Source organism: Rosa chinensis, chromosome 5 (assembly GCF_002994745.2).
Source record: "Rosa chinensis cultivar Old Blush chromosome 5, RchiOBHm-V2, whole genome shotgun sequence".
Lineage (NCBI taxonomy): Eukaryota > Viridiplantae > Streptophyta > Magnoliopsida > Rosales > Rosaceae > Rosa > Rosa chinensis.
In genome coordinates, this window is record NC_037092.1 from 59,297,763 (window position 1) to 59,439,075 (window position 141,313).

Below are 141,313 nucleotides of genomic sequence, written 5' to 3' on the forward strand. Positions count from 1 at the left end.
TTGCAAATGCTGGTCTGACGGCTTGCAAAATTGTGGCGGTGAATGGGCCTGGCCTGGACGCAAAGAGTGGGTTTGGGGCTGGCGCCGGGGTGCCTGCCTCCGCCAGGATTAATCTCCGTTCTAACTGCTGCATCCTCTCCAAAATTTGGGTGGTTGCGTCGCCCGCGGGGCCCGCTCGGGCGTTCCGCGGATCGAACCCCCGACCGGGAATGGGTAGATTACCCTCAGTCCTTGTTCTAGTCCTCGAGTGGTGGGTGCGCAGTGATGACTCCGCCTCCTGCTCCGGCAGGTGTGGGATAGGGGGTGGTCCCATTCCTGCCAGCTCAGGTGGGCTTAGCGGTACCTGCATTTGCACGATGGGTCCTATACCAGCGGTAGGCCGGCTGTGTCTGGTGCTGTGCGACTGCTCACTTCGTGCAGGGTTGGCGTTTGCGCCCAGCGTTCGCCTTAGCTCGTCGAAACGTGTCATCAGCGTGGCCACTTGGTTTTGGGCCTCCGCCTTCTCCTTGCGTTCCTGCTCGCGCTCTCTGTTTGCTTTGTGGAGGTCCGCCAGCGCCAATTCATACAAGGCGGTGAGGTCCTGACCTGGGGGACGGCTGCTGCTTGGATTTGTTTCACCGCCTGGGTTGACCGGGGTGTTGAATAGTGCACGGTTGATGCTTACCGCTGGGCGGGCGGGTTGGGGAACGGCGGACTGGTCTGCCTGCTCCCCGACATTTCCCCCGCTACCGTTAGTCATGGTAACTGTGATGGGATGACCTTCTGTTCAAGGATTCCCACAGACGGCGCCAATGTTAATGTCTAAAAGTCTAGCGGTAGCTGGACCTTAGTTAACGCTGATCCGGCAGGCGGATCGATACCTTTGTTGTGAATGGTTCCCGTTACCTGTCAAATAAAATACAACGGGCGTCAGAGGGAGACCGCGCCGGGCGGTCTTCAACTCTCCGATGCCTAAGTTAGTCAATGTATTTATGTTGACAAAGTAACAGTAGGTAAGTATTGAATGCGTAATAAATGAGGAGAGAGGAGAGGACCTTTTATAGGTGAGGAAGAGGATGATCTTCTCCTTGTTTTCGATGTGGGACTGATGGTGCTTCAGTTCCCAGTTTCAGTAGCTTCTGATGCCATCTTGACACGGCGCGTGGCGGCGCGTCGGCGGTGCTTTGGGGTTGATCCGGGGCTCAGGCGGTAACCCGGCTAACTGTCTTTACGTCAGTCACTCATATGGTGGGCGTTGGTACCCCCGGTGGTACCATGAGCGTGGCTCATTATAGCTAATTATGCTTGCAAATGGACATGCATGTACACTGGGGAAAATGGTTGACACAACTACCACATGCAAGTATAATATCATATAAATCCAATTGGTGATATTTATCTGCTTTAAGAAGACATATTTAAAATTGTATAACAGAAACATCTAACTTGGGTTTCTAAAACAAAGAGGTCATCACACAAAAACATGTATATTTACTTCAATTTACAAAGTCTCATCGCTACTTGCATTCTATAGATGAGGTAGAATAAAAATTAGTTAAATTAAATTCAAACCTGTGCGAGTTTCTTCAAAACAACATTCTCAAATGATTGCTACCCAGCGCCAACTAAATTATTAAGACGATCAGGTGCATCAGATTTCTGAGCTACTGGAGCCACTGGCGCAGTAACCGGTTGCAGAGGTTAAACCAGCAATGGATTAGAAAGGTTACCAGTCATAGTTCTTGTTGAAGCAACCTACAAATAGTAACACCAACAACATGTTACTACAGCATTTAGAAAATAGATGTCTAAATTGAGAAGCATGAAAAAAAAACACAGTTTATCTGCATCTTTAGTTACCAACACAACTACAAAACAGAAGTTAAAATTCCTGGAATTATCAAATGCCAAAATAAGTAGCTATGAGATATTTGAATGCAAGTTATATGCTCCCATTCTTCGTCAGAAACTGTAACCAACAAACAAGACTGTCATCTTCTATATAGCTTAGCATCGCTACAATATGATAAGATAAACCGATACACCATATGATAATAACTTCCTAGCTTTCAAGCAGACATAATTCAATAGAAGGTTACTCGATGCCAACCAATGTCAAACGAGAGAACAAACCCAACCTGAGTGATTCTGTAATTGAAATAAGGATCAAACTTGTGAATATCAGTGATTTAGGACCTGCAGATTAATTTTCACAAAGCAACAACACCGTGAGCATTACCAGTAGAATCATTGATAAATCACAATTCTAAATCTCCATTTTACAAACTAAGCCAAAACGAATAACTATTGATTTGGTAAACGTAGACACTATGATTCAAACATTGAGTAATCTACAATTACATGAACACGAGCGAATATAGATTGTAGTTTAAATGCATTTTCGAGGCAGCGATACCAGTAACAAACGATAAGTTCTAGAAAAAATTGAAGATCATGTACAGAGAAGAGACAGATCGAAAAAGCGAGAACGCCGATCAGGATGAGGATGAAGAAGGAGAGAACATTACCAAAAGCATTCCTCAAGGTTGTACTGCTGGAGGTCTTGGAGGCCTCCATTGACGACCGGAACGAGCTTTCGAGCTTTCACACCAAAGACGGCGGAGTAGACGCAGTAGGCGTGCTCCTTGAAGGTGCTGACGGAGGCGGGACGGTCAACGGTCCAGAGCTTCACGGTGTCATCCCACGAGACGGTGAGAAACGAGTCGCGGCGCGTGGGGTTGTAGTTAGCGGAGCTGACCTCACGCATTGTGCTCGCGGAGGAGGTTGCAGGTCGGCGAGAGGGTAAGGTTGTAGAGCTTGACGGAGAATCGGACCAGGCGACGGCATAGACGCCGTCGACGGTGTTGAAGAAGCCATGACAGTGAAGTCAGTTTTTTTTTTTTTTTTTTTTTTTTAAGAAGACTGTGAAGTGAGTTGAGAGAGAGAGAGAGAGAGCGGAGGTTAATTATAGGGCTGTGACGTGGCCACTTACCCAATTTTAGCCCAAAAATTGTCCACTTGCTCCACTAAGAGTTTTTTAACCTCATTTACCCAATTTAACAGTGTTTGACAGTATTGCCCTCATTTTCATTAACAAATTATACTCGTATCTCTCACTCCTCCCCCTCATCGATTTCTCTCTCTCTCTCTCTCTTTCTCTCTCTTTTTCTAACGGGGCCGTGACCACTTACCCAATTTTAGCCCAAAAATTGCCCACTTGCTCCACCAAGAGTTTTTTAACCTCATTTACCCAATCTAACATTGTTTGATAGTATTACCCTCATTTTAATTAACAAATTACACTCATATATCTCTCTCCTCCCCCTCATCTATTTCTCTCTCCCTCTCTCTCTCTTTCTCTAACCTCGTCTCAGGCTCTCTCTCTCTCTCTCTCTCTCTCTCTCTCTCTCTCTCTCTCTCTCTCTCTCTCTCTCTCTCTCTCTCTCTCTCTCTCTCTCTCTCTCTCTCTCTCTAAGCCACCACGCCCACCACTCCACCGTCGATGTCGGCCTCCACTGCCGCCGCTCTGTCCCACCATCGGACCACCAGAGGATGACGCCATCCAACTCCACGATCCCAACCCCTATGGGCTTCGCCGGTTTTGTTCGTCAGATGTCCGGGAAGCTTTCCATGCCGGAATCGGGTCTGCGCTTCGCCGGATTTGTTCGTCAGATGTCCGAGAAGCTCCGAAGATCCACGCCTGAATCTGGTCTGGGCTTTGCCGGTTTTGTTTGTCAGATGTCCTGGAAGCTCCGAAGCTCCACGCCGGAATCAGGTCTGGGCTTCGCTTGCAGGTCTCGGACGACGTCAAAACTGTGGTCTATTGGGGGGCAATAGACAAATTATTGCCCCCCAATAATTTCTTAACTGTGGTTAATTAATCACTAAAATTAGAGTTTTGATAAGTCTTATGTTGTTTTAAGTTTATTAAAGTACAATAATCTGTCAATGATAGAAACTGGTGATTTTTTGGGTGGTCTATTGGGAGGCAATAGACAAATTATTGCCCCGCAATAATGTCTTAACTGTGGTTCATTTATTACAGGTCATTTCAACAAAATGCTGCTAGATTCATTAACCAAAATAATTAGGTTTATTGGGGGGTCATAGAAAGTTTATTGCCTCCCAATAATTTTTTCATAGATGGTAAGAAGTAACTCAGTTTGGTTTAAAATTAGTTTACAAAAGTACAGGTATTCAAATTCAATACTTAGTGAATTTAAGTCCACAACGAATTGGCTTTTTTTTCACACTTTCCACTTCACTTGAACTGCTTCACATTAGGCCTCCCGGGTGGCCTCTTAACAAGAATAAATGCACCTAACAACAAAAGGATCACTCATATTACTGCAAAAAATAACAAAACAAATATATAATTGCCCTGCAATAAACAGATTATTATCCCCCAATAATATATCAGAAATACCAAAACACATTAGAAGCAGTCTTTAAACACAAAGGAAAATATCACTGAACACAATTATAGAGACTTTATAACAATTAAGACACATTATTGCCTCCCAATAGGAAGATTATTGCCCCCCAATAATCTCGACTCCGGTTGACGATTTTGCCCACAATTCCAGTCATTTTGCAACAATTTCGATTGACCGTTTGCCTTCATACTGATTTGACTCCAATTGCAACGACTCCGGTTGCAGCCCAGGACCGGAGATACAATCAAGTTGCGATTTCCGTGATGATCAGTCGCCGACGAGAGAGACAGAAGCAAATCGAAGACGTACCCGATTCTACTGGCCGTCGTCGATTCCTTCAGAAGGTCCAACCAGGCCTCGCTGAGCTTCTCAGCGACGAGGACCGACGGCTTGGCGTCGAGCCTGGCCGCGGAGAGCATGATGACGAGTTTCGGTGCGGCGATGGTAAGAGCCGGAGTCGTGGGCGACCTGTTGGAGGGATGGAGGGAGGGAGAGAGAGTCCGACGTCGTCTGGAGAGAGAGAGAGAGAGAGAGAGAGAGAGAGAGAGAGATTGATTAGGGCAAAACAGTCCAAAAATATGAAGAAAACAGGTCCAACTCTTAGAGTTTTGGGTAAGTGGGGTTTAAAAATAAAAATTATTGTGTAAGTGGGCAATCTCTTAGAGTATTTGGGTAAATGAGGTTAATTAACCCCAAAAATGGGTAAATGATCATTTCCCCTTAATTATATTGTGAAATAGATTGGGAAAGAGAGAGGTGATGGCATGAGTTGTAATTTTTGTTATTTTTAATGTCAGATTGTTAAATGGTGACCTTAATTATCATGAGGATATTTGTGTTGCCTGGATTATAATAAGGTACTTTAAAATGACATCTTTTATGTAAACTGACCAAGACCCATAAAATAAGTGTGTCATTTACATGTCAACTTGCAAATACAAAATTAACTCTTATAACTGTAGTGTGGTAATAATTGAGTTTCACTAACAAAAGCTTCAAAACAAATTCTAGTAACAAATTCTAGGGTTTGAGCAGAACGGCGGTAGGCTTTCTTCGGTGGCCGGCTGATCTAACACCGACGAGATTCCTCGTCAGGACAAGGTTTGCGTAGGGAGGAGCCCTCAAGTCGAGGACAGATCGGGGAGGAGTCAAGGATCGCGTTGATCGGTTTGGGTCGGCGGATCCAGATTTCTCCTCTGAATTTTTCTGGGCTAGGAAATGCAGCTTGTCGTCGGCGACAAAATTCCGGGCTGTTTCCCGGTTCACTGCGGAGCGGTTTGTTTGGTGGCTGGGTTGTCTGTGTCTGGCGCTTGGAGTTGGCGTCGGTGGGGAAGACTCTGATCCACTCGGGGTAGCACAAGTTGGGACAAATCGGTTCTGGTCTGATCTGTCGAACGTGCTGCGTTGGTGATCCAGTTAGCTTGGATATAGAGGGGAGGCGATCTATGGCTTTTTGGAATAATCGACCGCCGGAACTTGCAACGGCGGTGGTGTTGCTCAAAGCAAGTTCCTGGGCTTGGAGTTGGGCCTGGGGCTCTGGGCCGGATTCTGAGTTTGGGCTAGCTGGGCTTAGTTCATGGGCTCTCAAGGAGGGTGCTTTGCCACCCTCACTTGTTACTTAATGGATTGGGCAGGCCCGACCCAAGAGTTTTAGACCTACTTTGGGCTTGTTTGGGGCTAGTTATGGTCTTCAAGTGCCAGTCTATTCGGATCATTACTTCTTCGAGAGTTGGTAATTATCTCGAATATGATTGGTGGATTTCAAGCGGCTTATGAAATATGAATAAGGAGGTGCTCCTATTTATTGGCTAGGAAGTGGCTTTCTGTTGGTACCACAATTGCGTGATTGGCTAATGGGAGGCTAGTGAATGATTTTTCCCTAGAAGACATGGAGTTTCTTTGTTTATAAGTTCGCTAATTATAGCGAGCTTATCATCGACTTGTAATGAGTTTGCATGCTTAGCTTAGATTAGTGTTTCCAGATTTTCTTGCAAGTTATCTTTTTGTAAGTGCAACTAGACTCTAGCCATTGGCAGTCTGCCGGCTATTGATTTTAATGATATCAATTTCTATTCAAAAAAAAAAATTAACTCTTATAATTCATTTTTTTAAGAGATTAGGTTAAAATATGTATAAATCACATTGACGATCAATTAAAATTTAAAAGTAAATAATTATATCTTGACCCAAAAAGAACAAAAGTACGTAGAGATTTTCTTCCCACAAGTTTTCTCTTGTTTTTATTTTCCTTTAATGATCCTTAGTAAAACTCAATAATGTTATAGAGTAGAGAATAATAGAGAGACGAAATATACAAGGAAGGTAGAAGTATGTCTCATTAATTAGACCCCTTTATATAAAAGTTAAGATTTTCATTATAAGGACATAACTAAAGAGTATTTACATGGACAACCACATATATATAATATTTATAACACTCCTTTGGATGTCCACTAATGATATAGTATTGGATGTGCTTAATATTGTCTCGTTAAAAACCTTACCAAGTTGCAAAAACTCAGTGGGATAACAAACAACTCTGGTCAAAGGAGAGAAACAGTACAACACACATATGTCCTAGGTAGTATATTTTGGATGCTCCTCCTAATTGTTGCAAGGTTCAATTATATATGTTATAAAATATATGTTCCATGTTACCATGTATAGTGGTTTAGTGTGTCTATCACTGAAATGAGGCAATCTGCGTTTTGGATATAAGGGACTCATCGATCATGAAATTTCATACTTGTAAAGTTAAAATAATACCAACAGTATGAGGTAATTTTCATTAAGCATTACCCTTACATAATATGGTAACACAATTTCATATGCTGAACTTTATAGATAAATATATTAACTATAGAATAACAATAAAAAGGGATTCTATAAAAAGGGATAGCAATAGGCACAGGTACTTTTATACAATATCTCGAGCTTTGAAAATTAAGATGGCAGACTTAGCCATAATATCAATTTGTACAATAAAATTTTCTTATAGGCCTTGTAAGAGCCCTAGATAAATTCATAACTTTGCAAAAGGATAGAATATGTTGCAACACTATGATCACAATCATAATCCATATCTTAGTCTTGTCACAAGTACTCACAGGGGCAATTTAGGTCACTTTGACTATAATAAAATGAGTTCATATGAGCTAGTTATAGACTCTTTGATTCCATGAATGAGCATGAGGCTCTTTTAATCATTCATGGATTTGCCATTTGGCAATATGAATCCTTCAAGGATTTGGTTAAATAACAATAGGCAATGTGCCCTTAGAATCATCATAATAACCATGACAACATATCATAAGCTTCTCGTCAATATAACAACTCTATATAACATTGTACTTATAGAAAAGTTGTCGGGTATAATGGAATAATGATATACATAATTACATAGTCGTCGCTAAGGCCCACAATATGGTATGAGAAATTATGTATTTACCAAGGTAGTTTGCCAAGAAGATGAATGAAAGAAGGACAACTAGGAGGCTTTCATGTGATCGCGCCCTTCATAAAGGACCAAGCCCAAAGCAAAAGAACAAAGGAGGAATAGAAAATAGACATATAGCCCAATGATCTAAGCCCAAAATCCTCATGCCTGCTTGCTTCTTGACGACAGCACCGAAGTCATCGAACTTTGCCTCGGTTCCGAGTTTTGTAACTGCACTTGGAGAATCAGTAACCCCCTAGGCACACTTTAGCATTTCGTTTCTTATGCACGTTTCAGCACATTCCACTATTTCTTTTATCTTAATTTTTTTTTTTTTTTGGGTTTATGTAGGAATGTGTGTAATGGTTGTTGGGTGCTACATTGTGTGTACAGCTACCCTAATGGTTGGTCAACTGCCATTTCTCAAGTGAGAAAGTTCGTTACCATACCCTTATCTTCCAACCATCGTCGATCTAATACCCGAATCCTAAACCCCTTTGAACCAAAGACAGTCTTAGTCCTTTACCTAATCAATACGAGACATTGTTCATAAGACTTGGATCTCAAAATTCCATGCACCAGGACATGTAGTAGAACCTAGACTGCCACCATCTCAACAAGCTCGTCACAGTCTGTTAGACGAACCAAACCCGTTAGCCATCTCTACACGCCGCTAATCCTTATCTGCCTTCACTCACCAGCCAACTAAAAATCCCAAGCTCACCAAAGACATCGCGCAACAGCCTAGGTTCTAGAGCAGCTACTAGACCCTTGCGAAAACACCACCCACCAATGTCTTAGTCGTCTACCGAAGACAACAAACCAAACCACAGGCCATGCCGCTCTTGATCCAAGTATGGTAGAGACGACCTCTACCCCATCCAAACTATGGGGTGAAACGACTATAGAAAACCTAAGAAGGGTGGAAACGACTAGGAAAACCCTAGCCATAAACTGTTGCGCGCTGCATCTAGATTTACCCTTTTATTTGTCATTTAGACGGTAAGCGATTCATATCCTTACTTTTTACCTTCATTTCAAACTTATAGGGGCTCTAAATATTGACTTTTTATACGTTTCACTTTTTGAAGAAACTTCCTTCTGGAAAGTTATAAAGTACGTTAAAACGAATTTGTGGACAAGTGGCATGCAAAAATCGGAGTTCGCATGAGGAATTACGATTTGAAAAGTAAAAGTTACTATTTTAGTAACTGACTATAAATAGCAAGTATTAATGGAAATTTTCTATTTTAGACGAAAACCCTAACAAATTCTCTCACTTTGACCTGATCACCGACTCAACTCGAACCCGAAGAGCCAACAGGTTCTTCGTTGTCTGATCGACCCAGATCGTCGCATGACTGTTATTCGAACTAGACTTCTTCCCTCTTGTCATTTCTGGAAACCATTCGAGCCTTAAACCCCTGTGGAAGGAGAATTAAAGCTGAGTTCTACTCTGTGCTGCGCTGAGAAACCCAGTTCGATCTCACCTTTCTGGCGTTTTGCGGCAGAGATTCTACCCTGGTTTTAAAGCCCTTGCTTCACTGATCATGCTGGTGTACACCACTTAGCTCGAATTGATCGGAGGAAGGAGAATCGTTGACTTGAATATTTCTGGTTCCCGAAGTGTTCGAGGTAATTTTTGGCTTCCTCGATTGAAATTGAACTTTGTGGTAGTCACAAAACTTGTTGAGGATGTTGTAATGAACAATTTGGCATAGGTCTAGCTACCCAATTCGGGGTCAGAGTACTCGGTGCTTGGGCCACTCGCAGCACTTGTGGCTGGTATGGGTGCGTCCGACCATTTTAGGGCTTCTGCTATGGTGATTTAGGTAGAGCATATTATTACAAATTCATAGATATAAACTTTATTACGATTGGTAGACATTTGATAAATGATTGGAATTTCCAAAATTTAGAGATTTTGGGGTGTTATTCGTGATGATCTGACCGTTGGATCGACCCCATTTTTCGATAGGTTGTTGTAATTATCGAATCAATGTAATTAGTGAAATTTGAGCTAGTTCCAATGTAAATTCGAGTTTTCGATGAATTATCATTTGAGGGTTTTGAATTTATTATCGCCAATTTATTTTCAATTCTCGAAATCTGTTATTCATAATATCAATTTGTTCAGAACGACATGTAGATCGAATTTGAGGAAGAATTCGTCGGACAACGGTTATAGCCGTAATTATGTGAGTGAACATTTGTTTTTAAATTCCTATGCATGGAGTATTATTTTCTGATTATTAATCTGTCGTATGAATTTATATGGATAATAAATGAAGTTTGATATTTAAATGTTTCATTTATGGTAGAGCTTTTAAGATTTCGTGAATTATGCTTTCGACGAGTTATTAATGATTTACTGGGATTTCTTGATATTATGTTTTTCAATGGCATGGTGATAAATTTTCGAGCGGTTCGGTTGAATTTGATATTGAGTTCCTTTTCGAAAAATTTTATTTACTCATCAAGTTATTTAAATTCTGAATTATTGAGAAATTCTTTCGAAAAAGTTGTAAATTTAAATCTTATGATAGCTAATGAATTTGGATTTGTGTAGAAGAGGTAATTAAGCTATCGCATGCATGCATTACCTGGTCGGCAGTACTCTCCAGCTAATAGTCTAGTCGGCAGTACCCTCCAGACAATATTCTGGTCGACAGTATTCTCCAGGATATCTATCTGGTCGGCCATATCCTCCAGATAGCGTGAGGTGATTAGTCAGTAGTACACTTTAGCCATTGCTTGATAGTATTCCATTAGGCAGTATCCTCCGATGTGTCATCTGGTCGTCAATACCCTGGAGATGACATGAGATGGTTAGTCGACAGTACCGTCTAGAAGGCATGAGATGACTAGTCGGCAATACCCTCTAGTCATCGCTTATTTTATCATGTGAGGTTTAGGTTTTTGAGATGCTCATATTTTAAATTAGATGATTTATAGCATGTTTTGAGATATCAGAACCATAGTTTACGACATATTTTTGAGATGTCAATTTAAAAGATGGTTAAAAGAATTTTTATGAAGACTTGGGGAAGGACAAAGGAAAGAAAGATGCCCACATTAAATCAATTGATTCGTCATGGTAGAGAAGAAAAACGGCGGACGGACCTACATGCTTTTCTTTTATTCGAAAATGAAATTGGTAAAGCATTAAATTTTATTTTATTTGCTTGAAGTCATTTATTTTTCGTTCACTCACTCTAACAGTTTTTTTAAATACTTTTTTCTGGAGTTCTCAATTTTTCATGCCCAATCTGCAGATTAGTTTACGTCGAGCGTACTTAGAAATGACCACCTCCTGCTCGAAGATAAAATTGGGTTAAAGTGAAAACCTAAAAAATAAAAAGAATAAATAAAAAATAGTCACTACACTTACAAGTAGTTAACATATTGGATTTGGCTCTCAATTTTCAAACACTCGCAGAAACGCAGTCTCTGGAATTAGGCAGAGAGAGAGATCGAGCGATGAACTACGAGCTTGCAGCGGTGAAGCTGCTCTACGCCCATCTCAAGCACGCAGTCGAATCCCCTTCCGAGAACGCCATGGACCTCCACGGCATCCTCTTCCAACGCGCCTGGTTACAGGTTTCAACCTCTTTCCTTTCCCCCTCCTTTTCCAATTTTCCCAAATTACCCCCCTCTAATTAGGCCTCCCGCGCCTCTGCCAGGGCATTTTGGTCTGGGCCTCCCCCGACGGCGACCGCTTGCTTCTTGACGACGGCACCGGAGTCATCGAACTCTGCCTCAATCCTGAGTTCCGCCGCCGCGGTTGGAGAATCGGTAACCCCCCTGGCGCACTTTAGCATTTCGCTGCTCGTGCGCATTTAGGCGCATTCCACTGTTTCTTTCATCTCAATTTGTTTTCCTTTTTGTGTGTGTATATGCAGGAATGTATGTAATGGCTGTTGGACGCTACACTGTGCGTACAGATGAGCCCCCAATGATCCAGGTAAATAATTTTGTTTTGATTTTTCAAGAGAATCCCAGATTAGGAAAATGAAATTTTATACTGTGGGTAAGTTGAAGCACATAGTTTGATTGATTGATAAGGTCTAGAATGAAACCATTTGCACTACTATGATTGAACATTGTGTGAGACCCGCCCACTATTCCACACTAGTTTTATTGAGATGTCTGATAACCAAATGTAGTTAGATTCCGATGTGTCCGACCATATATTTGGGTGATTTAGTACTCTTGAAGAAGCATATGTTCGTGAGCATTGCATGCCTGAGCAATTGTAAATGATAGTGACTAGATGGAATGTAACTTGGTATATTCTTGCTGAATAGCAGATTCACAAGATGGTTGATCTTTCGGCTTCCCCTGATCGAGAGGCGATGTGGTACCTTGAAGTTTTGGAGGCTTATAAATTCTTCTATCAGCGCATGATTGACGACCCTATGCATGATTGATACCTTAAAAGCTGTTTTCGACCATTTAGCAGAGACAAGCAGATCAAATACCACTCACGCAGTTCCTAAACTGAAGAATTTATGTTTAGTTAAGTTCCTACACAAAAATCCTGCACATTTTTTTACTCTTTGTTTGACAAAATGTCACATTGTATATCTCCTTTCGCATTTGAAATCCCTTGCTTGCTGAAGGTCCAACATCTCTTTAAAAATTGGGCGGGGACTTGTATGTTCATTGACTGAATTGGAATAGTTTCAATTTAATCCTTTAGCCTCCAAATTTCTCTATTTAAAAGAGGTTCATCTATCTACGTCACCAAGTACTTGTACAGAGGGAAGTATGAATGATATTGTAGAATAAAGATACAGACAGAGGATAGTTGGGATTTGAAAATGGCTCACTAGTTTCATCATATGTGACAATTACTTTAGCTATTGTCTTTCTGGTAATTAGTAATGACTAATTACCACTTCTTAATCTTGATGTACTCTTATTGAATTTTAGCCTCCAAATTTCTCTATTTGAGAAGTAAGACTTTTGCAGTTTTGTACTTCAATGGCTTCAATTGAAAATTCACAATATTATGAGAATCAAACGGAAAATATAATACATAAAAGACTTGGGACAGATGATCCTTTAGCTTCTGCTAGAAAAGAACAGGTTTGGCAATTTGACATGCTTGTGGATCCAAACAGATTTTCTTGGCTGTTGACTAGAAAGTGACTTGCATATAGGCACAAAAGAATAGATAACAACTTGGCCAGTGCACTGTAATTATTTAAAGCAGGTTTTGGACTGTGCCAGCCAATTTTCTCAATATTCTAATGAAATTCTTGGGGTTCCTCTTCTAATGAAATTTTCTCTTACTTTACCATTCAAACTGTGAAACATGCGTTCACACCTTGAGTTTAAGACCGAGTCAGACAACGTTTCATTATGTTCATTTGTTTATATGACTGGCTTCTCCCTGGTCCGGGCACAATTGCAGTTCCTTTGTTGCAGCAAACCTTCATCTGGCTTCTCCCTGGTCTGGTTTTGCTTCTTGTTTTCATTGTTTGCTCTAATTCGCAAAACTAAAAAAGTCAACCCAAACTAGAGGACCTTGGAAGGGGAAAATCATACTCGACACCCAGGTCAGTCAAATCCAAGGGAAGGAGCGACTAACTTCATTCATAACCAAAAGGAGATAAGGTATGTCCTTTAATTACCTTCATTCATGCCTGCTTTGCAAGTGTCATTTGCTTTTAGTTTGCATCTGTTTCCAGAAAGAACCTTCTGCTGATTTTACTTCTTGTTTTCATTATTTGCTCTGCTAAATAAAAAAAATAAAAAAACCCAATAAGATTTCTTGTTTCAGTGTTGTGAGGTTTACTTTACATCTGTTTCCTAATATGGAAAGCAAATTACATATCCTCCATTTTTGAAGCTGAGACTGATTGACCAGACAAATTGCGTTCATACTTGGGTCAGTCAACTCTAAGCCAGAGGAATTTAAAGAGACAAGCTTCTTTCGCAGCACTTAAGAGGTAAAGTATGTCCTTATATTTCATTGATTGATTATAGTTGCTCTGTTTTACCTATTTCTTGTTTTTGATTTGATAAGTACTGAAAGTAGCAGGTTTGTTACTTCAATTGTTGAAGGATACCTGTTTTAAGTATGTGTACTCCTGCTTTGTAAATTGTAAATGTTATCGACTTTTACTTTGTATATGTTTCCGGAAATAATCTCTCTTGGTTGTTTTTCTTGTTTTAAGTTTGTTGTTTCCTTTTGCTTTTACTGAACATCTGTTTCCAATGTAAAAGAACAGAGAGAGTTGCATGTTCTCTGTTCTTTACAGTTTACAAGCTTAGTTTCGTTTACCAGATGGATTGCATTCTTATTTCTACGAGCAATGGTACCCGCGCTTTGCTGCGAGATTTGTTGTTGGTAATAATTTACAATAATGAAAGATATAATTGAAAATGATTTTATTTTTATTTTTTTTGTAAAACGGGAAAAATGACTTTATTATTGATCAAACTGATAAAATACCATATATTACATCAATTGCAATAGTATTTTTGTGAAGAGACACAAACTGTTCCTGATTGAATTGCTCTAGAAAGTACTCCCATATCATTTGATTCCTCCAAGCCTTTGATTTCCATTACCACATTGTTCTGTGATAGAATATGTATCTCTCTAGACAATCAGCTTTCTGTTTTCGCTGTGCAACAGTTGCATCCAGCGGCATTAGCAGTACCTCACCTGGACGGAACTCCCTCTTGAATTCAATTTTCTTATCAGTCAGACTTGATTTGGCAAACCAAAGTCATTAACTGCTCTTTCTCATCCCCAAATGGATATTCTTTTACAAAGTACTTAGTGGCCAAGAAGAAGCCTCCACTTAATGTCTCGATGCATCACATTTGGTTCAATGGCGTTGTGTAAATAAGCCAGACTGCAAAAAATATATCTTGTGACTTGTTGAATAAGAACAAAACGTTGGCATCAAAGGCAAAGTGAGATATCTATGGTGACAAATACCTCCATGAAGTTACTACTCCAAGTTTCCATTGTTGACATACGTGCAGTATATCTGAGATAAACATAACTCGCGATACTACGCTTTGCCGCAGGTAGTATAAATGCATTCTACTCGTATAACAATTGTAAATTGCTTTTTTCCTAACTGAACTAACAACTAACAAAAATCAAACGAAGAGGATTCAAATAAGAAACCAACCCAAAATCAGAAAAGAACATTCACAGGTTAAATATTCTGCCCCACTTCTAAATGCATTCTGTGTCACATTCTCACTTCACATTCAGTGAAGATGGCAGCTCTTTTCAACTAATCCAATTGTTCATAGGTGAAAATTTTCAAGTTAGGCATCTTCTTTTCCAAGCTCTTTAAAACCTCTGATAGTGTTTTTCAATCTAGTAGCTCCTCTTGATTGTGTGTAGTCTATGATGGGGAAGCACACGGTTTCATTGAAACTGGTTCATTACACTCACTGTCCAATTCACCACCAAGGCAAGGAAAAAATATCCTTTCCTAATCAATGAAAGCAGAGGATATTAGTATTCATCATGGCACTGCATTTGACTTCAATATAGAGGAAATTAATATTAGTACAATTAAGTGTGGTACCTCAACGTGTGTTGGGGTTGGGTATTCAATCATTGATTCAAGTAGTTGAGAAGCTACATGATCAACCTAAGCAATCATGACTCCATAGGAAGCTTCAATGATTTTTTCCTGCTTGTGAATGGCTTCGAAGCTCTCAATTTTCACCAAAACTCTAGATCTGCAAACAATCTCAAAAGATAAAATCAATTTTATATAAATAGAAAGCATAGATCTTTCAAGATTAAAGAAAGCTATACATTAGCTGCTACATAACAGAAACCAAAGGTGTATTCCCAAAAAATAAAAAAATTATAGAAATTTTTCTCCCTCTTCTCCTCTATGCAAAAATATGATACCAAGTATAAGCTGATTTGTTATACCACACCTTCATTCTTAACAACTCATGGTCTTGGACAGGAAGGGAAGATCTCCACCAGGGGATAACCCCCTTCAACTGTGATGATAGCAGCTTGGACTGCAGGGAAATTATTTAAACCTTTTAAAATGTATGCACTGAAGTCTCATGGGCTTTAAACATACTACTCAAAACTAATTGAAATAAATCCACCAAAAGAGACAATCAATATTCAGTACATTAGATAATAGTGTTCGAACAAAACCTCAATGTTAATTTCATATATTGGCAATCAGATCACTCCAGCTCTTCCAATTCGTCATACTGCATAAAAATTAGAGAACAAAAGAACAATACTTTTTTAGTATAGTAATCGACCAAACTGATGCAGCAACTTTCTTTACATGCATAAATGATATACTATTACCTCAGTAGTAGGAAAAGAGTCAGATGTGTAATTACTAAAAGATAAATTTGTGCTGCTTAGACTTAAAATTGCAATGATAAGCATAGACTTTTACCTCATCAAGATCAGTTCATCTTCTCTCCAAAGTAGAAGTATTCCTGTTTAGCCCCAACCTTTGAAATTCAGCTTCAAGTTCAGCCTCTATTTTACTCATCGAATCTGAACTTACACGAACTCTACCAACATAGTTGGTTCATTTTCTGTTCAGGAGATTTGTTCTAATTCAAATATCAGTAACAATCATCCTGTGATCCTCTGGTGTGCTGTTCCAAACAATAACCTCCTAACATAAAAAAAATTAAAAAATAAAAAATATATATATAGGAGAAGCTGATAATGAATCTGAAAAGCATTTAGCTAACGTTTCCTTTAAAATATATATGAAGCCACAGTTGTGATTCTTTATACTGGAAGATACGTAACTATGTGATTACGTACCACTCTCCATTTCCTGCCCTACAATATTCCCGGAGACATTCAGATGATGTACTGAATACAAAATATACTGACAGATTCTTTTCGAATAATGATGAATGCAAAATGCCTATTATAGAAACCTTAGATACTGGTATATTGTCTACCGCTATCACTTGTAAATTTAGGGGTAGGTTTGTTTACTCAAAATCTAATGAAATGAAATTGAAAAAACTCAGGAAATTATTTCTGGGAAGCAAAACTCACAATAGATGAATTTATAATAAATTATACAACAGAAAGTTCAAGTATAAATATTAATAAAGTTAGCCTGCAACTTCAGAAACTAAACCTTAACAGGTGTGTGAACCTATAGCTCTTAAGGAAGCATGAGTTGCAGCAAGAACAGTTTGAAGGATCTTCCAAGTGATTACTCCTCAATATAAGAAACTCAAATTGTGGATCAGTTCTTTTACTATGGGTGACTGTCAATGAAAGGTTTTTTATAGTAGGATGTACCATTATGAGAAACGCAGATTGTAAAACCATAAAAAATGACAAAAGAAAATCAAAGAAAGATTGGAGATTAGAAGAATAAAGACTTGGTCTTCCCATATTTGAAGCATCATTCGTTCAAAGATGCAAGGGTCAGTCTTAGAATCAAAATCTTTATTTTTATTCTATTTGGACCTGGGACGACAACCTCATTGAATGATAACCATATTTTCATATGATTTCCATTTCTGACATGTACAGACAACATGTTGGATCTTGTATCTATTTTTCTGTTTCGTAAGTAAATAGATCAAATCTATACAAACTAATCCAAAAGTGCCAAACCCAAAAGATTTTGAAACAGCTAAACATAAAATCTATCAAATCCATATTTTTTTATAATATTTGAAACAACTATACTCTGTGTTTCAATGCAATTAAAAACAGAAACATAAATTAATCACAAATTCAGAAATAGAAATTTAAGTAAGAAAGAACTCACAACTCACAAATTAAAAAAGCAAATTGGCTCAGAGACAACTTACCTCGTACTCAGATGATGAGGTGACAATCTCCTTTTGTGAATATCAGCTATCTCTCTCTCTATGTCTTTGTGCAAAGCAAAGCAAACAATCACAGCCAATCTCTCTATTTCTGTGTGGATCGTTCTTGATAAGTGATCAAATTGAAATGGATCAAAATACCTGAAAATATAACCAAAGACAGCACAGCTTAGTGGAAGTTGAAACATGAAGCCAGATAACTGAATTTTTATTTTGTATGATGTAAGACGTACGATCGATGTACAATTAAGCTAAACGCATAAGAATTCAGTCAGTATCTAAGCTCTCAGTATCATTATTGCCTTCACTTCAAATTAAATGTCAAACAATTACATCCACTGGAAAGACAATAGGAAAATGGACAACCATATATTGGTAGCCCCAAAATCATATAGCTAAAGCTTGTCCCAATCTCCAGTTTCTCTTTCTAAAGCACCAACACAAACAAAACAAAAGAAATAACTATACTGTATAATATTTGAAACAACTATACTCTTTGTTTCAATGCAATTAAAAAGAGAAACATGAATTAATTCCCCACATTAATTGACCAACCAAAACAGAAATAAGATGAGTTAAAAACAGAAACATAGATTAATCACAAATTCAGATATAGAAATTAAAAAAACAAAGAACCCACAACTCACAAATTAAAAAGCAAATTGGCTCAGAGACAACTAACCTTGTACTGAGATGATGAGGTCAGAATCTCCTTTTCTGAATATCAGCTATCTCTCTCTCTCTCTATGTTTTTGTGCAAAGGAAAGCAAACAATCACAACCAACCTCTATTTCTCTGTTTAGCCAAAACAAACAAAACAAAAGGTGCAAGCAAGAAATTTAAAACAAAATGCCTCACCCTTGATTTTAAACTGTAGAGCTTTGACAGTTTAGCTGCTGTTCCGTTTTAAACCTGCAGAAAAGAGGCCGGTCAGCTACAACCTTTGGTACTTCGTAATACAATTGGGGTATACTGCGTTTTACGTACAGAAATAAATTGAAAGTATTTTGTGAATTAAACAAAAAAGAATGAATCAGTGGTATCATTGCAATTTGAAAGAGGAGTTCCAATTAAATGTGCTGCTATCTAAGCATTTGTAGTACCCAACCAAACAAAAAAAAAATAACAAACAAAAAACAACAACAGAGCTGGAGGATAGAAGTTCTTAACAGTGGGATCCTTGTCTAAATATGAAAAAGAAGAAAAGAAGAAAGAAAAAAAAGAGAAGAATGAATGTTCTGATATACATAAGACAAAAGAAGGCTTAATTAACAAACTGCAAGCAAAGTTCTTTCATACTCGGCTTAAGAACACAAAGGAAAAAACCAAAACAATCAAAATGTTCAATGAAGATAAAGAAGTTTGGAACTCCAAAAAGCCTGTCCACTCACAATTGAACTGGCTATTTTATTTGTTTATGTGATGGTCCATAATTCCATATTCCAGCTGAAGATGTAAATTCCAACATTAAATAACAAAGATATCTATTACAGACATGAATGAAACATAAGAATAGTTTCACCAAAAAAAAAGAAAAAGAAAAATTAAAACAGAGGCAGTATAAAATAAAAATTAATACCTTTCAATTGGCACGGTTCTATCAATAAAGAAACTCTGATTTGCAACTGGACTGGAACGTGAATGTCAACCTATTTGCAAAGTTTGGAAACAGTTAGTTCAAAACCATGGTCAGCACCAATACAAACCATATTAACATTTATAAAGTAGAAGTAAACATGGAATAAAAAACTGAGACATAAGAATAATCCAAAACATGATTAGCATCAATACAAACCGTATTAACATTTATAAAATCTATACCATGAATACAAACCATATTAACAATTCCAAAACCAAAAACAAACTGAGGTGAAGTACAAAATAAAAATTCAACTCTACTAAAGATAAATAAAAATGGGTTGGTTCCCCTGAATGAAAATTTTCACAAAACATGGGTATTCATTACCAAAGGCTGAAATCTTGTCCTCCTTTTTGCCTTTTTTTTCCCTTTCGAAAAAAAGAAGAAAGAATTTAGAAACTCTATCTATATTACAGATTGGAAATGTAGCAACAAACAAACATATAAGCCAATGAATAAAGCAAACATTGTAAACAGAAAAACAAATCAAACCAAATCGAAAGTCAAAACATCAAGAAGTAAAGGAATATATAGCATGCATCAACCATCAGAGCCCCATAAACAGAAAAATGAACCACTGAAAATTTTTACCTACAGTCAACAGTGATGTCGATTCAATGTCTGCAAAATCCGTAATCGTTGCCTCAGTTTTCCTACAGCAGACCTGCATAAATAGACAAATTAGAGATGTTAAACAATTATCAATTGTTTATTGGCTCCAATCAAGATTGTTGAAATAAACATGGTGTTTTAAGGCAAGGACTGCTGAAAACGCATTCCTACACTTATTTCTACATTTTGGGAGTTTGGTGCAGAACTCGAATTGTTAAATTAGAAAGCTGACATTTTAATTTCCAAAATTTTGAATGTTAACTATCTTTGTTCCACACCAACATACAACAACAAACAACTTTCTAGAGTAAAAAGACCATAAGCATTTTCAGGGATTAATAATGATTATCAAAAGCTACTTAAGGTCTGATTGTAGAACACAACGAAATCAAAACCTTAATGCGGAGTACTTGTTTTGATAAGACGACAACAACAATATCAATAACATATCAACAAATACTAATTCTTTGCATTAATACTGATCTGTATTTGGGGTTCTTGTTTCCAGAGAAGAATACACACATGTAGAATTTAAAGAATGATATCGCAGAAACAGGCGATCAATGTTTTAACTTCTGACTTAAAGTCACAGGAAATTAATGACTTTATGGATCAAAGGCAAGTAATCCAAAACAAAGCCAGCATCAAAAAACTTAACGCATCAGAAGCTAATCTTAAACTTAATAAGACAAAAAATGAGAATATCTTATTGAAGCTTGCATAAATTTCCTGAGTAATAAAAAGAAACAAATGTGATTCAGATTGAAGAACCAAAACTCAACAATATTCATGTGGAAAAGCAATAGAAATAGGCTCAATTCATTGTATAATGAAAGGTTCAAAACAGGTGTAAAAAAATGTATAAAATTTATGAATATGAATTTATTGCAGATTAATTTTAAGGTGTTAAAAAAAAATGCTTAAGATCAAAATACCAACAGAATTTGGCAGAGAGCTAATACAAATCTAAAGTAAGGCCATCAAAGTTAATTAAGTATATCCATTTGTAAAATTGAGTTTAACATTAGACAGAGAGAGTGAAAACAGTTGAAACCAACTTAAATGGTTGATTTCAATAAGCAAGAGATGTTTTTTAAAATCCATTTGAAAATCATAACAACAATTTGAACAGAGCAGGCCAATCAGAAGTATCAATTCTTTATTACCAAAACTACTGAAAACAGTGATTTCTAATATCTAAAGCACACCAACTACATTTTGTATACAAAGAATTTGAAAATCTATACCCGAATGCAAGACAACTGAAGAATCCGCCTGCAAATTGTTCCTAAAATCTGCAAAATACAGTGGCAACAATCAGAGAATTTAATAATACCATCAGTATACACACTATAAACTAAGTGGAAAAATTATCTAATATAATTTTACAGTGTATACCTGAATAACAATAAAAAAGCAAGATAACACTGATCGATAGACAAAGGAACAGCAGCAGCAAAACAATGCTAAGATTCTTTTGCATAAAATCTGTAGAAGCCAAATAAAACAACAATGAAACATTGAAATTGATTGTTAAACTACAAACACTAATTTCAATACAAAGTTTCTGTATGCGAAAAAAGAAAAAGAAAAAAAAGAAGTTAGTTTTGATATCAGAGGCCAGACATATAGAAATATTTGATTCATTTATTGTTCAGACTATACGAACATCAGAATTTTAGTTTGATCTTACAATTTATGATCAGTTTCCTTCCATATTCAATACATTGCCTATACTTAATTACTTTCAATCTATGATGGATATTAATTTTGACCACAGGTTGGATGCTAAAGGTACTGCAGAGTGGGCTGTAGACAACTGTACTATTGCCTAAACTTACGTACGTAGTAACATAACTGCATTTTACTAAATGAACTAAAGTAATCGGACAATATGACAGATAAGGATGAAATTTCAATAAATGCTTATTATAGCATCAGTTTCAGAATCATCAACTCCCATGCTTGATTTTATAATCAGTTTATAAAACTTATCTCACAATTTATAATCAGTTTCCTTCTATACTCAATAACTCATTGACTGATATAAATTGTGATAGACGACAATTGTAATCATTGACAGAGAAAAAGGGAAACTCAAATGGAACTAATTCAGATTGGATCAACAAAATGCGGAGGACACCAAAATGATTTAGCAGTGGGTGCCTATTTTAATATATTGGAGTCGACTAATACTATTTCGTAAAGATACTCTAGTTTGAATATACACAGTTGATCATTTCTGTTTCGGATAAATGCAGAAACTAAGCCTTAATGGGTGTGTAAAGGTATAGCTGCCAAACAAAAGAAAACAATTCATACTATGATTGTCCTATCCAAATTGATATACAAAATCAAATCTAACTTCGTTAAATTGCAGACACAAAAACAAACTCGCATTATTAGGGAATTCTGTACTTCAGTGCTTTCTAAATCAATTGCTAAATTCATAATTACGCTCTAGATCCAATTCCTCGGTGACTGCCTTTGTCCTAAACATCTTACCTCTTAAAGAAGCTATCTCCCCACTCTCCACACCCTAGCTTAGGAAGTATATAAGAAAGTCAAATCATGGATCACTTCTTCAACTGTAGTTAATTGCGAATGAAAGCCTTTTTATAGTAGGATGTAAGATTAAGAGAAAAAGAGATTATAATAACGATAAAAAAATGAGAAAAGAAAATCAAACGAAGATAGGAGATTAGAAGAAGGCACACTTGCTCTTCCCATACTTGTACCATCATTCGTTCAAAGATGCAGGGGTCCCTCTTAGAATTAAAATCTTTATTTTTATTAGTTGCTGAACTGAACTAAACTCAATAAATCCCTTTAAAGACAACACCATCATTCGTTCAAAGATGCAGGGGTCCCTCTTACAATTAAAATCTTTATTTTTATTAGTTTCTGAACTGAACTAAACTCAATAAATCCCTTTAAAGACAACAACATTCTTTTACTTCCAGTAAAACCTGATCACCCAAAAACAGTAACACTTTTTTTCACTATTCTTCTACTTATTTTTATTATAAATTTTCTCTTATTGATAACTCTTCCTTTTTCTTCTTCACAGTTATATATAAAACTCACACAACAATATACCAGAGGGACTTTTCATTTTCCAATAAAAAACTTTCATATTAGTTGCATATTTTTCATTTCGGATCTTCCTTGTTTGGTGATTTGCTGCCATGGATTGAAATATTTCAGCTCAAGAAAGCAACCACAATATCTTAAAAGCTGCGCTGAGAGGTACACCCCAAGATTGAAATAGGGCGAAAGGAATTGACAGACCATACACACATCCATACTCCAGGGTATGCAGCTCATAGGCAAGTATAATTCTAAAAACAACTTGGCATGCATAACATGCAAGAAAACAAAAGACTCAGACCTCAAATTGCAACAAATTCATAGACAATACTTCCCACGTTTGAAATTTTTACAGAGATTTGTTTATAGCCATAGCGGAATTAAAGCCTAATAATAGTGAATAGTCCATGGAAATAACCATTCCTCAAATACTAAGGTCTTTTTTCACTTAATCGAAGCATGTAGTAAACACCCGAAGTAGCCATTATAATAGCAATTTGAAAACTAACAAAATCGTTTACACAAACCAGCTTTAAAATCAAAAGCAACTCATTTTAAATCAGATTGGTTAACATTGATTGCTATTGATTTTCAAATGCCTAATGTTTAAAACACTAATATAGTAATATCTGAATCGCTGCCATAAAATTTAGGCTAAGCAAATTATACCTAAAGTTTTAAAATTAGATTATGGAATCAGATTGGTTAACATCGATTGGCATTGACTGTCATATATCTACTATTTAAAACAGTAATGTCTAAAGCTGCCATAAAATTTAGACTAAGCAACTTATGTCTAAAGCTTTAAAATTAGATTACAATTGGAAAGCTTTCAAGTTATATATCTGGTACTATAATTAGGAATATGAATATATCATTATCACAAAATTGGGAATCATATTAAAATAGCAGAGGAGCTTACCTAAGCTCTGAGATTGTCTTGTAGAAATTGATATGCAAAATGACATTTAACCTTGTTAAACTGCAGGCAGAAAAACAGAGTCATATTTCCAAGTAATCAATCCTCAATATAAGAAAGTCAAATTTTCGATCACTCCTAATTACAGACCACTGAATGAAAATGAAAAAATGACAGAAGAAAATGAAAAAAAGACAGGATATTAGAAGAAGAGACACCTCGTCTTCTTATACTTCAACCATCATTCATTCAAACATGCACGGGTTAATCTTACAATCAAAATCTTTATTTATATTCTATTTGGACGTGGGACAACAATCTCAGTGAATTATAACCATATTTTCATATCATTTCCGTTTCTCACATGTACATAGAATAGGTTGGACATTGTTGTTATTTTGGAAAACAGTTAAGTAAATACATCAAATGTATACAAACTGATCCGAAAGTGCTAAACCCAAAATATTTTGAAACACGTAGATATAAAATTTATCAAATGTATCAGTTTTTATAATATTTGAAACAACTATACTCTTTCTTTCAGTACAATTAGAAACAGAAACATAAGTTTATCACAAATTCAGGAGTACAAATAAAAAAAAATAAAAAACTCACAGCTCAGAAAAGAAAAACCAAATCGGCTTAGAAACAACTAACCTTCTACTCAGATGATGACGTGAAAATTCCCTTTTGTGAACATCAGCTATCTGTGCAAAGCAAAGCAAACAATCACACCCAATCTCTCTATTTCTTTGTGCATCATTCTTCATAAGCTATCAATTTGAAACGGATAGCACAACCAAGCTTTAATAATTTCACAATGCATTCTGTTCTACAAACTTTTTAACTGATTCTACATGTAGCGGTCTAATTCTTTTGATTTTAAGAGCAATATTTGGCTTCAATACGTGTTCTTGTTAAAAAAGACCAAGTCCAAAGATTCAAACACATTTCTTAAGTTGCTACAATATTGTATGATACTACTTGCATTAAGCGGAGGTTTTTTTGACTACATCATCTTACTGACCTAGTGGTACTCAATTTTGTATCTGCGAAGTAGTAGTACTCCAGTTTCTATATAAACAGTCCTTTAAAATGAACACTTACTGTCTCTAACCCATCTTTTGTCTAATATACAATATTCATAAGAGCAATGGCAATGGCAATGAAAGGAGACTTTACCAAACATATACCCAAATCAAACACACACCTCTTCCAAAACCCAGCAACCTCTTCGACCAAATTCTTCAACCTCTCCACTTCTTTCTCCTACCCCAACAATCTACCATCAAAATCAAAAACCTTACATCAAATCGAAAGGAATAGACCCTACAACTTCAAATCAAATTCAATGAACCAAGAAAACCCCCAATTCAATCAACCAAGAAGACCCCCAACAAAAGTATCATCCCCCTCAAAAAGATCTAACAAAAGAAGAAAAAAATCCAACAACAAACACCACAGAACGATTCAAACCACAAATCCAATGTCTTTTCTTTCTTCTCTCTTCTTTCCAGAGCTCATAGATCTTCTGCTTTCGTCTCTTCTATTCCTCTTTTATCTCTGCTCTCTTCTTTCGCTTTTGTTGATCTTGATGGTCTTTTCTTTCTGCTCTCTTCTTTCCACGGCTCACAGATTTTCTGCTTTCGTCTCTTCTATTCCTCTTTTCTATCTACTCTCTTCTTTCGCTTTTGTTGATCTTGATGGAAGCCACCCCGATCATTATCCCTATCCAACACAGAGAAGAGCGAGAACAAAAATGACTTTTCGACCAGCTTGATATTCTCCTCAACAGTGAGGACACAAACGGCTTTTCCAACACTTCTTATGAACAGTGAAACAGTGTTATTCCCCCTTTATATATAGTATAATGTGAGTCAAAAGCGAAGCAATTTCAGGAGCAACTAGCTTGATTTTTCCTCCAAGAAGTAAACGTACGTACTTTAGCTTTAGTTTCTTTCTGTGTTTTCAATTGCCCTGTTTTTCAATGTTCCTGATTTTTGGATTTGGTTTATATTCAATCAACAAAAAATTATCTGCTTGTTTTACTTCTTGTTTTGATTGTTCGCTCTGCATCTCAAAAATCATAATCGGCATCCGATTGTGAGGTATACATGAATGTTCTTACAGCCTTCTTTTGCATATGAAGTACATATTCAAGCTCTGTATTATTGAACAGATGGATTGCATTCATTGGCCCTCCAAGTTAATCAATTTGAAGAGAAACTGGCCTGATTTATAACGTTCACAATTTCCCAAAAGAAATAAGGTATGTCCTTCAATTTCTTTATTAGTTCAATTTCCCTTTATTCCTTGTTTGTTTTGTGTTCAACAAAAACAAGCATGTAAATGAAAAACAGAGTTGTATACTCTTTGTTCTTGAAGATTTATATATTTACTACACAAATTGAAACTTGTATTCGTATTCCGTTTTCAGTCAACTTTAATCGAAGGAATTACTGATTAGAACAGCAACCAGCTTTATTCATAATCCAAAGCAGCTCAGGTATGTACTTTAATTTCCTTTATTAGCTGCTAGAGATAGATTAGCAACTAAACCTAGCTCTGTTCATGTCATCCCTTTTCTTTTTAACAAAGCTCATCGACCTGAAAGAACAATTTCTTTTGCTTTTGCTTATAAAAAATATGTGCTCTTAATTTTTTTTTATCTCTATTTTTGGCTAATAAGCTTCGATCTCATTTAGCTGATGAATTGTATTCGAATACTACCCAGTGAGTCTGAAGAATTTGAACTACAATTAGCTTGATTCATAGCCAAGAGGAATACGGTACGTCCTTCAGTATTCACAAATCATTTAGATTGCCTTGTAATCCAAATATTTTATTTTGATTTGTTTATGTTTGGGTGGGAGGAACAGGTAGTTGACTGAAAGTATAATGGACTTTATTACTTCTATTGTCTCTGGAGTTGTCGTAAAGATTGCTGAGACTACAGTCGTACCACTTTATCGCCAAGTGGGTTATGTTATTCACTACAAAAGCAACCTTCAAAATCTGAGGGATCAAGTGGAGAACCTAGGTTGTGCTAAAGACAGGATGCAACACACTCTTGATGATGAGGTCAAAAGAAAAGGTAAAAGAGTTGAACATGATGTTGAGAACTGGCTCACAAAAGTGGATGAGATCACTCAGGAGGTTGACGTTTTCTTGCAAGATGAATGCCATGCGAAGACCAAGTGTTTCCATGGATTTTGTCCTAATCCAATTCTTCGATACCAGTTCAGTAGAAAATCAACAAAATTGGTGCAGAAGGTTGAATTCCATGAAAAGAGAGAATTTACCACTCTTTCATACAATATCCCCCCACAAGATGTATGCAGTATTCAATCCCGAGATTACCTAGCCTTTGAATCAAGGCTTTCGATTGTGAAAGATATCATGGAGAAACTGAGAAATCCAGATACCAACATGATTGGTGTATGGAATTGGTGGTGTGGGTAAGACCACACTGGTCAAAGAAGTCTATAGACAAGCTACAGAAGATAAGTTATTTGATGATGTTATTATAGTACTAGATGTCAAATTGATTCCAGACTTGGAAGGCATTCAGAAGCAAATTCTTGAAAAATTAGATATGGAGGTTGTTGATGGTCAAACTATAGCTAAAAGAGCATCTCTACTATGGGATAGGATAAAACACAAGAGGGTTCTTATCATTTTAGACGACATTCCAGAAAGAATTGATTTGGAGACTATGGGAGTTTGGAGTGTGCCAACTTGTAATATAATGGTCACAGCAAGAAATCGAAGAGTTTTATACTCCGAGATGCGTACACAAGAGGATTTTCTGCTTGACGTTTTGGGAGAAATAGAAACCTGGAGTTTGTTTGAGAAGGTGGCCGGTGATATTGTTAAAGAAAACCCTATAAGAACAATAGCCATAGAAGTTGCCAAGAAGTGTGGAGGTCTGCCAATTTTAGTGGTCGCTGTTGCAAGTGCCTTGAGAATTAGTACTTTACATGAGTGGAAGGATGCCTTGAGACGGTTAAAAAAGTTTGACATGAAAGAATTGGCAGAAAAAGCAATGTTAACTCTAGAGTGGAGTTACAATCAATTAGATGCTGAAGAGCTTAAGCCACTATTCCTCCTTTGTGGAATTATTGCTTGGCGTAGTAATAAGATAAATCTCAATGACTGCTTCAAATATAGTATGGGATTGGGTTTGTTGAAACAAGTGGATACAATGGAAGAAGCACAAGCTGCATTTCATTCATTGATTAAAAGGCTTCAAAACTATTGTTTGTTGCTAGAGCAGCAAGACGGTATTTACAGTACAGTTGTCAGAATGCATGAGCTTGTCCGTAATGTTGCCATCATGATTGCACGCAGAGATCAACATGTCCTCATAAGAGAATCTGAAGAGCTGTTTGAAGAATGGCCAAATAAGGCTTTCTTTAAAAAGTGCACTATGATTGTACTCCGTCTATCCAATATTGTTCCGACACTTCCTGAAGTCCCTTGGCAATGTCAAGAACTAAAACTGTTTCTCTTGGATAGTGGGGATCAGTCGCTACAAATAGGTTCCAACTTTTTTGAAGAAATGAAAGAACTCAAAGTGCTAGATTTGTCCGGGTTTCCTGTTCCATCACTTCCTGCATCTCTTCAATTCCTAACAAATCTTCAAACGTTGTGTTTAGACCGGTGCGTGTTGGGAGACATAGCTCTAGTTGGACAACTAAGAAGTTTGAAAATTCTTAGCTTGTTGAAATCCAAACTTACACAGTTGCCCGAAGAGATAGGGCAACTTACCAATCTACAATTGTTGGATTTGACCGGTTGCTCAGAACTTGTACTGATTCCACCTGATGTTATAGCGAGCTTGAAAAGTCTTGAAGATTTGAGAATGGGAAGAAACAACTTTAGGCAATGGGAGGCTGAAGGAATCGTGGGTACCAAAAGAACAACAAATGCTAGCCTTTCAGAGCTGAAGCAGTTGTCTAAGCTCACTGCATTAGACATCCATATTCCAGATGCTACCATTCTTCCATCAGGCTTGTTCTTGCAGTTAGAAAGATATCATGTACTCATCGGTAAAGAGTGGAAATGGCTTTCTTTTGATAATAGTTTCAATACGCTAAAGCTCAAGCTAGCAACAAGCAATCAATTGGACAGAGGTCTAGAAATGTTGGTGAAGAGATCTGAGCATTTGTACTTGGATGTGATGGAAGGTGTCAATGATATATTTCATCTATTAAATAGTGATGGTTATCAGCAACTGAAACATCTCCAAGTCCAAAACAATGCTGAGATTAGATATGTCATCAATCATAACGTCTTTCAGAAATTACAATCTTTGACATTGATGAATCTACCAAAGCTTGTTAGTTTCTCCTCCAACAGCAGAACAGCTGTTGCAACTACAAAGACAGATGAGCAATTGAAGACTTATGGACAGTGTAAAGAAATCATTTTGGAGAATGAGATCGGGAGTCCTGTGCAACTTTTCAAGCATCGAGAGGTATTGCTCAATTTTGACTTCCTTTATTTTGTAGCATTAAGATTGCTTGTTTCTGACCATTTGTTTAATTATGAGCAGAATGGCTATTGTAGGCATTCATTTAAAGATCCAAGTAATTTTCTTTGCTTTATTTTCACTCTTCAGACTTATTCAGTTTTTGCCGAGTCAAGAAAAAGATGCAATACTCCGAAGCATCTAAGATTATTATTATTATTTATTTATTATTATTATTTTTTTTTTTTGAAGCTATGTTTTGGTCCCCATTTTTTCTTAATATACAAGAACATACAAGTTTATTTACGGAAAAAGAAAAGTGAATATGTCAGTTAGTGACCTTAATATTAATAGTACGTACCAAGCTCTTGTAACGTGTAAGTAGCAGTTGAACTTTTTGGTCTATTGCTCTATAGCTTTTGTTTAGTGGACTTGCATTTTATCAAATTAAAGAAAAAATGACATGTGAAAATTTGATAAGTAATGTTAAAAATGACCTATAGTTTTTGTAATACTCAACCAAGCTGTTTCAAGATGTTTGTTTTAGCTTCGGTCTTTAATACCACGTGTGTGTGTTATACAGCTATTAACATTGAATCATCATTTCCTAATATGAATGAATGTCTACTGCAGATTGTGATGCCAAACTTAACAACCTTGATCGTACATTAATGTGATGGTTTAAGATTCTTGCTATCATCTTCCATGGCTAAGAGTCTTGTACAACTCAAACATCTTGAGGTACACAACTGTCAAATAATGGAAGAGATTGTATCAACAAAAGAATCCGGTGAAGAAATGCATACAGATGACATCTTCTGTAAGCTGAACCATCTTCAACTACAACATCTACCACAACTCACAAGATTCTGCATAGGAAATTATATTGAATTTCCGTCCTTGGAGACATTGCATGTAGAAGATTGTACTAAACTGGAGACTTTCATCTTTGATCATGCTATGATCAAAAATGAAGAAACTGATTCAAAGGATAATCTTGAGACTCCTGGACCATATTTTTTGTTTGATGACAAGGTAAATTTCATCTCATTTCTTTTGTTTTATGAATTGAACACAACTCTAGTTCTTTTCTAGTAGAATTTGTGGCTATGATATCACCGTTGGTATTTCATACGGAAGAGTCTAGTTGTGATGGGTTAGGACAAATTAGAACTTGAGTGTTAGAGGAATTTTTGGGAGAAGGTACTTCAGGCCAAATTGGTAGTACGTAGGACAGTAAATTTAAAATATAGGAGATGAAACAAAGCAGGAAGAGCTTTGAACTTCTAGCTTTGATTGCTTCACTTCTGGCTTAGTTCATTAACTTGCTTCTACTTTCAATTACAAGAGTTCATACTCATATATATAGGACTTGTTAACCGACTTACAACACCACTAGTACCACTGACCTTGGTTTGTGGTTAATTAACTACAAAACATTAATTAACACTTCTAGACCTTACTACAACTTCTTGTCAAATCTAAATTTTACTACATAACATAATTACATGATCATTTTAAAAATGTGCCGCGCTAACTTGATCATTCTAGATCATATTATAGATTACTCTAGTTTGATGTAGAATCCGTGGTCACAATGTGCATTACTTTTCAACATTTTTTTTTTCAAATCTGTCCACTTCAATTCCATGCTCAAAATAAAAAAAATGAAAGTTGAATTTTTTGACAAGTTCTTAACACCATATATGTGCAGGTTGGATTACCAAGCTTGGAGAGATTGGTCATTTATGACCTTCCTAAGTTGATAACAATATGGCACAGCCAACTTTCTCAAGACTCTTTTTGCAGACTCAAAAAAGTTGATGTACGAAGATGCCACAATCTAATAAAAATCTTTGCTGCTAGTATTATGAAAAGATTGAATGCTCTGGACACCTTACAGATACATAATTGCAAGTCAATACAAGTGGTATTTGAACTTGGAGGAATCAATGTTGAGAGACATGATGACCCATCAACTACTCAGATGAGGATGTCTTATTGTCAAAATCTCGATTTAATAGAAATTGGTTCATGTGAGAGTTTGAAGAATATCCTTCCGGTATCAGTGGCCAAGGGTCTTGAGCAACTAAGGAAGCTGAGTGTCAAAAATTGTGATGGAGTGGAGGCAATTGTTGCAAAGGAAGGACAAAAAACAACGCCTAACTTTGTGTTCCCGAAAGCAACATCTATGACATTTTATGGTCTGCTCCAGATAAAGTGTTTCTATAATGGGAGGTACACTTCCAAGTGGCCGTTACTCAATGAATTATGGGTGAATGCATGCCCAAATGTGGATATATTTGCCTCGAATTTTTCAAGATTTCAGGAAAACCTTGGGTCCATACAGCCTTTTTTCTTAATTGAGAAGGTAAATATGTTTGATAATATTATTTCTTTAATAGACGAAATTATTTTTTCTGAAGAATGCATATATAACATTTGATAATAATAATTTTCTATAGATAAGATTTATTAAATAAATTTCTACAAAATACGTGTTACATTTTGTTTTTTTTTTTTTAAAGGGTTTGGAACCCAGCCAAGCTGGGAGATTCATCCCCACGCCTGACTTATTATATTAAAATTAGAATCATGCATCGAGGGGGACATAGGGCCTGACCAATGTGTTAGCTTTATTCTCCTAGTTCTTTAATTAAAAGTTTAAATTCACTTTGGGGACTCAAAGTTATTTGCTATCTATTAGTTGACTAATGAGCTACATGTGGTGATATGTTCTCTAATTCAGGATTCATTCCCCAATTTGGAACATTTGACTTTGGGCGGCACGAAGTTGGAGATTTGGGACGGTCCACTCCCAGCAGAGATGTTTAGCAAGCTAAAATATCTTAACATTGCTTCTCCACGCTTCAAGTCATCATATGCTTTTCTTCAAAAACTGCACAACCTTGAAAAATTTATTGTGCATGATTCCCTTTTGGAGGAGATATTTGTCGATCAAGGAAATGGTAGTGGGCAAATACATGCAGTTGGAACCCACCTCCCTCATTTAACATCTTTGATGCTTAAAGAACTTTCGATGTTGATGCATCTAGGGAAGGAGAACTCCCAACCAGTTATTCCAAATTTGGGAATTCTAGAGGTGTCATTCTGTGGGAAATTAAAGAATCTAAGCTCACTAGCGATATCCTTTCAGAATCTCACAACTCTGAAAGTAATTGGTTGTCAAGGGCTGGAATATTTGATAACTAGCTCGATTGCCCAGAGTCTAATGCAACTCACACATGTGGAAGTTAAGGATTGTGAAAGACTGGTGCAAATAGTGGGAAGCAGCAGCGAAGATGAGGCTGGAAATGAGATTGCTTTAAACAGGTTGGAGCATTTGGAACTTTCAGGACTGCCCAGTTTGCAATGTTTTTTCTCGGGTACCATGCTTTCTCATCAATTTACAATTTGCGATGAAATTGAAGAGAGTGATGCGAAGGAGAATCTTGATAGTGCTGTACAATACTTTCTATTTGACAAAAAGGTGGGTTAATTATACGTCTCCTTGTCTGTCACAATTTATTTCCAGTCTGTACCCACTTAATAAAGTTAATTTCTATTGACAATTTAAATAATATCATGAATACAAATGCAGGTGGGATTACCTAGATTGGAAACACTGATCGTCCATGACCTACATAAGTTGATGAGAATATGGCACGAACAACTTGCTCCGAAACGCAACATCTGTGATATTTCTAAATTTGGTGTTTCTACGGGTGAGGCTTTGTGGGAAATTAAAGAATCTAATGTCATCTGCAATATCCTTTCAGAATCTAAAATCTTTGGTAGTAGTGGAATGCCACGAATTGGAATATTTGATACCTTGTTCGATAGCTCAAAGCTTAATGCAACTCGAACATATGGAAGTTAAGGATTGTCAAGGACTGATAGAGATAGTGGCAAATAGCAATCAAGATGATGATGCAGTAAATGAGATTGCATTCATAAGATTACGACGTTTGGAACTTTCTGGTCTACCAAGTCTGCAAGGCTTTTGCTCTGGAAATTGCGTTGTTAAGATCCCATTCTTGGACACTTTGACCGTTACTGAATGCCTAAATGAGTTGAAGATTTCCCCTCATAAGGTACTCCTGAGCAATTCAAAACCAGAAAGATTGAAATAAATAGAGGAAGAGGCAAAAGATCATGACAAACCGGTAAGTTTAAATTTCGGTTTTTCCAAATTCTTCAAGTATCCTAAACGAGGGCAATTGATCCACTGTATCACAATGGGACCTCAATTATGCTCTTTCGGTTGCATTTTTTTATTTTTATGTTCTCTCTTTTCTCTGCAGGAAGGGTCGGGTACGACTAGAACTGAAGCTACATAAGAGATGATGCACCTGTCCTAGTGGAAATAAGTGGAAATAACAGAGGAAGAGGAATCAGATGATGCGGTGATTGATGAACTGGTAAGTTTAATTTTATTACCAAACATCTTTTGAACTCCCTACTCATCTGATAGTCCACAATGCATCACAATAGGGACATATCCATTTTATTCTATGTAATTTAATGCTTAATTTGTTGCACCTTCAAATGTGCTTCTTACCGCTTCAAGGCAGAAATGCCGAACTAAACTTGTTCTGAAGGAAGTGATTGTTAATCACAACCTCACAGGCCTACAGCTGAAAGGTTCTGCAATCACAAGCTTTCTTCAGGTTCTGCCTGTTTGGATGCGGTCTCTTTTTTTAGACATTTTATGGTTCTCTAATGGGGTTAGATAAACTAACTACTGCTGTAAACCTCGGTTTGCTTCTGTCTCACCAGCTTATTTTAGCGGAAAAGCACAGAAAACCTTTTGATTGGTACTAACTTTGCATCAGCTGGTTCTCGTTATCATGACTCTGCTGAAAAGTTGAATGAAAGATATTGCATGCTGACTAGTTAAAACTCTCTTTCAGAATGATATGATACTTATACAGGTGTTTTAATGTAGATATCTTGGTGTTGCAGCCTGCAATTCCACTGTGTCAGCACTCAACACTCAGCAGGTGTACTATAAGGTGACTAAAGCCGGTGCTTCATAATGGGGTTCATGCAATTTACCTCGTTAGTCAGAACCACTACATTAATCATCCGACATTCTGATGTTCTCCAAATCCTATGAAAAATTCAGTCAAGTAATTCTTCCTCACACCTTTGACATAGATTCAAATTTGATCTTGGTTACATCGTACAGTGTGATTTTGGTTCATAGAGTGATGTCAAAATGCCAAGAATTAGCATACTTAAATACAATGTATCAACCATATTTTGCTGTAATTCACCAGTGGTAACCGAACATTTGAAGAAGCACGAGGGAGATGGATGATAGTATTCGATCACCAAACTGGTAATTCTGCTTCATTTCATGCGGATTGTTAGTCCATCTTCGTGAGCTACTGTAAATGACAATAATTTAATTTCCACTTTTGCTGAATAGCAGATACACAAGATTGAAGAATTCAGGAGAGACCCTTCACATGATGTATCACCCATATGTTGCAGTAACTCACTAGTTGTACCAAACACTGTGGGAGATGATACTATTCACAAATCTACCAGCCCCTCTTCATTTTCAACAAGTTTTCGTCATTCAATGTTAGCGTGCAACAGCTGCAACTATAGATGGTAATGACAACTGAAAATTCAAATTCCATTGTCGCTGAATAACAGACTCACATGACTGATTGGGAACGCAATGTGGTTCCTTGATTAGCTGAGACACAGAGATCGTTTAGTTACACAATTTTTTTCACTATCTATTTGACAAAATGTCAGATTGAATAGCTCATTAGTTTTATGTTTCAAATGATGATCAGGCTCATTATTAAGGTCCATGATTTGGTGCGCTCAACCAATTTGGGTGCATTCTTATATGTCATGCTGTTATGCTGTCATCTTCTTCATATAGAACTGGAGACTGATTGAAGTAATTAATTAACTCTTAGCTTGTAGCCTTCAAAGTTCATTATATCAGCATTTATCTAGCTTTGCAAAACCACTTGGAATTGGTACATATAGCTGAAAGCATGGATTTGTGCAAGTCAAACATCAATTGATAGCAATAGAGATGGGGAGCTTTTGCCGAGGGTTTTAGTTTTTGGATTCCATGACGTTCAGTCTCAAAGGAAAACAGCATAATATATAAATGTTTACTAGGATTCATTCATCCCTTTACATGATCATCTCCTATCAGTGCCTCAGTGGTGATGCAAGGAAACAGCATACATACATGTATGTTTAGTTATGGTTTGCATACACCATAACCACCTACAATAATATCACTCTGCCTAGCTTCGATTACTTCGTTCCCTAATATGGCTGGTATACAACATCAGATACAGGTACCTCCTATCGTGCCATAAGAAATTGTCTCACCTTTCCTTGCTTCAGAAAAGTAGAAAATATGAACTCAAAAGATCCTTTGGCGTTTGTGGTGCAGTTACGCTCTCTGGCAATGTTGTTCTCACCACTTCTTTCTTGGTCATTGTTCTCACAACTTGTATTCCTTTATTTGTTGGCGTCAAAAGAAATGGGTTTCTGATATTTTAAGCAGTACCTTTCCCTGCTAGCATCTATTCTTTGAGGTCCATGTCATGAGAAACTGTAGATGGTACATCTCTGAGAGCAATGCAACAGAATTAGTCCATGAAACATTAACCACCATCAAATTGAATCTAATATTAACCAAAAATTTAGAACTACATCCCAGACATAACATTTGAATTCCAAATTCATATCACTCTTTATAAAGGCAAACAGGCCAGCAAGAGAGTAAGCAACTATGTCAGATATGCCAAGAAAGTAGGCAACTATGTCAGATATGCAGAAAATGATTTCTCAATATCTTCTGGTTTTATTACCACTAAGCATACACCTGACTGACTGCCAAGTATGAGCTCTCAAATATTATGATCAGAAATTAGAAGGTATCAAATTCTTGAGGTAGGACCTAATCTCTTTCTGACTCCTCCCCAGACATGTTCGCAATTCTATTCAGCTTGGGTAGAACAAGTCAGAACAATAGGTTGTAAGGTAAGGTAACGTGGAAAAAGGAATAATCCATATACTACTCGAATCAATAAGGATGCAAGGACAAAATTGTTAATTCAAATCATTTCCTACAAAATGTTTTAGTTTGACTTTTGAAGTACATTAAACAGAAATCCAACATTGAATCAAACTGATTTCTTTTTAATAAATATTCTAGCTTGTCCTACTATTTCAGAATCTCACTGAAACATCTCTTGCGTAATCTCTCACATCCCATGGAAAATGGAAACATCTCATGTTTTACCCTATCAAATGCTCGTGTCAAACAGTGTTCCCATATCCTAAACCTAAATCATAGCTTTATGATATTTCATCTCTCGCCAAATTCTAAGTCAGTGCTTTATAATGTTTCCATCTCTCCTTGAAAGAATGATGCCATGGGATATCCAGATCCTTCACTAAAAAATTTGGATCTACACATGTATGCCATGGACACCTTTATTTTTCTCCCATCAACTACTTACCCAGAACATAGGACGCCAAAGGAAGTGATATAAAGTAAAATTGCTGTTAAGCCAAAAGGGAAAAAAAAAATTAAAAAAGAGGTACAGCGGGAGAAAAGCATTAAACAAAAAAGGAGAATTTACACCAAGATGTATTTGGAAACTCTTAAAAGCATTAAACAAACAAGGTCGAAAGTAAAGACGCTTAGCTTACTCAGAATGTTTGCAGCAGCAATCCAACAATCTATCGATGTTTATATTATTTTCATTCTCCTTGGCATAATCTTTTGAAGCAGTCCACTGGTTTAAAATACTGATGATCCTTCTGAGCTGTAGCAAAAATAAAGGAAAACCAAATATATTGCAAGACAGGACTTGAGAAGTGAAGCAGTATTGACCTTAGATATTGCTGGAATAAGATTCAAACTGCCAACTTTATTGCATTTTAACTGCAAGTTCAACAAAAAATTCACAGAACAGGATACAGCTGTAGTTCTAGCCTTTAATCCTAAGCCACCTAACTGGCAGTCAAGAAGATCATCTTCAATCACATCAGATTTGCTAACCAGAACCAAAACATACTGCTGGATAGTTGATGAGCTCATTTCATTTTCTGGAAGTCGAACCAGTAACCTTGCAATGATGTTCCACAGTGCACTCCTTGCTTCTGAGTCATCCGAAGTAAAGGGAAACACATCAAGCAGACCCTGTAAGAAAAGCATATCTGGACGAATACAGAGCGTGATTTCACTTCATCAAGTGTTATTAAACTAAAAGCAGATGATGCTACAGAGAAAAAGTGGATAAAGAATTAAAACAATTTACCATGTGATAACTCTGATGCTAGAGTAGGTACGTCTGAAAGAATATTTGCAACTAGAACTACAGCTGTAACACAAGAGTTTGCAACCTACAATAAAAAAAAATTTGTTAACTGTCTATCACTGTATCACCTTATACCTTTTTGATCTACCATCTGACAAACTGGCGAAGTATTAGAAAATACAGCATCAACTTAGCATGTTTCGGTAATTTATTCTTTATGATTTTCTTGGGTTTAACAACATTTAACATCCACAATTTGAAACACCACACCTCTCTCTAGTTAACAAAACTTTGGCTCCTACTTTGAGAAGGGATTCAGTTATCAAATGGTCATCAACTTCACTAAAAACCACACCTCTCTCTAGTATACCATTTTCTTTATTTTCAAGTACCTTATTTTCTTGTTCATACTCTTATTCAAAAAGACAAATACTGTATACAAGGTTTTTTCTTATTTTGGAAGATAACTACAAATCTTACCTATTTGTGGAATCAAACATCAAAGAGAACTCATTGTTGTTGAATATCCTTTTAGAATATATTTTCAAGAAAGGGGAGCTTATAATAACTTATACAAATAGCTAAAAATGTTAATCCTGTATGTTAAAGTTGGAGTACACTATCAAGAATTAAAAAAAGTTCAGCAAACTACCAATTGCCATATCATTATCTGGAAGCACTAAAAGAAACAGCATCACTAACAACTTCATCACTATGACATTTATAAGTTTACTCATACTTCATATTTCCGAGTGACATAAATTGTACCTCAACTTTATCAGGGAACTTGAGCAAGGCACAAACCAGCTGAAAGAGATCCTTGTCTAAACAGATGTCCTGGGAATGATCATCAATAACAGAAAGAGCTTCAATGGCACGAAGAACTACATCAAGAATTGGGTACCTGGAATTGTAGAGAAATGAATATTTATCATATCAATCTTAAAATTTTTTGGGATAGGTTATAGACTGCAATTACATTTTATATAGAAACATCCACACAAGACCATAAGTTGCTGAATCATGATCATCAAAAGTGTCTAAACTAATGCAAGACAATGATATCATCAGTGAAAACTGGGAATATTTATTACCAATGGTCAAAATACTGATGTCAGAAAATTAATGACATAAATCCAAAAACAATTGAGACATTCAGCAAATTGCTTCGACAGTGTCTACACACCTTTCAGGAGCTCTTTCACTCATTAATTTGCTTGTTTCAATATCCAAGAGATTTATTAATAGACTTGCTAAGCCCAGCTTCATCAATGGTGGTAAGAGAATATGCATAACATCCTGCGAACTTTCGATGATCGCTAACAATAGTTCAGCACTCTGTTGAAAGAATAGTTATAATAATATTAAGAAAAATAAATATTGAAAAAAAGGAATGAAAGAAAGTTAGTAACACAGTAATGACCTTCAACTTCCAGAACAGAAAAGTAAAAAGTTTGAAAGTGACTCATTTATATGTATTACAGTCTTTAGCCCTCTAATTATGACCATAAAGGAACTGCTGTTTTCTGCACGATATAGACCCTAGCAATTTTCTTATCGGCTTCAGAATAATCTAGCTAGCTGGTGTGAAGACTTCTGGTACCCTATACTATTTAATATTATAAAAATATGAAATTCATTAAAACTGATATCAATTTCAAAACTTTACACAATTATCAGAAATTGTTTGGTCAATAGTCCATCAGTTGGACAATTTATTGTTCAAAACATTAGCTCTACTAAGTAAAAGAAAATAAATTATAATAATTACTAATAACTAAAGCTAACTAAAATAACCCACTTTCCAGATTTATTCATCCATATTGTGATTAACAAGCAATCCCAAATTCCCACACCATAAAACAGACTTGGCACTTATCAACGTCACTGTGGTTTGTGAACAGTAATGTAATGGTAATTTTCCATACACTGTTACTTTATACTCATTAGAAAGAGAGAAACATCACAAGTGCCAGGAGGAAATTGCAACGGTATAAAAGAAAACAGCCAAATGATTTCACAGGGGCTATAAAAAGATATACGCAATTTATATGATAGCTCCTACCTTTTCTATAAGCTGTGTGTTCAAGCTATTTTCTGCAATCCATAAAATGTGGGTCAGATAATGTTCCGACTGCAATGCCTCAGCCCAAGTAACGCCTTCACTACTTTGAAGACCCACAGTTAACAGTCTGCATCAATAAAATAACTGTAAGCATGGTTTGTAAGCATACCTGACAGTGAAAGTATGATACAGTACATGTTCGTACATGAAGCATATTTAAGATCTCACCTAAAAAATCACTTATCATCTTGCAGGACATGGAAATGGTTTATAAAATGACAACATGAAGAGATAAAGAGACAGAGATATCATGATCATAACGCTAATTAGACCTATAAAACTGTAGACAAATAAGAGTTCATGGTATGCATTCTTAAATCAAAATAACTAGAAATGATTAAAGCATGTAACATTCACAAGACGAAATGAAAGATAGCCTATGTTTAGTCCTTGCATACCACACAGATAATAGTTTGTAGTAATATGAGAAAAAATGAAGTTCGAGGTAAAATTTCCTTGCTGAGCCAACAAGTACTGGAAGACAACAGCAGAACTCTGACTATATACACAGGACACCACATAATAGAACATGGATGTATAGTACAAAATATCCAGGCCATATGCCCATTGGTACCAAAAATATAATAAATTCAATAGAAATTATAGATGAAACCTCTATATTACCTGCAGACTTCACATAAGCATTGAGCATCATCCAGAAACATCTGATCCACAATGAATTCAATTAATCCATTAGTAGAGACTATATGTTTCATGGGAACTTCATGACAGGCAAGGTTTCCAATGATTCCGAGACCAATTTCCTGGAATATAGCAAATACATCTTGAAAAAATGCCTAGTTATAAGTAACACTAATTTTCACAAAGAGTGGGGGGAGGTCGACTCAAAACATCAAAAGGATACCCTAGAAGAAGAAGAATGTGTCTAACCGTAGTACGAACGGATTGTGAAACCATAAGGTTTGCTAACAGCACTTCAAGTACAAGGTTCTGCACCTGCACAGATATGTTTATGTTCTAGCCCAATAAATGCAACAGTACAAGTTTAGATAAAAATAAAAATTAAACAGATAGTTACATGTATAGCTAGGACATCAAATCTGCAATTTCCGAAAACTCAAACATTGTTGCCATTGCATATGATATTCTCTACAAATATCTATCAGTGCTGACCGATAAGCAAGCCAGAAGCTATGCCAAAAATGATAAACTAGCAATTGACTTCATCATTAACTAGTTGTTAAGTGTCACCAAATATCATGCCATATAAGCTTCATCACTGGGACAACAAAAATTAAGGTTACAGTTTCTGGTTATTTCATCTTATGAGCTTATCTTTCTATTACTCGATTCCACTTTTTCACAATTGATAATATTGTATCCACAAAAATCAACATAAAAGAACAAAAGATATCAGCAAGGACGACTAAAATCCCACACACCATGAGTTCTGCATGAGTTTTACTTGCAGAAAGATCCCATAATATGCAACCATACTCTTCCCAAGCCTCTTCTCCCACCGGCACACTATGACGAGGCTGTTCCGCCTCACTTTCTCCTTCATGGGTAGCATTTTCATTAAAATCGTCATTAATTTCCATGCTCTCAGATGTGTCCGTTGATGGGGGTGGAACACCAGAGCGAGTTAGAGCACTTTTTTCCATGTCATCAACATTTAATCCTTGCACGGGGCCACAGGAAACATCACCGCGATAGTTGGGATTATTACTGCCATTAGCTGGTAGAAGTTTCCGTATCAGAGAGATCACATAACTCGGATCTACTGTAGTTGAGATGTCGAATAACTGCAATGTATGCACAGAAAACATTTCGATCATTAAACTATGTTGACGAACTATGTCTGAAATCTAGCTCTTACACAAACATCGATGCTTTATGCTTCTATATATGTAGGCGTGCAGGTGCATGCCTGCAGTATGTGGTTTGCCATCAACACATATTTTCTTGCTTAATCAAATATGACGAGATACACATCGAGACTAGGTTACATGGTGGAATCCTTTTGACATAAACAAACACCTGGAATTCAAAAATCCACATTCCCAGTACTGGGCGATTGCTATTTAGTTGGCTAAATCAGTTTCTAATCAAAGCCACTAGCTATGCAGCATACATATTTAGCAGTGAACAAATCGAAAAGCCACCTACTATGTGCCCAGCTCGAAGTTGCTTAACAAATTAAACCAGATTTGGATTTCAAACGCCAGACCTCTAGACTAGTCCAATTCAATTTAGATTTCACAGGAACTGCACGGAGTGATTGAAATTGAGGGAGAGCGAGAAAATTGAAATGAAACGAAGGGGGGGTGTCAGGTTACCTCATCAGGCGGAGCAGAAGGGTTGTGTGAAAGTGTGTCGAGGTCTTCCGGTTGTTGTTCTTCTTCTTCCTGGTGTTGTAGGGGTGCTGATTTTGAGTCCGGCGCCATTACGGCCGGGTTCAGACGAGCACACAGAGGTGGAAGGCTTAGGTTTTCCCTCTTTTTTCAAAATGTTTTGGGGATGATTCTTTTTTAAATATATAGTTTTTCTTGCTCGAGTCAAAGCACGACCGCTCTCATTTAGAAACGAGAGACTAATAAATGATACTGGATAAGTAAATTAATTTGATCATTTTCATAATTTGTTAATATTTAACTGATAATTCAAATTTCAAGATATGATTTTGTTTGATAAAATAAGTTTTTCTTTTTTTTCCTTAACTTGAGGATGACAAAATTCATTGAAAATTTTTAAACAAGAGTAGGAGAAGCAAAATGTAGTTATTGGGCAAAGAACCCCAACACCAATTGCTGTCTTAAGCAACCTAACATGAATGCCTAGCAAATTGGTGATAAAATAACCAATTAAATCCAACACGAAAACTAGCCATAATAAAACTACTCTAAGTACAAAGATTGTCCCTCTGCATATCAAACCAAATGTTTTCCCTCTGCATGTCAAACCAAATGATCATGGTTCATCAAACCAAATGACCATGCCAGAGCCAACTGTGGTTCAAAGACCAAACATTTAGCAAGGAGATGAGCTCACGACCATTTGGCAAAGCCAGTAACTCGGTGTAGTTCAGCAGGTTGGTTTGTTTATAAGGACATTATTTTGTGATTTTAGTTTATAGTAGTGGAACAAAATGATGTTGGAGAATGCCACTCCACTGATATGTGGACTTCAATAAGAAGCTGGAAAAAATCTGTTCTTATCATGAGACTTTTGTTCTGGTGGGGGGTGAGAAATCAATGGAACCAATGTGATTATAGATTTGGCTCTAGTATTGCTCCTGAATTGGTTAAAGTGCTACTCACTTTAGATTCATTCAATTATGGTAAGCTAGTATAATCAACGGCCTATTTCTTATCTTTGTTTTGGATCCTTGTAGAACATAGTATTACTGTTCTGCTACTTAATGCCTTGTACTTAATGCAAAAGTGAATAGCTTGATCAATGGCGGATGTAGGATTATATATGTGAAGGGGTGAAATTTTGTTTCACACAAAATGAAACTTCAATGAATGTCAATATTATAGTATGCATATGTCATATGTCGTATGAATACTTTCTCGCCAAAAACAACATCCATATTCCATAGATACCCAAAAACAAAATAAACAAAATTTTCCAAGCAAAAAGGGAAAAATATAAATGAAAATCTTCTATGATATAGCCAATCAACAAACCGTGACAACTAATCTTCAAAAAAATTTAGCTAATGTAAGTCAATTACTATAGAGAAAGAAATATTCTATTTCTGTGTTTAATATATGTGGGCCAAAATTTTGTTTGAGCCTATAGACTTTCATATACAAAGGTCCGCACTTGAATAGAGCTCTAGAGTTAGGGCTTATTATATTGCTTTAAAGTGGGGACAAGTTTTAACTAGAAGTCCAAAACAGTATCAATATTCAGCTATTTTGTTTTTTTAATTGTAGTTTATTTTCTGCTTTCAATAAGTTCCGAACACTACATTGTTTGGAGATGTGGGCTTTGTCCCGGCCTGTGCACCTTGCGTGCCATGTCTGCTCTAGGTAGGCGGCGAGTTCTTTACTTTGTCAAATGGTCGCAGCCTCCTAGTGGCGGAATGAAACTTAGTGTCACCTGGTTATATTTCTGGTGGCAACATACTGGGAAAGCTGATAGTATTAGTAACTTATGGCTCCACATGAGCATTGTCTTTCCGGTTTGTCACCACAATTGTAAAGCGAATGGAGTAGCCTATGGTGCATATTATAATGCATTTCCTTTAGTGAGACACCTGTTATTATTTCAGGTGATTCTCTTGGTGATTATTGTAATTTGGGGTAAGGCACTATGTCCCCCTCATGTATTCTATGGTTTCATTAATGGATAAGGCGTAAGGGCAGCCGCACCGACCCTTTTAAAAAAATAAAAAAACAGTATCAATATGTAAAGGATGTGAAGCTGGTATATCAAAACTAAAAATTACACTTGGGGCAATGACCCTCACTAGGCCTTCACTGCGTCTGCCAGTGAGCTAGCTTGCTCAAAAGTGTGAATCTGTAGTGGTTCTAGTATAGTAGCGCACTATTTTTGCATTTGTTCTTTAGTATACAATTGTCGAAAGGCAAGCAATATGCTCAATGCTACCATAAGAACTGGACAAATAATAACATAGAATAGTACAATCGAACTGAAAATCGTCAATACATTTATTATAATTTACCATTATGAACCTAAATAGTTCCAAATTGCACATATTTAGTTTGTTTAATGATTTAATTTAATATCTTAATAATTTCCAATTTAGCTGAAATTTGTAAAAATAATTTATTAATGGAGATTTAAAAACCTAATAGTCCAAATGCAGATATATAATCGAGATGCTCATTTATCAAATTATGGCATTCAAATCCATCTCAATTTTTTACCCACTACCACCAAAAGATTACAGCAAAGAGAGACTTTAACTCCTCAGGAAATATTGCTTCTAAATTTCTTACCCACTTCCGCCCAAGATTATAGTGACAAGAGATTTAATTAACTCATGAAACATTGCTTCTGACCAAAATCATAAACTAAAATACACTAATGTAGAGGTGTCATACGAAAACTATCAACATTTAGGTTGTAAACGAAAATATATAAAAAGTAAACCTCCTATATATAAGATACATACCTAAAATCAAATTAACTAGAAAAATTATTATAAGGATCAGGTACTTTATTTACGCAAATTTTTTAGGTTGTAATTGAAAATAACATGCGTACCTTATTTATAGAACAAATATATATAGGTTAATTAAGTTTCGTGCAATCTAAAAATACCTAGCCGCCTTTCCTAGCGTTGAGAAACACAATTTGTAAAACTAGGGTTTCGTGCAACATCATCTTCAATCTGTGATGGCGGAGGACATGGCTTCAAGGTTGGCGGCTGCATTGGCTCTGACGGAGGACGTGGTAGTTGATTTCAGGGCAGTGGGCTCGATGCCGGTGGCGGACGACTGCCATTTCTTGGCTGGTCGTCTGATTCAAAGGAAGGAGAGTGATGACAAGGGTCTCCCTGGTACCCTTTCTGCTATTTGGGGTCTGGGAGACCGCCTAGCTATATCGGCGGCTAGAAGTGGTCTTTTTCTGTTCCAATTTCAATGCAAGGAAGAGTGCAATAAGATTCTGATAGGGGTCCTTGGTTTTTCAATGGTCATATGGTCCTCCTAGGGGAGTACCACGGTTTGTCTAAGATTGATGGAATCCAGTTGCAATATTTGGAAACTTGGGTGACAGTACAGCCTTTGTCGCCGCGTTTACTGATGAATGAATCGCTTATCCTAATTGGATCATCGATGGGTCGTTTCCTCTGCTATGATCAGACTACCCTGCAATGCTCTTCCCCTGTGCAGTGGTTCCTGGTGCTCCTTTGACCTGACAATCTGCACAAAAGTTAGTGCTCAATTTAAAACCCTATCAATGTAGTAAGAGCAAGTAGGGTATCGTTCTCAACCGAGGATTAGGGACTTTATTAATTCCTGCAAAATAAAATGCTCGACAAAATAAAACAAAGAATATATACATTATTTACGATTTACAAAGAATGGGGATTTTATGATTTTCATTTTCTAAATTAACAACTAACTATATACACGTGACACATTAAAACACATAATCAAGTAGAATTATATGGATGGAACGAAATTAGATAGAATTAACTACTATTAACACGCTGGCAAGGTTTCAAAGTCCAAATCATGAATCAAAACATGTTATAGCAAGGAACCAATCAAGAACAAAGATGAACGCATACAAAGTACTTTTTACTTCTCTTAATTAAATTAACTAGATGAACGCACCATAGTTAACCCTATTAAGCATGTAATTACTAGTGGTAGCTAATCACTAACAAGAACACAATCAACGCATTAAGCACATATGGAAGTTTGATCAATTCAAGCCAAGAACACAAGTTGGAACACCATACAAGCATGCAAGACTCATTGTTGATTTACCTAAGGAACTATAGGTGTTCCACTTTAATTATTAAGACCCACAACGCTAGCATATCTTAATATGGATTCAATTACATGCTCATCAATCAAAGATCAATAAACAAATAAATGAAGGGATTGAAGCACAAAATCAACAAACATGCATAACATCATGAAATGGCAACTAACACTTTGAAAACTTGCTAAAACCTAAAACATGCTTCATAGTATTCGAAAACTACATATCTAAAATCAAAACTTCATCCTCACATGAAATCGCAACAACCATAAAACAAAAACAAAAACCAAAATCGAAATTGATATAGAATTTGTTTTACAAAGTATCAAAACCGAAAACAATAAAAAGGTGTTCATGGTTACACTTTGAATTCTTCAAGGACGCAAGAAGCTTCAAAGGTGGTGGAATGGATGAGGATCACGGCAAGGATGCCTGAATGGAGAGGATGATGCTTCATGGTCTTAAACTTTGAAGAATGGAAGAGTTGCCGAAATAATGGGAGAAGAAGGGGAACGAATTGTGACTTTGATTCTAAATTTTGTGGTGTGTTGAAACGTCTCACAATAGTCCCTTTATATATTGCATGGCTAGTCAAGGTATCAAGGTCGAAATCTACTTCAATGACATCATTCAACCAATCAAAATATTCTGTGAGAAGTAGAGAATAATCTTGAATCTTCTTTATAATCTTCATTGCCGAAATTATCATGCATCTTCCCTCAAAATGGTCTTCATTCAACTCGCACGTAATCAGGAAACCTATCTCAATATTTATTCTTTTTATTTTCTTTTCCATAATTCACACGAAGTAGATATTCTCTAAAACTCTCCCAAATTAATGTTTGCCGAAATCTTTTAGATATTCCTTGTATTTCTCATGGCAAAAAGCAATAAAGATGGGACAAGGACTCCTCTTGACGTCAATGATGCTTCTAGAAACTCACATGCAAGTCACATGCTTCAATCTTTGGGCCAGGCTTCTTCTCTTGGACAATTTCGAAGCCCATCTTCATATGTGACGCAAACTTGGACATTCTAGAACATTCTTGAGTCATCTTGAAGCCACAACATCTCCTAGCCTTCCTATGTATCCTAATATCATCAGGACTTCTAATGCAATCAGGTTTCCTAATCTAATTAGTACTCTTCATTTCTGAGATGTTCTGGAACCTTTCTGAGCTCTCCTAGTGCAACAGGGACTCCTAGTCATGTTATGTTTCATTTTCCTAGCAGGAATGGCCTTGTCTAACTGGGATTCTGTCATTTCTCATTTCTGATCATCATTTCCACGAGCTCATTCCTAGTTGCCTTAGGATTCCTTCTTCTAGTAAGATTGGGAAAACTTCATTTCTCCATTTCTTGTCATTTCTGCTCAAATAACTCCTTGCCTTCCATTTTTGGACTCAAAGCTACCTAAAAACAAAAACTAGGTTAGAAATGATAATGTTAAGAGAATAACTAAATAAAATGTAGAGAGAATAACATTAAAAACATAGCAAATATTACTCTCATCATTCTTGACCTGAAGCAACGCTTGTGGTCATCGAGAACATTTAGGTTTATGGCTAGAATTGCAGTTGATGTGGATCTGGGGTATGATAGGATCAAGGACCTCTATAAGGGTTGTGGCTGGTTATTTCATGGAGTGGAAGGGTGCGATCTGTTCATGACGATGCAAGCGGAAAAATCTAGGGGGTTGGAGGTGCCTACGGTTTCAGCGCCACTGGGACCAGGTCTGGCTATTTTGAAGAAAGTCGATGTAGTACTACATGGTCCTAAGGTTTCTGGAAACCCTAATGTTCCGTCTGTAGGGGCTGGAGACAAGGTGGTCTTACCGGCAGTGTTGCATGGCAACAAGGATAAGGGTCTGAAGGTTCTGGGATCAGAGCTTCCACTGATGCATGATCTGACGAAGCGTAAGAAGTCTCAGGGTAGGGATGGTACTCTTCGCACTGAACAGGGATGCTCTTATGCAGTAGCCCAATTTCCTTGGGGTGACTCTCTTCTCTGTGAAGCATAGCAACCTTTCAGGTAACACCACTGAAGCCTCACCAGCTCTTACCTCATTAATCAAAATGGTGGGGTTCTTGTTATCCGATCTGTAGGCAATCCCTAGCTGGGGATTACCAGCTGAGAGACAATGGGCAAATCTTTGGAAGTTTCAAGTAAATTGGAAGTGCGACAAACCCCTCCTTTTGAGTTGATCTGAGCCAGGAAAAAGGCCAAGACGGACACCATGCTGCTTGACAATTCCTTGGAGGTGGATGATGACTTTGATTTACCTAATGAGAATGGAGTGATTCATATCTCTCCAACAAAGACGAGAGGAAGACTGAAAGGAAGCAAGAACAAATATAAGCCCAAGGGTCCTAAACCTAGAAGCACTAGGTTTCCAAAGGTGACTGGGAAATCTGGGACCAATGCTTTGGCAATGGTTGAGCGTGCCAACGAACCTGCAGAGGGGTCTAAGGTTGTAAGTGATACTGAAGATGTGTTCGCAAATGCTATGGAGGAGGTGGATGAGGGAAGTGACATTATGCTAATAGCAAATGAACCTTCCTCACCTATTGCTTGAGATATGACGCCAAGGACGTTCGGTTCATCTGTGACTCTTTGATTTTCCATGGAAAAATTAAAACTTTTTTGGATGAGCTTCATTCTTTTTTTAAAAGGTTGAATTGTTGAGGTAATGGTTTTTTTGTCAGCCCCACCTCGTAAATCGTTATGTATGATTCCACTTATCAATAAAAGAATTGTCATATTTCATCAAAAAAATAGAACAAATATATAGTAATAAAGTTAGTAAACTATCTTTGCCTTCCATTCATGTGTAATGTATGAAAATAATAACCTACCTTATATATATAATAAGGGAGATTTTTTCGAACAGTACATGAACTAAAGGTCACTGTGAATTAACGTTCCTCACTTTACACTAATTACACTTTGGTACCTATAGACTATAAAACTTGACTCAATAATTGTACATGTCATTAATAACACCGTTAATCTTGAGTCATTTTTAATTTTTCAAATGGCAGTTTGGTATTCTCTCTCTCTCTCTCTCTCTCTCTCTCTCTCTCTTCCCTCTCTCTCAACCTCTTCTTCTTCTCCTCGTTCTTATTGCCACGACTGATCACACCACCATCTCCCTCTCCTCCAATTTCTGCAACACCCCCAAATCACAGAGATCTAACTCAACCAATCACAATCCACAAAACCTAAATCCCCATAAACAAGATGAGAAAATTCGAGGGACTCACAAGGACATCCAGATCGTTATGGATAGGGAAATCAATGACGCCGGAGAAGTGATTAAGGTTCCTGGCGGACCACAGGAGCATGACAGTGCCGGTGAACATTGACCAAAATGCCGCCAATGCCCAGAACTTGTACTTGCCTTTCCCGAGTACTAGGCTCGAATCAGAGCTATCCTTTGTGCCGGCAGCCGTCATCGTCGAAAGGCCATCATCATCCTTCATTTCCAGATCAGATATCTTCCTTGATTATTTAAGATCCTTAGTTTCTTCTTTAAGTGGATGAACCTGTTTCTGGACCCGATTCGTGTTTCTGCTCGTCACCGCTTACCATGTGCTTTCTGGGCTTTTTGGCTCGTCCTAGACCCACCAGTTGCCCAGGAACTTGGAGAAGATGCAATCTCTGCCGCCTTCGGTCCAGCTTAGTGAGATCACCGCCGATAAGCTGAAGTAGTATGATGGCTCCAATCCCAAGAAGCCTCTGCTCATGGCCATCAAGTCTCAAATCTATGATATGTCTCAGAGCAAGTGTTGAATCGAAATTTCAATTTGGGGTTTATAGGGTTTAGCTTCTGGGGTTGTGATTGTTGTGATTAACAAGGTGGTTGCTTTTTGTTTCAGCGCTTGATGAGAAACTGTTTCTATCTAGCTAGAAAAAAAGAAGAAGAAGAAGAGAACAGATGAAGAAGACGTACAGAACAGTCGGGGAGAGAGAGAGACATAGAGCGCTGGGTGCCCAAGGTAGGGGAGAGAGAGAGAGAGAGAGATGGGTGCATACAGTAAAAAGATGAAGAGACAACTTTACCCTTGAAAATATGCCAGGTGGCATGCCAACTAACGAAGTCATTAACGGCGTGTATTTAAATGTAGTCGGGTTTTATAGTCCATGTACTAAAGTGTAATTAGTGTAAAGTGAGGAACGTTAATTCACAGTGGCCTTTAGTTCATGTACTGTTCGAAAAATTCTCCCATAAAATTAAAAAAAAAAAAATATATATATATATATATATATATATATATATATATATCAGTATTCTAAAATTCCCTCTAGGCAGCCGCCAAGGCCCTGCCTAGGCTCTAAAAGGTGACTAGCCACATAAGCTCTGTGGAAAAATGTATTATAGTAATACATATAATTTAGATATATCATGTGCTATATGGTTAATAGTTGACATGAACTATATGGCTAATTGTATCTAATTAGTATCATATGCATAATCTATCATATGCTAATCTGCCCACTATGTAATAAACTACTATACCCTGAAATATAGTATTAAGATATATTATCAATATATTATTGGACTCGGATAATGTATACATACTAGTATATTATGAGAAATTTTAAATACACACCCCCAATTACTTAATATACACCCCATTCTCAATACACCACTCATTTAATTTACCATTCTAATATTTTACTAAATACACAACCCAAAATACCTAAAATACCCTTAATCTCAAAAATCATGAAATATTCTATTATTTGACTATATTAAGGCTACTATTTAGTATGATCAGTATAGGTTGACGTTTTGTAAATGCCCATATTGATTACTTGTGTTAAATATTGGGAAATCCTTAAAGATTTATTACTGTTCCCTTCAAATCTTTAAACATGAGAATAATAAACAAGATTGGCATACCTTGCTACTTTTAATTATTTTTCTGATGTTTGGTTAGATGAGTCTCCTGTTATTATTCAGGATGTACTTTACGATGACTTTTGTTTTGATGCTCAAGGTCAAGGTTTTATGTCCCCCTCGACGCATTCTAATAATTCTAATATAATAAGTCAGGCGTGGGGATGAGCCTCCTAGCTTGGCTAGGTTTGGACCCCTTTCAAAAAAAAAAAAAAAAAACAAGATGAAGAACACACACCTTTACAGTGTGTTTGGATGAAAGGAAAAAGAGATGATATTTAAAATGAAAATAAGCAGTTCATAACTTCTTAACTTGAATTATCTCATTTGACATTCTATACTTGGAAATTATGAATTTCTCTATGGAAAGAAACGAATGAATTGATTGTCTGAATTCTTCACTTCAATTTCCATCAAAATATGTATCATTTCGAATTTCCTTACAAAAGTTTACTTTTCTTACTTTATTAGTTTCCAAAACAAGGTCATTTTCGTTTTCAATATTTTAACTTGTTTTAAATCTTCTTAAATTATTACACATTTCAAATTTTGAATAAGTACAACCAAACAATGGAAATTGCAATTTATGGAATTCTAATTGATGGAGTGGTAGATTTCATCGTTTTAAAATTTCTCAAGAATTTATAATTATTTCATCCAAACACGACATAATTGAAGATTGTTGAGCGAGGTCTTAAGAATCCATGTCAATGGTCGAAATTGATATGATGAAGTGTGGAGAAGAAAGATGTATTACAACGTCCAGGGTTTAGAAGAAGAGACGTAAAAAAGAATATAGGCGTGATTCAATTTTTTTTTCCTTCTAATATATAGATGTCCGTTTTGGACATTTAACCTACCTATAAAATTTGATTTGAAATATAAAATAATAGGGATGTATATTAAGTAATTATGGGTGTGTATTTAAAATTTCTCGTATACTATTAGTGAATATATATAGTTAATTGTTTGGTAACTAGTCCCGAAAGGTCTATAACTTTAGTTTGATGAAGTTTGTTACAGTCTCAAGCAGTAGATTAGGAATTCCCATCAGTTTGCAGGTAGCATGGCTTACGAGAGATGAGGTATTCCTCATTACATTTGTATAAAAATCATGTGCAATTGATTCATGTGGATAATGGTGACAATTTGTATATGAAATAAATTACCTACTATTGAAAAAATCTAATATTAATTGTTCATTATAATTTATATTATAAAGAAATACTTGTTGCAACGTCACCATTACTACACTTCTCATAGAATGGAAGGCTTTTTTGGACCAATCTTTACTATTGATCTTTGTTTCTCCAAAATCTTAGTTGTCGGAAAATCACTCTTTGACCGTCCATGATCGACTGAAGATGATGACCAGCGCATTCGATGAGCTCTTGTCAACATGAAATAGCTCATTACTAATTAAGCGTTTAATGAAAGGCTGCAACTTTCTTGATGTGCTCCACACTGATTTTATCTCTAAGTCTTTCACTACCCATTTTGCTGAATTCTTTGTTTAAAGAGAGTTTCTATTGGGACCTCTAAATCTGCTCACTTGACCTCACTCTATTATGAATTATTAAATGACATATATAACCTATTATAAAATTACTATTAAGGACAATAATTATACCAAAAAAATATTATATTTATTTTATGTAGACTTTCTAATTCAATAATATTAGATTGTATTCCTTATTATTTTCCTTATCTATTTTTATTTTCCAATTTCACTACATACTCATTAAAGCATTCATATATATATATATATATATATATATATACATATATAAAATAAGAGTTAAAAGTATGATTAAGATCATGTGACATAAAAATGTATGATATATATGTTGAACGCATATTGGTGAGGGAAAACAAAATAAATCATCTTATGATTTATGACCTAAATCTAAGTTAATCCATCATATTTGCTATAAAAATAAAAATAAATAAAAAAATATTTAAATAATTAATCATGTAGTACAAAAAATACAAAAAAAAAAATTTAAAAACGAATGATTTTTTTTTTTTGAGAATAAAAACAAATGGTTTCTTCATTTTTTTTTCACAGCTAAAATAGAAAAAAAAAAACAAAAAAAAACATAATAGTTCATGGCATTTTCTTATTGATTAGATATTAATTTTTGAAACTCAAGTTTGATTAAGAAATGTATATTTAGTTAAGATTTATAGAGTGATTAAATCATTGAAATGACTAAATTTTTTATTTTAAAGATAATACTTTGTTTGCAAATTCTATAGTGAGGTTATTTGAGGAAGTTTAGTGAGGTTTAGTGAGTAAATTTAGTATTTGAAAATTTGATAAGAGGTATAAAAAGCATAGAGGTCAAGTGAGTAAATTTGGAGGTTCCAATAGAAAAACTCTTGTTTAAATTAGTAAGAAAATCTCCAACAGTTTCCCTATATCTTGTTTTTTCTCTATTTAAGGGAAAAACAAGCCTTTATTTTGCTCCAACAGCTTGCCTACACTTATCTCCATTTCAGAGAAAGTGGAGAGAGAAAACAAAAATATCTATATTTACAGCAAACTCAAAAATGATAGGGAATATCTTTTAGGATGTTTTTACTCTTTATACTCTTCTCTCTTCAAATTATATTTATTTTGCATCATTAATTATTTTATTAAAGTTCTAAAATTTTGAAAATATTATTATATATAAGGAAAAAATATAGTTTTAGTCACTCAACTTTCGCTTGATTGACACTTTGGTCACTCATGTTTATAAAATCTCACTTTAGTCACTCAAATTTAACTCCGACTATCACTTTAGTCCACCGGTGAATTTTTCCAATAAAAAAAGTCACATGACGCCTCTCATGCTATTTTTCAATGGTTATTTTAAGATGTTGAAGAGATGTGAGACCTTTGGTTTGAATATAGGTTGAAATTTTCTGAAATTATAGGATGAAAATAACCCTTAAAAAATGGCATGTTAGGTGTCATGTGACTTTTTTATCGAAAAAATTCACTGGTGGACTAAAGTGATAGTTGGAGTTAAAGTTGGGTGACTAAAGTGAGATTTTATAAACATGAGTGACCAAAGTGTCAATCAAGCGAAAGTTGAGTGACTAAAACGATATTTTTTCCTATATTTAATCATGGATAATAAATTACGAGAATATCATAAAGAAGCTATTAGAATTGTGGAAGAAAACTTATAGAGATTTTAAATTTTTAACTTTTAACTCACATGATAGAGATTTTATAGGGAAACTGTTGGAGATGCTCTAATATTCTGGTTTGGTGTTTGCATTTATAGGAAGCTTGAGAATGGTGGGTGGTGGATGACAAATTATAAGGATATCCCTAGACCATTTTCTTTGTTTTGGCCACGAGGAGTTTTAAATACACACCCCTATTTTTTTAATACACACCCCACACTCAATACACCACCTATTTAATTTTTCATTCTAATATTAGACTAGATACACCACCCAAATGACCTAAAATACCCTTGATCTCTAAAACCATGAAATATCATATTATTTGACTATATTAAGATTATTATTTAATATGGTTATTGTATATTAGTATATTGAGATTTCATAATTTTCTTTTACATATTTTCTTCTATTTTTTGCTGGAAATTTTGGCCAATCCCAACTCCATTACTACATCAATCAATTGGAATTTGAAAATATAAAATTTCGAACATCTGCAAGTCCTTCAAAATTTAAACTTTCAATATAGTCTGCAAAATTTACACTTTCATGCACTACATGTTCAATATGTTACGCAAGATGAAAACTAAAAACTGATAGAAAAAAAAAAAAAAAAAAACCAAATGCTTTACTTTCTTACTCTACTCACTCTACAACTTATTGGCTACCACCTCCAAAACGACGGTGGATCTCAATGAGATATATAGCTCTCGAGATTACGTTGAATTGTATTCAATACAAGATGAAGAATACATATCTCAACTGAAGATTGTTGAATGAGGTCTTCAAATTCATGTCCATAGTCGAACTTCAGGTGATGAAGTGCGGAGACGAAAGATGTATTGTAACGTATAGGGTTTAGAAAAAGAGACATAGAAATGCGCGATTCAATTTTTTTTTTCTTCTAATACATAGATGTCTATTTTAGTCATTTAACCTACTTATAAAATCTAATTTGAAATATAAAATAATAGGGATGTGTATTAAGTAGTTAGGATGTGTATTTAAAATTTCTCTTTGGCCACTTATATATATATATATATATATATATATATATATATAAAACTGTGGCAGTCCCTAGCCACAGTACCAAGGAATTCTCTGGATTCAAAATGTGATGATCTTGAGATGGAAGAAGAGTGGGGTGCTCACATGACTGATGATTTTGTGACTGAGCAAGCTTGTTTTGGTCACATTGCCCAAGGACTTTCCATGGATTCATAATGTGATGAGATGGAAGAAGAGTGGGGTGCTCGCATGACTGATGATAACGAGTGGGATGCTTCCTCTTGTGACAAGAAAATATGAATTCATTCATGAATATGTGATTATATCAAATGAAGAGGATGTAATGCTGAAGATGCACCATAAACACGAAAAATCTGTAAACCAATAAGAAACAGACAAGTGTACAAAATAATAATTTTATTAATATTTAAAAGTGCAGGTTACAATCTTTGTAAGTAGATCCTTTGATTCTTTCTCCGGACTTGTGTTTGATTCAAGGGTGGCGAGCACTTGATCTTGAATCGAACGGTTGTAGTATGAACTTCTTGTTATGTTGACGATTTGGAGAAAACGGTTGACCAAGGGTCATAGAGGCTTGATCTTGATCGGATTTAGGTCACGAGTGGTGTCATGTGGTGAGCGTTCTTCCTTTGGTAGAGGATGAACCGACAAGTGTGTTTGGTGCTTGTTGATTCTCTACGAGCTTGGCAACTTGGCAGAAGATTTGCTATATTGACGACTTAAAGACGATGGTTGATCAAGGGCAGCAGAGGCTTGATTTTGATTAGATTTGAACCACGAGAGGTGTCATGTGGCAAGTATGGCTTTGATGGTGGATGAATCGACACGTGTGAATGCTTGTTGATTTTCCACAAGTTTGACGACTTTTGAGCTTGTAGGTGATGTCCCTTGTTTGTCGGAAGTTGGTGAGGTGAAGGGGCCTGCTATTTGGCAGCTTGATGGTTCTTCACGAGCTTGGGAATCTCCTAAGCTTTGGAGAGATTTCTTCCATATGTCTAAAGTCCCCTTTTCTAACTTGAACTGGGGTATTTATAGGGTTTGTGAACAACTCACCCTATTTTGTAACTCCTGAGCATTGATTTAGGTCTTGATTTGGCTTTAATTGGATTAACAAACTTTCCACATAATTAAATCCATATTGATATGGAATAAAGCCAATTAATTTTAGCCTCATTGACTTAATCACAATTTAATTTAAATTGCTCGATAATCACGTTTAATTGACCCGTTTATTTGGCCTAATTTAATATTTAAATAAGAACCAATTACCAATAATCAATGCTCTCTTTGTTGGACTTATGCTAAAGGTTTACATTTTCCGACGTGTGTCACCTTCGTGGACTACTCTAAGAGCAACTCCAACAGATTCCCTATATTTTGATTTTTCTCTACTTTAGGGAAAAATGAGACTGTTTTGCTCCAACAGATTCCCTATAACTATCTCTATTTTATAGAAAGAGAGGAGAGAGAAAACCAAATTCCCTATATTTACAGCAAACTCCAAAATTTTAAAGAAGAATATGGAGATTTTATAAATTACTGCAAACTAGGGAATCTGTTGGAGTTAGAGAAGAAAAATAAGCTAAAGGTTTGACTTTTGCTTCTCTATAATACAAAAATTATAGGGAAGCTGTTGGAGTTGCTCTAATTCAAAGACATAGAGTTCACATGTAGTTTAGGGAATTTACTGACTTTATTAATTTTCTTGTGTCTACAGCAAGTATCTTTGCCAGATGACTATGTTGAGAAGCATAATTCGCAGAAGAATGGAAATGAGGATGAGTCTGATATGGAATTTCCTGAAGTCAAAGACTATGAGCATAGAAAAATGCTTGGAGATGAGGTTTTTCTTCCAGCAAACATTGTAAACTTAGGAGCTCATGTGCTGAGTAAAATATCCCTATACAAGAATCTATTATGCAATCCACTAAGACAAATGGATGGTATTGTTACAAGGGTCGAGGATGAAATCCGAATAGACTAAAGTTCTTTCCTTGAATAATCATTTTTCTGATTATCGCTTCCTTTTATATTTGAAATGTATTTGTAGCCGGCGACCGAAAATGAAATAAAGTATTGTTTGTTTAGTCTATTGGGGTTCATTAAAAAAAAAAAAAAAAGGGGCCAGTGTCGCTGAAATGTATGTGTGAGGTCGTTGTTGTCAAAATTAATACACGAGATCGGTGTTGCCTAAATTTATGTGTGAGGCTGTTGTTGCCAAAATGAATACATGAGGCTATTGTTGCCAATATGTACATGTAAGGGTCGTGTTGCCGAAATGAATACTTGAGGCCGGTGTTGCCGAAATATATGTATGAGGCCAGTGTTGCCAAAATGAATACAAGAGGGCATTGCGTGAGGCCTGTGGCCAAAATAAACAAAATGTTGTCTATCAGACTCCAAGAGAAATTGGGGCAACTCTACGTCTCATGCGGAAAACGACTCTTTGCCTTACCCTTGAGAACGAACAGGAATGACCTATGGAGAACAATAATCACATATGCAAAGAAAAACAAGGGAACAAGATAAAGAAGTGAAAAAGCGGTTAAAAGATCTTTTCGACTTTGCAACTGTGTCAAGCGCTCAAAGACTCTAGTGCTCAATGACGTCAATTCTCAAGGAGGTGAGTGCTCGAGGAGGTAGTAGCCTCATCGAAATGACAAACTGTCAAGATGACAACCCCATCTCCAGGTTAGAGTATACGATAGTTGATACTTGATATGCTCAATTATTAAAGGTATACATTGGTAAAGCATTAAGCGTCACACCATTGAGACTTCAGGTGACATCCCCATAGAGAGTTGAGCGAGAAGGAGACAATTCGGCATCAGAAGAGATGGAAAATCTGAGCCGAGCTTAGGTCAGAGTTGGGCTTTAGAAATTTCTTCTTAGGATATATAAGTGTCCGATGAGAAAATTTGGGGCATTGTAGGGGTGGTCAATAACCTTCGAACCCGCAATTATGACAAAGGACCAGCAATAAATAGGATAATGATTAATTAGCATGATTCAAGGAATAAGCGATAATTTGAAGCACGCCATTCGGTCGAGAGGAGTGGAGCAAGACCCAAGGAAGTCTCAAAGTCTATGGCGTAAGTTACTAGTTCAAGACTTGTAGCCCAAGTTATGAGCTCAAAACTTACTGCTCAAGTTTAAGAGGTTAGTACTTAGAGCCCAAGAAACAATTCACCCATAAATAGAAGGCTTGATGGCCAGATAACACATCTTATTTAAACTCATTTTATTATAATCAACTAAAGAAAATGCTGACTTAGGCATAGAGGGTTTTTTGCAAATACTTCGAGACAACAGTTAAACTTCGAGTCAATGGTCCCGATTGTTATTGGTCAGCTCCTGCTCCAGTCCATATTTATCGGTGAGTCAAAGTCCAATAGGAATCTTCATCACCAACAGGAAACTTAATATGCCTCTTAAGGTCAAAATTTTTGCTTGGAATTTAATCAAAATTTATACGGTTCGATGCGGTGTGATCATAAAACGACACCGTTTTAGTTCGGTATGGTTGCCAAACCGTTTTTTCGGTGCGGTTCGGGTCGGTAACCGCATTTTCGGTACAAAATGCCAACCCCTAATTTTGGATGGTAAGATCCCAACCTTGCAGGCTGATGCTTTGGGACTGATTGAAGATGACAATGATACTTCTCTTGTCACTCTAAAGAAGAAGATGGGTAGGCCGCTTGGCAGCAAGAATAAGAGCCAACGCTCTGGTAAGAAGTCGGGCGCTACCTCTCTAGGACTCACCTATCCTGCAGCTGGTGTTTCTGTTTCTAGCCCTAGAGATAAGGGCAAAGGAAAGCTTTAGGCTTTCCTGGTTCCTTTGCCTATTAATTACTAGAAATTGGGTTTTCTACTACTTTCTTCTTAGTTTACTCTAGTTGTACACAAATTGAGATCTCTAGGCGACTAGGTTTACTGTTCAAAGAGAGGTTAGTAGTGAGAATTTGATTTCTTTGTTTTTAGGTTCAATAAGTGAGCGTATGTGTTAAAAGTGAGGGTCACCTGTATTTTGCTTGACTGCTTGTGCCATCTAGATTTTCGGTATGAGATAGCATCTGATGTACGTGCCTTCTGACCTTGGATAAGTAATGAAGTTATCTATTTTCTCAAAAATACTGATCATCTTTTTAAAAATTTTCTTTTACTTCTGAAGTTTGGTTCTTAACTTCTAACATGCCTACTCCAATTCAGTGGTAGGATAATTTGGTGAACTGGCTACAATTTCTGTATGATACCTCTTTTGCTTATGAGGACAGAATCTTTATCATCTGTTGGTCTATTTGGTATACAAGGAATAAATTAGTTTTTCAACAACTAGTTTTCTCCCTTTCTCAGACCTTGTATGGGGCTGCTATGGGAACTACTTACTGCCAACCTAATCTGAAATTTACTTCGTCTAAAGTCTCTAAGTATTTTCATATTAAATGACAACCTCCTGACCATAATTTTGTTAACCTTAACTCTGATGGTTCAGTTCGAAATGGTTTGGCTACTATTGGTTTTGTTATTAGAAATAGGGATCTAACCTTCTTTTTGCAGCTGCTAAGAGGTTAGGACACACACAGGTTTTAATAGCTGAGGCAGTCCGACATGGTCTGCAAGTTGCCTTGTTATACAATAATACTCATCTCCTTGTGGAAGAAGATTCTAAGCTTCTAATTGACAGCATTTTTGCAAAAGTAGATGTTCCTTGGACAATTCCTACTCTAGTAGCTGATATCAAAACCTTATCTTCCTTCTTTTTTTCTGTTGTCTTTAGACATGTTTTTAGAGAGACTAATTTTATTCCAAACCGTTTAGCTTATAATGTCATGATCTTTCCAATACTTTATTTCGGTTTAATTGACTTTACATTTCTGTGTCTCCATCGTCCGAGTTGGATCAAAAAATAAAATAAAAGAACTGACAGTACACTATTTCATAACCAGAAAACCTTAACACCAATCGTAACGAATAAAAAAGAAATAAAACTTTTACCCAATGAGGATAATTCAAAATATCTTAAACAATCCACCTGTCATTCCTTAGATCCAACCCCGCCCAACGAACCGCACTCCCTTCTCCCCATGATCACAACCAGAGCTCCAATGGCTCTCACCCCATGCCCTCACCTCTTCCACCTCCCACTTCACTCTTCATCCTCTTCCTCTTCCTCTCACCTCTTCTTCTTCTCCCAATCGCCGTCTTCTCCGCCGCCGATTGCCCTGCGAATCAGCGATGTCTCCGCCGCGTTCTCTCCGGCGAAGCTCTCGTCGGCGAGAGCCAAGTGCTTCAAATCCGCGACCGAGGAGGACCGCTTCAGCGAGCCGGAGACCGTCTCCGACGACGAAGCTGGAGATCGCGATAATGTTAAGACCGCGTCGACGGCGACCGGTGGATCGCTGAACGTTACGACGTCGTTCACCGGTGACTCTCTGTCTCTCGGGATTCGCGAGCCGGTCTACGAGGTCTGTTCTGTTGCAAGCAAAATTCGTATTAGTGTGATTAATCCACGTAATTAGTCCACTAATGCATGTAATTAGTAAACCGATAATATTTATTAATTGTTTATAGGTGGAAGAAGTGAAGGCTAATGGGACGATATCTATTAGAAAAATTAACAGGCGTCAGCTACTGAAGTCAAGTGGTGCGTAAAACTTAACCTTCTCTATAATTTTAATTTCTGTTAATTATGGACAATTATATATATGAATTCGCTTATTCATGAAGGTTTGTTTCATTGTTCATTGCCATTAAAATTTGTAGCAGCATGATGTGGATTCTTTCTCTTTGTGTATTTCATCGGAGTGTTTTTGATCCTCAGGTCTTCGTCCACGTGATATCCGAAGTGTTGACCCTTCATTATTTCTGACAAATTCGATGCCTTCTTTGCTGGTATGATGCCGGCTTCAGTTTAGTATTTCATGCTAGTTCTTGTATGTTGTAATGCTGCTGTGTGTGTTATCTCACCTTCTATTCGAAATTTAGCCATGGGATGTGAACATTCTGTAACTATAGTGTCATTTCTTTCCCTGAGTATAGATGATATTATAAGCCTATTGTTTTTTGTTTGCTTAAGATTGTGATATCATATTTACAAGCTAGATTCGATTCACCTCCTAGGTCCGCGAGCATGCTCTTCTGTTAAATTTGGGGTCATTACGTGCAATTGCAATGAAAGAGCGTGTCCTTATATTTGACTACAACCGGTGAGCTTTGTCTTTCGAGCAGTGAAAGTTAATTTAAGGACTTCCGCGTTTTGCTTAGGCAGTTCAAAGAAACTAATATTGGAAAAATTGTTGCATGTGTAGTAAAGGAGGAAAAGCTTTCATAGAAGCACTACTGCCTCGACTGAACCCCAAAAATATGAATGGAGGACCATCTATGCCATTTGAACTTGAGGTTAGTATTTCAATCATCTTTATATCTTCACTGAGCAAGGCAATTAGAAGCATGTAGTTTCCTTATCTGATCTCTCTCCCTCTCTTTATCACACTGTCTCACTCTCGAACTACACAACATAGTGGCTCTTTTTACTATTTAAACAAAAAGAAAAGTAGAAAATATTTAGTATTTTTTATCCACTAGCCGCTTGACACGCATTTGGCTTTTCATTTTTTGTTATGGAAATGTGTAATAGTAAATTAACAATGAATTATAACAAAAAGAAAAAAGAGATTTTCTAATAATTTTTTTTTTCCAGGTTTTGTAGTAAATGACAGTTTTTGCTGTTTTGCCCTGTTTTATAAAATGCTTTTCTTCTACATATTCATAGACCATGGGCATTATAGAAAGTTCAAAATTTTATTATTCTAAAAGGCGTTTGCTTGATATAGTAGATATGCATGATCCTTTATATGCCCCTTGCCATTTCATGTTATGTGTTTGACTTCTCATTCTCAAAAATTCAGTATCAGATTGAGAAACAGTAAAGATCTTTGCGGTACTTTCAGGTTCTTGAAGCAGCATTGCTCTCAAGAATACAGCGCTTGGAACGAAGATTAATGGATTTAGAACCTCGTGTGAGTATGAGAACATAGTGAGTATTATACAGTTTATACTATTTTGGCTATGTAAATCTCACTCAATCTTATTTCTTCTCTTTGTATAAACTTGCAACATGGCAGCAAACTATCTTTTGGTTCACAATTCTAAACATTTCATATACTTTTTCTATGGAATCTACTCGTTATAGTATTGTGGAAAGATACGTTGGTGAAAAATACCTCACGGAATTGTTTCATTAGAATTGCCATAGAAATAGGAAAGAGAAACAAAAAGATTGATCGAACAATATAATACTTTTGTCTATAGTTTGCCAGTAATAGACGTCTTTCCCTCCGCAAAATCACTGGTTCCACTGGACATATGATTAACTTCTTCAATTTGTTTAGGTTCAAAATATTCTAGCAGTTTTGCCCAACAAGTTAACTGCTGACATACTGGAGCAACTTCGTATCAGCAAGCAAACCTTGGTATAGTAATGGTTTTGACTCGAGTGGTATACCTGTTTTTAGTGGCATTGAAATCCCTAATCTTACACACTTCTTTTTTCTGTTTTTAATACAGGTTGAATTGGGATCAAGGGCTGGGGCTCTTAGACAAATGTTGTTTGATCTTTTGGAGGACCCCGAAGAAATACGGCGTATATGTATTATGGGAAGAAACTGCACACTCAAGAGGGGAAGTGATGATGTTGAATGCTCTGTTCCTTTAGAGAAGCAGATTGCTGAGGGTAAGTTGAAGTTGTAGTACTTCTAATTTACTTTAGAATTGTTGAAATTGCATAATATAAGCAGTCAAGAAGTATTGTATTTTATTTTGATAAAATGCAGAAGAAGAGGAAGAAATTGAGATGCTTTTGGAAAATTATCTTCAAAGGTTAGTCCCCACCATACACTATCAGAAAAAAGACAAAAAAAAAAAAAAGGAAGCATCTGGTATAGTTGTTCATCATGGAAGTTGAACTTGCCTGTTGCGTTTGCAGATGTGAATCTTGCCATGGCCAGGCTGAAAGGCTTCTTGATTCTGCTAAAGAAATGGAAGATTCTATAGCTGTTAACTTGAGGTTTGAATGTTGTTCTGTTGTGTGTTGTCATGTTTTATAGAGAATCTCTGAACAGAAGAAAAGAAAAGTTGTTTAGTTCCTGGTCTAGAAATTTACTTTTCTCACAGTCAACACCAATTTTAACTTCATTTATCAGTTCTCGGAGGCTTGAGGTTAGCAGAGTGGAATTGCTCCTTCAGGTTGGGACCTTTTGTGTGGCACTGGGTGCTCTGGTTGCAGGTATGTCCTAAACCTGTTGATATGTATATTTAATGCTTGTCATATGTTATACTTCTGCAAGTGGTTTCTATACCATTGTGTATGAGTTTTTATCCTTTTGTTCATAGTCTGGCCCATCATCTTACCATCTAGGAACTTGCCATGTGCTTTAATGTCCATGATAAGTAGGTATGCTTAAGATGGATAATAAAACCACTGTAGCCAGTCTCTGTTGGGGGGGGGGGGGGGGGGGGGGGTGGAACTTGATGTCATTTGCATAAGTTGATAGTAAGATGACTTATTTAAAATTGCACTAAAGATACTCTCAACATAAATTTTCTCTCTCGTAGGAATTTAGGCACATTGTCCATCATTTGAACTTGCAAATGGAAATAACCAAATAGCTAGAAGATGGATAAAAATTAAAACAAGCATATTAGGTTTTGAAACCGTATTAAGGTTCTGTATATCGCAGTTGCAACCTTTCATCACCACTATAATAAATAAGGTGAATTCTTGAAGTAGTCTAGTTTTGTTCGCCACCAAATTTGTCTTTTGAATTCTAAGTCGATATTATTGGTACTCAGTTAGGGGGCTACGTCAAGTCTTTTGTTTTCTTTCTAATTGCAGGTATATTTGGCATGAACTTGAGATCTTATCTTGAAGAACATGTGGTATGTTACTTGCTTAAGCTAACTTGATGCAATTCACCTACATTCTCATTTAGTTTATGAAGCTAATGCGTGCAGTATTCTTATTGCTTGACTTGGAGCAGTTCGCATTTTGGCTTACAACAGCTGGGATAATTGTTGGTGCTGTTGTGGGATTTTATCTAATGTATTCATATCTCAAGACACGAAAAATATTGTAAGTAGAAAGGGATTCAAAAACAGGTAAAGCTTTTTGAATTTAGAATTGTCAGATCTTTTGGTTGTATGATTGTACCTTGTGAAACTTGGTATGCAATGGTGAATTTTATTACTTTGGAGTCTGGAGTGTGTTGGTCCTGAAACTTCCAACTAAAATCAAAGGGATTGATGTAAAACTTAATGACATCTCACCCATTTTACAGGTAAATTCAAAGGTCAAGAACATTCATCTGCCAATGACATTGGGATGGTACCAAGTTCTCTGTGCACTATTATTCGTAATTATATATGAACTTGTACTCAGTTTCTCGTACAAGATTGCAGCATGGCAGACTGTCAACACAAATTATTTGGACGTAGCCACTTTGCTTGAATACCTACCGCAACAAGCAGTCCTGTTCTACTTTCTAGACAAGAAGTGCTCGTAGCCCTGTATATTTGGGCCAGGATGAAAGCTGGAGTGTATTCTTGAAAGCTGTTCAGAATTTGAACAAATTTTATTCTTGAAGTAATAATTTGCTCTGTACTGGAGGCCTTAACTAGGACAGACTCGTGTGTACTGTGCCTTGAGCTTTGGCCACGGTGTTTCTCTTTTAAAGATGGAATGCATTATGAACAGCAATCAAAGAAACTTTGGAATGAGCCCTTAGGCAAAAGTTTTTTTTTTTTGAATGCTATAAACCTATTTCTGGAAGAGAACCTTCAGTTTGTTTCTTTACTTTTTATTATTTGGGGGAGATTTTCACTTTTACCTTCTATCATTTTTCACTTGCACTCTGAGAACCGTGTCGAAATGTCTGAAAATCACTCCTCTTCTAATTACTAATCTTTTTTTTTTTTTTTTAAATTTTTTTAGTTTTTACGAAAGATTCCCTTGCCAGTATTACTTTAAGAGTTTGAGATCATTATGCTCCTGTCCCCTAATTCTAATATCCCTCTTTCCTTTTGGCAAAATATATATGACATTCCTAAAAAAGAGAATTTAGAAGTGATGCCAAGGTGAGACTGTAAGAGCCATCAGAAGAAGTGAAATGAGTAAATCTTTGTCAGAGAATCAAGAAACAAGTCCCTATTACATGGCAACATTTTCGAACTGGTAAAACGTACAATCAAACAAACCTGGCTAACAAAAAGTTATGATAAGTGAACTCTTGCAGAGAACTGTAAACCGTAAATAAACAATGATTAGGCGTGTGTTCCAAAACTGAGCAGACAACTTGCATTACAACTGGTTAGCATTGATAAAAGATACACATCACCGGGACCAAAAAAAATGAACTGTGGAAAGCAAAGAAAACTCTATGCTGGAAAAAGAAAACAAGTGGCATGAAAACAACATAGTATAACACCTGAATCCACCTGTTATGCCTGTTGTCAAGAATTTGGTTGGGATTCTTTAACAGGTTTTGAAGAGTCATCAATGGCTATATCCTCCATTCCAACCACCAATGCTTCCACCTCATCTTTCTCCCTCTTTTCTCCGAAATACTCCCATTTCCAGCCAGCCATGGAAGGCTCAAGAAGCCGAGGACCTGCATTGATCCATGGATGGCTGAGGCACTGGGCAGCTGTTGGCCTCTTTTCAGGGACATAATCAAGTATGGGCACAAGAAAGTTAGTCATGTCATTTGCTTCTTGCTCGCTGAAACTGTACTTCTCCATTAGCACCTTATTAAGAGGCCAGAAACGCAATTGCCGGATATGTTTCAAATCCCCAGAACGGTTAAAGAAGTCTCGGGAATGGCGACCACCTAATGCAATCTGGACAAAAAATTATTATGAATACTTTACCCAGTCCTATTGGCAAGCAGTGAAATCTAACACTACTCTTTGGGGCATCTGATTCTTGATTTTCAAATAAATAAAAGAAGCAGTACAGTATTCCATACAAATATCATTTCTTTCAATGAACTGAGTATCATGCTCTCACCTTTTTTGGAATTTTTCCAAGAAGTTCCATCATCAATGCCAGGTGGTCCTGCAAATTATGTTTTAAAAGTCAATCCTATGGAACTTGAAATGTGACAGGGTGGATTTGGGAAAAGCAAGGTGTCATTTGTGAAAATTTATATGCATGCTCAAAATTGCAAGAACAATTTTACATGGGTGTGTGCTGACAATCTGACCAGTTTGTTTGAAGAGGAGATATATCAGACAACAAGGATTCCAGATCATCATAAACCGTAGTCTAGTCCCTACACTCTAGAATCAATCAAGACATGGCCCCAACAAATTAAATATTGATTTTGATATCCAAACAAGTTCAGTAATGGCTCAGCAGAAAAAAAGGAAGTTCTATACTTTAACAAAAATTACTAGAAATGGCACCAGGTTCATGGCTAGCCTAACATTAAGAAAGAAACTTATCTAACAGGGAGATGAACCAAACAAGGCAATTGAATATTTGTAACTGCAATTTGGAACTACATTAGGTGGTAAGCAGTTAAATCTAGAGGTACAATAATGATCAAGAACCATATGACATACAGAACAATTCATCATAAGGTGTGGGTGTAGGTTTTATTATGTCCACGTGCTGTTTGAACCAAGGGTTATTCCAATTTGAAACCCCAAAATTCCACAATCTGCATCCCTCTTTATCTTTTAAATACTTTAATCCCGCTTCCCCATCTAAATGAAGATTAAATTCATCTTACTTTCCCCTACATCTCCCCACACAAGGGATGACAAAGGTACCTATTGGATATCCAACCATCAACTTCCTTCCCTCCTCCCTCTCATCCACACTATAAGGAAGAGGAAAACGGGAGATTAATGGTGGCTGGCAAGTACACTGGGTTCCCCCCCCCAAAAAAAACACACATCTCTACTGTACTCACTCATTTAGTCATTTCCTTGCAAGATTCCAGAGCCTGGTGGCACTGCTACCATCCTAGCTTTATGTTTAAGTCATTAAAAGTATAACTAAAATACGTGGAATAACATGAAAATACAACATAATAAAATACAAAGGCTAAAGAACAAATTAAAAAGAAAAGAGGGTAAGTTGATAAATTCAGGGTTCAAATAGAATCCCCATTGGAAGTCATCTAATTGTGCGAGTTATGGAGATTATGAACAACCGAACACACATAATGAGACAACAGCAACACGCATAAAGTTAACCATTATGAAAACAAAAATCTTGGTGGCCGTTCAAATATATACATAAGTGCGTGTGTATCTGACAGATATTAAGCAAAATTTCAGTATCCGCCAAAACATGAGATCAGAACAATCAGGCAATGAAGTACTACAGAAGGTCAAAATTTCTTTAACAATTATAAAGGAGATAATCAAGAAACTGCACTTACCTCATCTTTGTCATATTTGTCACCGCTGTGTGGATCAAAAAGAACATCACCAGTGGCTAGCTCAAAGCAAACACAAGCAAATGACCACATATCTGCTGGAGTTGAGTATTTATCTCCAAGAATAACTTCTGGGCATCTGTACTGCCTTGTCTGAATATCACTTGTGAATTGCTTATATGTCCAACAAGCACTTCCAAAATCAACCAATTTGCATTTGAGGTCAGCAGCTGCCATCAGCTTCTTCCTTGTTGAAGGGTCTGATCTTTTCTGATCCTTATTTTCTTGGTGATTGTCTTTTACTTCTTCACCAGTAGTTGATTCATCTTTAACCACAGAATTATTCACTTGTACTTCCACAGCTTTCCCATTTGATTTCACTTCATTAATAGAATCATCTGGACTGACTATGGTGGAGTCTGCCTCAGCATCCTCAGAGGTTTCAGTCCCTCCACAACCCTGAGTTGCCTTCTTAGCCTTTTTCCGAATCTTCTTTTTCTGATTCTTGGTGAGATCCCCATTTGACTTCTTAATATCTTTTGAAGCCCCAGAAACCGTCGCAGTCTTATCTTTGCCCGTTGGAAGGACAAGAGGAACACCTGACTTCCGCGGATCTTTAGATGGATCAATCATCGACAAAAGCAACACATTCTCAGGCTTCAAATCCGTGTGTATGATCGAAAGCTGATGGTGCAAGTAATCCAAACCCACCAATATATGAAATGCAATCTCTTTAACCATGTGCAACGGCGTCCCTCTGTAATCACTATACTTAATAACAGTCAAAAGATTATCCCCAAGGTACTCGAAAACCATACAGACATGCTGCCCATTCGGACCTAAATGCTTAAAATGATCCAAAAGCTTCACAACAAACTTGTTGTCACCGGGGTCTCCCTCGGCAATCTGATTGAGAATCTTAATCTCATCCATTGCTGCTTCGGTGTACATCCGAGCACTCTTTTGAATCTTCAATGCTACATAACGCTAAACACATAATGAACTATCCAATTAACAATTGCAACTATCAAAATGTACTAAAATTTCCAGCTACAATCACTCAAAGAAAACACCCATATATTAAAAAAAAACTAGTACAAATTACTAAGAGCTACTCTTTGAAACTAAAAAGGAGCCAAAACAGAGAGGAAAATCGTGAATTGCAGAGCTTACCGAGGTGTGAGTGTCCCAGGCGAGCCAGACGGTGGAGAAGTGACCCCAGCCGAGCTTGGTCTGAACCACGTAGCGCCCATTCTTGAAGGAGTCCCCAATCTGGACGGCGTGGTAGCCTCCTTTCCTGTAATCCTCGGTGCCCTCGTCCTCCGACGAGTATTCGCTGAGGTCGTCGCGATCGTCGGCCATTGAAGTTGAGAGAGTGAGAAAACCCTAGTGAGGTTTTTGGGGTCTGGTTTGTTGGGTTCGGTTAAGCACTGGGATTTTAGACTTGGAGTTGTCCCAATAGCAATACCCCACCCAAAACAAAGGCAATGCCCGGGTTACTTTTTTTTTTTTTTTTTTTGTAATTAGTGGTCAAATTAAGGGCCGGCATACTAATCATTACTTCATTAAGTGAATGATTAAGGCCAGAATCAATCCAGCGGTGTTGGAGGGTTGCAGTCCAGAAATTAGTATAGACTTTGTTAGAGGGAGGGTTTGAGGGCTCTTTTTTTTGTTTTTAATGAAAGATTGGTGTTTATTAGGAGTTTAGGACACAAATTAACCATACATTGGCCATATAGAGTGGAATCACTTATTAGGTTATGTTTGCTTCACAGGACTATTATGCCCCACCTTAATTTCTATAACAGTTCAGGACTCCTCTAACCTGGCTTATGCTATACTAATACTAGACCCATGTTTGGTATTATGTAGGACTAAAGAGCAGAATAATCACAATAATGATATCCCATGTTTGATAGTGTACTGGACTAAATTAATTTTGAATACCACAATATTTTTGAGCAAAATATTATCTATTAATAAGAGATAATATTTTTAATGTACTAAAAGATCATTTTCATTGAATATTTTAACATATATTGATAGGTTGGTTGGTGACTGAACTTTACAAATTACAAAACTAATAGCAAAATGTTCCAATCTCCAAAAACCAAAAGGCAAGGCTCATGTTCTTCCTCTTCCCTTTGAACTTAAATGGTGAGACCTCAGTTTCTTTTTTTACGCTTTAGTTACCCATTAGAGCCACAAGTGTCTGAGCTTATTTTATCTGTTTTAACTGTTGTTTTGATGCAGACATCCATTCCCCTGCCCTTACCAAGATCAAACTTCATCCATAATTTCCATTTGGCCGATCAAGGAATGCATACATCACCTGCAAAAATCAACAATTGCCGCATGAGATTTCATGCAATTGGAATTATTAGATGACACATACATTATCAACTGATCTGATCAAGCTCGCAAATAAAGATTGAAAGAAAAAGAAGATTTATCATATCCATTATTACTCTCTTTCTTTCTAACAACCATATATATAATCATATCCATATTGTGTAAGATTGAAAACACATATATGCAATAACCAAGACATATAAGCAAACATCTCATAACCAAGATCACACAAAAACATTAAATACATTTAAGTGTTTGTTCATTAGTTCTAGTATAAAACATAAACAAGGTATATATTACCAACTTGAAACAGCGATGGATAATGATGAGGATGAAAACTTCAGTAGTATTCGTCTATGCATAGATATGACCATTGAGTTAAATTAATTAATTGCCAACTTCATCGATACTAGAAACCTACTGCAGCTTTTATTGGAGGCCCTGGTGCTATTATAAATTACAACTACAGCTTTTATTGGAGGCAAAGTTAATGAAATCATTCTTGCAGTATATAAGGGATGTTTTGTTCTCTTCGATCTAGAGCTCGCTACACTGCAAAGACAACTGATATATATATGTTTCGAGGCTCGTTGATGACATGATGAGCAAAAAGATGTATCTGGAGATAGGGTTATTAGCATATCTATGCAGTGACTACTGACTACAATTAAATGCAACCCACACCATCTGACCCTCATACACGTAGTATTCATATATAGCAAGACAATATACACTACTACAAAAAGTTAATCACACAACACTAATCACACAACGGAACAAAAATCATCTGTTGTGTGTTTAAGTAAGTTTTATTGCACAACGGTACTTGTTATATTCTGTTGTGTGAATGCCAACAAAGTGATAACTTTTTATTCAAAACAACATTGCACAACGGAATTAAGTAATGTCTGTCGTCTGAGTCTTAAAAAATTTACCGGCAGATTTCCCTCCACTTTGGAGTCTTGGTTGGCTCTTGAAATACTGAAATTTGGGCTATTAGGACAACGGGTTTTACTATTTCCGTTGTGTGATTGAAAAACTAAGCATCAAAGTTTGAGAAAGCTTGCTTGAATGTCTTCCCCTAGATAGGCCTAGCACAAGTTGTAGAAATTGGACAACATATTTATAATTTTCTGTTGTGTGAAGTGGGAACATAGGCAGTAAGATTTTGAGCCAAAATGTTGTGGGCGGCATATTTCCCTCCATATTTTGGTATTTTGATTTTATGTATTGCATTCCTACAACAGTTTGTTACAGAAACGTTGTGGGAGTGACTTGAGAATTTAACGAGAGTTAATTGTGTCCCAAAGACCTAGCCATATCTCGGCCTAATTGTAAAGTGGAAAGAGAAGAAAACAAAACCTCTCTCGACCATCTCGAACCTGTCGACCCGTCTCGACCCTCTCAGTCATCTTCTTCGCCACCTTCTCTTCCCTTCTTATCCAAAATGCAAATCCTGTGCCCTCCTCGCTTGTAATCCAAATCCCTAAATCCAAACCACTAATTCAATCCCTCAGTTTCCTCCATTTTCCTCTCAGTTTTTCAAAATCCATACCAAACTTTCCCTCAATTGAAAAAATTGGATTCAAATTGAATGCTTTAGGGTTCCGAGTAATCGAGCAGCAGTGAGATGAGCAACAACATGGAAAGTCCAAATTCTGAGCCTCTTGAGCGTGACGGCGGCGCTGAGGCTGTTACCTCAATTCCCGATTCTTCTAGCGTTGAGGATGTGGTGTCGCCGCTACTGAACGTCGTCGTTTCGGAACCACTGAAGAGCCGCATGAGGATGAATCTAACAACGATGAGGATGACCCCGATGGGTTCAAACCTTACACACCTTCAAGCTCGCCCCAATTCCTTTACCGCAACCCGTCTTCTTCTTTCCGCTTCGTTTTCAAACCATTATCCAAAACCTTCCTCTACTGCCATAGCCACACACCAAGACCTCAAGTTCCTCTCTTCTTCGTCAAGGGCTTATCAGCCTCGGTCGTACAAGCCACTGTCGCTACAGCACCAAAAGCAACAAGCCCAGATGAGAAAGGTTCTCTCTTTTCATAAACTCGTTGGGTTTTTGAATAAAGTAGAGTTCTTTAGATTATGCTTAGTTAAAAATTTTATTTTATTTTTTTGTTTGTTTGGGGATTGTAGGTATGAAACCGCAGTGGAAAGCGATAGATTTCAAATGGATAAGGGAGAACAAGGATGTTGTTGCTTGGGTAAATGCTTTATCATTCTGCATATGGTTTATTGAGATCCCATTCGTTTGGTTTATTGAGATATGGTAATAGGCTGAATTGAGAAATGCTTCTGGTAATGTGAATTGAGAAATGCTTATAATTTTTATTTTCTTTTTACAGTATTGCAGCCTAGTTTCATTGAATTTGGGTGATATTTGGTATGAGTCTGGGATTACATCATTTTCAGATGGCTTGATTATTGGGATTTTGATTCATTTGTAAATTTGCAGTTTCTAGAATTGAAATACATATAATATTTTGCTTGTTTTAGAACTGGGTCTTCTTTTTTCTAGCGCACACCACCTGTTTGATGGAATGCCTCACATAACCCTTCACTTTAATTGGGTGGGAAAAGAAGTATCTTTTAGCTTTCTTATTACTTGGGTGCTGGAAATTGATATATTGTAGATAGTAGGCAAATAAAAGGTCGTCGTTTGATATGTATATTATGTACATGGATATTGTCTCTAATTCTCTGTGTGTGTATATTAATTTATTTACCATTTTCTATTCCATTTGTAGGTAGGGCTTGAAAGGAGTTCTGTTAGACATTGGTGGCTGGATAATATAGGTAAGGCTTTTGAAGAAGGAAAAACTTATGAATGTATGGGTTCTAGGCAACTAGCAAGCTTGTTCATAACTCTTTGGTAAGTGATTATTGTGAATTAAACTCTAGGATTTAGACTTTCACCTAGTATAATAAGCTTGCAGTTCGTTGGCATGTTTTTATAACCTTACTGATCATGTCCTCATATTTTACGCTACTTTTTTGTAGTAGTGTGCATCTAGCCACCCAAATTGCAATGAGACACTTTGATTAATCTCCTCTGTCCATCAACCTCTCCCTTATATTCTCCTGTTTCAACTAAACACGTATTCTCCTCCTCCTCCTTCTCCTTTTCTCTACACTCTTCTTTTCTGGTACCAATGAGTCTACTATCTAATTCATTGACAATCAACCCATAACTACCTGCCAAGACAAAGGAGAAAAGAGAATTCACCATGAGTTTTCATTGTCAAGGAAACTGAAATTTGTTCCTCTTTATGCAGCTAGCTACCTTGTCTTTCTCAAACTAGTCATCTTGTTTAAGCTCTTTCGAAATAAATGGAAGTATGATTTGTATCATGAATATCAATTAGGGGACTTGGATTGCTAAGGTACAAGCTGGGTGTTGAGCTTGGTTTGCTTTTGCTTGGTTCTCTTGGCTGCTGATTTTGAAGGGTTGAGGTAGGGAAAACAAAACTTTCTTTATAGCTGTACGTACATGTGCATTTGCAAGCATAATTAGCTATAATGAGCCACGCTCATTGTACCGCCAGGGGTACCAACGCCCACCATATAGGTGACTGGCGTAAAGACAGCTAGCCGGGTTACCGCCTGAGCCCCGGATCAACCCCAAAGCACCGCCGACGCGCCGCCACGCGCCGTGTCAAGTTAGCATCAGAAGCTACTGAAACTGGGAACTGAAGCACATCAGTCCCACATCGAAAACAAGGAGAAGATCATCCTCTTCCTCACCTATAAAAGGTCCTCTCCTCTCTCCTCATTTATTACGCATTCAATACTTACCTACTGTTACTTTGTCAACATAAATACATTGACTAACTTAGGCATCGGAGAGTTGAAGACCGCCCAGCGCGGTCTCCCTCTGACGCCCATTGTATTTTACTTGACAGGTAACGGGAACCACTAACAACAGAAGTATCGATCCGCCCGCCGGATCAGCGTTAACTAAAGTCCAGCTACCGCTAGACTTTTAGACATTAACATTGGCGCCGTCTGTGGGAAACTCTTGAACTAAAGATCATCCCACTACAATCACCATGACTAACGGTAGCGGGGGAAACGCTGAGGAACAGGCAGAGCTCCCCGCCATTCCCCAACCCTCCGACCCCGCGATCGGCGTTAACCGCGCACTATTCACAACCCCGGCCAACCCCGGTGGTGAGGCAAATCCAGGCAGCAGCCGCCCATCAGGCCAAGATCTCGTCACCATGTACGAGATAGCACTGGCGGATCTTCATAAGGCAAACAGAGAGCGTGAGGAGGAGCGCAAGGAGAAGGCCGAAGCCCAAAGACAGGTGGCCGCGCTCATGACGCGCTTTGAGGAACTAAAAAACACTTTGGCGACCACCGACTGCCCGGCACAGAGCGAGCAGTCACGCAGCACCAGGCGTAGTCGACCCAGCGCCGGCACAACGATGCCAGGGCCGGTCGTACAAATGCATGTACCGCTGAACCCACCTGGGTTGTCGGGAATGGGACCGCCGCCCATACCCCAACTAATGTTAGAACAGGTGGTGGAATCACTTCCACGCACCAACTGCTCGAATACCAGGGCAGGGACTGAGGGTGATCGGCCCATACCTAGGCGCAAGCCAACTCGGCAAGTCGGTCAGGCCGATTCCGCCGGCGATGCAACCGCCCAGCTATTGGAAAGGATGCACCAAATGGAGCAGAGGTTGATCCAGGTGGAGACGGGCGTCCCAGCGTCAACTCGGAACCCGCTATTCACTTCCAGACCCGGCCCCTTTTCCGCCGCGATCCTGCAGGCTATCAGACCGACATATGCAAAAACCCCGAAGATGTCGCAGTATGGCGGAATGACTGATCCCTTTGTCCACATGGACACCTTCAAGAAGGTCACCAACAACAAGGGGTTCGACGACGCCACCTTATGCCATCTGTTCAGCGAAACGTTGGACGGCGAGGCAATGAACTGGTTTTTTGAATGTCCGCCAGGATCTGTCGGCTCATTCCATGCACTGTCGCATGCTTTCCTCTCCCGCTTCATCTTACTGTCCGCCGGACATCACAATACAAGTCAGCTTTTCGGCGTTAAACAAGGGAGGACGAATCACTGAAGGCCTTTGTCACAAGGTGGCGGGCGGCAGCATCTCAATGCCGCGACCTAGACAAAACCATGGCATCGGCAGCCTTCAGGAAAGGACTCCTCAAGGGACCGTTCCTCTATCACCTCAATTACAATCATCCCAATGCGACGTACGACCACGTCATGAGTGAGGCGGTCATCCACGCCCAGGCGGAATTCATCACATATGGAGAGACCCCACCACCAGCAACGCCAACAAGGTCAACCTAACCATCTTCCAGTCACCAGGTAACCGCTGACAAGCCCCCCTCAGCACCGCCAGCTGACAAGAAAAGGGAGTGGCAGCAGGACCACCACCAAACCAAGCGGCAGAAAGGGCAACATTATTACAAGGGAAACCGCCCAACTCATGGGGATAACCACAACAGGCAGGCGGAGTCCTCACAGTTGTACGCAGTTTTCACGGTCCTAACGGCCTCATATGAAGATATCTATAATCAGTGCAAGGATCAGATCCCACCGCCACCCCCTCCAAAGTACCCAAAAACAGGCAAGCCCAGGAACACTGGCAAGTGGTGCAAATACCACACGGACAGCGGCCACAATACAAACAACTGCAATGCTCTCAAAACGACCATTGAGACTTTGTACCGTGACGGCAAGTTGGAGTAGTTCAAGGTGCGCCAACCACCACCAGTGATGGCCAACGTTGAGACCTTGGGCCGCATCAACACCATCGATGGCGGTGCTCCAATCACCAACATGTCTCACAGGGCAAGAAAGCGCTATGAACGCGCTAACCACCCAAAGGAAGTTTGCAACATCCGCTACGAAAGATCCGCCAAACTCCCGAGATCAGGTTGGGAGCCTATTACCTTTTCAGAGGAGGAGGAGCGCGGAGTACATTTACCCCATGACGACCCATTCTTAGTCGATGCCATTCTTGGCAAATTCTCGGTGGGGAGAATCTTGGTGGATAGCGGGTCCGCTGTCAACGTCATCTTCAGCGGTTGCTACGACCATCTCAAGCGGAACAAGAAACTACTCCAGGATCACGAGCCACTGCTCAGCTTCTCCGGTGACATCACACAACCACTAGGGTCGGATTACATGCGACTAGTTATCGGCACTAGTCCCTGTATGGCGGAAGTGCACACGGAGTTCATTATTGTCGACTGTTTCAGTTCGTACAACGCTATCATTGGTCGACCAGCGCTTAATAAGCTCAAGTGCATCATTGCCGGATACATGCTTCTCATGAAGTTCCCCACGCCCAACGGCACAGGCTGTGTGAGGGGAAGCCAACAGCTGGCACGAGAATGTTATTCAGCGACTATGGCACGGTCAACGCGCCGCCATGAAATCCTCACAGTGGGTAATGACCCACCACCACCGAATATCTTTGAGGATCCCAGAGATGAGGAGGAGAAATATGTAAAGAAGGAGCCGGTCAACCCGGACACGTCGCTGAAGGTTGTCTGCATCTCAGACGAGCATCCTGAGAGGACGGTCCGCATAGGCGCCCAACTAGATCCAGAAGTGGAGGCAGAACTCACTCAATTCCTACGTGATAACGCAGCCGTCTTTGCATGGTCCTATGCGGACATGCCAGGCATCTCTACTGAAATAATCACTCATAAGCTGACCATCAAACCTTCCTTTTTTCCCGTCAAGCAGAAGCGGAGGGCTTTTGATGAGGAAAAGTACCAGGCAATCGGACAGGAGGTCGCCAAACTACGGGACATTGGATTCATCCGCCAAGTCATCTACCCTCAATGGATCTCAAATCTGGTAATGGTAAAAAAGCCCAGCGGCAAGTGGCGGATGTGCGTCGACTTCAAAAATCTCAACAAGGCATGCCCAAAGGATAGTTTCCGGCTACCTCGTATCGATCAGCTGGTCGATGCAACCGCCGGACACGAACTCCTCAGCATGATGGACGCCTTCTCCGGATACAATCAGATCAAGATGCACCCCAGCGACCAAGAATGCACTACCTTCACCACCGACAAAGGCCTCTACTGCTACAATGTCATGCCTTTTGGTTTGAAGAACGCCGGTGCAACTTATCAGCGGTTGATGAACGCCATGTTCGCTGAGCATCTGGGAAAAATCATCGAGGTCTATGTGGACGACATGCTAGTTAAGAGCATAAAGGCCAGTGGACATGTGGCAAACCTCAGGATCATAGTAACCATCCTCTTGGCCTACGGTATGCGCCTCAACCCAGAAAAATGTTTCTTTGCAGTCACCGCTAGCAAATTTCTGGGTTACATCGTCAGCGAGCGAGGTATCGAGGCTAACCCAGATAAGGTACAGGCCATCCTTAACCTGTCGGACCCCAAGTATAAGGTGGACGTCCAGTGCCTCCAGGGCAAGTTAACCGCCCTTTCTCGATTCATCTCTCGACTTACTGACAAGTGCGCCCCATTCTTCAAACTTCTCAAAACGACTCACAAGAAGGTCATTGGCTGGAACCCAGAATGTCAGGCGGCGTTCCAGGGCCTAAAGGAATATCTGGCGGCAGTCCCTCTCCTTTCTGTCCCTGTCCAAGGAGAGACACTATTCATATATCTGGCGGTCTCGGCAACGGCAGTAAGCTGCGCCATAGTCCGGCGGGAACGCCAGGATGAACTCCCAGTATTCTACGCCGGCAGAGGTATGAACGGAGCGGAAACAAGGTATCCACCGTTGGAACAGCTGGCTCTCGCACTTATCGTTGCCGCCAGACGCCTCCGCCAATATTTCCAGGCTCACACGATCCATGTGTTAACCAATCAACCGCTGAGGCAGGTAATGCAGAACCCTGAACACTCGGGGCGCCTCAGTAAGTGGGCGATTGAGCTCAGCGAATTTGACATAGAATACAAGCCAAGAACCGCCAAGAAGGGCCAGGCAGTAGCGGACTTCATCGCTGAACTTACCGAGCGTCAGCCGGAACCCAGTACTCAAACAAAGTCCGCAACAGAAATAGTAGCCAGTGCAGAGGCAACTCCCCCACAGTCCAATTGGAACCTCCACGTGGACGGATCCGCCTGTGCCAAGGCCAGCGGCGCCGGAGTCATCTTAACCGGACCCGGGGGACTAAACGCAGAGTACGCGTTGAAATTCAACTTCAAAGCTTCAAACAATATGGCGGAGTACGAGGCACTCATAGCCGGTCTACTCCTCGCCATTGACTCTGGAGCTGACAACGTCAACATATTCAGCGACTCCCAACTAGTCGTCAATCAGGTCAACGACAGCTTCCAAGCCAAGGACCAGCAGCTAGCGGCATATTTGGGGTACGTAAAGACGTTGCTAAAGAAGTTCAAATTTCACACAATCACACAAATCCCCAGGGAAAAGAACGCCAAGGCTGATTCACTGGCGAGGCTGGCAACCGCCCAACCGCATCAGAGTCCAGCGGACACAAGGGTGGAGTATCTTGACAAGCCAAGTATCACAAAGACCCTGGCGGAAATCCTCAACGTTCAGGTCAACCCCAGCTGGATGGACGAGATCATTACATATAAACGCAACGGAACGTTGCCAGAAGACAAGGTACAGGCAAGACAGCTCCAGCGAAGAGCAACCCGCTACAACATCCAGCACGGCAAGCTCTACCGCCAGGGGTTCACCCATCCTAACCTCCGCTGTCTAACCCCAGAGGAAGGAAGGGTTGTCCTAGCAGAAATCCATGGCGGGGAATGCGGAAACCACTCGGGCGCCAGATCCCTGGCCAACCGCACAATGCGACAAGGGTACTTCTGGCCCACACTTGGTGATGACGCCCGGCGGATTTCGAGGTCTTGCCACAAATGCCAACAGTTTGCAGATCTCCCACACGCACCAGCGGAACCACTGTCAATCATCGTGGGCCCATGGATTCATTCCACGTGGGGCCTTAATCTGATGGGAAAATTCCAAACTGCCAAGGGTCAGTTCAAATACATCATTGTTGCCATCGATTACAACAACAAGTGGATAGAGGCAGAGCCACTGACGGCAATAACTACCGCCAAGGTAATTCGCTTCCTTTGGAAGAATATCTACTGCCGCTACGGTGTCCCACACACAATCATTACAGACAACGGCACACAGTTCAACAATGACGAGCTCATCTCCTTCACCACCAACTTAGGCACCAAGTTGAGGTTTGCATCTGTCGCCCACCCCCAGACCAACGGCCAAGTCGAAGCGGCAAATAAGATAATCAAAAAGTTGTTAAAAAAGAAGCTCGACAACGCCAGGGGTTTATGGGCGGAAAAGCTCCCAGAGGTTCTGTGGGCCATACGAACAACTCCAACCTCCGCCACCGGAGAAACTCCTTTTTATATGATGTTCGGCACAGAGGCTGTCTTACCCATTGAAGTTACTCAACCTACCGCTAGAGTCGAAGGCTACTTCCCAGAGAACAACAGCGCCGGCGTCAACTTGGACAAGGACCTCCTAGAAGAGAAAAGACGCAAGGCCCACTTACACAATCTACAAAACAAACAACGGGTAGCACGTTTCTACAACGCCAGAGTCAAGGCCCGGAACCTCCAGCTGGGGGACTCGGTCATGAAGGAAGTCATTCCGCCGCCGACAAAACTCCGCCCAACTTGGGAAGGCCCGTACAAAATTGTGGAAGTCGTTAGCCCAGGCACCTTCTACTTAATGGACAAGGACGGCGTCACATCGGCCCGCCCTTGGAATACTGAACACCTTCGGTATTACTACAAATAGTCAGAACGCTACCCAGGAGCATCTTGACTTAGCTAAATTTTTTGTTCAAATATTTAGCTAAGGGAAGCTACCCAACGGGTACTACCCCGCTTTTGTACACTGATCAGTCAACTATCAATGAAACGAGGAATTATTCAAACCATTGTTACCAAGTCTAGCACTGAGGGCAACTGGCAACGCCAGCAATCGTCGGCGGACCTCGTCCGCTACGAGGTGCACTTGGACCAATTTTAATTCCTTTAATGTTTCATTGATCGACAAAAGAAAAATATAACTTAAAAACACTACATGGCAAACCAAGTCAGAAATTTATGTTACGCCCCAAAATTCTTTACAAACTGATATGCCTCAGCGGCTACAAAAAAGCGGAAAGCGGAAAAAACTATGGAAGTCTCAGCTAGCTTCAGCGGTTGGCTTCGACTTCTGCGGCTTCAACAGGCGGCGGCGCGACCGATCGGCTCGCTTGATCGGACCCTCAAGCTGTCGGACTGGGGGTCTCTATGGTACCATCCACCCGGGTGTGTGCCTCCAGAAATCCGGCACGTGACACCTCCGACGGGGTCTGCTGGGGAGTCTGCTGGGACCCCTCCGGCGGATGTGGGCCACTTTCCCCGCTGCCCGAGTGAGTACCCGCAGCTGGGGCAGGCACGACGTCTGTCTCCGGCGGGACACTCTCGGCCACCGGCACGTCAGGCTGTGACGCCTTTGCAAAGTCAATGGCACCCTTCCGCTTCAACATGTCTATATTGGCCCGGGCCCCAGACTTCGCCGCTTCGGTCAGTGTCTTCTTAAATTCTGCCGACTGCTTGAACGCTTCGACAGCGGCGGCCGCAGCGGTACTCCCTTCAGCTCTCAGGCGGGTAACCTCACCCCCCAGCCGCTTCATTTCGGCCATCCTATCGGCAGACTCCCGCTGCACTATAATGAGTTTTTTGTCTTTAGCGGCTATCCGCTCCTGCAGCAATGCGATCTCCTGCTCCAACTGGGAGACGCGTTCATTCCTCTCCAAGTCCCGCCTGATGGCCGCATTAAGCTTGCCGCGGGCGTCCGCATAATCACACTCCGCCTTGACCAGCCCCCGCTCAACCTCCGCCAGTCTCTCCTTTGCCTCCGCCAACTCCCTCTGGAGACCTCCGATTTCTTCCCTGAGCTCTCCCTCAATCCGGGGCTGCTTCGACGCCGCCACGAACATATCATGTAACCCCGCCGATATTTGGCCAAAGGCCGAGCTGAAGGGCGATTGGTCAATTGCCGTCGGGCGCGATATGCCCGCCAGACCGCCGAACCCCAGCCGCTCGCACAGATGGAAGAGGAACTCCCGCTCCCCTTCTGTCATAAATGGCGCATACTCGGCGAACGAGTCTAGCTCACCGACGGCGGGCGCCTCTCCCTCCACCGCCGCAGTCTTTGAGGGAGCCTGTCGGGCCTTCTTCTGACGACGGGACCCGACCACCACCTCGTCTCCCTCTTCCTCGTCAGGAGACTCAGCCGTCCGGCGCTTTCTCTCCAGCGCCCTCTGACTCCCAGCGACGGCCCTCGTCACCCTCACTGGCGGCTCCTCCCTTGTCACAGTGACATCTTCCGCCGGTTGCACAACCTTTTGAGGACCCCGCCTGTGAGCAGGCATCCGCTCCTTCTGTGGCCCGGCCGCAGCACTTCCCCTCTGATCCACGCCTACTGTCTGAGTCCCCGCCTGCACCGTAGGCAGACCATCCTCACCAAGGTGAGACTGGTGCGGCATCGGCATCACCACCAGAACATCGGACTGGCTCAGCGCCAATGTCTCCGGGTTCACCACGGTCTGCTGGGCCGCCAGCCCCTCGGCATACATGGCCTCCAAAAAATTGTCTATCTCCGCCCGATCCATCGCCTTCTCAAATGCGTCGCGACTCGATTTGTTGCCCGGCGGAGTTTCTAAAAAAAAAGGCGACAGCCATCAGTCAAACAATTCAAAAATATAGTACGATATGACAGGGTAGACTCCTCACCAATGGAGCGTGTTAGTCGCAGGTCGACCAGCAACTCCCAACCAGTCAGCAGGCGGAAATCAAGCAAGTTTCGGTTCCGCCAGCAACCCCTGATCCTCGCCACGCGACACTCTTCTTCGCGCGTTAGCGTGTACCGAAGTCCCGCTGCAAAAAAAAAAAAAAAAACACGTCGTTAGTAGGAATACAAGTGCAAGCACGTCAACACGCCAAATACTTTCAGCGGAAACCGGACACCAACCTCGAATAGGTTGGAACTCAGACTTGATCCTAAATGTCGGCCCTTCCTCATTCGATCTGGCGTGGTACTCCCAACCGTCTATAGCGACGCAGAAGGTCCCCCGCCAGTAGGACATTGAGTCCCTTAGATTCTCAATTAGCTTGGGCGCTCCCTGCCGGCGACTCAAGTTCACTTGCCCTTTGCAGCCTCGGCGCTTCACATACACTAACTCGTAGAAGTAAAGCACTTCCGCCACAGTCGGCCCCTCGCACCCGGATAACCGCCAAAGGGAGTTCAGGGCCAACATTAACCGCCACATATTGGGGCAAATCTGACCAAACGCAAGGCCAAATTCGCACACCAATATCTGGAGGTTGGGCACCAGCGGGAATGTCAGTCCTTGACGGAATATCGCCTCGTGAACGGCAGCAGAACCCGCTGGGAGAATCGAGGCCTTTTCATCCGCTGTCGGCGGGCGCAGCTTCACCGACCCCGGCAACCGAAACGTCTGTTTCATCCGGTTAACGGCAGCGGCGGTCATCCGCCCACCTGCCTCGTCGACGGCGGTGCCATCTGAGAGAAACCACGCTGATTCGGCATTCTGCCCCGCTACTTCCTCTTCGCCAGCAGAGCCGCTAGCAGCACTATTGCTTGCCAAGCGCTCGTCGCGCCTAGTTTTGGCGGCAGCGGCCTCACCCGCCCTAGAGCTCTCTGGACGCGAACCACGGCCCATAGCTATGTCCCAGAGGATGGTCTGAAGAGGCTCAACTTCTAGCGGTTCTGGCAGTGAGGTTCCTGCATGGGCAGACGGACGCAACGAATCAATAAAAATCCTATCCGCCGCGCTGAACGACACGTCAGACCCGGAATCCTCACTGCTCGAAATCTCTATAACGTTAGCCATCCCAAACCCTAAAACCCACATCAGTTAGCACAAATACAGATCTAACCTACTCTCGCATCAGATATAGCCAAGGGTATCAACAACAAAACCCAGAAAACTCCAAAGTACAAAACAGACGCACTCAACCCAGATTCGGCTATCTATTCCTTAACCACCAACGCTTAGCCAACCATAATCCAACCCCCCAAAGAAATCCCATTCATACCTCAAAACACACCCAGCAAAACCAGCAGTCATCTCAGAAAGGCAAAAACAGCAAAACCCAGAAATAAACAGACCCACTAAAACAAAAACAAAAAAGGGAAATCCAGGTACCAACCTCAGTGGTGCAATCTTCTGCACGGTCGTGCACGATGACGATCGACGTCTCTCTGGAAACGGTATACCCACGCTCCGGCAGGCTCTCTCTTCGGTCTCGGACAAACAGAACTCGAAGACGACGACTAGGTTTTCAAATTTTCGCAAAGTGGCAAATCTCCCAAGGTTCCCCCCCCCCCCCCCCCCCCCCCACCCTTTTTATCTCGGCATCAATGCGTCCTAAGCCGTCCGCTCCATAACGGCATCACGTACCAGCCGTACACGTGTCATCAGTCTCCACTCACTCTCCGGAGTACCCGAGGCGTTACCTCGGTTATGAAACCCACAATTAATATCATTAAAAGCTAGAAGATGGACAGGCTTAGGAGACAAGCCTACGCACGCTAACCCGCTATAGGTTCGACACGTGTTAAACAGTTGGGATGACTTCGTAAAGAACCGCCTGAAGTCTCCGCTGAGCGAAACCCCGCCAGCGGAACTTCTCCCTCATCATTTCTCGAGACCAAGTCTCCGCTGAGCGAAACCCCGCCAGCGGATCTTCACTTGTCATCCTCCAAGTGACGGAGTCTCCGCTGAACGAAACCCCGCCAGCGGATCTTCACTTGTCATCCGCCAAGTGACGGAGTCTCCGCTGAGCGAAACCCCGCCAGCGGATCTTCACTTGTCATCCTCCAAGTGACGGAGTCTCCGCTGAGCGAAACCCCGCCAGTGGATCTTCACTTGTCATCTGCCAAGTGACGGAGTCTCCGCTGAGGGAAACCCCGCCAGCGGATCGTCACTTGTCATCTGCCAAGTGACGGAGTCTCCACTGAACGAAACCCCGCCAGCGGATCTTCACTTGTCATCTGCCAAGTGACGGAGTCTCCACTGAGCGAAACCCCGCCAGCGGATCTTCACGTGTCATCTCCCAGGTGACAGTCCACAGAGCGAAACCCCGCCAGCGGAACTTCTTTTGTCACCATCTAAGTCTCCAACGGAACTTCTCTCGTCATTCCGTAAACGGGGCGTCCTCCGCTACACAGCACACCGCTAGCGAACCCCCTTTCTCATCTGACAAACTGCGTACTTTATTCAGCGCAATACCGCTCAATAAAATACCACCAAGCACGTTTACTTGACGCTGCTTCCTGCTACATCTAGCGGGGGACTTCCGCCAGCGGTGGATCCCGAGGCCACGCCTCTCTGACAACGCCGCCACGCGGAGTTACGGTCAGAATGTCCCTACGGGACACGGGGACTAGTCAACAGTCTACGACAGCCCTGATCAGGTACGTTGACCCCCGTCACTTGGGTGCTAAGATTGGGCTCGCAACCCAACACCCTCTGCTCCGTGCAGCGCTGCTCCGTGCAGCTCCCCCTCAACAAACAATAATAGCGACCATCCGGAGGTCCATCTTAGCCGGGGAGTGGGGGACTCCCTGGGGGGCCTAGCAGGGGCCCACCCGAAAGGGCACAAAGCGTTTGCTCAGTAAATCCATGGTTGACGACGCACTGACGCTAATTATGCTTCTGCAAAGTCTAGCGGGAGAAACGCTTCAAACCGCCGATCAACTCCCCAACCAAGATTGCCCTCCTTGACTGGGGATTTGGGGGACTTGTACGTACATGTGCATTTGCAAGTATAATTAGCTATAATGAGCCACGCTCATTGTACCGCCAGGGGTACCAACGCCCACCATATAGGTGACTGGCGTAAAGACAGCTAGCCGGGTTACCGCCTGAGCCCCGGATCAACCCCAAAGCACCGCCGACGCGCCGCCACGCGCCGTGTCAAGTTAGCATCAGAAGCTACTAAAACTGGGAACTGAAGCACATCAGTCCCACATTGAAAACAAGGAGAAGATCATCCTCTTCCTCACCTATAAAAGGTCCTCTCCTCTCTCCTCATTTATTACGCATTCAATACTTACCTACTGTTACTTTGTCCACATAAATACATTGACTAACTTAGGCATCGGAGAGTTGAAGACCGCCCAGCGCGGTCTCCCTCTGACGCCCATTGTATTTTACTTGACAGGTAACGGGAACCACTAACAACAGAAGTATCGATCCGCCCGCCGGATCAGCGTTAACTAAAGTCCAGCTACCGCTAGACTTTTAGACATTAACAATAGCTTAGATTCTAATCTAGTATGTGGAGTTGTATGATTATGCTTATCTTTGTTCATTTAAGATGCATAAGAATTAGCTTAGGTGTGGAGTTGTATGATTATGCTTATAGCCAGACATATTTTTTCCAGTAACCCATAATTCTTCTAATGAATTTCATCATGTATCAGTAGTATGTGAAAAAGACAGAAAACATGGATGGAGATGCTTTGGGGTTGCAATATTACATGAGCCCGCCCCAAGGAAATCAATTTGAACTCTTCCGTGCACAAATATATAGACATATATTCATAAAAACGAACCTCATTTCCTGCTTCTCTGAGTGATTCATTGATTTATACTTTTTTGTTGTTCGATTGAAACTTCTATAGCCAAACCAAATTCTTGGCCGGATCACCACAACAGTTTTCTTCTGAACACTGGTCATGAAAGCTGCAGATTTATATATGATGACTAGTAAACAGGCACAGGCACCATAGTAATCGAATGCATGACTATAAATGATACACATAAGCTAAAAGAGTATGCACTTAAGCTTGTGAATGAGACCAAAAGAAATTTAGGTCGTGAGCATTAGTAACACTGGAATTATCAGTTGCATGTGAATGAATAGACAAGTGTAAGCAAAAAGGAACTCTGAAATGGCAAAGCATAGTATTGTCAAAATAATGTATATGTAAATTAATGTGATAAGACCGTAAGAGTAATGTGGCAGACAATAGATGAAACTGCACACTTATTTTTTTACTTCATTACTCCATGCAGATGCTCCATTCACATACTTGGCAAATTTACCAACTGCGCATATCCACATACATATGCTTGCCTAATGTAAGGAAACAGTTTTAATAATAGATTTTAAGAGAAGATGAAGGCAGAATTAATAACAAGTGAATATTGGTAGTTTTCTTTTTGTAGCAAGCATATATTTTGAGCGTAATTTGAATTACATAGTTCTAAAGATTGAATTTTGTTTGTTTATTATTTCAGGGAAACATTCCAGACAGTTAGAGTGGTAGTTGAGTTTGGAAGACAGGTTCTGCTATTTAGAATTTTTTGGGTAACAGCCTATTTTTTTTCCTCTAAATATTTCGTTACTTTGCATTCACATTACGATAGTGATTTCTTTGGGCATTTTCAGATTGGTTTGTATGATGTATGACAACAAACCGTCTATCTCTAAGTGTCATAGAGATTATGAAGAGAATGCTCCAAACACCGCTATAAATATCGTGAAAACTTTCATGTCTAGCTTGGTAGATCTGTTATTGACTTTACAAACTGATACAAAACTTTTTGTTTGCATTTTAAAATCCACTTTCCTTTTCATTTTTTGTCTTTATTGTTATGTCGGTGGTGAGGTGTGCTCTGATATGAATATGTGTACATACCTCCAACAATATGGAGTATTTACTACATCACCAAGCATAAGTAACACCCTCTTTGGGACACCCACGAGACATGGCAAGGCCCAACCGCAACATCCATCGTGTAGCCCTATGTTCAAGCTACGCCACGGTATCCGGAAGAGGCAAATCCGTCGCCGGGAAGCCACGTTCCCGCCCTTGCCAAGATGCCTCCACAACATGGCTTTCTACATACTTCTTGGACTAGCTAGAATTGTGTGGTTGCTTGTCCCACATCGAAAACCATGTAAAGGAAGAGCATTCCTTCACCTATAAAAGGAACTCTCCTCCCACTTAAACACCATTCATTCCATCCAACATAACTCCATTACATCTCTTGTAATCTTGTTAGGCCGCAAGGCTCGACACACTAGTATAAGCTTTCAAGTGGACGTAGTCTTCCGCTAAGGCGGGAGGTGAACCACTATACATCTCGTGTCAATCTCTCTCTCTCTTTACTTATCGTTAATTAGATCCCCACGGATCCAAACATCAACAATATGTGGTAATGATATTTGATTAATTTGCTGTTGAAATTGGATTTTGATTGCTTGTGATGTTGAAATTTAGATAAAGGTGGAAGCTTTTTCGGCTACTTTAAATCTGGGGTGGGTGATACAATGAAATGTTTATTTATTTGTTGCTCTTAGTTTTCGAGTTAGTATAGGTCAACTAATTTGTTCAAATTGGATTGAGCTTATTGGTAAAAAAGGAATATGAGGTCTACTAGCTCCTTCAACAGCAGCAAGCAATTAATGTCATTTTGAATGCATGGCCACAAGAAGCTAATGTAAAAAATTATTATAATCTGCATGGTTGCAAACTTGCAGATATATGGGTACAGAATGACACTGTGGGCAGAGCATTTAGGATTTGTTGAAGAATGTTTCAATCAGCCGGAGTCTTGAATGTGTTCAAAGGGTAAGGTCATTGGATGAGCAGAAATGGAGTCAATACCAGAGCTTCTGCAGGGTCCTTGTCCATCATGTGTAGGATCAATGGCTTAAGAGATCAAAAGACTGCTTATCATCTTTGCCTACAAGAGAGCTTCTGCAAGAACAAATGAAGGTGCATTAAAGGAAAGCAGGAGTAATCGATCTATGTAGTTTAGGTCTTCCTAACTAGAACATTTGACAAGTACAGACTCAATCTATGTTGTCCCTAGCTTGAATTATAAGGATTGTAGTACTGTTTCTATGGTCATATATTGAGCATTATTTCAGGAAAACTTTTATATGGATATTCTTCTTGTTGTCCAAGTTTCATTCATACAACACAACACATAACAATGTGTTGTATGACTGTAAAAGAGTTCAAATTTAAGGCTTTTCCCACAACAGTCATTGGTTGTTAGCCAATTTGATTCCGATATTCACACCACAGTTAACCAAATATAGTTGTTGTGTGAACTAACAACCAACAACAAAAGAAAACAAAATTCTGTTGTGTGAGATTCATAACACACAACAGAAATAAAATGATCACTGTTGTCTGAGTAATCAACAGACAAGCGAGATAATTTTACTTTAGTTGTGTGTTACTACCTCTGACAACAAATATTAAGTTATATCCGTTGACTGTTATTAGTCTCAGACAACAAAGAATGAGTTATATCTGTTGTGTGTTATGAATCTCAGACAACGGAAAATTTCCTTTTCTGTTGTCTGACGGTGCCGCGGCATCCCCGCGCATGTCATGGCAGGCACATGCCTGCGCAGAATTCACACAACGGAAACAGGTATTCTGTTGAGCAAAGTATTGTCACACAAAGGTGAAATCACCGTTGTGTGATTTTTCAATCACACAACACTCGTTTAGACCATAGTGAAGCTGGTCATCACACAACACAAAATGTCTGTCGTTTGATTAACTTATTGTAGTAGTGAATACCAAGTTAGCATCTTATCTAGTTGTTGCAATCATCAGTGAAATTAATATCATTAAAGAGTAATTGTGTAGCTTAAAAGATGATGAGAAAGATATATCTTTGCATGAATAGTTTAACTGTAAACAAACATTTATATTGACGCTTCAAGGCTTGCGCATAGCCTTACACTCTGGTCTACTCATATACAGATATATGCTTGCGCACATTTACCAAACACAGATCTAATGCTTGCTTCATTTTTTTTTTTACTTGCTTGCCAAGTTGTTGCATATGCCTTCTTAATTGTCTTGATCTTATTTTCTTTTACCCGAGGTTTTGATTTTTTTTAAACTTTGGAACAGGTACTGAACTCCAAGTCATAGCATCCTCGAGGACATTGCTGGGAGAGGAGAGAAGCAAATATAAATAATCTATTTTGATGATTTGATCTTTTGTAACCTAGTCTCGTCTTTTCTGGTTGAATAAGTTGTTTATCTGGATTTCCAATAGCAATGTGAAGTATTGATAAAATCTATGAAATTATTTTTCTTAGTACTTCTGAACAATGCTTTCCCAGTATACGAATATGAGACCATCTTTTGAGTGCTTGGGATGGTGATTTTCAAAATATTACTTTAGAGCTACATCTGCTTTTTGTCTACAAATTTATCAAAGAACCTTCTCCTTTAGTTCTGTAACCTAAGATTTTGGTTCAACATTTTAACACAATATATGAAGTAATTTTGGTTTCTTGTGCGTCAGTAGAATTTCTACTGGGTAGAGAATTTATCACACAGAAGCAAGGGGGATCTTAAAGCAAGAAGCATGAAGAACTGTAGAGCAGCTGAGCAAGCAAGGACTTTGAATATAACTTACAAGCTAACATGTAAGCAAAAGCTGTACAAGAAGTTTCAGAAAAGTAGGAATCTCAAATAAGCTGCAACTTGGATTCTACTAGTTGAATTATAGTCTTCATTTCAGTGAGATAGCTTTGTACAGGAGAGTGGTCAGAACCAGGGCAGAAAGGAACCAACAGTAGTGCAGCCTGAAACTCTATTCAGAATGCTTGTAAGTATGACCTCCAGCTCCTTTGTGTCGTGTATTGGATCTTTCACTAGCTCCCAGTTTGTCCTTCAGAGTCCTATTCTCGTTGTCGAGCTGTAACAGTGTGCAATGGCAAATATAATTCGTTTGGAAACAGATAGATGATGAAGGGTTTTGCATTTCGAATACCTATTAAAATGGAGCACATTCAAGAGACTAACTACTTATGCCAGAAAAATATGTATCAGTAAACTTCAGCTCATACGTTCCTCCTCTACAGTGGATACAAGCTCTTCCACCATGTGCTGCAATTGGATAATTATCTGTGAAGTGACATCCTCAAATGCCGAATCCAAAACTTCAGGTGAACCAGGATCATAGAGTATTCCACTCAATCTGAACAACTCCTTAAGTAACATCACATCTTCAACATCAAATCTGTCCCTATATACATCATGTAGGTTGGGTAAGAACTTAGCTAGAATGATAATAGAAAGATCAATCAACAATGAAGCATGCTAGCTAAAATTAGTATTGGCTTTGTTTGATGTAGATGTTCAGTTTGGCCATCAAGTCTTCTTTTGTAAGAGTGCATACACTAATATGCTGAAATTGTTGGTACTACTTTACTAAGTTAATGTTCTAGGAGATGTGTCCTTTGACCACAAAGCATGTGATTTATACTGAAGTCATGAAACACATTTATAGTCATTGTTTCTTTATGACTGCCATGTATATATAGTCTTGAAACTATTAGTACTTACATGCTTATACAGAGACATATGCATCACTGATTTCACTAAGGTATGTGTTAATGCTCAAAGTCCGGTGGTAGTCGATCTTTCGTTTAACGCGGGTCCGGTGGGCGGACCGCTACTCTGAGGATCTGATGGCCTTCGCTAGCTGTCACACAAGAGACAGGGCGTCAGAGGGAGACCGCGTTAGGCGATCTTCACTTCTATGATGCCTAAGTCAGTCAATGTATGTAGGCAGCATAACAATAAATGAGTAGTAAATGCGTAATTAATGAGGAGAGAAGAGAGAACCTTTTATAGGTGAGGAAGGAGTTGATTTTCTTCATGTTTTCGATGTGGGACTGATATGCTTCAGTCCCCAGCTTCTGGGGCTTCTGATGCTGTCTTGGCACGGCGCGTCAGCTGTGATCTGGGGGCGATCCCGGGCTCGGGCGGTAGCCCGCCTGGCTATGTATCCGCAGGTCACCCCCTTAGTGAGAGTCGGTACCTCTGGCGGTACAATGAGCGTGGCTCATTATAGCTAATTATGCTTGCAAACATACATGTAGGTACAAGTCCCCCAAGTCCCCAGTCAAGGAGGGCAATCTTGGTTGGGGAGTTGATCGGCGGTGTGAAGCATTATCTCCGCTTAGACTTGCAAAAGCATAATTAGCGTCAGTGCGTTGTCAACTATGGATTTACTGAGCGAACGCTTTATACCCTTTCGGGTGGGCCCCTGCTAGGCCCGCCAGGGAGTCCCCCACTCCCTAGCCAAGACAGACCTCCGGATGGTCGGCAAATTGTTTGTTGAGGGGAAGCTGCGCTGAGCAAAGGGTGTTGGGTAGTGAGCCCAATCTTAGTACCCAAGTGACGGGGGTCAACGTACCTGATCAGGGTCGTCGTAGACTGTTTGACAAGTCCCCGTGTCCCGTAGGGACGATCTGACTGTAACGCCACATGGCGGTCGTTGTCAGAGTGAGGCGTAGCCTCGGGATTCGCCGCTGGGGAATACCCCCCGCTGGTTGTAGCGGGAAACAGCATCGCGTAGACGTGTTTGGTGGTAGTTTGTTGAGCGGAGTTGCGCTCAGCAAAGCACGGGGTTTGCAAGATGGAGGGAGCTCTGCCAGCAATGTTGTGTGGAGCAGAGGCTGCCTGTTGCAAGTTGATGAGTGGAAGTTCTGCTAACGGGGATTCGCCCAGCGGAGACTTCGACAGTCGTAGGGCGCGAAGGGAGAACTCCCGCTTGCAGGGTTTCGCTTAGCGGACTTCAACACTCGGAAAGTGACGAGAAGCTCCGCTAGCGGGGTTTCGCTTAGCAGACTTCGACACTTGGAAGGTGACAAGGGAGAAGTTCCGCTAGCGGGGTTTCGCTCAACGGACTTCGACACTTGGAAAGTGACAAGGGAGAAGTTCCGCTAGCGGGGTTTCGCTCAGCGGACTTCGACACTTGGAAAGTGACAAGGGAGAAGTTCCGCTAGCGGGGTTTCGCTCAGCGGACTTCAACACTTGGAAAGTTACAAGGGAGAAGTTCTGCTAGCGGGGTTTTGGTCAGCGGACCTCGACACTTGGAAGGTGACAAGGGAGAAGTTCCGCTAGCGGGGTTTCGCTCAGCGGACTTCGACACTTGGAAGGTGACAAGGGAGAACTTTCGCTAGCGGGGTTTCACTCAGCGGACTTCGACACTTGGAAGGTGACAAGAGAGAAGTTCCGCTAGAGGGGTTTCGCTCAGCGGATTCCGCTGATGATTGGCGCCTTCTTCCCAAAAGTGGTGGCTTCCACTAGACGCTTCGTCTGATGGCGGTTGACACGTGGCAAACCCCTAGAGGGTTAGCGTGCGGAGGCGTGTCTCCTCCGCCTAGCCGTCTCCTCGCCATTAATGCTAAGTAATGATGGATTTCGTAACCGAGACGACCCCTCGGTTAATCCGGAGAGTAATTGGAGTCGTGGGACACGTGGACGGCTGACATTTGATGTCGTTTTTCAGTAGATGGCCTAGAACTGTTTGATGTTGACATTAAAGGGGGGAAGTTAGCGAGTTTTGACATTTTGCTCGAAACTCTGAACTGTACTCGTCGTCTTCAAGCTCTCTGCGTCTGAGATCGGAGAAGAAGGCTGAGGCGATATTGCTGAGTTATTATACATGGAAAAACTGACAATCTCCGACTTCGAAGACAAGTGCTCACTCTCACCAGAGACTCCATCGTTGAGGTTGGTACTTTTATCTCTATCCCTGTTTCATTGGATGTCTGCCATGGCTAGTTTTTGGGTTTTGGGTATTTCTGTGTGATATGTTCTTCGTTGACGTGCTGTGAGGGTGTGAGAGTGGGTTTGGGGATGGGTTGCTGTGTTTGACAGAGTTGGGGCTTTTAGGGATTTGCTAGATGGTCGAATCTGGGTTCGAGTGTTTGTTCTTGTTTTGGTATTTTCTGGGTAACAGTTCTTGATGTTCTTGGGCACTAACTGATATAGGGATAGGTTAGATCTTGTGTGAGCTAACTGATTTGGGTTTTAGGGTTTTGGGATGGCCGACGTTATAGAGATTTCAAGCAGTGAGGATTCCGGATCTGAAGTGTCGTTCAGCGCGGCGGATAAAATTTTTATTGACTCGTTGCGTCCGTCTGCCCATGCAGGAACCTCACTGCCAGAACCACTAGAGGTTAAGCCGCTACAAACCACACCCTGGGACGTAGCTATGGGTCGTGATCCTCGTCCAGAAAGTTCTAGGGCCGGGGAGGTCGCCGCTGCTGAAAAATTGCGCGATAAGCGGTTAGCAAATAATAGTGCCGCCAGCGGCTTTGCTGAAGGGGGAGATGTAGCGGGGGAGGATGCCGAGTCGGCGTGGGTCCTCCAGGACGGCACCCCCATCGACGAGGCGGGAGGTAGGATGACTGTTGTTTCCGTCAACCGGCTGAAGTGGATGCTTCGGTTGCCCGACGTGGTGAAGTTACGCCCGCCAACGGTGGAGGAGAAGGCCTCGATTCTTCCAGCGGGGTTCGCCGCCGTGCACGAGGCGATATTCCGCCATGGAGTTACATTCCCGCTGGTGCCCAACCTTCAAATTTTGGTGTGCGAGTTTGGCGTTGCCTTTGGGCAGATCTGCCCCAACATGTGGAGATTGATGCTGGTGCTGAACTCGCTATGGCGGTTGTCGGGTTGCGAGGGACCGACTGTAGCTGAGGTGCTGCACTTCTACGAGCTGGTGTATGTGAAGCGCCAAGGTTGCAGAGGGCAGGTTAACCTGAGTCGCCGCCAGGGAGCGCCAAAGCTGATCGAGAACCTGAGGGATTCAATGTCATACTGGCGGGGGACCTTCTGTGTTGCCACGACGGGGTGGGAATACCAGGCGGGGTCCAACGAGGGGGAGCCGACCTTTAGGATTAAGTCAGAGTTTCAGCCTATCCGAGGTTGTTTTGTCAGTCTCCGCCGAACATGATTGGCAGGTTTTTTTTTTTTTTTTTTTTTTACTCTGTACTGACAATGACCTTTTTGTGCAGCGGGGTTGCGGTATAACCTGACTCGCGAAGAAGAGTGCCGCTTTGCGCGTATCAGAGGTTGCTGGCGGAACGGCAACTTGCTGGATTTTCGTCTTCTTACAGGCTGGGAGTTGTTGGTTGATCAACAACTGACTCGTGCCGTTGGTGTCACGCCCCTGATTTTTACACAAATAAAAATCGATATATATAACCCCATAATTATATATGCGTGAATGTTCAATCATCAATACAAATACCTGGAACATCTTTCCCTTAAAACAAGTACATACTGATGCCCTGAACCAATCCAAGTTAATATACACTCGCTCAACAGAGTTATATATTACATAAGCTTACGAATTAAATTGTCATCACAAAATAAAACGTAAATACTCCTCAGAGTTCACTACAAAGCGGAAGTCATAACAATGGCAAAGCCAGATCAAATTTGCTTCCTACTAGTTCTGCTGCCAACAAGATACCTCAGCTTCAGCCACGATTTCCCTGACCTGCAAGGTTAACCCCTACACAGTTTGAATAGTGCACCGGGTTGTCACACAACAAACCCGGTAAGCTTTTGCAAGCCCGTATGAGTAACTCAAAATAACTCACACCAAATTATGGGATAAAAGCCCGCACAACTCACGCCAACACGAGGAAAACCTTTCGACTTGAGAATAAGGAAAACATATCATGCTTCCCAAAACAATACTCTTTCCCAAAAAGGAAATCACAAAAGTCACACTGTAACAAAATCATATAAATCGTTAACATAACAATTCAAATATGATTAATCGATCCAACCTGGATAAAACACATATGCACATCAATCATACCTATCGTTAACCCAACAAATAGCATATGATTCTTAGTCCAACCTGGACAAAATACGTACCCAGGAGTCATAAGTAACCTACTTAGATCCATGAGGTACCATGGCAGACATGCTAGCGCTCTAACTTATTGTAACCACTCGCCCAGCTAACTGCGTGATTCCTTATTTCTTGCCTTGGTCACTATCAGCGACCTGTCACCATCTGTGACATATGATCTTCAGACCCCATCAAATCTCGAAATCAACCATTGGTCACCATCTGCGACCTATCACCATCTGTGACATATGATCTTCAGACCCCATCTGGTCTCAGATCAACCATTAGTCACCATCTGCGACTTGTCACCATATGTGACATATAGAATATGATTCACAAGTCCTCCCAGGACATTTAAAAGAAAGAATCCCCGAAACTCTCTTTTAAAGAAACACGTACTCATGAGCATCAAATAGCTCTCCACTAACCCCATGATGTACCAACAACAAATCAGTCCAACCTAGACACACAACACATCAACACAGATTCACCACGAAGCCACTAATACATGAATACGTATGTATATATATATCCCATAATATATATATGTACACACATAGTCATTCACTCAGAAATGCAACCAATACACGAATACATGTGTGTATATATATATATATATATATATCCCATAATATATATATATATATATATATATATATGTATACACATAATCATTCACTCAGAAATGCCACAATACATCTATGGTAACTAGGCACATAACACAGATAAATCATTGGTCACCACCTGCAACCTATCACCGTCTGTGACTCTTGGTTTTCATACCCCGTCTGGTCTTAGAACCAACCGTTGGTCACCATCTGCGACCCATGCTTTTCAGACCCCATCTGGTCTCAAGTCAACGTTAAGTAAGTCACACCTGACCTAAAAACTTTACGACCATCTAGTTCTGGCTTTCCCATCCCTGCTCACCATCTGTGACCCTTGGTACAAGGACCAATACATTTAAAATGAGTCACGCTTGACTCAAAAATGTAACATCAAACTCAATGCTTTTCAAACAATAGAAAACATCTTTTTCCACAATATTGTTTCTATGAAAAGTCTCATTCAACAATAATATGAACCCATCATGCATATTATTCATCACACATCATCCACAAGAATATATATATATATATATATTTCACGTAAATATATATATACGTAGTTATTAGCTCAGGAATGCCTACTAATACCAACTATAGTTTGCAGTTAAATAATTAACGCCAAAACAATAATGGTAATTCTGTTCATAAAGAACCTTGTGAGATTACTCACCTCGAAACTCCTGCTGCGTCTTCAATACAGAACAAGGCAGCCACACCACAAGACAACCGTCCAAGGATACCTCGTCAAGCACCTAATCACATACGATTTCAACTTAGCAACAATCCACAAACGATTTAAGTCCGAAACCCCCGTTTTGAACTATAATCCCCAAAGTGACGCCAATCGAGGTGAAACCACATCCGAGACCACCCAATGTCTCCGGAATACTTCTACGATCGATATGCCAAAACTACAAGTCGATCGGAAGCTCGAATCCTCACGGATCGAAACATCAAACGGTCCGAAACCGTAAAAATCACAACATGCTCATACGATCTCCAAAAATTACAAATAATATATCGAAATGCTCGTATCCCTGAGGTGGCCGGAAACCACTGGAAAACACCACCACAGTGGCGGCACCGCCGCCGGACCAAAGTCGGAATTTGACAAAACTCCCAACACCAAAGTTCTTCATCTCAACTCCAATTTAAACTTTCATAACTAACACAAAGTCTAAATCATAGCCATTTGGCCGGAATTTACCTCGCAACATCTGAAATTCGATGAACCCTAGAATTTCAAAGCTTCGATTCGTCCTCCACAAGTGAAATCGTCCCAAGCCGCTTTGGGAGAAGCATCAACGTCTTATGGGCTTCAAAAGCCCTCAAGAAACACCGGCAAAGGTGGCCGGAATCTCCGACTCTGATCAAGGCGATTTGCAGCTCCACCGTGCGACTTCTCAGACTTGTAGCGTCGTGCACAGGTCTACCCACATAGTGAAACTTCACAGGGTGCTAGATGGGAGTGAGGCGAAGAGATAGGAAGAAGAATCTCGTCGATTGGTGGCCGGAGGAGGGAGAACGAGCTCGGCGAAGATGGCTGCTTGGGAAAACTCGGGAGAGAGGAGAGAGAAAAAATCCTTCCCAAAATGGAAATCTGATTTTATGAATAATTTTCCGGAAAAATCCCATATATACTAAAATGGAAACTTTTTCCGACGGCCATAACTTCCTCATACGAACTCCGATTTCCACGTTCCACATATCCACGAACTCGTATCGACGCGCTCTACAACTTTTGTGAAGGAAGTTTTCTGAGAATCTCAACGTATCAAAAGTCAACCTTGAAACCCCCCCTAATTCCACACTTTACGAATAAAAATTCGTCCGAAACACTTCTGCTCCGTCCACGAGCCACGAAATCGTCTGATACCCACAATTTAAATTCTGGAAAATCCTCAGAAAATAAATACGAATTTCTGAGGCATCACAGTTGGTAAGCACTCTCCGCCATGCCATACCTTTAAAGAGATTGTTCCATGCTGACGGTTTTGTTTTGTTTGTAGAAACTCTGTCGGGGAACAAAGCGAGCCGTGACGCCTTTGCGAAAGCCATGGACCGTGCTGAGATCGACAACTTCTTGGAGGCCATGTATGCTTCCGGGATGGTGGCGCAGAAGACGGTGGTGGACCTAGAGACGCTGGCGCTGAGCCCGTCCGAGGTTCCCGTGGTGCTGACAATACCGCACCACTCTCATCTTGGAGGTGACGGGCTACCTGCCATTCAGGAGGGGCCCGGCGCGGCGAGCGAGGTGGCGCCGAGGAAAGAGAGAGCGCCGGCCATACGGCACGGGGTACAGAAGAAACAGTGCGCCTAGCGGAGGGTGTCACCATAGCGGGGTTGGAGCCACCGACGAGGGGTTCAAGGCCTGCCGTCGCTGGAAGCAAGCAAGCGCTTCAGCGAAAACGCCGTCAACCAGACTCCGGCGGGGAAGAGGGTGATGCCGTGGAGATTACTGGGGCCCGCGAGCAGCCGAAGAAGGCAAGGCAGGCTCCTTCCGAGGCTCCTGCGGACGTGGCGAAAGCGACGGGCACGAGTGACTTGGACTCCTTTGCCGCGTACGCCGAGTTCCTTAATGACGGTGAGCGGGAGTTCCTATATCACCTCTGCGAGCGGCTGGGGTTCGGTGGCTTGGAGGGGATTGTACGGTCAACGGCCGTCAACCAATCGCCCTTCAGCACGGCATTTGGGCACATCTCTGTCGGGCTGCATGAGATGTTCCTGGCGGCGTCAAAACAGCCCCTGGTTGAGCGGGAGCTTAGGGAGGAGGTGGCGGGCCTGCAGAGGGATTTGGGGGAGGCCCAGGAAAGGTTGGCTAATGTGGAGCGACGCTTAACAAAGGCCGACTGTGATGCAGCAGACGCTCGTGGCAAGCTGGCTGTTGCCATTGAGCGGGACCTGGAACGGAACGAACAATTTGCCAAATTGGGGCAAGATATGTCCCTGCTGCAAGACTGGGTGGCCGCCAAAGATAAGAAGGTTGAGATCCTTCAGCGGGAGTCAGCCGCAAGGCAGGCCGAGGTTAAACGGCTGGAGGGTGAAGTTGCTCAGCTGGGAGCTAAGGGAAGCTGTGTTGCGGCCGCCGTTGTGGAGTCATACAAGCAGTCGGCGGAATATAAGAAGGCGCTGACCGAAGCGGCGAAGGCCGGTGCCCTAGCCAATGTGGAAATGCTACAGCAGAAGGGCGCCATTGACTGGGCAAAGGCGTCGATGCCGGTCGTGCCGCTAGCGAAGGAAGCTCCACCGGCAACAAGTACCACCCCTGGTCAGGTTGAAGGAGCCTGCTAGGGTAGTGGGGAGAGTGGCGAACTCCCGGAGGGCGACTCTTAGTGGACGCCTACCTAGTCTGAGGTGTCCCGTGCTGGGTTCCTGGCGGCCCACACCTGGGCGGATGGCACAATAGAGACCCCCAGTCCCACAGCCCGAGGGTCCGACCAGACGAGCCATTCACATCCGCCGCAGGCCGCAGGTGGAGATGCCGAAGGTAGTGGAGCCAACCTCGCCAATCCTGCCAACCCCTGAAATAGGAGTAGAAAATTTTTTGTAGCCGCCGAGGCGTAAACATGTGATGTAATTGACTCTTTTGGGATATATGAAATTTCAGAACCTAGGCTCTTATTTTGTTTTTGTTTTTTTGTTTTTTTTGTTTTTGTGATGATGTGTGTACCGCTAGAGGTTTTGACAGTTTTGCTTTTGCCAACGAATGAAACATTAAAGGAATTAAAATTGGTCCAAGTGCACAATGTAGCGGACGTGGTCCACTGACTGGCGTTGCCAGTTGCCCCTAGTGCTAGACTTGGTAACAATGGTTTGAATAATTCATCGTTTCATTGATAGCTGTCTGAACAGCATTTACAAAAGCGGGGTCGTACCCGTTGGGTAGCTTCCCTTAGCTAAATATTGAACAAAAATTTAGCTAAGTCAAGATGCTCTTGGGTAGCAGCATGACTATTTGTAGTAATACTGAAGGTGTTCGGTATTCCAAGGGTGGGTCGTTGTGACGCCATCCTTGTCCATTAAGTAGAAGGTGCCTGGGCTAACGACTTCTACAATTTTGTATGGACCTTCCCAAGTTGGGCGGAGTTTTGTTGGTGGTGGTACGACTTCCTTCATTACCCAGTCCCCCAGTTGGAGGTTGCGGGCTTAGACCCTGGCGTTGTAGAAACGCGATACCCGTTGCTTGTTCTGGAGATTGTGCAAATGGGCTGCGTCCCGTTTTTCCTCTAGGAGATCCTTGTCGAGGTTGACGCCGTCGCTGTTGGTCTCGGGGCAGTAGCCTTCGACCCTAGTAGTTGGTTGGGTTACCTCGATAGGCAGGACAGCCTCAGTTCCGAACATCATACAAAAGGGTGTTTCCCCTGTGGCGGAAGTTGGGGTTGTTCTGATGGCCCATAGAACTTCCGGGAGCTTATCCGCCCACAAACCTTTGGCCTTATCGAGCTTTTTCTGTAACAGCTTCTTGATTATCTTGTTTGCCGCTTCGACCTGGCCGTTGGTTTGGGGGTGAGCGACTGATGCAAAACGCATCTTGGTGCCCAGGTTGGCGGTGAAAGAGATGAGTTCCTTGTTATTGAAATGTGTGCCGTTGTCTGTGATGATTGTATGCGGGACACCGTATCGACAGTAGATGTTCTTCCAGAGGAAGTGAATTACTTTGGCTGTAGTTATTGCCGTCAGGGGCTCCGCCTCTATCCATTTGCTGTTGTAGTCGATAGCAACGATGATGTATTTGAACTGGCCCTTTGCGGTTTGGAATTTGCCCATCAGATCAAGGCCCCACGTGGAGTGAATCCATGGACCTATGATGATCGATAGTGGTTCCGCCGGGGCATGTGGAAGACCAGCATATTGTTGGCATTTGTGACAAGATTTCGATATCTGCCGGGCGTCGTCACTGAGTGTAGGCCAGAAGTAGTCCTGTCGCATTGTGCGATTGGCCAAAGATCTGGCGCCTGACTGGTTTCCACATTCTCCGCCTTGTATTGCTGCCAGCACGACCTTTCCCTCCTCTGGGGTTAGACAGCGGAGGTTGGGGTGAGTGAATCCCTGGTGGTAAAGTTTGCCGCTCTGCATGTTGTAGCGGGTTGCTCTCCGCTGGAACTGTCGCGCTTTGACCTTGTCCTCTGGCAATGTCCCGTTGCTCTTGTACTTAATAATTTCGTCCATCCAGCTAGGATTGGCCTCAATGTTGAAGATCTCCGCCAGGGTTTTTGTGATACTTGGCTTGTCCAGACACTCTACCCTTGTGTCCGCTGGACTCTGGTATGGCTGGGCGGTTGCTAGTCTTGCCAGTGAATCAGCCTTGGCGTTCCTTTCCCTGGGGATCTGTGTGATGGTGTGGAACTTGAATTTTTTGAGCAGTGTCTTGATGTACCCCAAGTATGCCGCTAATTGCTGGTCCTTAGCCTGAAAACTGTCATTGACCTGGTTAACGACCAACTGAGAGTCGCTGAAGATGTTGACACTGTCGGCCCCTGAATCAATGGCGAGGAGTAAGCCGGAAATGAGTGCTTCATATTCCGCCATGTTGCTAAAACGACAATGGAGAAAGATCAAAACCCTAAAGCCTTATGCCTTTCTGCTGTTCATTTCCTAAACCCTAAACAAGAGTAATTGTAAAAAAAAAATTATATATATATTGATGCTTCAAGCCTTATGCCTAGCCTTGCACTCTAGTCTGCTCTTAAAGATCAGCAATTTTCAGAATATTTCAGAACCCAGGAAACAAGACTATGAAATTCACTGTCTAAATAATTACAAAAGGCAGCTACACATATCTAGTTTAGAGACTCAAAATACCCAACTTCCATGGGTTATAGCGGGAACTACGAGGGCGTGACTCACTCTTCGTCTTCCTCCTCTTGTGAGAAGAACTGGGAAAGGAACTCTGTCTCTGGGCCGAATTGATCTGGTGGAGTAACCCTTTTTCGTACAAGCATTTCTACTGTCAGACACTTCCTCTTACGCCCACCCCTTGGCCTAGACCGGAATTGCTCATCAGCCTCTTCAAAATCCCCCTGCAATTCAAAGCAATAACCAACAGATGTCACACGCCGAGTTCATAATGGGGTATTGTCTAAAACCGCGTTTATCCATAAAGAATACGTAAACATTCCAGAAGAAGAGAGATTGAATGCTCCAAGAACATGGCACTCACATAGGCATATACATGATATCCAGACTTCTCATGCTTATCTCTCACGTGCTTGTATGAGAATGTCTTACCACAGCCTGAGAAGCTACAAGCGAAGGATTTCTGTTGGAGGTGTACAGCCTTCACATGTTGAAGAAGATTTGATTTCTGAGAAGAAAACAACAGAACATAAGAAACCGAACAACGCTAGACAGTTTTTTCATGTCAAACCAAGTAAATTAGATCAACGTGTATATAGTGTTGAAGTCTTCTTAGGAACTCACTTTAGAAAATGTGAGAAGACAACCCTGGCCTTATAATCACATTTAACTTCCAATGAAGAACGTCCTCCATCTTCATGAGTACGGAGATGGCTTTTGATGTTCTTTTTCCGCTCCTTCCCACATATCTCGCAAGTGATATGAGTGTGGCAGGACTGGATATGGTCCTTAAAGCATTGCTTATTAGAAAAATATCTCATACAATCCGGTTCAGAGCAAAAGGCCTTCACTGAGTCTTAACTGCGGAAATAGAGGACGATGTTAGCATTAACGTACATACACAAAATTTTCAGCGATACCACATCTTCTCATTTAAGAAAAATGTGTTTATTCTATAGGTCACTTTACATTATTCAACAACCACAGACAAAAAGAAATTAGACAACAGATAATTGAACCTAAAAAGGAATAGAATTCAAATATAAAACCTACCATGAGAGTTCTCGTGCTTCCGCAGCTCTGAAGCAAATTTGAACACGTTTCCACAGCCCGGTTCCTGGCATACATGCTGCTTCTGTCCTTCATCGCTAGTAGAAGGGCAATCCTCACTGTGAAATTCTACAGCATGCCTCTTCACGTTACCTTGAAAAGCAAATTCACTCTTACAGAGTTACAGTTCTCAATTGGACACTTTTAAGAGCTTCCCTTGGTGCTGGAGGAGATGAGGTTCAAATGGTCTTCTATAAGTACCCCACATCATCCTACCAAAAAATGGTAGCGACTTTGAGAGATAGTCCAAGCCCAAGGACAACCAGGCCCAGCAAGGAAGAAGCACGAGTCCAGCCCAAACCAACACCACCACAGACCTATCAATTCCGCCACCATAACCGCACCTCCTCCTGGCCCCGATCTCCCATCCAGTTCCCAACCACCCGAATAGTCAAATCGCAAACTGATCTAAATCCAAGCAGACAAATCATCAGGAGAAAAACTGAAACCCTAGAACCAAGTAACTACATCTTAGCCTGAATAGTAGTGACTCTATTCCTCCATCTCATCCCTTGCCTCTGTGTAGACAAGCCAACTAACTAGACATCCCTTCCAGTCGCACACACCGTGCACCAGCGAGACTAGGGTACACATTCTCTAGTGTTTTTTCCTTTTTTATGACTAAATGAAAGTTATTCCTATATAGAGGTTTTACCGTATATGGCTTGGTACTGGGGTTAATCTTCGATCTCTACTATTTTTAATGGCTCTATCTTCCTTAATAACAACGTATTCTACTTCTCAACTGGAAATCGATCCTTAGTCAATATGGCCTGAACAAAATCTCCAACATTGAACTCTACAAGTCACTTTTTGATGTCTACATGCGCCTTGTATTTGAGATTGGATTCTTCTCTTCTTTCGAGTCTAAGTTAACATGTCATCTATACTTACTGAATATTTTACTTTCCTATTAACTCTAGTTTTATCTAGGATTGGAGCATAGACAATAGGAAAATGACACATTCTAGTGCTTTGATTAATGGAGCGGTTATAAGTAAGTTTTGATCACAAAGACTAGTCTTTATATTTTATCCACCATATAGCTCAAAAGAGCTCCCAATAAATGATTCACAACTGTAGTTTGACCATTCGTTTGAGGGTGATAAGCGCTACTAAATTTAATTAGATTTTCGCCAATTGAGTCATGCATCAAGTATCCCAATTAGAAATCATATCCTAAGAGCTCTTGTTATGCTCTTTCACTTCTGTCTTCCTTTGAGTTTAGTTCTGCAACTTGTTGAGGCTGACAAAGAACTCATTGAGATCAAGGTTCTTATGCAGGCAAAACCTAAGCGGGGTGGAGGCAAAGTGAATGAACAATGCCATAGTAACTGAGCAAGTGAGCAGGCTTCCTCTATTATGTCTTACATTGCTCCTCCCACAAACCCTGACGGGACAGGGTCCAAGAATTTTGTCTTCCACTTCTTGCTAAGTGATGTATATTGGCATCAGCTTTTGCAAGCTTCCTAAATCTCTGATAGGTCGCAATTATATGGCTATGTAGGTCTACAAGTAATGCTTTGCTAGTAGGATACATAAATTAAATCAATCAACAAGATAACCTTCGCTAGTAAACTAGCCACGGGTTTTATGTATAATATCTTGGTTGAGATTCAAATCTTTTTTGGGGTTGGAGGTGGCCGGTGGCTGGCCGGAACTTGGCCAGAATTGGCCGAAACTGTCCTAAATATCTTCTGTCCGGTTTTCTGCTTGAGGTTCAGTCACTTAGGCGGCCGGTTCAGTAATTTTTAGACCGATTCTTGACGATCTTCTTCCGCTTCCTGAATCATGGGATCAAGATTCTGATGTTGACAAATTTTTGTGGTAATTGGAGGTACAGAAGGCGGTGAACCAGTAAATTCTCTAATTCTGCTTCCGGGGGCCGATTCGGTGCTTTTTCGGCTGGTTCTTGGGATTCGGTTGCCGGTTTTGGACTCCTGGGATCAAGCTCTTTAAGATGTAAGGCAAAGGTAGAAAAAGGCTTTAAGGTTTTGTATTCGAATTTAGGTTTTGGCTATTTGTTTCAGGGTTAGGGCTTCGTACTACTAACGTGTTTTAGGAAATTTGAAATTGGGATGCAGAGATAACAACTGAGAGAATGAGTTGTGCTTTCATTGATAAGAGGAGCCTCTTTATATAGAGGATTACAAGCATAGAATCAGAGTCTTGTAAGGAAACATAATCGTACAATGATTAAGATGTCAACGAAGAAATCTCCGAGAATATCTATAAGACTAACCCTATTACAACTCAGACAAGTAACTCAAGTTTGGGCCAGACACACAATCAAGGTGTCCTTAAACAATCTAATGATTTTTCATGTTTTTGTTCTCAATACAAATATTAGAAGCATAACTCTCTAATACAACCATTTCTTAACTAATCAAAATGACACGTACTACTAGCATGCATTGAAAGGAAGGGCTTGATTCCGGTCGATCCCAACTGATCATTCTTAACGCCTACAAAGTGAAGACATATATAGTTAAAGGAAATTGTACTAATTAAATATTTAAATTTCATAGACAATTGATCCATGTTTAAGGGTAATAAAATTCTAATGGTGAACAGCAAGCCTCAAGAAAGTTCACTCTTTCTGTAACGGATGATCTTGAATTTCAATGGCTAAATAGAAGCATGTTTGTTTATCCTTCCCATTTTAGAATATTTGCTTTGTGCTATGTCTTTGACGTCCTTTTGCCGACAAGCAGCATTTGGCCACTTGTATTCTTATTGCTGATCCCGGCCGCCCAGATCAAATCTGCTGCCTCAAAATCTGTGAAAGAAATAAGATCACTCGATCTGCCACGTCCTCGTTCTTTTTTTCTTTCTTCAGCTGCTTTACGGGATCAAATAATTTGGTGGATTAGTGAGATGACTCGTCGACATTGAAGTAAAGCAGATTTTAAAGTAGCAAATGAGCATTTGATTGGAATTTAATAGCCGTTGAGACAAAATTTGTAGAGCTTAGAGCATTTTAAGTGAGTTAGTTAAATTTATGTGGAGACTTGTAATGGTAAGAAAAAATATATAAAGGGTGCAGCTATTGCCACCCTATTAATTTCTTTGTTCACCTTATAAATATGTGAATTATTGAAAAACTATATTACCCAAATATAAAATTACAAATAAGTACACTAATTTTCTAAATCTAAATGAATCTGTAAGGAAAACTAAATACATAATTAATTAATTAAATACAAAACTACTTAATTTCTCATCTAATAACATTAGTCTTCATCTTCTCCACCCAAATTTGAATTTATTACTATTTTTCTGTCTCTTTGGTGCATCTTCATCGTTAATTCATTATCAAATTCACAAAACTATTTGTGTTAACTTTATCAAAATCTTTGAACATCTTTTTTAAACACCGAAAGTAAAAATTTAAAATTCGAAGAAAAAAAGCAATCTCTTCTTTCATTGCTCATAGTTGTTAACTTGCTAATTTTTTAATATAGATTAAAATAGACGAACATTAAAACTGAATGTAAAAATTAAAAAAATGGAAGTAAATCAAACTATGATTTTATTAGTAAACTTTAATATATTTTATTTTTTTAATTAATATAAAGTAAATTAGAGATTTTCATTAAAAAAAATTTCTCTTTTAATTGAATATGTCATATAAGGATATTTCTGAAAAGAGAAATAAGTTAGATAAGAAAATTTAATAATTGAAATGCATTTTAGTAATGAGCAAGTAGGGTGAACAAATAAAATAATAGGGTGACAATAGCCGCACCCATATATAAAACCACTTCAATCTATGAATCGTATCTTACATGTAAATAACATATTGTAACTTTTTTTTTATAACTGAAAAAGTTACAATAAAAAAGAAAAACCACGACAAACACATTTGCATATTGACTTAGACCATCAAATTTAGGGGAGCAATATCTCCTACCTTTTCTTTATTTTGTAAGTTTAAATCTCGTGGCTCACTGTCTTCCAAAATCTTATAGCTATTATAGCCTTGTGCATTTTATACATTGAAAATACAAGGACAAAAAATGATTTTCTGGAAAATGGAGATTGCAGTGCACTGATCAATCCTTACTGGACAGCAGAAACCAAAATAACAAACTAAACACCAGATTTTTGTTACGCAGTGAAAACCTCAAATATGAGATTAAAAACACTACGGGCCTCTTACTCTTGAGAACCCAAAATAATGATCATCTTATTCAAAAGGATATGTTCTTGTAAAAACTTGAATAGCACTTACTCGGTTATAAGATTTAGACAAAAGCTAACACAAAGTTTGTCTTCCTTCTAGAACTTGTTCACTTGAATGATCATCAAATCTCGCTCTTCTTTCTTCACCGTCTCTCTACTGATCACAAGAGAGTTTTATGCATATGAGAACACAATCAATGACACTTATACATGGACCAAGTGTTTGACTCTTTGTGAAGACTCAATTTCAAACTAACATGCAAGACTCTATCACAATTCTTGCGTCTCTAGATCCACAACTGACCATGTCTTTTTCCTGCTTATATGATAGATCTACGGCAACTACTCAACCATGCAAAGATTCTACCCTAATTTCCATTTAATTAGAAAAGAAACTTCCCATATAAGAACTCCAACAAATCTTCAAGAAAATCAATTAGGATTGGACACTTCCTAAAAACCCTAGGACATCAACAACACGATTTTAACAATCAGAAGAATCTTTAAAAAATGTAAATACATAAAATCCAAACCCTAATTTCTAAAAACAGACTCTACATGAAACTGACTGCAGACTTGGGGATTGCAACACATGTTGCAATTCATGCTTATGCAAATACATTTACCTGATTCTCTGAGATCTGTAAAGGATCTTTGAGCTTTGTATGGGAATGCCAATGCGAATGTACAAGAATTGTACCTACATACATCATATATTTGAACGTGGGCTCCAGCCCAATTTTGAAACTGTGACAAAAAAGTTTAAAACTTTAACAATTCGGTTGTAGTTGTACTGTTTTACACAATATTTTAAGTTATCTGTCCAATTTAAATTTGACAAACTTGACATCTCTATTAGAAGTGCTGGTATAAGTCTAGTAGATAACTCGTCTTATGGTTGAACTTCTTGCATCTCGATGGATTGACTATAACTTAATTTGTTTCCTCTTACATGGTTAATGCTATTTGGATTTGAGCTTTGTACAACTACATGGACAATTAAGTCATCATTCATCTAGCCACACAGATTCAAGTAAACTTTAGCTTCTAAATTCCTATCAAGCTCCATACATACATATATCTCAACCGTGCATGATGCATGTACCAAACAAGGTCCTAAACTCCTAATTTGCAACAATCCGATGCTAACTAAAAGAATCTCAAACATCTAGGGCATTCCAGTTTGAGTTAAATTGGATTAAACTTCCAAATCAAATCAGCTTGGATTGCTTATTAAGGAATCACTCATAAAAAGCATGGGGAATAATAAGTCGATCAATTAGGGAACGGCAAGCCCCGCCTTTGACAAAAGTAAAATGTGAAATAATTGTGCATTGGGTTCTGCTAAAGCTCACAAAGACGTGGAATTAGATATGCCATTTCCAAAAAGATAGTGGAACTTGAAGGATTTGGTTTTCTTTGGAGATTATTAGTGGCCATTGGGGTCCTCGATCTTTCTCCCGCTGCTTCTTTCTTTTGCCGAACTAAAATAACAAGAATCTACAACAAATTAGCTAGCTGAACTCTTTAGCTATGAAACTCAATTTCTTGAATGTCATACATACTTTTATCGAAATCAATAAAAAACAAAACAAAACCAAAATCTAATTAAGATCAGATAAACCTAAATTTGTAGTCTGCAGATCACATTGCTTGGTTAACTCACAGGGGATGTATTCTTTAAATTGGATTCACAAGTTTAATTGTTTGATCTGAATTGGTATGGTGAACAGAAGATAAGTTTGTATTGTCTTTTACAGTTGTACTACATGTACTCTAGAATGCATGCATTTCCAACGTATCATTCCAGTGCATTCCATAAAAGGAAAAATCATGTGGTGATGTTACATTTCTAAAAATACTCTTCTTAATTTTGCTAGTGTGTATATTATTTTTCATGTTTTTGTGAAGCTAATTTCATGTCTTGTGCATCTTTTGCTTCCTGAATGTTATACTACGAAAATGATTTTAGATGGTACGTGGTTTGAGAATTATAGAATTTGGAATGAAAGGAGCAATTCTACGTGATCATGAATTCATGATGGCAGCTTTGTTCTCATATGCAGTTTTCTCACCTTAGCAAATTGAATGCTTGGCTTTGAGGGAGGCTGTAGGATGCGCTTTTTCTTTAAAGGGCTAAATACTAGTTAGTACCCTGTGATTTAGGTCAAAAATCAATTCAGTCCCTGAACTTCTAATTTCATCAAAAAGACCCCTGTACTTTCAATTTTGATCTAATAGGTCTAATTCGTTAATATTTTGTTATGAGTTCAAGTTATAGTTGGATTATTTATTGAAAAACTATTTATTTTTAATAGTAGGACTCACTTCTAAATTGACTATGCAGACCACCTCGACACCACATCATAAAACATAGGTTATATATGAGCCACATTAACAAGTTGAATAACTCAATTGTCGGAAAACTAACAAATTGGACCTATTAGATCAAAATTGAAAGTGCAGGGTTGTTTTTGATGAAATTAGAATTTCAGGGACTGAATTGATTTTGGACCTAAACCACATGGTAGTAAGTTGTATTTTGCCCTTCTTTAAATCACGAAGAAGTGTTCATATGAACTTATTTTCGGGATGAAAACCTCTCCCTTTTAAGGTATGGAGAAGTGGCAATTAGAAATAAACATTAATTTTTTCATTAAATAGATGGACAACCGGTATGGATCATCGATTATCTCGTCTTGGTGAAATTAATGATGTAAGGAAAAAAAAAAAAACAAATTGTCTGTATATGAATTTTCAAGAAACCTCAAGAAATGACACCCACAATGGTTTTATTATCAATTTTTCTAATTTTTTTTTCTCATTGTTTTGAAAAAGAAAAAACAAACAAAAACTTTCAACATGTGAAGTCTCATGGCTACCATTAATAAGTAAACACGAATATCAATTTGTAACAAGCATTAGGAAGCAGTTATGGATGATGCAAATTTGTTACTTGTAACTAGTATTAGCCTGTTGAAGATTGATTTTTTCTTCAAGTATAATTTAAAACATGCCGCAAGTCTCACTTTATATGAAAGTTTAAGAAAAAAGAAAAAAGAATATTACAAAATTGATTATAAAACTTATGAGGTGTGGCTCTGATTAGTTTCCTTAAACTGATCACTAAGCCGTGCCATAAGGGTCACTCGATCTCCAAACGGGACGGGGCTAAGCCTTTAGGTTCTTTAATTCATAGAGAAAATAGAGGTAAAGTTGTCATGTTACGTGCTTATTAGGGTAGCTCAATAACAATGGCTTGTACCTGGTTGAGGGCTACTACTTCGTGTAAAGACATAGAGGCGGCTCTGCTAAATATCTTCTCTAGTTGTTTGAAATGATGGAACTTAAGAATTGGAAGACAGAATTCAATCGGGTATAGAATTCGTTGGAACCAATCATTCACATTAAATTGTTTACTACTCATATGCAATTTGTAATAAGAATGCAGATAAATCCCACCACTTGGTTGTTGGTGCTGTAAGGTTTTGGTAAGCAAAATGCTTTCTTTAAAAAATTGATTCATATAATACTTACTTCCCCTTGGATACTTCCGGTTATTCAAGTATTGAATTTTGATATTGGGTCCATTTCCATTCTCAATACCCCTTGTCACTTTGTGTAGTAAACACAGTGAAAAACTGTGCATGGGAACTATTTCTCTCACTCCGTACGAAAACATGACAGTAACAGATGAAGGGGGCAATATGAGAGAGAGAGACAGAGAGAGTTATTAGGCACACGTTGTTGTTACCAAAAGGAAGTGATTGGTTTATTTTTGTAGTTCACCAAACAGGAAAGAAACGCAACGCAGATCCCACTCACATCCCAGTCAAAAAATTCGTTCGCACTTGCAATTTGCAAAGCAAAAGAAGAAAAAAAAGTAAAAGCAACGAAATTAAAATACCAAAAAAAAAAAAAATCATACCATGAAAAAAGAGAGGTGGCCGACGTAATCCATTATCGCATTTTTGAAACTTCTGTTATACCCTCTCTCTCTCTCTCTCTCTCTACCTGAAACACTCTTTCTCTCCTCCCCATTCCAACACTTACCTCAATTCTTTGTCTTCAATGCTTGTTTTTCTTGTAACCCAATTCAAACCAAACTCTGAAATTTGATTGAAACAAGTTTTGAATTTTGTGTTCTAGTTTCTAAATTATTGATCTTTGTGGGTCTGGGAGCCAAAAGACATGGACTTTCCGGCCGGAATTGTGATCGCCGGAGCAATTCTGATGTCGGCGGCGGTGGTGCTGTGTAGCTTTCCGTCGACGCTGGTGCTGGAGAGGGCTTTTCCGGCCGACCACCGAGTGCCGCTGAGTCAACTCAGAGCTCGTGACAGAGTCCGGCATGGCCGAATGCTGCAGTCCTCAAACGGCGTCGCTGATTTCCCCGTCGAGGGAACCTTCGATCCGTTCCGGGTCGGGTAGTTTTCTCACTTTTTCTGATATGGGTTTTGTTTGATTTATGTGATTGAATTCTGATTTGGTTTTTGGGATTGGTTTCTTTGATTACAAGTTTCCTTCTGTGCTTGGTTCCTCTGTTTGTTATTTCCTTTCCTTATTGGCTTCTGTGCAAATTTTCAATTCATTCATTTCTGGCTCTGTGCTTTCCTCTTTGCTTGCTTTGGTTTTTGTCCAGTCTAATGCTTAAGTTTGTTAACAGTAATGGGTGTTTAGCATCTCAACTTTTGGAGGGCTCTTACTAACTCTGATTTTTCTTGCAATTTTTAGGCTTTATTATACTAAACTGCAACTGGGATCTCCTCCAAGAGACTATTATGTGCAAATTGATACCGGAAGTGATGTTCTGTGGGTCAGTTGCGGTTCTTGCAATGGTTGTCCCGAAACGAGTGGACTCCCGGTACCAATCAGACTTCCTTGTTCGTTTTATGTTTTCAATCTTTTTGAGATTGTGAGAACTTTTTTCGAAGTAGTTTATTGTATTTCTTACAGATTCAGCTCAATTCCTTTGATCCTGGACGCTCATCAACGTCACAGTTCATTTCTTGTACGGATCGAAGATGCAGTCTCGGGGTTCAGTCCTCAGATTCTGCTTGTTCCACTCAGAATAACCAGTGTTCATACACATTTCAGTATGGAGATGGCAGTGGGACATCAGGCTATTATGTTTCGGACTTGTTGCACCTTCAGACCATTCTCGAGGGTTCTATGACCCAAAATTCTTCAGCTTCCATAGTCTTTGGGTGAGTTATAACAAGTCTTCCCAAGTGAAATAATCAGCATCTCTCTTGTACGTTTTTCTCAAGTCTTGGAAGTCATTCTCTTAGATGGTATAAACAGGTGTAGTACCTTGCAGACTGGAGACTTGACAAAGTCGGATAGAGCAGTTGATGGGATCTTTGGGTTTGGCCAGCAGGGTATGTCTGTCATCTCTCAATTGGCTTCACAAGGAGTTGCACCAAATGTCTTCTCCCACTGCTTGAGGGGAGATGCTAATGGTGGAGGTATATTAGTTATCGGCGAGATTGTGGAGCCAAATATAGTCTACAGCCCACTTGTTCCATCACAGTACGTTGCATTCTTTTATAATTACAATGCACATCTTAATATGTTACTCCAGTGCCAAACATCTTTGGTGGTCTTACATTACTTAATTATGGTAAAACAGTCATTACATAAAATCTGAATCTGTATTCTGTCATAGCAGATTCTAGTTTTACTGAAACCAAACCATTAAAAGTCAGAAATTACCTTCAAAACTTGTTCGATGTGGACAAATAAAGCCATGAGAAAGACAATAAATAGCAGGTCACTTAACCTTTTGAACGCCTTTACAGGTTAACTTGTCGTTTGGCATGTACTTGCAGATAAACTTATGAACTTGAATCTCAATTCTGATCTGAATATAATATAAAGTATACTTGTTTCAAATTTTTACTTCTTTTCTACTAGACCTCTGAAAGATCATACAAAAATCAACTCCTGTCTTTGACTAATCATTTGGAATTCAATATATCAGGCCTCATTATAACTTGAATCTTCAGAGCATTTCTGTCAACGGACAAGCACTGCCCATTGATCCAACAGTGTTTGCAACATCAAGCAACCGAGGAACAATAGTTGATTCTGGTACAACTTTGGCATACCTTGCAGCAGAAGCTTATGATCCTTTTATAAATGCCGTAAGTCTTAGTTGAGCAATTCCCTAGTCATAATTTGGCTATCCTGAACATCATTCTGTTGCTTGTGTTCCAAGTAATTTAAGTCCATCTTTTCTGGTTTGCAATGGAGTGAAATTTTTGCTACTATATGGTCAACACAAGTTTGAAAAGTTTAGAACTAGATTTTTTTTCTTGTCATGCAGATTACTACTACTGTTTCACAATCAGTGCGCCCCGTTGTTTCCAATGGAAACCAGTGTTATTTAATCACCACCAGGTTCACTTTTTGGATTCATCATCTCCATAATTTTTTTCCTTCACTGGCTCTCTTTTGTTATGAATGTACTCTGATCTGTATGTTATCTGTTCAGTATGAATGATATATTTCCTCAAGTGGCTTTAAACTTTGCTGGTGGTGCATCTATGATTCTGAGACCTCAGGATTACCTTATACAGCAGAGTTCTGTTGTAAGTTTTCTCGTTAGTTCTCTTGTCACGAACAGTCCTTATATTGATTCTCCAATAGTCCAATGTACAGACATCCTTCTGCATCTTGTTCACCATTTTCTCCATTAACTGTTAGTCTCCATTTGTAAGCACTGGTATTTGTTTGAAAGTGGAAATGATTTTTCCAAGCTATAAAAATTAGAGCGTTGATGCATAGCTTCTCCTTTTTGTATCACATTGAGCAGAAGCAGTTTTGATGTCCTTTTCCCGAAACTATAAGCTGATTGGTATGAACTTTTGGTCACAGGGTGGTGCTGCAAGGTGGTGCATTGGCTTACAGAAAATTCAAGGTTCAGGAATCACGATTTTAGGAGGTACAACACCAAACTGGAAACTTATCATTGACTGAGTTATTATTGGAGGTTCTAGATGTGTATATGCTCTATAATCTCACAAGTTCTTAGTTTTCTTTGAACAGTTTCATTTGCCTTGAAATTTTTACAAGTTCAATTGCAGTAAACACACACTTCTGCGTGAGCTTTTTCTTAATAAGTTCTTTGAAACTACAACAGCATCATATTTGATGCAACTTAAACTACGGCATTGTAATATTATAAGCGTATTTATTCCTTGCTTCTGTGGCTCCTCAACATGCATATGCTGATATGCTTTATTGCTCTTTCTCTCCCCTTGTTTATATTTATATGATGAATATATCTAGTACACTCATTAATGTAATCTTTCTTTTGCCAGACCTTGTCCTAAAAGACAGAATCTTTGTTTATGATTTGGGTGGTCAACGAATCGGCTGGGCTAACTATGACTGTGAGTATAATAATCCTACGTTCCTACCTAAAGTATTTTTATGCAACCATCTGTTTAAACTTTATGTATCCACTCGCTCTCCAAGTTACTTTGAGTTTATGCAACACTAGACTTTGATCACTTTTTCTCATCTTGATGTTTCTAGGTTCATTGTCAGTTAATGTCTCTGCAACTAGTAGAACCGGAAAAAGTGAATATGTCAACGCAGGACAACTAAGCGACAGTACTTCTCTACATAGTAGTCGTTACCAGCTTATACCTCTTTTGCTGATCTTATACATGCTAGGAAACTTCCTGTTTTTGTAGCATTTCGTTCAAAACATCAGTGGGGCTACCATTCTTTTTTCTCCTTTTGTATATCTTGTTCTCTTGCTGGTTTATATTTGTAGCAACCAGCAAGACCATGTGCTATAGCTTTCATAACCCCTTTTGGTCGGTAAGTGTGTAATAGGTTTTGTGGCTTTTATTGTCAAAGGTTTTTCTTTGTTTCCCCATCATCCATGTAGAGCTTACACATTGTTCCACAAGTTGTAAATTACATTAACATGTAATTTGTTCAAGGAATATATATTAGTCTATACAAAGCTTCTGTGTTGTGTAATAGTGTGATGCCCGTGCGATTCTACATGTTTGTACATACCAATTAATAAATTTGGCCTTTGGAACTTGCATCGTGGATCTTTTGATGATGCCCCTATATAACATATATAACATAACCAATCATAGAAAATGGGTTGCAAAAGAGAGGTTTTGGCCCTTGGAACTTGCATCATGGATCATATGATGATGCCCATTTATAACATAACCAATCATAAGAAATGGGTTGCAAAAAGCCAAAAAGAGAGGTCATCCATTAGGGTACATGTAAAATCACTCCCCATACGATTTCTGTAAAAATACACTACATAATCGTCATTTTCACCATCACATAATAGAATTTATTATCATTTTTTTGATAGATAATAGAATTTATTATTGATCAGCAATAAAACATCACTTCTTTCACATTTTCTTTGATCTCCGGAAGGGCTCGGAGAACCTGTGCACCCCCACCAGTTGTAGAACCTCCATCGGATGAGTCACCCTCAATGTAATGCCGTGCTCGAAAAGCTACCAGATGAGCATAGTAAGCAGGTGGCACTGCACGCGAAAGACAAAACGTTAGGAAACAGCAAAATCCAAGGAAAATAGATGATGCAAGCAAAAAAGAAAAAGAGAGAGTACCTATAGAAACCGATCGGGTGCACCTTGCGTACCTGAAATGTTATTTGGATCCAACTTTCAAAGTCATTGAAAAGAAAATTTGTTTCCAAATGAATGAATGAATAAATCTGTGTACTTACGTATAACATAAATTGTTTGTTAAAACTTGCAAACCATCGGCAGTGAATCTGTTTTCGTCAAACAAAACATGGTAGTGTGCTGGACGGCTCGTTCCCTACACGCGCAGGAGATCCACAGCAGAATTCAAATTAAACCACTAAACATAATGTGCATCCTTAGCAGTGTGTTGAGACCACTGACAAAACCGCGATTTTGTAAGCAAACGACACACCAGTACCTGGATTCCAGCATGACTGTTGAGATAAAAGTCAAATTCTGTAGGGTGGCAAATCTCGGTGTCAACAACAGTACCTAAACACAATTAGGCTGAAGTTAAACACTCAAAACCACAAAAAATTAGTTAAATTTATTGGTGAAAATGGAGATAAAAACTTGAAACCTGGTTGAATATTGCCACTCCTGTCCATCTGACCACGATTGCTATGATCAGCAGGGAAAAGGCGAGTATGATGCCTTTTCTGTACCACCACAAACGTTACTGTTGGCATATATCCTTCCTCCAAAGAGGCACAGGCCTGTTTTATTAAAAAAAAGAAAAGGAAAAAAAAAAAAGGAAGATATAAATTCAAACATTCTCTTTCATATAGTAAAACACGAGATTGTAGTTGCCTATTTTCTGTTATATACCCTTCTTATAGCATCCACCTCATGTAACAGAACTTGACTGAACTGGCCTTCACTAACCCCATCTCTGTCAGGTAACAACAGAACATATATCAGTTATGTCGTGCAATTTTGCTCGACTGAAGAGAAAAAATAACTAAACAATTACCTGTAGAATATAATTCTCGACGGCTTTAATCTTTTTTGTCTGTAGAAGGCAACGAGAAGTTCCCTAGAGAAGAGAAACAAAGAAAAAATAAGAAAGACGGTTGTTAAAGGGAAAAGAAGAATCACAGATACATACTAAAACTCCTAACCTTATCATTCCTCCATGAACCAAACCCTTCTCAGATTTGTGTGATTTATAGAGATCTTCGATTATTTCATCGCGGTGATGCTGCGCCGAAACAATTGCTCTGTAGTTTGTGACCTCTGGCCAATCCGTTGAGGCAACGACCTGTTAGACAGAACTAAAGAGTTAAAACAACACCACCAACAGCTTTCAAGTTTCAAGTAAATAACAATAGAAGATCAAACTCACTGCTGCTATTGATGGGCTACTGTCATCCCCGGCTGCTGGATGAGTAACATCTGCTCCAAATATAATTGTGGGCAAGCGATCGGTCACAACAGGCATCTTCTTATAAATTGCATCATTTAAAACAGTGTTTCGTCCACCAACCTACAAAATATTTTATTGTTCTATCACAAAGTTTTAATGTTGCAACCAACTGGAAATGCTCAAGAGAATGTACAGACTCTACAGAACAAACCTTCACATTGATCTTAAGGGCAAGATTTTCCAAATATTGTGTATTCCACCTTTTTATTTTCTGGGGCTCTAAGCACTGAGACACAATTCCTAATTCTGTTTCACAGGTTCGTTTGATCTTCCCTGCAATTACATCAGCATAATCAAATTTTAAGCTACACTTTGCTGCATGACAACACTGTTTAGGGTCCTGGTTTGATACTCACCATAAGATGAATCACTTTGATCAGGCAAAATGACAATCAATAACTGAAGTTGTCGTCCTTTCTGATCAGACAACTTGTGAATATCCCTGAGTACCCTCTCAATTTGTGCAGGATGAGAAAACTGTACTGGAAGCAAGGGTTGGGGAGAAAACTCCTAGAAAGAGTCATCAAGAAACCAGTCAATTCAAACAGTTCTAGGAAAAAATGATAATTAGTAATCCGAATAGAATCAGAGCCATACCATCCCCTTACTGTTGCACACATCAACCAAAGCCCAAAGAAACTCAAAAGTAATATCTTGGGATACTCTGGAGAAATTGACAAATGCCCAGACTTGCAATCTACCTCCATTGACCATTTTCTACAATTAAATAAAAAAATCAGTAATATAATTTTGATTTAAACCTCACTTTCTCTGATAAATCAAAATTAGTAAATGAGATCAACCTTGTTTGCCATGTTCCACTGCCCCATCTGGGGATAAACACTCTTTTCACGACCACTGTCATGGTATTTAAGCTGTAGCCAACAATACAATCACTCAATGAAAAAAAGTATATAATAACATAAGAAACAAAAAATTTGAAGATCCATAATTACCAGTGGAGATGGTAAAACTCGAGCTTTAACCAATGCCATTTCCTCTCTCACTTGTAATCCAAATTCCCTCCTTATAAGAGATTCTTTATCGTCTCTATTGTTGGTTTTCTCCCTAATCATCTGTCCATTGATGTAACAGTATGAGCACATAGAAGATAGAAATATTTCATTGTCAAAATAAAAACCAGCCAGTGATGGTATACCTGTGTTATATTATTTTCCCTGTCCCGAGGACGTTGACAAGTTGCTTTTAGTAAGTTAGTGACTTGTTTTTTATTCAGTTTCTTTGTGTATCTCTGCCCAGCAACAATTGAGCAAAGCTGCAGAAGTTTATGATGAAAAAGACAAATCATCTATCTAAAGACAACTACCATTCTTAGTTAGAGGGAAGCACACAAGATAATGAACAGTTTATGAAGTCGAGTACAAGAGAACCTCCATAGGCAAGTATACGGGTTTTGAATCATTGCCAGCTTGAATGGCTGGCCAAGCTACATATTTGAGATCAATCTTGTACTTCTTACGATAATATTGCACAACTGATGTGTTCTCATCTTCACAAGTAAACCTAAGAGACAAAATTAAATAACATTATCAAACAAAACAAATACCTATATGTAAAACACAATTAGCTTGCTACATATAACCAGGTCAAAAGATTATAAAATACTCACCTTAACTGTTCCAATGGTTCTGCAGATAGTCCATTGATTGTGTAAGTTCTCTTAACTTCTTCGTTTTTGGTCCAGTCCCTTAAACGAACTTCTACCTTGACCCGCTTCAAGGTTTTCTTCACCTGTGCATGATTATGAACACATGTCATACTGTTTCACTGAAAGAAAAACACAAGTATATACTCATGCATAAGCAAAGAATGTCTGAACAAATACAAGTAAATAGACAAAATTAAACCCAAAATGTTAAACCTTAAGTGGATATTAAGAATATCATATAATGGTGCTAATTGATAAAGTTGTTGTAAGAAAATAAAAATAAATAAATAAAGCTTAGGGGAAGAACCTTTAAGACAGAGTAAAGATAGCTTCATGCAAATGATATGTTGATAACTGGCTAATATGTACCTTTATACAATCACGATCAGGCAAATGCTTGGAACGATCAGTGTGGTAAAAATGTTTAGCAAGAAACTCAGTCACCAAAATGGGTTCAAAAAAAGATCTCGCTGACACATCTGTGTAAAATAACCATATACATGCTCACAACATATGCACACAATCATAAAAGGGATTAAGGCTTACCTTCAGCAATTACTGGCATGGATTCCATCTTATGCAACTGCAAACACGAACACTGAATATAGCCTTCTGTTACTTACCAACTTGCTTCTCAATGGACAGAACAATATGCAAAACGTCGGTAGTAATCAGGGACCAATTCATCTGTATATATAGGTGACTTAAACCTCAAGAAGCTTCCCATTAAAGCTATCCATATCGGTTTAGGTTTCCTAGTTAGATTCTTAATGTAACACTTCATTGTAATCTTTCTTGCAGACTAAGAATAGGATTACTTACCTTAATGAATAGATACACTGCTTCATTAAGTTACAAGTATTGATTTACTGTTTGTATCCATGTTAAACTAGGATTGATATTAAGCTAATCATCAATTACTTTATGATGATATGTGTTATGTCCATATTTGATCTTACAATCTCCCCCTTGGACTCACACATATCATGCTCGATGATTTGCACCAGAGAACATCAAAACCTACTTAACTTACTGAAGTGCGCGCCAGATAACAAACTTAAATCGAAAATCCATTCCAACATGGTCAGATCACAGTTACTTATGCAGAGCAAGAAACAGTATACATTTTAACAAAAATGCAGAGTTTCAAAACCACAAACACAAGCTCCTGCAATCCACATATGTCAAACCAGAAGTGATACAATATATGTTAATGTGTATCAACAAGTAAACATATATTAGGTCCTACTTTATGTTTCTAAAACCAAAAACTCAAGCAAATTTACTGAACACTGATGGCTTAAAGATATTGCTTGAACCTTAACATCATGCTTCACATGATTTAAGCCATCTGATAGCAAGTATAACTTTAAACACAAAATCGATAATTTTCAGAACATTCAACAAAAACTGCAGTAATAACCAAAATCTGAAAATACCTCAAAATTTATTAATAATAAAATCTGTCATTACAAACAAGTTGTGATAAACAAAATAAAAGATCACAACTAAAACACAAGAACTCAAAAAACCTTAGAATTTTAAATGCTCCAACTGGACTAACTCTCTACTGAACCTAAGCATCTAAATTAGCTAAAATTCCAATGCTTGCTGTATGTTTCTGGAATGCTGCTACTGACAATGCCTTAGTGAAAGGATCTGCTAGCTGTGAATTTGTGTCAATACTCAAAACAGCTATTTCACCATGCTTTACTCTTTCTCTAACACTGTAATACTTTAGATCAATATGCTTGGAATTATTTGACCTTTTACTGTTCTTGCTAAAGAAAACTGCAGCCTCATTGTCACAATAAATTACAAGTGTTCCAGCCACAATGTGACTCAATACTTTGGTCTGCATGAGAAAATTCCTAATCCAAAGTCCTTCACACACAGTTTCATATACTGCAATAAATTCAGCTTGCATAGTAGAAGTTGAAACAAGTGTTTGTTTCATGGTTTTCCAAGCAATAGCACCTCCTGCAAGCAAGAACACATATCCACAAGTGGACTTCTTGGAGTCTGGATAATTCCCTGCAAAATCCGAGTCTGAGAATCCAATAAGTTTCAGATCCTGCACTTGCCTATAAACTAGCATGTGGCTTTTAGTTCTCTGCAGGTATCTCAACACTTTCTTCCCAGCTACCCAATGTTCATGGCCTGGATTAGATTGGAATCTTGACAAAATCCCTACTGCAAAAGACAAATCCGGCCTAGTGCAGACTTGTGCATACATGAGACTTCCTACAAGTCTGGCATAAGGCTTTGACTCCATATTTTCTTTCTCAACATCACTATTGGGACTTTGCTTCTTGGTTAACTTATCTCCTTTGGACATGGGAACTTCTCCAGCTGCACACTTCTCCATACCAAATCTCTTTAAAATTTTGGTAACATAATTCTGTTGAGACAAACCAAGTAGTCTCTGTGCCCTATCTCTTTTAATCTCAATACCTAGTACATAGGATGCTTCTCCTAAGTCTTTCATGTCGAAATTCCTTGATAGAAAACTCTTGGTATCTTTAAGCAATTTAATGTTACTGCTAGCCAAAAGTATATCATCCACATAGAGTACCAGAAAAATAAAATTGTTCCCAACAGTCTTCAAATAAACACACTCATCAACAAGATTTTCTGTAAATCCAAAAGTAGAAATCACAGAATCAAATTTCTTGTACCACTGTCTAGAAGCTTGTTTTAGGCCATAAATTGATTTTCTTAACTTACACACTAAGTTTTCACTTCCAGCTTGTACAAACCCTTCTGGCTGTCTCATATAAATCACTTCATCTAGTTCGCCATTCAAGAAAGCTGTTTTAACATCCATCTGGTGCAGCTCCATATCAAAATGAGCCACTAAAGCCATGATTATCCTAAACGAGTCTTTTGTAGAAACTGGAGAAAAAGTCTCAGTAAAGTCAATGCCCTCCTTCTGTGTAAAACCCTTGGCAACTAATCTTGCTTTATGTCTCTCTACATTGCCATTTGCATCTCTTTTGGTTTTGAAAACCCATTTACAACCTATAGGCTTCTGGTTGGGGTCAGGTTCAACTAATTCCCAAACTGCATTTTGACTCATGGAATTAATTTCTGCTTCCATTGCTTGCTGCCATTGATGAGATTCACTACTTTCAATGGCCTGATTAAATGTAGTTGGATCATTGTCCTCTGCACAGTCCATTTCAATTTCTGCTTCTTGCAGATAAACAATGTAGTCACTCTCTTCCCCCCATAAGTTGGTTTTCTTGCTCTCTGTGATCTTCTAGGCAGAGCCACTGGAGGATTCTGAGGTTCAATTACATGGCCAGTTACGTGGTCAGTTACTTGGTCAGTGACATGGGCAGTGACATGGTCAGTGACATGGGCAGTGACTTGACCAGGTACAGTTACTTGGGTAGTGACATGGTCAGTGACATGGGCAGTGACATGGTCAGTGACATGACCAGGCACAGTTACTTGGTCAGTTACATGGGCAGTGACTTGACCAGGCACAGTTACTTGGTCAGTTACATGGGCAGTGACTTGGTCAGTGACATGGTCAGTGACTTGGTCAGTTACTCGACCAGGGACAGTTACTTGGTCAGTGACATGGTCAGTTACGTGACCAGTGACATGATCAGTTACATCTTGTTCTAAAGGCAATGCTACACTTATATTCTCATCTGACACAATTTCCTCAAAATCTGAGGTTAAATCCTCAAGGTTTGTATTGTGAACCTTTTCACTTAGAAACTTTACTTGATGTGTTTCAAAAATTCTAGGTGAATGATGAGCAGAATATAATTTATAGCCTTTAGATTTATCTGGATAACCTATAAAATAGCAACTAACAGTTTTGGGGTCAAGTTTATTCAAGCTTGGATTATAAATCCTAGCTTCTGCATGACATCCCCAAACATGACAGTGATGAAGACTAGGTTTCCTGCCACACCAAAGCTCAAAAGCAGTATTTTCTATGGCTTTGCTAGGTGTCCTATTGCAAATATAATTTGCAGTTTTTAAAGCCTCACCCCACAGAAATTTAGGCAAACCAGTTGTACACATCATACATCTAACCATGTTCAAAAGAGTCCTATTCTTTCTCTCTGCAACACCATTCTGTTGTGGATTATAGGGTGTTGTGTATTGAGCTTTAATTCCATTGTCTTGCAAAAACAAGGCAAATGGACCCTTTTGTTGGCCGGATTCAGTGTACTTTCCATAGAACTCTCCCCCTCTATCTGACCTCACTGTTTTGATTTTCTTTTCTAGTTGATTTTCTACCTCAGACTTAAAGATTTGAAAGGCTTTCAATGCTTGTGCCTTCTCTGAAAGTAGATAAATATAACTGTATCTAGAAAAGTCATCAATGAATGTGATAAAATACACATTCCCACAGATAGTTTGATGCCTAAATGGTCCACATATATCAGTGTGTATGAGTTCTAATAAATTTTGGCTTCTATATGCAGTCTTCTTTCTAGTATTAGTTATTTTTCCCTTAAAGCATTCAACACAGTCTGTTAGATCAGAAAAATCAAGTTCATTTAGGATGTTGTTTTTCACCAAAATTTTCAGTCTCTCTTTTGAAACATGGCCGAGTCTTCTATGCCATAAAAATGCAGACTTTTCATTTAGTTTGGTTCTTTTAACACCTATTAAAGTGTTAGTACTGTTTGTGTTATTTTCAACAAGTAAAATTTCTTGTTGAGCCATTGAACAATTTAACTGTAAATAATCATTCATAATAACACCAGAACCAATTTGAACAGAATTTTTAGAAATAAGAATTCCATTACTATCCATAACAAGTCTACAACCAGATTTTACTAAAAGAGAAACCGAAACCAAATTCCTTCTCATGGAAGGTACATAAAAAACATTGTCCAAAACTAACAATTTTCCTAATCCTAAATCGAGCTTTAAGGTTCCAATAGCCTTGACTGCCACTCTCATGCCATTGCCTACACACAGGTTCACTTCATCACTTTTTGGGATTCTCCTCCTTATGAATCCCTGCAAAGAATTAGTAATATGAATAGGTGAGCCTGAATCTATCCACCAAGACTGTGGTTCAACATTTATAAGATTAATTTCTAAAGAAAAAACTGTATTAGAAAAAATCTTACCCTTTTTGGCTAACCAATTTTTATAGCCAGTGCAGTCCTTTTTCATGTGTCCTACTCTTTTGCAAAAGTAGCACTTGAACCTAAATGGCCTATTTTCCTTGGCCACTGCAGCTGTTGAACTCTTAGTTATGGCTTTGATAGGCTTGAGCTTATTTTGGGGCTTTTTCCTTTTAGGCTTCTCAATGAGGTTAATGGTTGTAGCAGGTTCCTTTTCTTCCTTGATCCTAGATTCTTCATCCACACAGATGGATATAAGTTCATCTAGAGTCCAGTTTCCCTTTTGAGAGTTGTAACTGGTCCTAAGATGACTAAAACTGTTAGGCAAGGAATGTAGTGCATAATGCACTACCTGCTCATCCCTAACCCCCATCAAGAGCTCCCTGAGTCTGCCATTTACATTGATCATCTTCATAATATGCTCTCTAACTCCCCCTGAACCCATGTACTTCAAATCATGAAACTCCTTGGTTAGCCTAGCAGCTTCTGCCTTTTCACTTTCTTTAAACTTAGCACCTATGAGTTCCAAAAAATCTGATGCTAGCTCAGGTTCTTCTATACTTCCTCTGACAGTCTTGGACATAGAGGTACGAATGAGGTTCTTAGCCATTCTATTGGATCTATGCCACTTCTTGTAAAGATCAGTTTCCTTCTTAGTGCTCTTTTCAGTTAACTCTTCAGGTTTATCCTCAGTGAAGCAATAGTCTATGTTCTCATGCATTCCCATATAGTTTTCTACAGAATCTAGCCAAGCTCTATAGTTGGTTCCAGTTAACATCAAGACACTGTTCAAGTTCATGTAAGAGTTACCTAAGGAGCAAAACAAAAATTCGTGTGAGTTCTCAATTTGTAAAGAAAATAACTTTAAGTTTTCTGTGTTTTATTTAGCTTTAAGCAACCAAAACAAGAACATACAGAAAACCTAAACAATCCATACTTGCATTCATATCAGTCCATAACCAAAAATAATGTTAAGCAACACTTTTGAGCAGAAGCATAACATCCTGGAGTTCTTTATCAATATACCATGTTCAATGAAAACAAGTTATCCAAAGAAATTTATCCACATCTTTAGACAGAAGAAAAATTTCTAAGTATCCGTATTTATTTTCATCAAGCACGCATATTGCTGTTTTGTATTCTAAAACCATACTTGACCACTTCTTTGGAAGATAAAACTGAAGCATAGTTTTAAAACACAAAACACAATTTCAGTTTTGTTATTCGATCAGTTACTTGATTAGTTACCTGACCAGTTACTTGGTCAGTGACCTGGCCAGTTACATGGTCAGTGACCTGGCCAGTTACATGGTCAGTGACCTGGCCAGTTACATGGTCAGTGACCTGGCCAGTTACATGGTCAGTGACCTGACCAGTTACTTGGTCAGTGACCCGACCAGTTACATGGTCAGTGACCTGACTAGTTGGTCAGTTACCTGATCATCGTTTTCTGCCAACATCAATGAAGAATGCTTTGTGCATCATAATCACTTATGCCAACAGAAAACCACAAAACCCATGAGCTTTTAACTTTATATTCTACCCAGATTCATCCTTGTAAGAAAATTAAGCTCTCGTATCTGTCAATTTTAATAATGTGTAAACAAAATCTGGGAGATTTTTGTTCTTCATGCAATTTTTACACAATCACAGATACAATACCATATCATCAATCAATTCATCATGCATATTCAAGCACAATCAAAATTGTTTCGATTCCAAGAAACCACAGAACAATCAAGAAATTGTAAATTTCATCCGGTCACCATCTACTCTAACCTAACGCACGCCGGGAATGCAACTAGTGTTCTTGAGCACAATCAAAATTCAATTATCATGCTATGAATCGAAATCAATTTCACAGAAAAACCTGTTTTTGCTTTTTCCCCAATTTGCTGCTAAAAATCACAGCGGAAGCGTGAACTTGATATTTAACCAGATGCAGCAATTGACTTAAGTAACTTACCTTGATCAGTTACATGACCAGTTACATGGTCAGTTACCTGATCAGTGACTTGGTCCGTAAAGCAAAAACCCCTTTTTTTTTTTTTTTTTTTGTGTTTGTTTTGCAAAACCCTAAAACGATTTTGATACTTGTGAGCCTATGCTCTGATACCAATTGTAAAATAACCATATACATGCTCACAACATATGCACACAATCATAAAAGGGATTAAGGCTTACCTTCAGCAATTACTGGCATGGATTCCATCTTATGCAACTGCAAACACGAACACTGAATATAGCCTTCTGTTACTTACCAACTTGCTTCTCAATGGACAGAACAATATGCAAAACGTCGGTAGTAATCAGGGACCAATTCATCTGTATATATAGGTGACTTAAACCTCAAGAAGCTTCCCATTAAAGCTATCCATATCGGTTTAGGTTTCCTAGTTAGATTCTTAATGTAACACTTCATTGTAATCTTTCTTGCAGACTAAGAATAGGATTACTTACCTTAATGAATAGATACACTGCTTCATTAAGTTACAAGTATTGATTTACTGTTTGTATCCATGTTAAACTAGGATTGATATTAAGCTAATCATCAATTACTTTATGATGATATGTGTTATGTCCATATTTGATCTTACAATCTGCAATATTAACTTGGATCAGAGTTGGAGCATTTTGTCTTCTGAGTTGGTATAATGCTCAAAACATAGAAAACATGGTCAATAGTCAATACAATACCAATATTAAGGGAAAGTCCTAGCTGGGTTGGGCGTAGACTCTGGTAAAAACCTCTCCAGTACTCCAAACCTTCACCTAGACTGCCTTTTGGCCCAAGCTCAGTAGAGAAAAATGACCTCCCAACAACAGTGTACCTGTGATGGAAATTACAAAATGAAACAACATAAAACTATGACAGAAAATTAAAGGGGAATCAAAAAACAATATTTTTGAAGGAGTAGATCAGATTGTTACTTTTCCGATGGTGTAGCTCTAAGAACAATATCAAGAACTTGTATTGCCTCTTGAGGTGTTTCAACACGCTGGCTGCACAAGAACTGTTGTAGTTGATAAAGGTCTGGCTTATTAGCCAAAGTGAGAGCCACCTTAAACTCTCGATCCTTTCTGTAATTGAAAAGATATTAAATTCAAACAAGCTTTAGAACACAGCAAGAACTAGAAAAAGAAAAAAAAAACTCGAGCAATGAGCAATAACCTTTTCGAAGAAGTTGAAGACCCTGCAGCTGCAGCACGACCATCATTTGGAAGTAATTTGACAACAAACTCCTGGGAGGAAAATGGCAATGGCCCTGCTGTATAGAGGCTCTTCATGCCATCATAAGCAGGAATTCTCTTGCCTAAATGCGTCTCGGAATACAAACAGACCAGTTGGTTTATCACCTCCCTGTGGATCTTTTTGGATGCAACTTCTGGGGTTATGGTAACCTAATTCAGATACATCAAAACGTCAAAAACTCCACGTACATTGGTAATCAACGATTATTCTAAGTGTGATTAACTTCATTTTCTTCAGATATAGGGAGAAAAAAATGTCACCTTTTCTATTTTAACTAAGAAATAGAATACAGCATAAACAAAATTTACCGCAGTCCGCAGGTGCAGTAAAAGCGTCAATTTACATGAATTTTAATCAAAAAAAAGAAAGAAAGAAAAAAGCCTTACATTGTAATGGTGAACGTCTCTGTCTGCAACCTGTACCAGGAAGTGATTGGCTCTGACTTGAATTTTCTTGCCGACCGTCCCGAAATTCGGCCTCTGCGGAAAGCTCACCGCCTTCGACGACGCCGGCGGCACGACAGCCACGTCCGTCGTCGTCTCCAGTGTCAACTTCTGCTCCATCTCGCTACTCAGCGAAGCCACCGGAGGAGCCGAACTTGACGAGGCCGCTGGTGGAGAATAAGCAGGAGTCTGAGTCCCGGCGCCTCCGCCCCGCGATGGATTAGAGCGAGCGCCGGAATAATGCCGGCCTCGGCCACCGCGCCCTGACATTGTCGTGATCTAGAGAGAGAGAGAGAGAGAGAGAGAGAGAGAGGAGTGAGAGGAGTGAGAGAGAGTATCTGAGAAAACTGAGAGTTTTATAGTGAGAGAGAGGGAGTGTTATTTGAGAAAACGAGAAGACGTAGGTAGGAAGTTATGGCGGATTGCCTAGTCCCACAATGACGAATTTACCCTTGTCTCCCACGCACACATCGCGGTCAAACTACCAGTTACATACCGAACCAGAGACAAAGACAAAGGAGATTGGTGAGCTCTGCCTCTGCCTCCGTAGCCATGACCTGTGGTTAATCTATACGAAGTGAGGGCTTTTATGGTAATTTCCTCCTATAGCTTGATAGAGTATCAAAATTTTAAACCCTTTTCCCACTCTCCTTTTGTATAAACCCAGGATCCTTCCCCGCGAATCAGATACCACGTGTCAGCCCACGCAAACACGTAGGACCCACGCGTTGAGTTTCCTTCCTCATAGAGGCTGTCGATCACTTCCTCAGCAAGGTGAAGGCTAAAAGAGACTCAATTAAACCAAAAAAAGCAAAACTGTTCAGACAATGCGGTTTCTTGCACGATTGTGTAGTTTTTAAGTATCGAATTTCCTTTTTCTCTTTAAGAATCCGCTACCTTACTAACACAAATACTAAAGAGAAAATCACAAAAGGTTAAGCTACATGGCAGAGGGATTGGTAGGATGACCAAATGCTTGTCAAGGTTAGTGTTATCAAGAAATTATCAGATACCCAGATCGAGTAAGAGAATGAAAAGAACAAAAGGGAATGAAATGTCATATTGACAGTCCTTTGTACCAATTTTGTTGTAGTTTGATCTCCGCTTTTCATTCCCTTGTAGAAGGGAACAAATAGTTACTTCAAAAAAAAAAAAAAAAAAGGGAACAAATAGTCAAGTATTATTTCATTCTTTAAGCACAATAATTAACATGTGGAACAAAATGAAGCAGTGAAACTGTGAAAGTATCAAAATATCAGCCAAGCATCTGTAATTTCTTCTGGTAACTGTTTGAGCCCAAAAGTAATTGTGGCAATATCCTTTAGAGGATTAAGCACAGCGGGCCGATACCTGCGGCCCAAAAATAAGTCTACTATGGTTTTGGGTTATAGCTTTGCTCATTCCGGAGTCTGTGAGGAAAACGAGCCCTTATAGGATTCGAGTAGCAGAGACCAATTAGGAATCTTTAATCAATAATCCTTCTATGGCAAGGAACTACCGAAACCCTAGGTATAAATATCAAGTTTCAAGGGTAAACAAAACACAACCTCTCAATCAACTAATCTCTTAGATTATCCAAAGTCTCTCCGGAGCAACTAACCTTCAACCTAGTTGAAACCAGTGAAGCCAGGGTCACGCCCTAGCGACCCAGTGAAGCTAAAGTCACGCTTTATCAAACCCGTTCTTTCTCCTACTTCCTGGTGATTGCTCTGTTCAACCTACAACGTTGAGTATCGACTCGGTGACGCAAGAGATCATAACCAAAGTCCTTATCCGTAAGGCATAGAAAAGAATCATGTGACGAGGTTGGTGCTCTCCTCGTCCACAGTGTTTGGTAAGAAGTCAAGTCTAGGGATGCCCTGACAACTACACGCTCGCGCATCAAAAGAGACTGTTTGCTAGCTAAACTAGGCTGGAGCCAAACATTTTGGCACACCTAGTGGGACTTTCTTTAGAGTCTTTTCGCGTTTGCCATCATTGGGAAGTCAAGGAGTAATCCTTACCAAAAGGTTTACGTGAATTGCCCAAAGCACAAGACCTCCAGTTACAGGCCCCACCTTTGTGTTGACTATCGTGGTCTTTCTGAAAAGCAAGTTATTGAAAGATTTTCCCTTAACCCGCCATTTCCTATGATGTCGGATCCTGAATAAGGAGGAAATCACCAGCCCGCTACAGAGGGCAAAAACACTATTGTCCAGCATACTGAGGTTGTTGACACTTCTGTTGTCATCAATTCTTTCGCTGCATGCGATGTTGCTGCTGTCGACGAGCTCGCTCCAGTCCCCATCCCAGAGGATGTAAGCCTGGTGGACAAATTGGCTATATTGAAGATCATTAGCGACAGGCATAGAAAGAGGCTGAGCAGAGAGCTTGGGAAGATCGATCAAGAGGTTCGGCGAACCAAAAATCAGGTGGAGTGAAGCTCCCAGAAGGCCAGGACGCAGTATGACTAGCTCCTGGCTATCGTCACAAAGATCGCGTCGAGCCTTGCGGCTTCTTGCAAAGAAACCGCATCGGGGTTCGCAGCATTGCTCCAAGACGAGACCCAGTCTAGCCACTTAGGTTAGCATGCACAAAGGCGAACTTGATGAGGTCAGGGAGGTACTGAAAAAGGCGATCAGTGAGCCCAGCATGATTCTCAGTGCAAGAAGAGAGTCGGCCAGCTCAGGAAGTACATACCTCCGTACGCCAGAGAAAAAGGTAGCAGCACTGCTATTATATCTCCAGTAGGACCTACTACCTCCTCTTCCAAAGGCAAAGACAGGGCCGCGGTGAGCAACAAATCTAAGACTCCACTTGCAAACAGGAAGGGGAGTAAGGTCTTGAAGATTAGCGAAGGCACTTTTGCTAACCTTGTTGTATTTTGTCAATATGACAATGATGGAGTGGAGAGCATGTACCAAGAGCTCGCGGAAGGCTATTATGGGATTGACCACGCTGGAAACCCGATCAAAATCGTTGCACTAGAAAAAGACTAGTCTGGAACAACTCCTACTCTGCAACACTCATCGACTCCTCATATTGTTTACATAGGGGAAACAACAGCTACTAACCAGGTTGCGTCTATCCCGTAGTTTGTCCGGAAGACTACTGCAATAGCAACATGTCCTCCTCCTGGTCCAGAGTATGTGAGAAGAACAGAGGTAGAGGAGATGATTTGGATTGCTACTCAGAAGCCTGACCTTAATCAAGTCTACTAGAGGCGTTTCCCCCCACATATCATGCTTGCGCCCTATCCCAAGGGGTACAAGAATATTATATTCTCTACCTTTTCAGGAGAGGATACAGAGAGTGCAGCAACTCACCTAGCCAAGTTTAGGGTTCAGTGTGGCCAGTACCAGAACGATGACAGCCTTAAGTGCAAGATCTTTGCACTTCTCTATCAGGGACTGCTTTTACTTGGTTCGCCAAGTTGAAATCGGGATCAGTGCCTGACTGGCCCATGATAGAGAAACTTTTCAAGGAAAGCTTTGGAGCTATAGAGCCGTAGGTCGACCTAGCCTCGCTCACTTAGATGGCTTAACAGCCCAGTCTGCAGTGGCTTACCTCCAGCGCTTCCAAATCCAGAAAGCGAAGCTGAACTTGGTGCTGCCTGAAAAGGAATTGGTTAATTGGCGATCAAAGGTCTGGAAGTACGTCAACGTAAGAAGTAGCATGGAAGCTTGTTTAACTTCATTGGAGAGCTGATCACAGAGGTGGGCAGTTTTGAGCACCTTCTCAGAGAAACTGACACGAGGAAGAATGGCTCTAAAGGAACATATGTCCCAGGGAAACAAAGGACAATGGCTGCCATGAGCTACCAGCCAGCCACCTATGATCCTTATCATTAGGGCGAAGAGGAAATCCCGAAAGATGAGGAGGCTGAAGAAGGTGACGTCTCTGCGTTCAAACTGACAGGAAAGAAAGGCTCTTCGCTTAAACAGTTAAAACTCAGCAAGGAGCCTGTCAAGCTTAAGTCTTTGGCATTCACCAAGCTAGAATTCGCGACATATACATATGATCCAAATAAAGCACATGAGATCTTGGACGAGATGATAGCCGCGAAAATGGTCAAAACCCTTTGGCCCATTCCCTAGACCAGATCAGTAGAAAGGGAAGAAATACTGCAAGTTTCACAATTTGTGGAACCATAATAAAGATGAGTGTGTTAAGTTGAAGGTCATATTCAACCTGAATAATGGTAGTCTCCGGAGGGAATCGCCAATGACCGCAGCAGCTTTGATTGATCTAAACCCCTTCCCTGATACTGGGGTCAATATGGTGGACGTGGCCTGGAATAAAAAGCGCCAGAGAAGGCAAACACTTGATTTCACAACCAAAGGTCAGGGAGAAGAGGACAACGAGCAGCCTGTGAAGAAAAAACCCAAGCCTATCAAAGAGGCTTCGCCTGTTGTCCTTTGCTCGCGATGCAAGGAAGAATGTGGCATCCAAGTGTCGCATGAAGAAGTCGAGCAGACCTTTCGCTTTGGCTCTTTCCCGCCAATAAAGTTGGGCTCGCCCTCTAGAAACTTCCAGCCTTTCAGCCCTAAAGAGAAAAGCTGTAACGTCCCGGACATAAATTTTACCGTTTACTAGTCATTTGGACGGGAACGACAATTACTTTCACTTTTTACTTGTTTAGATACTTTTAGTGGCCCTAAAAGTTGACTTTTCGTTCGGGTCAAAATTTGAGGAAACTTCCTTCATGAAAGTCGTAGAGGACGTTAAACCGAGCGCGTGCATATGTGGTGCGTAAAAATTGGAGTTCATATGTGAAAGTTATAAGCGAAAGATTAAAGTTACTGTTTACGGTTACTGTTCATGGTAAGTTTCTATAAATAGCCGAGTTACTGTGGTAAGTTTCCATTTTTGGAAACCTACCCGGCTCTGTCTCTCTCCTCCCCCGACATTTCCTTCCTCTTCGGCCCGATTCTTCCTCCTTCGATTTCTCCCTCCTCCGGCCGACCCACAGCGAAATCCGGCCATCCCCAAGCTCGTCTCCTCCCCCTTGACGCATCTGTGGTGGTATTTTGGGGAGATTTGGCCGGAGGAGCTTGATTTCTTGCTGGGAAGGTTACTGTAGCAACTTGCGGGTTTTGACGATTTCCGGCGATTCCGGCCGTCTCCGGCCACCAAACCGGCGTCGAAGGTTCGGTTTTTGACATAGATCATTTCCCCTAAGGTCTTTCATTTCAATTTGCAGTGTAGAGGTCGAATTAACGAATTGAAATTTCTAGGGTTCTTGGAGTTTTCTGGAAAAAATTTCACCGGCCGATTTCGACTGTTTAAAGGTAAAATTGGGTTGTGTTGTAGTTGAGAAAATCGATCAGTGTGTTGAGTAGGTGCTACTGTCAAAATATGGTGGCCATCGGAGGTAGTGGCCGCCGGCGCGTGGGGCCCACGAGCTGCCACTGTTGGCGGCGCGTGGAGGCGTGTGTGGGCAGTGTTTTAATTTCAGTTTTTAGCCCTTTTAAATTGTATAAATGTTGTGGAGCTTGTATGTGAAGTTTGGTGAATTTTGGAAGAGTTTGGATATGTTTGTGAATTCCCGAAGTTTGGAAGTTTTGGTTGTCGAATTGTGGGAATCCGACCTTCGGGTTTCCTTTGTTCCGATATGGAATACTTTAATCGACGGAGATAGATTAATGGTGAAGTTTGGTTTGAATTTGGAAAGAATTGGAGATGTGGGATTTCGTAGGGTTTTGGGATTTAGTATAGAATCGTACTTGTTTATCGAATTATTGTTTATGGAATATAATTGTATACAGGACGAGGTACCGACCCATCGCTTGACGAGGATCCTTACGCTTGGGTACCACGTTAGCCGCATACAGTGAGTGGACTTTTATTTTTCAAAGAATGATGCATGCATTTATTTAAACAGTTCCGAAGTTATAAATTATTTATCAATTTACCTTCTTGAGCATACGGTTATTTTCGGAAACGGTTTTGGTTAATGGGTTTACTTGGAGATTTTATGGCGTGCGGGGTCACGTCATTGGATTACGCTTATCTTCTTTTATTTATTTATTTCCGATGTGATTTCCAGATTTATACTATATATATTATATTTATATTCGGCGATTTGAGATTTTTATGAATTGCGATGAAGTTAATCTTTATACTTGTCTATATCCTATTTATTGTGAAGATGAGATTATCTTGGCGTGTGGGACACGTCTTTGGAAATTCATTTACGAGAGTTGGGGAAGCTTTATGTACTTATGGATTTACTTGGTTTTCGGATTTTCTTTTGCCATACTTTGGGTGACTTATCATTGCTAGCTTTGATCTTCCGCCTTTGTGGCGAGGTGATGGAATCACTGAAGCCCTCCGCCTTTGTGGCGCTGGTTACTGTCTCTGTGACAGTAATTCTGAAGCCCAGTATCCTATCGCTACACTTAGTGGCGTAAGGGTATATTACGGGAGTAATGGGAGTACTTTAGCCTGGGAGGCTATCACCCGAGCCTGGGAGGCTCACTCGTATGGCTATCGCCTTCCCCTACTCACTTTACTACTTAGCTAGCGGGGCTAGCTCGATTTTCGTTTAACCAGCGGGGCTGGTCTTATTTTTCCTTGAGTATCAGAGTTCCAACTTTTTCTTTTAAATCGTATGTGACTAGCGGGGCTAGTCGGTTTTCATGAGTGGAACTCCTCTTGTTTTATTTTATTTTCGTTAATCATTGCATGCATCGGGATTTGTTAAAGATTTAAATGTGGGAAAGTATAAAATCCCTTTTGTTTTGAAATTGTTTATTTTGTCCACTCACGCTAACGTTTTTATGTACTTTCCCCTAGGCCCTTCTGTTTCAAATGCCCAGTTCGCAGTGTAGCTGTTCGGCTTTAGGAGTTGAGGCTTAGCACCACCGCTGTCATCTATCCCTCGTAGGTTACTTGCTAACCTACTATGTATATTGTTGTTCTTTTGGTTCTAGACTGCTCTGATAACCTTGAGATTTTTGTATTAATATTGTAACCTATGACTTGGTTGTAATTTGAGTTAATTGGATAATTTGATACTCTAAATTGTGGAGTTGTGAGGTTTTGGGAGCAGGGTGGCTCCAGGAGTTTTGGGAGGGTTGTTTAGAAGTGAAATTGAAATTCTACAGGTTTTGGGTTGCCCATTTTTAAGGGAGGTTATGCCGAAATTTTTGGTAAACCTTCTTTAAAGGTGGGTCCCGCGGGGCCACTTCAGATTCCAGGGTGGAATCCGGGGCGGACCCTGTCAGTTGGTATCAGAGCATTAGGTTGTTAGGTTCTGTAGACTTCTTTCTTTCCTACTACCTTATATGCTTAGTGGCGCCTAGTACCTCCCGAGTGATGGCCCGACCGCGGCGGATCCCCATCGTATACTCTTCGGTGCTAGTGTGTTCATTATGCATGTAAAGTAGATAGGTTAATGTCCTAATCCTTGAGCTTTGTTTTCCTTCTCTTCTTCAGGTGCTATGCCTCCTAGACGCCGAAGACGTGAGGAAACCCCTCCTGTTGTTGATGGGGGAGATGCACCGCAGAATCTTGCGGATGCGTTTGGACAGTTCTTTCAGCAGTTTGCTGCCATACTCCCCGGTTCACGCACTGACTATACTGTGGAGCGTGCTAGGAGAAACGGGGCTCAGACTTTTGCTTCCGCCACATCACATGTGGAGGCCCAGCGGTGGCTTGATAGGATGGAGAGAGTTTTCTCCCAGATGGAGCTCCCAGAGGACAGGAAGGTTAATTTGGCGGTGCAGTTCCTTGTGGATACCGCCTGGCATTGGTGGACTGGTGTTGTCAATGACCCTGCAAATGTTGGCCCGATGACATGGGATGTGTTCAAGGCCCATTTCTGTGGACGGTACTTTAGTGATGCCCACCTTAATCGGATGCAGGATCAGTTCTAAGTTTGGAGAAGAGAGATGACCAGTCAGTGTTGGAGTTTGAGTAGGAGTTTCTCTCCTTGGCTCACTATGTGCCGGATTTGGTTCGTACCGAGCAAAGTAAGATCCGTAGGTTTGTTCAGGGACTTGGAGGAAAGTTTAAGGATAAGATGTTAGGCACACCGTACCGAATTTTTACTGAGGTAGTATCTTATGCCATGGACATTGAGTCGGACTCACCTGCCGGATTTCACCCTAGGGATTCTGGCGGCCCTAGCCAGGGTCCGTCTAAGAGGGTTGCTTCCGCTTCTGGATCAGGATCTTCTGGGGGTGGTAGACGTGTCAGTTCGGACTCGACCACCCTACCGGATTTTGGAGGACTTAAGATGGGAGGTGGACAGTCTGAGTGGCAGTTTAGTGACAGCACAGGTCAGTACGGTGGTACCTCAGAGGGATTCTATACTTGGAGGGATCGTTCCTAGCGTCAAACGAGAGATGTGACATGCTATCAGTGCGGACAACAGGGTCATTATAGAAGGGATTGCCCTACATTGACTCAGGACGTTACTCCAAACGTCGGTCAAGGTTCTAGTCATGCATCAGGAGGGTTATCTAGCGACATTCACACTAATTTAACCAAGGGCGACACTTCCACCAGTTTTGCCAGGGGCGGTACTCAACGGAGTAGTGGTCGTCGTGGACGTCCAGCGACACAAACGAGACTTCATGCCATGGTTCAGCGAGAGGATCACGTTCCTCTAGATACTACCGAAGGTACGATATTCCTAATCTTGAGTTATTTATTTTTCTTATATTGCCTCACCGGGGGATGGTATTCAATAGAGTTGGTTTAGTTAAGCCTCTAGTCGTTCGTGTAAATTTCGAGGACGAAATTTTTATAAGGAGGGGATATTGTAACGTCCCGGACCTAAATTTTACCGTTTACTAGTCATTTGGACGGGAACGACAATTACTTTCACTTTTTACTTGTTTAGATACTTTTAGTGGCCCTAAAAGTTGACTTTTCGTTTGGGTCAAAATTTGAGGAAACTTCCTTCATGAAAGTCGTAGAGGACGTTAAACCGAGCGCGTGCATATGTGGTGCGTAAAAATTGGAGTTCGTATGTGAAAGTTATAAGCGAAAGATTAAAGTTACTGTTTACGGTTACTGTTCATGGTAAGTTTCTATAAATAGCCGAGTTACTGTGGTAAGTTTCCATTTTTGGAAACCTACCCGGCTCTGTCTCTCTCCTCCCCCGACATTTCCTTCCTCTTCGGCCCGATTCTTCCTCCTTCGATTTCTCCCTCCTCCGGCCGACCCACAGCGAAATCCGGCCATCCCCAAGCTCGTCTCCTCCCCCTTGACGCATCTGTGGTGGTATTTTGGGGAGATTTGGCCGGAGGAGCTCGATTTCTTGCTGGGAAGGTTACTGTAGGAACTTGCAGGTTTTGACGATTTCCGGCGATTCCGGCCGTCTCCGGCCACCAAACCGGCGTCGAAGGTTCGGTTTTTGACATAGATCATTTCCCCTAAGGTCTTTCATTTCAATTTGCAGTGTAGAGGTCGAATTAACGAATTGAAATTTCTAGGGTTCTTGGAGTTTTCTGGAAAAAATTTCACCGGCCGATTTCGACTGTTTAAAGGTAAAATTGGGTTGTGTTGTAGTTGAGAAAATCAATCAGTGTGTTGAGTAGGTGCTACTGTCAAAATATGGTGGCCATCGGAGGTAGTGGCCGCCGGCGCGTGGGGCCCACGAGCTGCCACTGTTGGCGGCGCGTGGGGGCGTGTGTGGGCAGTGTTTTAATTTCAGTTTTTAGCCCTTTTAAATTGTATAAATGTTGTGGAGCTTGTATGTGAAGTTTGGTGAATTTTGGAAGAGTTTGGATATGTTTGTGAATTCCCGAAGTTTGGAAGTTTTGGTTGTCGAATTATGGGAATCCGACCTTCGGGTTTCCTTTGTTCCGATATGGAATACTTTAATCGACGGAGATAGATTAATGGTGAAGTTTGGTTTGAATTTGGAAAGAATTGGAGATGTGGGATTTCGTAGGGTTTTGGGATTTAGTATAGAATCGTACTTGTTTATCGAATTATTGTTTACGGAATATAATTGTGTACAGGACGAGGTACCGACCCATCGCTTGACGAGGATCCTTACGCTTGGGTACCACGTTAGCCGCATACAGTGAGTGGACTTTTATTTTTCAAAGAATGATGCATGCATTTATTTAAACAGTTCCGAAGTTATAAATTATTTATCAATTTACCTTCTTGAGCATACGGTTATTTTCGGAAACGGTTTTGGTTAATGGGTTTACTTGGAGATTTTATGGCGTGCGGGGTCACGTCATTGGATTACGCTTATCTTCTTTTATTTATTTATTTCCGATGTGATTTCCGGATTTATACTATATATATTATATTTATATTCGGCGATTTGAGATTTTTATGAATTGCGATGAAGTTAATCTTTATACTTGTCTATATCCTATTTATTGTGAAGATGAGATTATCTTGGCGTGTGGGACACGTCTTTGGAAATTCATTTACGAGAGTTGGGGAAGCTTTATGTACTTATGGATTTACTTGGTTTTCGGATTTTCTTTTGCCATACTTTGGGTGACTTATCATTGCTAGCTTTGATCTTCCGCCTTTGTGGCGAGGTGATGGGATCACCGAAGCCCTCCGCCTTTATGGCGCTGGTTACTGTCTCTGTGACAGTAATTCTGAAGCCCAGTATCCTATCGCTACACTTAGTGGCGTAAGGGTATATTACGGGAGTAATGGGAGTACTTTAGCCTGGGAGGCTATCACCCGAGCCTGGGAGGCTCACTCGTATGGCTATCGCCTTCCCCTACTCACTTTACTACTTAGCTATCGGGGCTAGCTCGATTTTCGTTTAACCAGCGGGGCTGGTCTTATTTTTCCTTGAGTATCAGAGTTCCAACGTTTTCTTTTAAATCGTATGTGACTAGCGGGGCTAGTCGGTTTTCATGAGTGGAACTCCTCTTGTTTTATTTTATTTTCGTTAATCATTGCATGCATCGGGATTTGTTAAAGATTTAAATGTGGGAAAGTATAAAATCCCTTTTGTTTTGAAATTGTTTATTTTGTCCACTCACGCTAACGTTTTTATGTACTTTCCCCTAGGCCCTTCGGTTTCAAATGCCCAGTTCGCAGTGTAGCTGTTCGGCTTTAGGAGTTGAGGCTTAGCACCACCGCTGTCATCTATCCCTCGTAGGTTACTTGCTAACCTACTATGTATATCGTTGTTCTTTTGGTTCTAGACTGCTCTGATAACCTTGAGATTTTTGTATTAATATTGTAACCTATGACTTGGTTGTAATTTGAGTTAATTGGATAATTTGATACTCTAAATTGTGGAGTTGTGAGGTTTTGGGAGCAGGGTGGCTCCAGGAGTTTTGGGAGGGTTGTTTAGAAGTGAAATTGAAATTCTACAGGTTTTGGGTTGCCCATTTTTAAGGGAGGTTATGCCGAAATTTTTGGTAAACCTTCTTTAAAGGTGGGTCCCGCGGGGCCACTTCGAATTCCAGGGTGGAATCCGGGGCGGACCCTGTCAAAAGCAGATCAGGAGTGTCTTCCTCCCCGAATGACTCTAACTTGTTTAAGAAGTTACAGTCTGGAGAAGAAGAAAGGAAGAAATAGACCCATGATAAGGGCAAGAAAAAGGACATCCTAACTAAACCATACATTCCACCGACCTCAACCTCCATCATCAAGGAGGGGTAGTGGTATACAAGGGAGAAGGGCATGTAGAAATCATCCCTTCAAAGAAGAGGAAGCTCCAACGCCGTTTTGGAGAGGCAAAGCGAACCTTGGAAGCCCTATATCAAGCACTCGTTAAGCCTTTGCAGCTGGTCAAATCCCCAGAGCAGTATCAAAGGCAAATGGAAGCTTTAGTGGCTAAACCCCTCGTAAGGCCCAAAAATTTTCAGAAACACCCTAAATCTGCATTCGGGATTCCTAAACCCAGTGTTTTCTGCAGAATCTTAGAGGAAAAGAAGAGTACTCCTCCATCACCTGCAAAGAAAGAGGCCTAGCTTCCGGCGTAGGCTGTTTCGTGAGGAACCAGATTCCAAACCCTCAGTCTTTGAGAGACTGAGGGGTAAGGGAAACACTACTGAGAGTGTACAGAGGAGACCCAAGAAGATCTAGAGTATTGTGGTTCATGCTTCAAAAGACGCTCCAGCAGCGGAGCAGAGGCAAGACCCACCGCGAAAGGTCCTACTCTCAAAGCTCTCGAGCAAGGCTAGATTTTGGCTCCCATGGAGGAGGAGTGGTTGGTTGCTTATGTCGCCAAGAAGTTTAGCGAAGAGCCTGACTTGAACATCCCAGCGGATGAACCTAAGCTGGACCTTGGCAATGACATGGAAGAAGAAGATGTGGTAGATACCACCTGCAATATGGTGCACGTCTTGCCAGCAAAGTACTCCTTGCCAGTTGCAGCTCAGGAATGCCATGTAGTGGATGCTGAGGAATCAGGCGAACAGGTGCTTGAGATCACTTCAGCAGCTTTGACACTAGTGGAAGTGGCTGTGTTTCTGGAGACTGAGGACCCCAATACTAGAGGCTTCTTCATAAGCTTTACCAGACTAACACCACAAATGGTCCAGCACATGAGGCATTTATACATCACAGCTGACGTCAAGGTCAGCAAGATCATGGCAGACACTGGTGCAGCGGTCAATGTCGTTATTACAAGAACCATGCACTTTCTTGGGATCAAGAAGAAAAAATCCAGTCCACATCCCTTTCCCTTAAGAATTTCGCAGGGACAGTGACTAAGACTTTAGGTCTGCTTTTCTTACAAATAAGGTAGGCTCGGCAGAAGGTGTTTATGCTTTCTTTATAACAGATTGCTACGCTGCTTACAGCACAATCTTGGGCCGCGACTGGATTCACATGAGGTATTGTGTTCCTTCTACCCTTTATCAGGAGCTAATCCTTTCGAATAGGGTTACAGATAAAGCGGAGGTGATCAAAGCTGACCCTCGACCTTTCCCTTTCTCCACCAACTACGTAGATGTTAGGCTATTTGGAGCCAATACCTTCATTGCAGGTCAGTGGCATCGACAACAATGGCCGCTCTACAAGGGTGACGGCCTCCGAATTGGTACAGTGGGGGCTGACATTAGCCAAAGAGGACCTTGAATGACCTAGCCAAGCTATGCCACTACCAAAGGCCAATTAATGGATTGCTTCCTTCTAGATGAAGAGTTAGAGGCCTTTCACTCCTTGTATGGAAGGCTATCTTCATACTTGGTTGAAAGAGAGGCCTATGATCGAGTGGCCAGCCTGGAATATGTCAAGGAAGAGTTCTCCAATCATGAGGAGGACAACAAGCCAATCCAACTGGCTCCTGCTGCATTGGACGACACTCCCCTTCAGGTCAGAGACCCCACTGAAAAGGTGAATTTTGGAACTACAACTGAGCCAATGGAAGTGGCTATTAGTATGAAATTATAGCCTAGCAAAAGACAGAGGCTCATAGATTTGCTGCAAGAATATAAAGACTGCTTCGCTGAGAAATACGAGGACATGCCAGGCCTAGCACCTGACTTGGTATGTCACAAACTGCCAACCATGCCTGACAAGAGGCATGTGAAGCAAAATGAATTCTGAGACCCAAGTTTTAGTCAAGGAAGAAGTCAAGAAGATGCAAAAGTTAGGAATTATTAAGGTGGCCAAGTACAATCAGTGGCTATCCAACATTGTGCATGTTCGCAAGAAGAATGGCAAGATGCGGGTCTGCGTCGACTATAAAGACCTCAATAATGCTACTCCTAAAGATGTCTATTCCATGTCAGTGGTGGATATGTTAGTAGACGCAGTAGTGGGTCATGAGCTTTTATCCTTCATGGATGGGACAGCAGGCTATCATCAGATCCCGGTAGCAGAAGAGGATAGACACGAGACTGCTTTCCGTTGTCCTGGCTTTGCGGGAGTTTTCGAGTATGTGGTCATGCCCTTTGGTTTGAAAAATGTAGGGGCCACGTACCAGCGAGCAATGAACCTAATCTTCTATGATATTATGGGGAAGATTCTAGAGGTTTACATTGATGATGTGGTAGTCAAATCAAAGAAGAAGGGAGACCATATCACATACGAAGGTCTTTGAATGTATGTGCCTACACCAATTAAAGATGAATCCGGCAAAGTACGTGTTTGGTGTTCAAGCAAGTGACTTCCTGGGCTTTATAGTCCATTAGCGTGGTATCGAGGTGCCTGAGGACAAGGCTAATAACTGAGTTATTAACCCATCACCCCTGCAAACGAAGAAGGAGTTACAGAGGCTGTTAGGGAAAATCAACTTCTTACGCGATTCATCTCCAATTCCGCAGGGAAAATCCAGCCTTTCTCCTCATTACTCAAGCTTCAAAGGCAGAAAGAGTTTATGTGGGATCCTACACA

General features: G+C 39.8%; 9 protein-coding genes, 3 long non-coding RNA genes and 1 pseudogene across 19 annotated transcripts; 7 read left to right on the top strand and 6 right to left on the bottom strand.

The window, feature by feature from the left end:
- Positions 1-11,290: 11,290 nt before the first annotated feature.
- Positions 11,291-12,802, top strand: LOC112167304. The gene is made up of 4 exons (XM_024304309.2): positions 11,291-11,451; positions 11,535-11,646; positions 11,754-11,815; positions 12,162-12,802. The coding sequence occupies exons 1-4, from the start codon at positions 11,332-11,334 to the stop codon at positions 12,279-12,281; spliced, it is 414 nt and encodes a 137-aa protein (XP_024160077.1). The 5' UTR covers positions 11,291-11,331; the 3' UTR covers positions 12,282-12,802.
- Positions 12,803-18,556: 5,754 nt separating this feature from the next.
- LOC112201383 lies at positions 18,557-21,236 on the bottom strand. The gene is made up of 4 exons (XR_005799242.1): positions 21,187-21,236; positions 19,919-19,991; positions 19,268-19,337; positions 18,557-18,600 (listed from the first exon to the last, which is right to left on the bottom strand). It is a non-coding gene; the product is annotated as an uncharacterized LOC112201383 (long non-coding RNA).
- Positions 21,237-23,956: 2,720 nt separating this feature from the next.
- On the bottom strand, positions 23,957-25,206 carry LOC121049067. Its single transcript, XR_005799243.1, has 3 exons — positions 25,159-25,206; positions 24,606-24,655; positions 23,957-24,011 (listed from the first exon to the last, which is right to left on the bottom strand). It is a non-coding gene; the product is annotated as an uncharacterized LOC121049067 (long non-coding RNA).
- Positions 25,207-26,846: 1,640 nt separating this feature from the next.
- LOC121049241 (disease resistance protein At4g27190-like) lies at positions 26,847-28,505 on the top strand. Its single transcript, XM_040505917.1, has 3 exons — positions 26,847-27,384; positions 27,503-28,383; positions 28,467-28,505. Exons 1-3 carry the CDS (start codon positions 26,847-26,849, stop codon positions 28,503-28,505), a joined length of 1,458 nt encoding a protein of 485 aa, XP_040361851.1.
- Positions 28,414-30,450, top strand: LOC121049585. Its single transcript, XM_040507369.1, has 2 exons — positions 28,414-29,427; positions 30,055-30,450. The coding sequence occupies exons 1-2, from the start codon at positions 28,510-28,512 to the stop codon at positions 30,091-30,093; spliced, it is 957 nt and encodes a 318-aa protein (XP_040363303.1). The 5' UTR covers positions 28,414-28,509; the 3' UTR covers positions 30,094-30,450.
- Positions 30,451-31,145: 695 nt separating this feature from the next.
- LOC112163751 lies at positions 31,146-35,291 on the top strand. Its single transcript, XM_040507156.1, has 7 exons — positions 31,146-31,792; positions 32,171-32,911; positions 33,023-33,587; positions 33,726-33,842; positions 34,370-34,553; positions 34,704-34,765; positions 34,856-35,291. Exons 1-3 carry the CDS (start codon positions 31,292-31,294, stop codon positions 33,299-33,301), a joined length of 1,521 nt encoding a protein of 506 aa, XP_040363090.1. The 5' UTR covers positions 31,146-31,291; the 3' UTR covers positions 33,302-33,587; positions 33,726-33,842; positions 34,370-34,553; positions 34,704-34,765; positions 34,856-35,291.
- A 179-nt stretch (positions 35,292-35,470) lies between these two features.
- On the bottom strand, positions 35,471-42,376 carry LOC112167999. 7 transcript variants are annotated; one of them, XM_040519466.1, is made up of 12 exons: positions 42,162-42,376; positions 41,413-41,627; positions 41,265-41,349; positions 40,753-40,839; positions 40,486-40,625; positions 39,802-39,928; positions 38,923-39,074; positions 38,505-38,640; positions 37,737-37,821; positions 37,397-37,635; positions 37,126-37,241; positions 35,471-36,036 (listed from the first exon to the last, which is right to left on the bottom strand). In XM_040519466.1, exons 1-12 carry the CDS (start codon positions 42,267-42,269, stop codon positions 35,991-35,993), a joined length of 1,536 nt encoding a protein of 511 aa, XP_040375400.1. In that variant the 5' UTR covers positions 42,270-42,376; the 3' UTR covers positions 35,471-35,990. The 7 variants fall into 7 exon arrangements, with proteins under 7 accessions (XP_040375400.1, XP_040375401.1, XP_040375403.1 ...); XM_040519467.1 differs by having other exon boundaries at positions 40,753-40,818; positions 42,162-42,375; XM_040519469.1 differs by having other exon boundaries at positions 40,486-40,526; positions 40,753-40,818; positions 41,265-41,627.
- An 18,043-nt stretch (positions 42,377-60,419) lies between these two features.
- LOC112164921 (magnesium transporter MRS2-11, chloroplastic) lies at positions 60,420-65,231 on the top strand. Of its 2 annotated transcripts, none has more exons than XM_024301276.2 (14): positions 60,420-60,870; positions 60,977-61,049; positions 61,227-61,297; positions 61,526-61,611; positions 61,714-61,804; positions 62,356-62,424; positions 62,797-62,877; positions 62,972-63,137; positions 63,238-63,283; positions 63,390-63,470; positions 63,607-63,689; positions 64,299-64,342; positions 64,444-64,535; positions 64,741-65,231. In XM_024301276.2, the coding sequence occupies exons 1-14, from the start codon at positions 60,490-60,492 to the stop codon at positions 64,742-64,744; spliced, it is 1,368 nt and encodes a 455-aa protein (XP_024157044.1). In that variant the 5' UTR covers positions 60,420-60,489; the 3' UTR covers positions 64,745-65,231. The 2 variants fall into 2 exon arrangements, with proteins under 2 accessions (XP_024157044.1, XP_024157043.1); XM_024301275.2 differs by having other exon boundaries at positions 60,421-60,870; positions 64,444-64,561.
- Positions 65,232-65,695: 464 nt separating this feature from the next.
- On the bottom strand, positions 65,696-69,323 carry LOC112164920 (serine/threonine-protein kinase SRPK). The gene is made up of 4 exons (XM_024301274.2): positions 69,022-69,323; positions 67,852-68,835; positions 66,468-66,515; positions 65,696-66,298 (listed from the first exon to the last, which is right to left on the bottom strand). Exons 1-4 carry the CDS (start codon positions 69,208-69,210, stop codon positions 65,912-65,914), a joined length of 1,608 nt encoding a protein of 535 aa, XP_024157042.1. The 5' UTR covers positions 69,211-69,323; the 3' UTR covers positions 65,696-65,911.
- A 2,854-nt stretch (positions 69,324-72,177) lies between these two features.
- On the top strand, positions 72,178-73,057 carry LOC112163753. The gene is made up of 3 exons (XR_005799204.1): positions 72,178-72,241; positions 72,349-72,416; positions 72,960-73,057. It is a non-coding gene; the product is annotated as an uncharacterized LOC112163753 (long non-coding RNA).
- Positions 73,058-101,364: 28,307 nt separating this feature from the next.
- On the bottom strand, positions 101,365-103,021 carry LOC112163754 (annotated as a pseudogene).
- Positions 103,022-110,536: 7,515 nt separating this feature from the next.
- LOC112167235 (aspartic proteinase 36) lies at positions 110,537-114,607 on the top strand. The gene is made up of 10 exons (XM_040507312.1): positions 110,537-111,036; positions 111,344-111,473; positions 111,566-111,816; positions 111,914-112,141; positions 112,593-112,755; positions 112,938-113,011; positions 113,106-113,202; positions 113,489-113,555; positions 113,935-114,006; positions 114,152-114,607. Exons 1-10 carry the CDS (start codon positions 110,804-110,806, stop codon positions 114,310-114,312), a joined length of 1,476 nt encoding a protein of 491 aa, XP_040363246.1. The 5' UTR covers positions 110,537-110,803; the 3' UTR covers positions 114,313-114,607.
- Positions 114,608-114,865: 258 nt separating this feature from the next.
- On the bottom strand, positions 114,866-127,329 carry LOC112165864 (protein argonaute 5). Its single transcript, XM_024302564.2, has 22 exons — positions 126,989-127,329; positions 126,522-126,751; positions 126,281-126,430; positions 126,047-126,180; positions 118,614-118,723; positions 118,206-118,327; positions 117,967-118,099; positions 117,735-117,851; positions 117,532-117,651; positions 117,379-117,450; positions 117,173-117,292; positions 116,932-117,085; positions 116,727-116,848; positions 116,495-116,635; positions 116,271-116,410; positions 116,123-116,185; positions 115,978-116,041; positions 115,730-115,865; positions 115,568-115,641; positions 115,350-115,444; positions 115,231-115,262; positions 114,866-115,146 (listed from the first exon to the last, which is right to left on the bottom strand). The coding sequence occupies exons 1-22, from the start codon at positions 127,313-127,315 to the stop codon at positions 114,986-114,988; spliced, it is 2,817 nt and encodes a 938-aa protein (XP_024158332.1). The 5' UTR covers positions 127,316-127,329; the 3' UTR covers positions 114,866-114,985.
- Between the last annotated feature and the right edge of the window lie 13,984 nt (positions 127,330-141,313).

Bases quoted from the DNA above. Each gene is read 5' to 3' on its own strand.
- LOC112167999 (XM_040519464.1), bottom strand. From the start codon at position 42,269: ATGGCGCCGGACTCAAAATCAGCACCCCTACAACACCAGGAAGAAGAA. The intron at 41,628-42,161 runs GTAACCTGACAC...CATACATTGCAG, and splicing joins CTTCTGCTCCGCCTGATGAG to TTATTCGACATCTCAACTAC. The intron at 40,840-41,264 runs GTGTGTGGGATT...TTATTGGGCTAG, and splicing joins AAACTCATGCAGAACTCATG to AACATAAACATATCTGTGCA.
- LOC112167235 (XM_040507312.1), top strand. From the start codon at position 110,804: ATGGACTTTCCGGCCGGAATTGTGATCGCCGGAGCAATTCTGATGTCG. The intron at 111,037-111,343 runs GTAGTTTTCTCA...TGCAATTTTTAG, and splicing joins TTCGATCCGTTCCGGGTCGG to GCTTTATTATACTAAACTGC. The intron at 111,817-111,913 runs GTGAGTTATAAC...TGGTATAAACAG, and splicing joins TCAGCTTCCATAGTCTTTGG to GTGTAGTACCTTGCAGACTG.
- LOC121049241 (XM_040505917.1), top strand. From the start codon at position 26,847: ATGGACTTTATTACTTCTATTGTCTCTGGAGTTGTCGTAAAGATTGCT. The intron at 27,385-27,502 runs GTGTATGGAATT...AATTGATTCCAG, and splicing joins TCCAGATACCAACATGATTG to ACTTGGAAGGCATTCAGAAG. The intron at 28,384-28,466 runs GTACTCCGTCTA...TCTCTTGGATAG, and splicing joins TTAAAAAGTGCACTATGATT to TGGGGATCAGTCGCTACAAA.
- LOC112165864 (XM_024302564.2), bottom strand. From the start codon at position 127,315: ATGTCAGGGCGCGGTGGCCGAGGCCGGCATTATTCCGGCGCTCGCTCT. The intron at 118,100-118,205 runs GTGAGTATTTTA...TTTGTCTCTTAG, and splicing joins GAACCATTGGAACAGTTAAG to GTTTACTTGTGAAGATGAGA. The intron at 115,263-115,349 runs GTAAGTACACAG...ATAACATTTCAG, and splicing joins ACAAACAATTTATGTTATAC to GTACGCAAGGTGCACCCGAT.
- LOC112167304 (XM_024304309.2), top strand. From the start codon at position 11,332: ATGAACTACGAGCTTGCAGCGGTGAAGCTGCTCTACGCCCATCTCAAG. The intron at 11,452-11,534 runs GTTTCAACCTCT...CGCCTCTGCCAG, and splicing joins TCCAACGCGCCTGGTTACAG to GGCATTTTGGTCTGGGCCTC. The intron at 11,816-12,161 runs GTAAATAATTTT...GCTGAATAGCAG, and splicing joins ATGAGCCCCCAATGATCCAG to ATTCACAAGATGGTTGATCT.
- LOC112164920 (XM_024301274.2), bottom strand. From the start codon at position 69,210: ATGGCCGACGATCGCGACGACCTCAGCGAATACTCGTCGGAGGACGAG. The intron at 68,836-69,021 runs GTAAGCTCTGCA...TTATGTGTTTAG, and splicing joins CCTGGGACACTCACACCTCG to CGTTATGTAGCATTGAAGAT. The intron at 66,516-67,851 runs GTAAGTGCAGTT...CATAATTTGCAG, and splicing joins ACAAATATGACAAAGATGAG to GACCACCTGGCATTGATGAT.
- LOC112163751 (XM_040507156.1), top strand. From the start codon at position 31,292: ATGAAAAGATTGAATGCTCTGGACACCTTACAGATACATAATTGCAAG. The intron at 31,793-32,170 runs GTAAATATGTTT...TCTCTAATTCAG, and splicing joins CTTTTTTCTTAATTGAGAAG to GATTCATTCCCCAATTTGGA. The intron at 32,912-33,022 runs GTGGGTTAATTA...ATACAAATGCAG, and splicing joins ACTTTCTATTTGACAAAAAG to GTGGGATTACCTAGATTGGA.
- LOC112164921 (XM_024301276.2), top strand. From the start codon at position 60,490: ATGATCACAACCAGAGCTCCAATGGCTCTCACCCCATGCCCTCACCTC. The intron at 61,805-62,355 runs GTTAGTATTTCA...CGGTACTTTCAG, and splicing joins CTATGCCATTTGAACTTGAG to GTTCTTGAAGCAGCATTGCT. The intron at 63,138-63,237 runs GTAAGTTGAAGT...GATAAAATGCAG, and splicing joins AGAGAAGCAGATTGCTGAGG to AAGAAGAGGAAGAAATTGAG.
- LOC121049585 (XM_040507369.1), top strand. From the start codon at position 28,510: ATGAAAGAACTCAAAGTGCTAGATTTGTCCGGGTTTCCTGTTCCATCA. The intron at 29,428-30,054 runs GTATTGCTCAAT...TGTCTACTGCAG, and splicing joins AACTTTTCAAGCATCGAGAG to ATTGTGATGCCAAACTTAAC.